The sequence below is a fragment of the Zonotrichia leucophrys genome, chromosome 2 (genome assembly GCF_028769735.1).
Source record: "Zonotrichia leucophrys gambelii isolate GWCS_2022_RI chromosome 2, RI_Zleu_2.0, whole genome shotgun sequence".
Classification (NCBI taxonomy): Eukaryota; Metazoa; Chordata; class Aves; order Passeriformes; family Passerellidae; genus Zonotrichia; species Zonotrichia leucophrys.
In genome coordinates this window covers 43,444,963-43,574,883 of record NC_088171.1, presented here as the reverse complement: position 1 = coordinate 43,574,883, position 129,921 = coordinate 43,444,963, and the positions used below count along the sequence as shown (strand labels likewise).

Genomic DNA, 129,921 nt, shown 5'->3' with positions numbered 1-129,921 from the left:
AGCAGCAGCAGGCGGGTTGGTGGGAGAGAAGGTGTTGCATTTGCTGGGATATGGATATAAAACGCACAGCTGCCAAATCAAACCGTTCCCCCTGATTGTTTCCTTTTTTTTTTTTTTTTTAATTTTTATTTAACGAATAACCAGCGACTTAAAGACAGATAATAGTATGCCCTCCTTTGTATTCCGGAGCGTCCCCCCTCTCCGTGGTGTTTGGCAGCGCGCCCATCTCCAGCAGGCACTTTGAGATGCAGATTTTCCCTGAATAGGTGTGGCGGGGCTCTTTGTCCTCGTGTCCCCACCTTCATTAGCGGCCCTGCTGCTCCTGGGGGCCTGCCTCAGCTATCGCAGGCGCCAGGGCCGGCCGGGGAGCGCGGCAGAAAAGGCTCCCTTCACACTGATTCATTACCATACAAATGGAGCAACGCCCCAGCTATGCAGAGGGCGGTATCTGCCTAAAACATGCGTAAATAGCACACAAAACTATGATTACACTGCGCTTATGCTCCGGTTAAAATTCACCCTGGGTAGGCTGGATAAGGCATATTCATATAGGATAACACGGATTCGCTCTGGATCTGCAAATGGCTCATAGATGTCCCTTGAGATAGGGGCACTGCCTGGGGCATGGGGGACCTGTCTGGGTAGGAACCTCTCAGCAAGCCGTGACAAGAAGACAGATGAGGAGAGGAGATGATCCCCGGTGTGTCTGCTGCCCTGGTCCAGGCTAAATGTTGAAAGATGAGACATCTGTGTATGAGACATCTGTGTGCGTGTGGCTCAGAGGCCACTCATCCCACATAAATGGTGTTTGGAGGCTTGTGTCAAGCAAGAAGAGTCTCAATTATCAAAATTTGCTTTAGGTAGGAGAAGGAAATGCTGGGTAACTCGTGTGTTCAAGAACCAAAAACCAAGCCTGGCTTTAAATTGCTGTTGGTGAAATATAATCTGACCTTGTGCTTAGTGAAAATAGTATATAAGGAACATCGTGAAAAGTCTCTTTTATATGAATATATTAATTCTGTAGCTTTATTGATATGTGAATGGTAACACCATATAGAAAAAAGGTATTGCCTGGTGAGAACACACTCCTGGATGAATATGAGATGGGATGTCACACATTCAAGACAAGGAATTGTAAGGAAGAAAGAGATTGATTTCCTCAGGCCATTTGGGATATGTTCCCTCTCTGCTGGAAGTTACACACTTCTCCATCAAGACTGCTAATCTCTAAATTTCCTGAAGTTACTTAAACTTACACTTCTAAAATTGTAAATATCAGGGTCATGTTTGGGAGGAAATAAAAAGTGAAAACAGATCTGACAGCAAAGAGAGGTCAGACCACAAATGGGGTTAATTAAAGAGCTGTCCATAGTCCAGAAACTGGGGAGCTCCTTGCCTGGGCTGTTTAAATCCAGCATTTCTGGACAAGGGCTTTCAGGAGGAAGAAGATATTGAGGCAAAGCCTGTAACCTTCCAACTGCCCTTACAGGTTTGCAGAAAACAGATCAGAGTGGGAAGAGCCATGTGTGCCTTTGGGGTCAAACCCCTCATACAGCTAAAGGACCATCACAGCCAGAAGTTGATAACTTTGTACTGCCAGGAGAAATAGTGTCAGTCTCTCTGTGGACAACTTGTCAGTACCGAGGGCACAACCACTCCAGAGGGTGCTTGGACACTGGGACAGACTCCCCAGGGCAGTGGTCTTGTCCCCAGGCCTGCCAGAGACCAAGGAGTGCTTGGACAACACTGTCAGGGACATGGTGGGACAGCTAGGGTGTCGTGTGTGGGGACAGGAGTTGGACTTAATGGTCCTTGTGGGTCCCTTCCAACTCTGCATATTCTGTGATTCTGTGATCCCTGAGGATTCACTCAGGGCCCTAGCTGGATGCCATGCCAAATGTGACAACAAATACACACCAGCTCATACAAGTGTTTCCTTTGCACTGCACTCGGCTGAGTTAGAACCCTAAATCCCTTTGCTGTCAGCAGTCACAGTGGCAACACAGGGAGCACCATTTTGCAAGAAAACCATTCAAAATGAGGGTTTTCCAGTCATGGCCTGAGATTCATTGGAAACAAATGACAGAACAGCTTGCTTAGTATAAGGCTGAAAGCTGTGGGATGCACCCACAGCAGCTCTGACACCAAACACAAATGATAACCAAAGTGCTTGTGCAGTTCTTCCACCTCTGTTTTCCTGCCCTCCTGTCTCACTGAAGGCACTAGGATGGAGATGGGGGATGGCATGAGAATGCAGCCCTGCAGTGAGGCTGCACAGGCTCTGCCTGGGTCTGCTGCTCACTTGAATTAGACCCAGAGTGCAGACAGATCCTGAGGGGCTAAAGCTGCACAGTGTGGCCTGGGAAAAACTGGTTCATCAATTCCAGCTCTTTTCTTGCCACTATCAAAAGATTTTTCTGGAAGCATTTTATAGTGCCTACCTACACCAACAGCCACACAGCATGCTGGATTTGTAACCATATAATTACACCTGCCAAAATAATATATTCTTGCCCTCTAAAGACCTGAACAAGTAGGTAATAAGCCCTTTTTTTAGCAAGTACTCTGAAAGGCCTTCAAAAGCACAGTCTGCTGTGGAGAAGAAGAGGAACAAATCACCCTTTCCATAACCTCTTTGATTTATGGAGGGGAAAAAAGCCCTTAAAATCCACCATGTTTCTTTGAAAACCAGCATAAGGCAATACTGTCTACAGAAATCTGCTTGATGTCCTTTCAGGTTCTCACTTTTCAGGCATATTTGCTGGTATGTGAAACACATATAAGCCTCTCAGTAACAGCTATGCTTTCAGATCTTTATTAACCAATAGAACTGGGAGACTGGCATATCCCCAGTCTGGAAGAGGAGGATAGGGAAAAGATCTTCTGAGCTCTGTGAAAAACTAAATTTGGAATCTAATTCAGGATTTCTTGCAAATGTTGATCAATTGACCTGCAGCTTGGATGTGAGCCATGGCTGTAGTCTCATTAGAGATTCCAGATTAATCATATGCCTGTCAAAGAGGCGTCTTAGTGAGATTTTTCTGTGAAGACTATTGATGTAATTCCAGTTATGTTTAATTCTGGTAAATACAAGGACAGGTTTTTTAGCATGTGTGTTACAGAAAGAGGCAAAGAAGTATGTCAGGCTAGTTTAACCACAATTTCAGCACCAGTCTGGTTAGATCTGTTTCTAAATCAATCTAGCTCTGCTGCCTCTGTGACCAAACCACACACAGAAAGGCCTTAAAAACTGAAGTGATAAACCACCAAGGAACAGCAGTTTTTAATGAAAACAACAGGGATGATAATTAATCTTCCACCAGTGGTCTGAATTGGCAGTCAGCTCAGCTGGTGAACTAATAAAGAGACAGACCAAATTCTTTACTGCCTGCCTGTGGGACAGATCAGCCTTTACAATATTTCACCCTGCCTCTCTAAAATGGGGTGAGAGACTGTTCAGGCAACAGGCAAAGCTGTTTCCATTTGGCATCCTCCTCCTTTCTCATGAGTTTTCACCTACTATTTATTAAGGAGCTGTTCTATATAGACCTCCCCAACCCATGTGCCTCTGGACTCCCAGCTAATCCTGGTCTCATTACTTCTGTTTTGATGCCCACAAGACATTTTAATAAGAATTAATTTCTTACCTGAGAAAGCCCTAATATGTACCATACAGCAATATTAGCAAAAACCAGTAGGTTCTGTACCATCTGATTTCTGGGATTTTTTGATTAATTGTGCAGCACTGACAGTAAATACATTTGGTTTATGTCAGCTGCTGATCAGAAAAAAAAAAAATCTATTTTCCCCTAGTACAGGTCATATCTATAAATCACCAGGTGAATTTAAAAGTGGCTTCTCAGGCTGCTACATGACAATGTATTTCTCTGACTAATTTCTTCAGAGATATCCTGCTGTATACAAACTTACAAGGCATTTTTGCAGAAATATTTATTGCTTGTTCTGTGCTCCATGGCTGTCCTTAGTGAGACATTAGTGACATGGGTTTTTTGTGACTGGCATTTGCATAAATTGGATACCATGAGTTCCCTAAAAGTTCTGTGTTTCCAAAGCTCTTATTATCGTAAGGATATACTACAAAATGTATTGACCTTGTGTGCTTATTAACATGCTTTTACTTGCTGTCTGAGCTTCTTGCAATTTGTAATGTGTTTTATCCTGACAAAATGATAAAAGGTAGGGAGTGAAAGGGAGGAACAGAATCAGCTAGAGACTAGACTGACTTATATGTTGCCCAAATAATTAAGCCAGATAGCTGAAAAACAAGGGCAAGTTTTCCTCTGACCTATGCTGCTGCTCTTAAAGCATTGTACCCTCTTTCCCTTTGTTCCTTTTCTTCTGGGAAAATAAACTGTCTTTCCAGTTTTCTTCCACTGGGAAGATATCCTTCATGTAAATAAGTTTTGATTTAACAATGTATTTTAAATAATTTTTAGCATCCTTATCCTTAAGCTCATCCTTATTCAGTTTGACTTTTTCTCTTCCCTTTGCAAAATGCCCTTCATAATAATGGAATTGCATTAACATTTCTCCTTCAGCCTCCACTGCAAATAGGGACCTGAACCAAAGCCCTGGTTTGAGCACTATTAGTAGAGGCACATCAGTTCAGGTGGGTTACAGCTGTTGAAACCTGCTCTGTAATACTGTCAGACAGAGCAAACTATCAGGTCATCAAATATGATTTTAAATGAAGTCTGAAGTCTAAAAGGATTCTGGAAAAAACCATTTTCAGATAAAGGCAAGGAGAATTACTCCAACTATAATGAAGGAGCTAAAAAAATTGCTCCTGAGCTTCCTCAATTCTAGGGGTTTTACTGTATTTTCTACAGCATTCTTTTCCTCTGTTGTCCCTGGCTAATACACCACACTGCATAAGTGTCACTGTGCATTTACATTTTTCTTTGTTGCTGAGGGCAGCCAGCTTGAATTAGAAGCTGTTCATGGCCAAATTCCAAAGAATTGGGATATTAACTTGTGTGTGGCAATGGATTAAAGCAGGGCTGTCCCAGCCCTTCTCCCAGCCTTGCAGGGAGGGTGGTGGTGGGTCACACAGCTGCTCCTGAGCTGTCTCTGCTCCTGACTGACATATTTTTTGCTTTCCTCTAACACGTCAAGCTGTCTGTATCCTTCTGTCAGCTCCAGGCAAGGATGGCAGCCTCTGAGATAAGGGCAGCATGATGAGGCAAGGCTGGTACTCGTGTCAGCCACCCCAGCTTGATCTGCTGCTGCATGGTCTGCACACTGCCAAAACTCTGTCATTCCTGTCTGCTGGGCAGCTACTGCTTGTAAAACCAACCTACTACTTTACAAAAGTTGTTCTTTCACCCCAGACTGGGACTTGTGGAAGTCCTGAGTCACTGGAGGCCCCATGGAGGCTCTGTGACCTGGGCTGTGGGTGTAGCCCCACCCAAGTCACCCTGTTTGTATGAACAGGAGTGTTCCCTTCACTGAACCCCACTCCTAAACAGAAGGCAAAGGACCAAGTAGAGAATTTAATGTTAAGCACCAAATACTAAATTATTACAATTCAACCTAACTCGCTGCCTGCCCCCAGATATTTGAAATTCAAACAGATCGTGCTCTGCACAAAGCAAGCCAGTGCTCTCAGCTGGGAATGGATCTGTTATTGCCTAGTACCACACTGAAAAAACATTGATTTCCACACACTCTGAATGTTCCTAAAGGCTTAGGAACTCATGTCAGCTGACTGTGTTTGTACTGGATGCTCAATCACTGCACCAAATATGCTCTGCGAACTAGTCACCTTTAAAATGATAGTGGCACCTTCTTGAATGAATTGCTGCCACCAGATTTCATGGGTTTCCTTTGGGTTTTCTCAGGAGCAAAAAGGGAAAGGATGAATATGAATATGAACATGACATGATGACAGTAATGCTGAAGTGATTTAATTCAATGTTATTAATATACATTTGGAATTTTTTCCCATGTTTTTCAATTTCCTCAGGGACATTTGCTGCATTCCTTTCTTGGCATTTCTTTCAGTCTTTCATTATCTTTCCCTTTTTTCTCTCCTCTTTCCATTGTCCCCTTCCTCTCCTTTTCCTTTACCTCTTCCTGTTCTTTTTCCTTCTTCTTCTTTTCTACTCTAGGCTATTATACATTTTTGGCTTTACTATTCTATTACTTTTTATTTCAAGAAAATTCCAGACATGTGATACAGTTTTGCATGCTTTTGCTCGTAATAATAATTATGGGTCAATTTTCACACACTATAAATTTGGAAGGATAAATTTGGTGCAATTCTACTGATATTGAGGGAATTTTAACTGACATCGGACTCCAACCTGACATTTTAATGAATGATTTGCATGGTCTCAGCTGCAAGACAATTTGTCTTAAGCCCCCATTAAATCAGAAAATGACTGTTTCTGACTGAATATGTCAATCATTCTAGCTTATCTAGTGAGAGATGCCACATGCTTTCTCCTGCTTTAGCCTTATTTTCTGACAGCTACTTACACTATTTACTGTCTAATTGGGTCTGCCAATCCTCCATGCACATCCCAATCTGTCCAGCCCAGACACAAAAGTCTGAAAACATTTCTAAAATCTGCATAGTGTTGTTGATTACAAGATACAGGGGCAAAAAAAAAAAATGCAGCCTAGATGTGACAACATGCTCACTTCTGTATCATTATTTCCCAGAAAAAAAAAAAAAAAAAAAGCAAAAACTGACAGAAGAAATTATGTCTGAGCACCTGGGCTGATTCTGATTATAAGGGGAGGAAGGGTGCTATGTACAGGACAAAAGCCACATTTTCTTCTGAGGCTTTCACACTGGCAAGGCAGTGAGGGCTAAATCCTGCCAGTTGTTGCTTGCTGTGCTATGCAGGAGGAGGAGGAGGAGGAAAGAGCTGCTCCCCAGGCAGCACCAGGAGATGCAGCTTGCTGGTGTGCCTCAGTGTGTGCCTGAAGGAAGAGGATGCTCTCACGCACAGCAGCCCCTGGTAGGGCAGGCCCTGCTTTGCCTCCATGCAGAGAAACAAGAACTCCCCTGTGCTGGGTCCCACTGTGAAATCCTGCTCATCAACACCAGGATTCTCTCCATGAAGGATATATCTGCCAACCTCACAGCTGTGCCTTGCCAAACAGCACACCAGCATTTGGACTACAGTTTCTCTGTGGGGTTGGCAGAGCTCTGACATCCACCAGGACCTGATCCAGAGCTCATGGGATTTAATGGGGGAAAAAAAGTCCATTGATCTTGGTGGCTTTGGATCTGTCCTTTTGCTCGTCTCCTTTGATGATTTATACAACACTGACATGCATATTTCACTTCTGAAGCACACAGAGCACATGGTTTTAATCTCACCATTTCCCTGGTGACAGGGAAGGAGCTGTGTTGGCAGCTAAGACACTGAAAAACATTCATTATTCTGTATATTATTATTATTACTTTTTACTTCCCCTTGGAAGGTAGAAATTACAATTAAAAAATCACAAATATTTTGTTTTGCAATCTTTATTTGCCCTTAAAGGCACAGTCAAATATTGTAAAGTGCAAACTTTTGTGTGTGCATAAAAATGATGAGAACGTTTTGTATTGAAGTGGGAGGTAAGAGAACATCAAGAACTAAAAGCCACTGAAAAATTAAAAAAAAAAGCCCCTCTTCCCTAGAAACAGCTTAGAGAGGGAATCTTTCCAATGTACCAGGAAATTCTCTTCTCAGGCTGGAAGGTGAGAACATTTCAATCTTGTGAAGTCTTTGTTTATAGCATCAAGATTACTGGGCCACTGGTAGCAGTTCTCTATCAGTTATGCTGATCTGGACAAAGTCCTACAGTAGCAGTGGCTACAAAAGAAAATTAAATTAAGTCACAACTCAAGATTGCTCCTGTCCACAAGAACAGTTTTCCAGAACAGCCAGGGCTTGCTATGTTATCTGTCAGACCCAGTATCCCATGCATTTCCCCAAGGGATTCCCCCTCAGCACCCAAGTTCATGGAGACAGAGCAGCTCCTGCCCACAGAACAGACCCACCAACAGCCAGGCATTTTCATAAAAGGGATGCTTTGCTGTATTTTTAGATTTTTCATTCTTAACCCAACACCTTTTTCTTTCTTTGTTTCCTCACTGGCTAGTGCAGTTTTTTCAGCACTAGATGTCAGTGTGGACTTGCAATACCAGACTGCTCTGTAAGTTTTCTTTAACAACAGAAGAATAATTGCTATCCAGAATGAATCCAAGCCTCTCCAGCCTCATTATGTACTTTCTACAAAACAGGTCTTTTTTTGCTGTTTAAACTCCATGTGGAAAGTGTAGAACTGCTTTCTGTCCTTGACTAGGATTAGTATAGCTGTAAAAGGACCCTATCTAAATTGTGATCATATCATGACTGAGTTTAAGAGGCATTACCATGAGTCCAGAGGAAAAGCTTTGTTTGGAAAATAATAAAGAAAAAGAAATGGTTCTGAATTATCTTGATCATTTGTGACCCTGCTAAGAAAGCATTGCACAGGTGGTCCATGGGGATGGTTAATCCTGCAACTAAGAGTACTCATCTCAAGCAAGGACCTTTGAGTCTTTGCTTTCCTACTGCCTAGAAAGATACTGCATCATCTGGAAGTGTTTTGCTACACCAGGCAGTTACAAAGACTGTTCTAACTTGCACTTGATTTACTATTTGCCTGGCATTTTCTGAATATTGAACTGAAACCAGCTTGGGGCAGAACAACCAGCCAGGAAGTGTATGTTGGCTTTCTGAAGTGATGAAATGACTGGTTTCTACCACTCTTCGGAAAACATTTTGCTTCTTTAAGAAATTTAAGTCCCTCATTCCCTATGTTGTTATGGCAAGGCTGAGGAAGGTGGATGAACCCTGACTCCTCATTTTGCTTTGCAAGCAGCAATCTAGAACACGACACAGCTCCTCTTGCTCCTGGGGAAGTACAAACTGGGGAAAGGCAAAGCAGAGAGAGGAGGAAGTGGGTTCACAATTCTGATTTCTCATCTCTTACATTCATGGGTTTTGGCTTCTGTGGAGTGGATGTGAGCCAACACGGCAGATGGAGCCTTTTACACCACCCTCCTGCTTGGTTTCCAGCAGGCGTGATGCACAGGAGCCGGGGCAGAAAACGTTTCTGGCAGAGAGCACCCAGCTCTCTGACATCCTCCTGACCCGGTACCGCTGTAGCTGTGATCCAGCCTTCACAAAAATCCACTCACACGCCTTTGTGTTCTTCTCTAAGCATCACCTAATGAAGCATTATCCTGATACATGCATTGGTGTGCCTAGCTTTTATTGGACTTTATGGTTGTTGCTGTCCCTGTGACTCCTGTGACTGCCACATGTGCCACATGTGGCTGCCCACATGTGACAGCTGTGCTTAACATTCCTATGTGTTTTTGTTTCTCATTATTAGGCTTATCAGTAGCAGACTGCAAGTAGTAGACTGTAGAATATAAATTAATAATTCATATAAAATATTAGCAAATACTGTGCAAAAAATAAGGACAAAGGCATTTTTTCTTCTGGGCTCTGAGAAGTTAAGGTAATATTTGGTAGATAATAGAGAACCTGAGAGAATACAGATTGTACTTGGCAAATCTAATATCACGTGGCTTTACCACCTGCTCTCATTCCTACATTTTCGCTGTTATTTTTCTGTAATACTGTTTTCCATATACTTACCTCTTTCTCTAGATGTCTGGCATTCAAAGAATTAGTATCAATAATGAAAGATGTATCCTATAAAAGAGCTTTGCCTGCAATCAACTTCTGAAGACTGATTTACCTGTGTAATTCTCGCTGTGTCAGGACTTGAAGTGTCTTCCTTATTATTAACCATCATGAACTGCTCTAGATAAAGCTCTCTGTTAAGCCAGCTGCCTCTTTAGGTGCAGAAGGATTTTGTGGTCCCACCCTGCATTGAAAACCAGATTAGAGTAATTCAGGGATATACCTCGAAACACTACCATTATTTCCCCCTGCCCAAGTAAAGGGAGTTTAAGGTGATCAATTCTCCTCCCCCAACTCCCAAATGCACACTCAGCTGGCATTGCTGGGTACTGACAGGAGATCTGAAAACAAGAGAGAGTAAACACGCTTCCCATCGGTTAGTTTGTCCTCCGCCCCCTCTCGGAAGTGACAGAAACAGAGAAATGAGCTGGATGGCACCTTTAGATGTCAGCTTTCTACCCCGGACTGGCATGCCCACAGATGTGTGCATCATGCCTTGTCCACATAAACATGCACCCACGTCACTTCATTGAGGAAATGGTGCAGATTCCTCCGGTGTGGAAATACCCATAGCCTAAGAAGCTATTTGTCTTCTCTTGTTTCTAAAGCATGTAAAAAAATGAGGGTTGGGGGTGGGGCTGTAACTGCATGAAAGATCAGGAAACTACACAGAGAGGTGATAAATGCCAAGCTGATAACAACAAAAACCCCATCAACAAGTAAAACTAATACAGTTTATGGCAGAACCAGTAACTGTACTGGCCTGATCACGTACCAAAAAGGTAAATTCATATGAATAGCATTTGGTATTGCCTCTGGTTACCTACATAGGTACTCAGTGGCTATGATAATACAACTGTGAGTGTAGGACAGCATAGTAATTATTAGGGTGAATACCCTTTCCTATGAGAAATCTTGGACTGAAGTATATTTCCTAAAGGACTGCTTTACAGCATGTGGTAATGAAGTGCACAGCACAAATTGCCATTTTGTCAAGTATGTTATTTCCAAGTATTTCTTCCTGTACAAAATGGTCAATCAATAAGCCCAGCCAAAATGTCAGTTTATTTTCAAGATTAAGTTATCTTCTTTGTGCACATCAGTTTTCTCTACAGGCAACTCTAGGGTAGAAAATACAGCACACAATAAAAACAATATTGTTTCCAGTGTGATAGAAACTTCAGAAAAGCATAAACTTCAAACAAAAGATAGAAGGCTTTAAACGGGATTTTTATAAAGCAAGGGTGAACCTCCTTACCCTTGTGAGCATCACTACACATTTACAAAACAATTTTAGAAATCAAACCTTGAGTTTGACAAGCAGCTTGGTCTTTTTATTCCATGAAGATTGATCTCAACATGTTGCAGAACTGTTTTTCATGTGTCAGTGCAAGCATGAGCCCAAATCTTCCTATGATTAACATCAATATGTGTAAAGAGTTATTTAATGCAAATAAAAGTCTAAATCTGGATAATGGGGTCTCCTGCATCTATTAAAACACCAGACACCAGCTGGAGCATCACTGACACCAAAATCTATCTAAAGGGATTCCTACAATAGCTTTATGTATTGTGTGTAGTCACACTGAGAGGGATTATATGGGACCTATTTCCCTCAGTACACAGATGTGAACATAAAACATCTCATCTGCTGGATGGCCTACTCCAGCTGCAGATGTAAGGCATGCACATTTTACAGGTCTTATTTCAGGAATATAAAACAGCTCTATTTTGCTTTCCCTATGAGCAACTGAACACATCAGAAGTCTCTATTTTCAGTTATCTGTGCAGAAGTGGTGTGCAGAGCTATTTCTTTCAAACAGATGAAATACACAGTAATGTAAAAACTGCACTGACCTTACCAATCACAATGTGCAGTTCTAGCCTGGTACCTGCTCAGAAAATCTAGTTGGCTAAACCTTTTTAGAAGGTTTTAGCAGCCCATACTAGTTATTATAAAATTAAGCTGTATGTTATGAGGGTATGCCATTACTTTTCAAATCTTTCTCCTTTATAATAGAGTGTCTGATTGGCTCTGAGCAGAATGAAACTCTGTCTGGCTTTATTAGTTCAGGGTCAGATGCTTCTGTCAGTAATGAAACCTTGCTTAAATCCTTGTTTCAGTGTCCCTTTAAAAGCCATCAAAGAAGGGGGCAGGAGGGGAGAGGGGAAATTATCTGTCTGCATAGCTCACTGTCAAGCAAAATGCAGGCCCCTGTTCCATTTATCAGTACACATTTTCTAAAATGTGCAATATTATCAATTTACACCTAATTTTGTATGCTTAGGGCACACCTGTCACCTGGTATGTTCAAGGAAACCGGTCAAGAATCAAGTTCATTATTTTCATGTGCTGATAGACAAAGTGGTGCAACCAGAACTGAGCAGGAGGTATGCAGCTTATAACAAAGAACAGTGAGGATATTTGCCTGTCTAAACCAGTTTTTTCCCACTATCCTGGACAAGGAACAAATAGCGCTTATTTAAGTATGACTATGATCCCCTAGATATGTTTCTACAGGAATAAAAGCAGCATTCACCCATATGGACCTATAGAAGTTAATTTTTATATAAGTATCTGCTTTTCCACTGAGTTCTTGAAATCTATAGAAGTACGGTCAGCAGCAGGATATTCTACTTTCTCTCTGCAATGCTTCCTCTCATCACTAGTGACTTTCTTTTGTAATTAACAAAGTTTTTATGCAAGCTACTTCTGGAGTGTAGTAATGAACAAATGGGAGTAGGTTACAGCGCCAGATACTTGCCTCTACAAGACTAGACAGCTAGTTAGAAGAAATGTTAGCTTGAAAACCTAACTGTACTGTTGCTTATATAAAGCAAATTTTCATATCTAGAAAGATTTCTATTCATTTTTTCAGAGAGACCAGGAAGAATTGAGGGGAGAAAACTGGCTCAAAGGTGTGGCATGCTTTTTTTCCTAAAGATGTAAGTGTTATTTGAGAGATGTGCTGTGTTTAGTCTCACACTTGATAGTGAGAGAGCTGCAAATATGTCCTAGATGCAAAAAAAACCTGAAGCCTACCAAAAAAGAAAAAAGAGAAAAAGAAAATCACATTGCACTGGGAGCAATCATGGTCTCTGAGAAGGGAACACAGGCTGTCCTGTTGTGATTTCTTTTCTGTGAAATATCCTATGCTGTTAAATGTAACTTTCTGACTGTAAGACTGAGTAACTGGATGTCTTTTTTGTAGGGCTTTTTTTCCACCACAGGCCTCATAATTTAATCCTAAATTGAATAAAATATTATTCACAGTCAAATATGATCTGTATTTAATACCTGCTCAATTCTTAAATCCACTGTAAAAAAAAAATACAGAAAGTGCTGTGATACTGTGTAGCAATGTGCTATTTTCAAAGTGCTGTTTATTCTAGCAGCTGAGCAGCTCTACTAACACTCAGTAGTGGAAATTTTAAAAACTCCATAAAACTCTGAGCATGCTCTCTGTAACCCTGCTCCAATAGGGCTCAACATGCCACAGGCATTCTGTGAGCAGCAGAAATTATGAGTCATGTTTGCAACATCCTTTGCCCAAGCAGATTCCTGGAATCTAGCAGGATAGGAATTCCTACAGTAGCTTTCCTTTCTGTGGGAACATTAGAACTCTGTCTTCTACATAACCACTTATTTTCTATGCTGTTAATGTCTCTGAGAGATTTGGCAGAAGCTGGACAAGGATTTAAAAAGTAACCAGTGATAGCAGAGCAGACAGCATATCCACACCGATTTTCTTTCTGCAGGGAATTGAACTAGAAAGTGCTCATGATTGATCTGCTTTGGAGTATCTACCACTGCCAGCAGAGACTGCAGCTTATAATTCACAAGTGGGGATGACATAGCTTGGGACGGCAGATTATCGACCCCAGCTGTCTGCCCAGCACCCAGCACACAAAAGACTCTTCATGAGACAGCTGTGGAATCATTGCCTCTCACTGAAATGGGCAAACAGTTTACACCAGCATTCTCTAAATGGGGTTCAGAGTATTCACAGAGTGTCTCAGCTATCCAGAAAAGTGGTGTTGCAAGGATGAGTTAGGGCTAGTACCCTCCTGTGCCACCCCCAACCATGGCACCTCTTCTCGCAGACCCAGCTGTGAGCTGCAGCGGTGCCAGAATGTGATGCCACATGCAGTTGTAAGAGTCATGGCAAAAGGAGGTGGAACAGGAGGCCTTTCACATCTGAGAAGGAGCATCAAAGATGCCGCAAGTGTAAATGTAATGCTTCATAATGCTTTGTATTTTAATTAAGGTTTGGATCAGTTTTATAGTATTAATTATAACATAGCTTGGATACTGCGCCACTGTGACATAGGAAGGAATGTAGATGGAATCCCTACTGAGACATTATGATGGAGAGTCCTGATGCACTGCTTCATGGTGACACAGTCTATTTTAGAGCAGACAAAAATCCATGAAACAAGCAGTTTTCCTCAGATGACCAACTGTAGGAATCATGTTTATATAAATTCAATGTATGTGACACTCAGTATCAAACAAGGTACAAAACAGTTTTATGTCTCTGAATGTTTTGTTATGATCAAACTGAACCTGCTATCTACACAGGTATTATTCACTGGGATAAAATTTAGAGCTTAGTTAATCCCTGTGTAAAAAAACCGTGACTTTGAGTGAGTGACTGAGGTATACAGGATTTTCCTGTATCACCTGTGAACCAAAGATGTCAGAGATTTTCGTCCTTCTAGTCCTGCTTCCCGGCATGTCCATATGTCTCCTGGTACATCCAGGTTCTCGGAGGACACAGACTCGCAGCCAGCCGTCAGGGTCGGAAGTGGCCGACCCGGGAGGGCTCCTAAGGGTGCACGCGGCCCTTTCTTTCCCCGCGGTCCCGCCGAGCCGCGGCCCAGCCGGGCGCCGGGAGCCGCCCCAGCCGCCGAGGTCGGGCATCCGGGCGTTTGCCGGAGCCGCAGTGCCGGAGAACCGAGCGGCGGCGGCGGCGCGGCAGGAGGGCACAGGAGGGCACCGCCGCTCCGCCACCGGGCCCTGCCCGCCCGCTCCTCTCCTTCACCTGCCGGTGCTCAGGCGGAGCGCGGACTCGGGGCCGCTCGCCTTCCGCCAGCGGCGGTCCGGCTCCACTCTGCTGCCCGGGCGGCCCGCGGGACGCGGCTGCGGACGAGGGCACAGCGAGCTCCCCTCGCGTGTGTGTGCGTGCTGCATCCCGCCGGCGGCCCCGTCGCGGGCACTGTCCCTCCTGCCGAGGCGAGGGCGGCCCGAGGCCACGCGGGCCTCACCTGGCGCTGTCCCGCACCTTGCGGGAGGAGCGGCGCGGGAGGCGGGGCGAGCCGCCGGGCCCGGCCCGTTGCGCCGCCGCCGCCGCCGCCGGGGGCCGGTCTCCCGCTGGGCGCGGGGGGGGAGCCGAGGCGGCGGCCCCCGCCCGCCGTAACCGCTCCCCATCCCGCCCGCTGGTGCCGCCCCCAGCATGGCGACACGGTAGAGGAGCGGCTGCGCCGGGGCGACCGCCCCCTCCCGCCTCCTCGGCACGGGCACGGCGCGCCGCGGGTGAGCGAGCGGCCTCGGCGGCGCTGCTGCCGCCGGTGCCCCGCACAGGGCTCAGCGGCGGCGGACGAGGAGGAGGAGGAGGATGGCGGTGGCGGTCGCGGCGGCGGCGGGCACAGCAGCAGCAGCGGCGGCGGGACCGAGCGGCCGCGCGGCGGGAGCCAGCACCGTCCCGAGCAGCTCATGGTGGCGCCCCAGACCCGCCAGCAGCGGCCGCGCCGGGGCCGCCAGCTGAGCCGGATCCCGGCGGGCGGCTCTCCCCTCTCCACACCGACCCACCGAGCGACCCGACCCCCTCCCCCGACGCTCCCTCTCCCCCCTCCCCGGCGCGACCCGCGCCTCGGATCGCCCCCGCCGGGGCCGGACTGCCACCACCCCCGGGCGCCGCGAGGAAGGCGGCGGCGGCGAAGGGCACCGGGCAGCGCCAGGCGGCGGCGGGACCATGGGCGCGAAGCAGAGCAGCCCCACCGCCGCCAATGGCCGCACCCGGGCGTACTCGGGCGGGGATCTGCCTTCCTCGAGCAGCAGCAGCAGCGGCGGCGCTAACGGGACCGGCGGGCGCTCGGCAGGCGGCGGCGGGCGCTACTCGCACCTGGCGGCGGCGCCTCACGCCGCTCCCGGCGGCGCGGCGGCCGCGGCGGCCGGAGGAGCGGCGGCGGCGGGGAGTGCCGCGGGGTCGGCACCCCGGAGCAGGTCCTTAGGGGGGGCCACGGCCTCCGGGGCCCGGGCGGCGCAGTCCGCCTTCAACATCCCCCACAGTAGCGGCCCCTACGGCTCGCAGGACTCGGTCAGCAGCACCCCGGAGGAGGGCGGCCGGGAGCGGCCCGCGGGGGGCGGCGGCGGCGGTGGCTCCTCCGGCGGGCCCCGGCTGGTGATCGGCTCGCTGCCCGCGCACCTCTCGCCGCACCTGTTCGGAGGTAAAGGGCACTGCCGGGGCGGGAGGGTTTGGCTGCCTGGCCCGGCACTGCGGGGCCGGGGTTGCGGGCGGTGGGATGGGGTGTGCAGGGTCTTTCCCCGGCTCCGAGGTGGGACGGATAGTGAATCATCGCTCCAAGCTGGCGTCCGGGTTTGGAGACGGGGCTCTCGGCCGGTGTCTCCTATTGTTTGTAAGGAGAGCTGTGAACGGGGAGGTTAAAAATGAAACGAGCCCGGCGGCGGGGAGGAAGCGGAGCCTCTCCGGCCGGCGACTTTAGACTCTAATAGCTGTAATCAGTGCCTGTGTAAATACTCTTGCCTACTACTTACATAATTAGAATTTAATTGGATCATGTGTCTCCGCCGTTTATTCTAAAATCGGACCAAACCCCTCTTTAGGCACTGATTAATGTGTGGCTGATGCTTGTTCCTCTTTCTAAGTTCTCTGTTCAGAAAGTCGGTACAGAAAAAGAGAAGTTACAGTGAGTTTCTTTGTTGGTGCACCCTCTAAGAGGTGAGCGGAGCCGGCTAGCTGTCCGTGCCGCTGGAGTCCGGGCTTGCAGCACCGGCACCCTGTAGCCTTGAGGATGGGCACATGTGCTCTTGAGGCAGGAGGAGCACTCGGCTACACTCTAAAATAACCAGGGAGCTGAGGCCCTTGGAGAAGCACAGTGTACGTGGAGCACATTGCAGGTTTTTTTGTCTGTCTTGTGCTACCGAGATTAATTGGGCTGTATAGGATGAGGGTTTTACTGCCTGTATTTTTTACCTTGAAGTTGGAAATCATCTTGTTCGTTGCCAGCTGCGTTCAGAGTTGCTGGCTCCTTTAAGTACTGTTCATTCTAAATGCTGTTCATATAGGTCAAACAATGAGCAAATTTGTTTATTGGATGTATTCTTCAACTGACATTTTTAATACGCACATATATATTTATGTATATAAATATATGTACCTATACAAACTTAATACCCAAAGCTGTTTTTTTAGGGGATAAAAGAAGAGGCTAATGTAAAATTTCTGCGTTTCTTTTCTTATTAATCCATTTGTGAATACCATTTGTTGGAGGTCGGCTTTCTCGTTTTCTGTGATTCACCCAGCTTTTAGCCGAAGCAGAGCTGTGTGCAGCCTGACCCTCGCAGGGTACACGAGGTTTCTGTCACATGGCCTGCTGCTTCTGGCTTGGTGACCTCAAGTCAGCATAGCTGTTACTTCCTATATCTAAAACTGCCTCGTCCCAGCAGTTGAACATTAACAAAAAGTTGTCAAACCCTATGATAGTAAAATAATATTTTCTTCTAAGAAAGAAAACATAACTATTCTCATAGTACCGAGCTGGTAGACAGGATTGCTTTGTTACAAGGATGCTCATTACACCACCAAAGTACCTTGAGGGGGAAGAAGGTGCGTATGTTTCTCATAGTGATGAAAGGATGTACTGTCATGTAGTATTGTACAGTTCGTGCTAAGCACAAGGGAATCATTAGAATGTGCAGCCAGTTGTTGTTCAAAGGTGAAACTTTTTTTTCCTCTTCAGTGCTTAGACACTGTCCTGCAACTTGCTTTGGTGCCAGGAGGGAGTGAATTAAATGTAAACGAAGTGATGAGGGTAATAACCTTGGAATCTGTATGCAGATGCAGGAAGGTCTCTTCAGAATAACTCTGAATGTGATCTTACTTTTCTATGGCATGTACTCATTTTTTAATTGCTGTACTACACTGTATTTTTGTCCTTGGAGTGATGCAAAGCTTGTTGCTATTACCAGTGCAGGAGGAGTGCCAGGAGGGGTAGTATGCTGTCTTCATCTACTCACTAATGAATAAGGACTGCCATATGTTAGGAATATAACTGGCAAGTTTCAAGATACAGTAAGATTTTTAGTGAAGAAGCAAATAGATTCATAAATGTCTTGTGACTACATAAAGACAGTGTGTCTTACTGGGATGAATAACTGCTTAATCATAATACTGCAACACCTGTGAAGAAGGCCTCACTTTAGGCATTATTCTGTCTTTCAATTTAAATATTTTGTGATGTTGATGATACATTACTCCACATCTCACTCAGTGTTGCCATCTTTTTCTAGTTGCATGCTTTTGTGTTTTCTTGATTCTTTGTAATAACTACATGGTTGGAAAAAGTAGCCCAACTGGAGATCATACATTAATAGCATCAGCATTCTGAAAAATAACTTGAAGCATTGTTTTTGTCCTGATGGTAACTAGCTCAAGCTTGTCTAGGTGTGGTATCTGGCATTTATCTTGTGTATCTTGAGCATGCTTGGAGTCCCCTCCCTTGTTTTGTAACTTGCAAATTAGCTGAATTATTTCTTTTTAACCTGAAAACTGCCAAAATTAATTGTGAGGATTAGCATAGCAATTCTGTGAAAATTAAAATAAAACAAGAAGAACAATAATACCTTCTGTAAGTTGAACCAAATCTCCACCTATTTATGTTTTTAGGAATACTGCTTGGCTTTGTCAGTCAGTGCCACGTGGGTGTTGCATTTGTTAAATTACTGTAATTAATTTGCCATTAGTGAATTACACTCTATTGTCACTTTTACTGAGCTGTTTTGCATGCTGAAGTAATGTATAAATGTTAACCCCCTGATGTAACATGCTTAAATCTATACTAAGCTTGTTACCACACCATTTAAATGAGAATGTAAAAGTTACATTAATGTACTGGTGAGTATGTTCAGTGACTGCCTGTGTTCCTTTAGTAGGAGCTGTGGCAGTAACAGCCTGTCCTGGCTGTGAAGGTCTCCTGTTCCCATCCGACCTCAGGCTAAGGCACTTTTGTGAACAACATACAGTGGAGTAAATGCTGCTGTGTAGCTTGGTCTCATCTCAGGGGGAGTTCAGTTCACTCAATAATCAGTGCCTTGGTCTCACAAAAGTACATATATATGTATGTGTGTTTAACTTTGTGCTGTGAGCATGCCTGAAGTAGGCTTAGGGCGTTAAGTAGAGTGAGACCCAAATTCCATAAGATCTTAGGGCACTCCCAGAGAGGCCAAACCTGTGCGTGACATTCAAGAGCTTTCTTGCAACACAGTGCCAAGTTCCAGCTTCCTTTAAGGTGATAACACTTATCGGGAGTTTTGACCAGTAGTTTCCCTGCTCTGTTCCTCAGTGAATGGGACTTCCCCTCTCCTCCAGCCCCAAAGTAAATATTCTTACCTTCTGTTATGTGTAGAAGAGTTGGCCCTGAGGAGGACCATGGGGCCAGATTCACATTAGTTTTTCCACTGTGTTTTTAGAGATTACATACTCGTCAGCACTGCAGCAAAGCTACCACTGTAGTTACAATGTAGCTTGTTTTTGTCAGTGAGGCAATTGGTTCAGCTAAAAATGGACTTTTGGGATGGCCTTTGCTTTGGATAACTGCTGATGTGTTACTTCCATCACTTCAAGTGTTGACAGCTCCTTAGAACTCTCTTCATGTTTATGTTCCTGTTTCTGGGTGGTCATAACTGGGAGAATTCTTGGCAGAAACACCTAGTGTAAGTATCCTTCTGGTGATCAAATTTGGGAATGTTGTTGTAAGACAACAATGCCTTTGAACTGTTTTTTCTTTTGTTCTGTCATTAAGAGTCTCTTAGGGAGAAATATATAAAAATTCAGCTGAAGATAGCAGAAACTCAAACATATCGAGTTTTTAAAATTTTCACATCAGTTCTTCTTTCAAGATGATTGAGCAGAGATTGTTCAAGTATTATACAGAATCTTAGTTTGTGTTCTATATGGTCATATACAATTTTATATGATGTTTTTACAGATAGATTTTTAAATATATAGTGTTGTCAGATACAGCTGTTAACAGCCTTCATGCCTATGTCAAGATTGGGAATAATGATTTGGAGAAAAGGTTGCATCTGTTCAACTCTATTAGGAGAAGGAAATTTGTTATGTTCTTCTTAAGCCAAATAATGATCAGACTTCTTTTATTAAGTGCTTTACAGTGCAGGATTTATCACTAGCTACTGAATGTACATAACGTGGGTAGAACCTTGTAGGTATATTATAGAAGCATCTGTTTGTGGTAATAGTACAAGTAATGAATGAATTCTTCATTCCATAAATGAAAGTTTATGAAACCCTCAGATTATAACCTAAATTCCTAGTCGGATTGTGGGAAGCAGATAACAGTAGAAGAATGATGTGACTTTTCAGAAGAGTTTTTTAGATGTCTCTCAAACTGCCTAGAGGGCCACATCTTGTTTTGTTTCCCATCAGATCTGTTTAGTTATATGATACATTTGGATGTAATTTTGAGGTTCAGCTGTCTTTTGGTCACTTCTCTTCCCCTATGGCACAAGTACTATTACTTTGAGAAATTATGAAACTCTGAAACTGCTCCCATTTTGCAAGCTAAAGGGGCACTCTGAGGTCTTTGTCCCCTGAATTGGGCGAAAGGTTGGGAAGTGTGCCTTGGAGCAGGACTGTTGGGCTGGTGGGGCAAAGAATAGATATGTTCAGCTATATCACTGAGTTGACTCCAAAGTGAGACAGAACAGTCGCTTTTGCAGTCTCTGAAGACATGGGGGATTTTGTAAACACATTAGCATCCCCTTTACCAAAACACAGATTGAAAAATCCATTGTGCTAGGAGAACAGTCCAAAGATAAGTCTATTGATAATGAGCTTTAGAAGGTCTGTTCTGACTGATGAGTTTGAAGAATCCAGTCCCTTTGCAGTCTCACGGTTCCAGTGTTTAGTTGGGCTGCTCTGTTCCTGTGTACATTCAGTGGGCAGTACACAGCTCCTGGTTTGGCAGCAAAGGTGTAAACCCTCCTGAGTCAAGGACAAGAAAAAGTAGCAAAAAGTCCAACACCACCAGCCACCTGCTCCAGCTCAGTCAAGAGAGTGCTTATAGTCTCAAATGCTAAGTGTTTGGACAAAGTGAGCTAAAAGAAGAACTGTTTGAGTCTTCTGATGGCACTCATGAAGTCTCTGGGAGTCATCTTTCATTTCCTTCAGTTGGAAACAGGTCTCTGTGATGATGGGTAGCTTGGGGCAGTGAAGTAGAGGCTGAGATGAGTGATAGGGGATCTTTGAAAGGCTCTTTTTTTTTGAAGTGCTTTTATTTTTTCCTTTGTTCCCCTCTTCCTGCTTGGTCAACAGAAGGGTTTAGGAGAAGATAAATAATAAAAAATGGCAGCACTGCATTTGTGGGAGAAATGTAAATAGGGGAAACAGTCTAATTGTAATGGCATATATAAATATTTCTTTTGGCTATCAAGGTAGTGATAATACCTGATTGAACCTTTGCAGCGCCAGTTCAAACAAAGGCCTTTCTCTTATTTAATGTCTTCTGAACACCTATGCAAGCCTGATATTCTGACAGCGTCTCTCCTCATGTTCTGTCATATAATTGCAGGCTAGTCTCCAACAACCTCCCAAGTAATTTCTTTGTCTCATAAAGAAAGCCTTTTGTCACTGCTAGAAATTCAAAACTATTTTTAAAACACGTTGCCTATGCATCTGTTTGGGTAAGTTCTCCTCCCCTGTTCTTGCCAACTGCTCATGGAAAACTTTATCATGCAAACGTTCTTGAATTGCTCTCTTAGCCTTGCAGGAAACTTTTAAGTTTTGAATAAAGTTGTGAAAATTTTGGGGTAGGTTTTCCTTGCTATTTGCGTGCAACCAATTTTATATTACTTTCAAGATTTTTCTGCAGCGTGTCTACTGCCCATTAATGGCTTAATTAGTTTCAGGAGAGGTGTATGGTCATTTCAACAGATTGTGTTCATTTACTGTGGTAATGGAGCATGTTGTTCTTGCAGATGTTTAACCCATGAAAAGAAAGTGAGAAATCCTTGAGTGCTCTGAGTTTCTATTTTGGAGCATCTTTAAAAACATGCATCTTTCCAATCAAAAGAAAACAATTTGTGTAAAACCGCAACTACCTGAGTAAAACCAGAAATGCATATCTTAAACATCTAGGAGGGTATTTTTTGCTGTCTGATATCTGGACAGATATTTCCTAAACAAGTCCCTGTGTTCCCAAGACCACCTTTCCCTTGTAAATGATCATCGTGCCTTTCATGAGGATATCTCCGTGTGCATCCAGAGGCTTTTGACCTCTGTTGTTTGGTAGGCTTCAAATCCCCGGTGCTTTAAAAATGGGAGGGCAAGCCATAGAACAAATGAGGCTGGTTCTCCCTTTCACTCAGGACATGCTTCTATTTTCTGCATGGAAATGGAATGGTACTGACCTGGGGAGATCAGGAAGCATGCAGGAAAATCTCCTAGGGCTCGAGGTGTCTGACTGCCTGCCAGACAGAACACACAGGAGTGCTGTGTGGGATTTGACTGCTACCCCTCTGTTGTCTTCAGGAGCTGACCTAGCTGGGTGTTTTCTTGCTTGTCTGCTCTGTCTCAAAATCAGACCACCACAGCCTGTGCACAGTCCCCAAAGGGTGGGTGTGCTGCATACCATCAGGGATATTTTTAGTAGGTTCTGTTTGCTGACTGACTTAGTGTGCTATAAATACAGAGTTCTCATCTGGCATGCACTTTGCGTGTCTTCTAGTAACTTATAATAAATTCACCTAAGAATAATGGCAAGGAGAAGCGAGCTGTTACGATTTGTTTGGCTTTCCATACAAAGTGTCATTTATATATAAAGCAATTATTTAGTAACATTTTAACTGTAAATGGCTTTTAAAACTAGTGGTATTCCAAAACACTTCCTAGTTGGGTTCTCATAATTAGTCCTTACGTCAGACTGATTTATACTGCGTTTTCATTATGGTTTTAAAAGTTGAAGGTGGAGTTTTTAGGTATGGGAGGTTACTTGAGGATCTGAAATACTGTCAATACTAGTAAATTACAGGCTTTTTTATACCAATGCTAGCATATTCCATAAGGGTTATTCTCTGGTAAAAAAATAAAACTTAGTTATGACTCTCCTGGAATTTCTTTCCCCTGAAGTATAGGTATATATACTATTCCTTGAGTTGAAATATAGTTAGGGCACTTATAGGACTCAGTGCAGAAAGGGAAGGATCCCATGTCTTATTAAAATACAGATGCATTTGACTTTGAGTGTTGAATTTGACACAAAATTGAAGGATGGGTTCTTCCTTAGTTGTACTGAGAATAACCTGAATGTAGTTGTTCTGTATTGCTAAAATAAAAACTGTCATAGCATGCACTAACAGATGTGAAGTTTTCCATATACAGCAAAAGTCTGCTGAGAGGTGCTTTCTGCAGATTGCCTGAACACATAAGCAGTGTTTTGAGAATCTTAATTTTTTTTTTAATAATGAAATCCAGACCAATCTGGTGATAGTCTTTCAGAAAACTTACAAGCTATATTGTCATGCTATGAAGAATCTTAGATAGTCTGCTGAAAAATTATGTTACTTTGAATCTTGATTTCCTGCAGCTATCAGAAGTTTTACTTACTGTAGAATGAAGAGTATCGCTCCTTTATTCTTCTGTGTGAACATGGATAAAAGTTCCAGTTTGGGAAAAAAGAATCTTGCTTCCCTTAAGAAAATGCTGTGGCCACTACCAAATAGATCAGAGCATCATCAATTAAATAAATGTCAGAGGGACAATGGTGGACAATCTCCAGATCGTAAAGAACAATGACAGTAGTAAAAGGTGGTTTTCTGTGGTCATTTAACTGCTTTGCTTTCACTATGAGGCAGTTCTCTTTCTTCCCAGTGTCTTTACTACATGAGCAAGGATGACTGAAGTAGCCTAGATGCCAGACTTGAGAATTTGCTGTCCATTTCCTTGTGTCTGTCGTTTGGGAAGAATGAGTTTAAAATCAGAGACCTGTGTTCTGAATATTGGAAGGCATGCTTTGCATGTGTATGAGTGGCTCAGGGCTCCTATAGTATCTTAGATTGGATAATGATGGTTCATCTTCAGAGCTGATTGTGATGAAGTTTTCTAAAAGGTGTGTGGCTGAGTTCAGGCGTGAGGTGCCCAAAAACAGGGTTAGCTACGCAACTTTCCTTCTGATTTTTCAATGCTGTGATTTTTTTTTCATACTCAGTTGTAGATTAGAGCTGGTTTATGAGTTTTAGGGTTTTTTCACTCTCTTAGCCATGTGGGTGTAGTTGTTAGAGACAGTCAGATCAGTTTGGATAGATACTTGTTTTATTTTTATACTGGGAGTATTACTCAATGAATGGCAAGTAGGTGGGTTGCCTGAGTACAAAGCAGAGTAAAGATGACTTGTTTTTTTATCAAGCCTCTAGCAATCTATTAACAAATTACAATTCCAAAATAATAAAGCATAATTGTAAAACTATTTCTCTATTTTTAAAGTGCTGTATAAAGAAATAAAATACCTGGTTTGCCCATGCAGCAGTGCCATAAAGCTGTTGCTGGCTGAAGAGAAGTGATCTACTAAAACAGCACATGAATGAAAACAGCATGAAATTCACATATGGAAATGGGCTGCATGCTATCAAAGAAACAGTCTTTGAATATCTAATTCAGCTGTCCTAACATTTGCATACTAGATATCTAATATTAAAATACCAGATGACAAGTGCAGAGGCATTGCCTTGCTTTTTGAGGTCTGAAATACAGTTACAATTAATTGAAGAGTAATGCATATTTGCTATAGCTCGGCTGTTGGATTGGTTTATATCCCAATGTGCCATATCTGTGCATTTGTGTGTTTTTAAGTGATAACATTTTCAAAGACACATGATACTGAGCTTCTTCATAACCATAGATGTAAAAAAATGAAGTGCTAAAAATGTTATTGAAATAAAATACAGTACTGAAATAGCTTCTGGTTTGGAGGAAATACAAATGCCATTGCTAGAATAATAAACCGTGTACCAAAATAAACTGCTTTTCATGCACTTGATAAGACTGAGATCCAGTGACAGCATAGAACTAGGGAGTGGAGGAAATGTTCCTTGGAAATGTGGGGCTAGTTTTGCTGCAAACAAAGGGATAAGAAAGCTAATGCAAATAATGTGTTTTATATTGTGCAAGGGCGGGAATGGATGATGTGTTCAGCCCAGGTTATTCCCTTTGTGCGTCCACTTGGCCTCTGCAGTCACAAAGCACACAATTGTGTTCAGCTGATGAAGTCAGAGTACATTCATTTGATGAAGTTCAAATGATGAACACATTTGGAGCTGGAGGGCAAAAGTTCCTCCTAGTGGGTTGGGCTGGTGCATGTGACTTCTCTAGAGGTGTGCAGGCAACCAACCTTTTACATATAGTTAATGACTGTATGTTTTGCTTTAAAGCTTTGTTTACAAGAAATGTTTAAAAGCATTGTAAGCTTGGATCATGTAATTTCTTGACATTAAACCATTTAATATGTTGGGGAAATCCATTAATTTGTGAAAAGTGAGCTGGAATTAAGCTCTCTGAAGAGAGCTTGGATTGACAGCAATGTTGAGATTGTTCCTATCCACACAGATTTATGTGGTCATGGAGTGGTTGTCAAAAGCATTCTAATTCTTAAATTCTGGTCATTGTTGATTCTCTTTTAGAGATTGGCTAGCCATTAAGCAAGTTGCAGGGAAAGGCTGCCATGTTACAACAAATATAAGGCAAGGCATACTTAGCATTGGTAAAACTATTCAGGGTATAATTTTTGCCAGGAGTTAAAAGAAATAGCAGAAATTAATGTTTATTATTCTAAAAGGAAGAACCACAACAAGGGTCCTTGAAATCTTTTGCTCCGATGCTTAAACAAACAAGTTAAAAGGGCAAATATTTAACAAGTTTTTATAAGAATTGTTTAGCCAGTGGTCAGAGCTACAGCTTGCCAATACCCTTGTATTTTTCAAAGTGCTGTAAAATACTTTATTAAGATGCACTTCTAGGGACTCCTGTTTTTCATCATTGTTCCATCATGGATTTGCACTATCTCTGGGCTGTTAAATGGCTGTGTCCCCTGGCAGCCTAAAAGTTTGTTAGCTGTTACATGCAAGCATTCTTTGAAATATGTTTAAAAACAAATGTTTGTATTCAGCGTGTTGCTGGCCCAGCACTATTCACAAAGATGCAGAATTGAAATGAGTGAAGAATGTAAGCACCCCAGGAAATATTAGCCTCAAAAGAAGTCATCTGGCAAGGATGCCAAACTTGTAAGCAAGAGAGAAGGAAAGGTCTCTATGGAATGGTGGTGTTTGTTGTATTCTTACTTAGAGGGAATTGGGATGCAGGGATATGGATACTGATACTGTTGTTTTCCAATCTCTCACACTATGGTCCTGTGACACTACAGGTCTGTGTCACTTATTGAGAGCCTCTCCTTTTTTCTTCCTTTTCCCAGCCCTTTTGCTGTTTTCTGCGTGGATGAGTCATCTTACTTGCAACACCTTTATTAGCAACTGTAGTGCTATTGAAAACAAAAATAAATATGCAGAAATACTGACTTAGCTGGATCTTAAAAATACATTTAAAAAGAATATCAGTGTTTAAGTTTAGGGCTTGTTTCTTAGTTTTTCTTAAAAGACATAGGGTATTATATACAATTTAACTTCAACATCCTAGTTTTATCTAGCAATTGTATATCAATACTATTAATGGAGGAATAACACTGAAGAGAAACCTACTGAAATAGACAATTAGTTCTGTATCAAAGAGAAGAGGCCATTTTGATTAAATTATTTATTTTAGGGTATCTATTCATAAATACCATAGGTTTTTCCTTGAATTCAAATTTTTCTAAATTGCATTTCCCCAAACTTGAAAATTGTGATGTAGATTTTGCTTTTTGTTGGCAGTGTTTTGAAGCACATATGAGTTAAAACTGATTAAACTTGTTCCCTCAAAGAGCTAACCATGTAAATAGGCTGTACATCTAGCACAAGGCAATATAGCCTGGAATTTAAATGTCAACATATTAAATTCTAATCCTATTGGTTTTCTGTTTATGCCTTAAGGATTTGTAAATATACAAAATTACACACTTGTAATTTGATTTCAGACATGAAATTTCAGATAGAAATAGGAAAGGAAGAAAAGCCTCAAGATAGGACCTTATTTTTCTTTTATTTTCCCTCCTGGTCTCTCTGACATACTAAGCTTCATGCTCCTTCAGGCAATGATGATAAATGTACTAGGTACAATGTGTTTAAGCTGTTGGTACAGCTAAAACAGTTTGAGGACAGCTTACTGCAGTCAGTGAGTCTTGCTCCTGCAGAACTTCTTGTTTGCTCACAAATCTACCTTGAAGGGCATAATCCCATTTGTCAGAAATTGTCATTTATAACTGACAAGGATTTCTTCCTCTGCTGAAGGGGAAGGAGCTCTTTCTGCAGTCTCAGTACTCATGTTCTTAAATTGTTACATTTGTAGTTCTCTGCAGAACCTCATTAATTGTAAGTAAATTTTGATGCTTTCCTGACCCTGCAAGTCAGTGAATCCCATGGCAATTGAACCCTCTGACTGAGGATTACAAATATCACCACATATACTTGTACACAGAGACCTAAGTATAGAGGAAAGTTACTTTGCCAGCTATGTCAGTGAGTTGTTGTTGTAAGCAATACTTAAACATTGTTTTTTCCTTTCTCACTGTATGTTTTGAAAAATAATTATTAATTAAATTTTTTTCATTATGGTATTTAGGTTATGCATACAATGACTTTTCTCCAAAAACTTTATGCAAAAGAGCTTGTAAGGACAGATTTAATTCTAATGAGTGATGTGTGGGCTGAAGTCTCTCTGATGTTCATAGTACATGAGGAGACATTGGGGTTCCTACCAGCACTGGAATATGGGATCAGCTGAGTTTAACCCAATCTAAGCAGATTATTTTATTCTTTCTTAATTTCTTAGTGGAAAACCATCTAATTTCTCTGGTATTTTATTTTGACAACTAATTTTACTGTTGGAAAAATTCCTAATAAGCAAATTACTCCTAATGTTTTGCAACTGATTTCCCATTTTGAATGCAGAAATTTGCAATTGATGCATTTTTTAGCAGATAGTTCTTTTCTCATTACAATCATGAAAGGCTCTTTTTTTCCTTTCTAGTTGTACTTGACTCTTGCTGGCTATTAGCTACAATTTCAATGATGCATATAGCCTTGAAATGTAACTGAAAGGACATTTATTGCACTTAGTACCTCTCGATTTTTATTGCCTCTTACTTTGAATTAGGCTTGTAGAAAGCTCTAATTTGCTAGGTGTGTCTGACAAATAAGGACCAGGGTGGTAATGAAGAAGACGACGTCTAACAATAAAGTAACTGTCTCTAAAAACATAGGTTGTTTGTTTCTGTCAGTGGCTGCCTGCCTGGTGAGATTCAGGAGGATTGATAAGAGAATTCATTGAAAACAGGCTTGTGTGTAGAGTTATCTGGTGTTACTGTTTGTGTTAGCTAGTAAACTTGAAGCTGCTGCTTCTTGTATAAACAAGAAAGCCAGCAGCAATTATTCTTTAACACTGAAAGCAGCTGTTTGGGCTGTAAAAAACCTGTTTCCATAACACAGATGAAAGTGCCATTGTGACTGTTTATACAAATTGGCACTTGTGCTGTATAAATAGAGGAGAATTTCAGGGTTTTTCTTACACTTGCATATACCTCATCATCCTGGTACACAAATTGAAGTTTTTGTCTTTCTGCCTTTAAGCCGTGAATCTCAGCCTATGGCTAAGTAAAAACTTAAAGGGCTTGATCCTGGCCCGGCTGCAGAAGACAGACCTCATGTATTAATACGTTCGTGTCATTCTTGTGGTATTTGGCTAACTGCACTTAATAACAGGATTACCAGAAGACTGGTAATCAGGATATAAATTGTTTGGGGTTAATAGGCGCTGTGTGGAGGCCAGGGAGAGCAGAAGGCATTGCCCCAGGCGGGTCCCTCCCGGGCAGGCCCGTTCAGCACCCGCGCCCTGGACAGCGCAGGCGGAGCCGCGGCCGCTCCCCTCGGGTGCTGCGGGGCTGGGGGCTGCTGGAGCCCGCCGGGGAAGCACAGCACAGGAGCTGTACCTGCCCCTCAGCCCACAGCGTTATAGCTGGGCATGGGGGCTCCTGGAGCCCGCCGGGGAAGCACAGCACAGGAGCTGTACCTGTCCTCGGCCCACAGCGTTATAGCTGGGCATGGGGGCTCCTGGAGTCCGCTGGGGAAGCACAGCACAGGAGTTGTACCTGTCCTCGGCCCACAGCGTTATAGCTGGGCATGGGGGCTCCTGGAGTCCGCCGGGGAAGCACAGCACAGGAGTTGTACCTGTCCTCGGCCCACAGCGTTATAGCTGGGCCTGGGGGCTCCTGGAGTCCGCCGGGGAAGCACAGCACAGGAGTTGTACCTGCCCTCGGCCCACAGCGTTATAGCTGGGCCTGGGGGCTCCTGGAGCCCGCCGGGGAAGCACAGCACAGGAGCTGTACCTGCCCCTCAGCCCACAGCGTTATAGCTGGGCATGGGGGCTCCTGGAGCCCGCCGGGGAAGCACAGCACAGGAGCTGTACCTGCCTCTCAGCCCACAGCGTTATGGCTGGGCCTGGGGGCTGCTGGAGCCTGCTGGGGAAGCACAGCACAGGAGCTGTACCTGCTCCTCGGCCCACAGCGTTATAGCTGGGCATGGGGGCTCCTGGAGCCTGCTGGGGAACCACAGCACAGCGCAGGAGCTGTACCTGCCCCTCAGCCCACAGCGTTATGGCTGGGCATGGGGGCTGCTGGAGCCCGCCGGGGAAACACAGCACAGGAGCTGTACCTGCCCCTCAGCCCACAGCGTTATTGCTGGGCATGGGGGCTCCTGGAGCCCGCCGGGGAAGCACATCACAGCACAGGAGCTGTACCTGCTCCTCGGCCCACAGCGTTATGGCTGGGCATGGGGGCTCCTGGAGCCTGCCGGGGAAGCACAGCACGGGAGCTGTACCTGCCCCTCTGCCCACAGCGTTATAGCTGGGCCTGGGGGCTCCTGGAGTCCGCTGGGGAAGCACAGCACAGGAGTTGTACCTGTCCTCGGCCCACAGCGTTATAGCTGGCCTGGGGTCCTGGAGTCCGCCGGGGAAGCACAGCACAGGAGTTGTACCTGTCCTCGGCCCACAGCGTTATAGCTGGGCCTGGGGGCTCCTGGAGTCCGCCGGGAGAGCAAGCACAGGAGTTGTACCTGCCCTGGCCCACAGCGTTATAGCTGGGCCTGGGGGCTCCTGGAGCCCGCCGGGGAAGCACAGCACAGGAGTTGTACCTGCCCTCGGCCCACAGCGTTATAGCTGGGCATGGGGGCTCCTGGAGCCCGCCGGGGAAGCACAGCACAGGAGCTGTACCTGCCTCTCAGCCCACAGCGTTATGGCTGGGCCTGGGGGCTGCTGGAGCCTGCTGGGGAAGCACAGCACAGGAGCTGTACCTGCTCCTCGGCCCACAGCGTTATAGCTGGGCATGGGGGCTCCTGGAGCCTGCTGGGGAACCACAGCACAGCGCAGGAGCTGTACCTGCCCCTCAGCCCACAGCGTTATGGCTGGGCATGGGGGCTGCTGGAGCCTGCTGGGGAAGCACAGCACAGGAGCTGTACCTGCCCCTCAGCCCACAGCGTTATGGCTGGGCATGGGGGCTGCTGGAGCCCGCGGGGAAGCACAGCACATCACAGCACAGGAGCTGTACCTGCCCTCGGCCCACAGCGTTATAGCTGGGCATGGGGGCTCCTGGAGCCCGCCGGGGAACCCCAGCACAGGAGCTGTACCTGCCCCTCGGCCCACAGCGTTATAGCTGGGCATGGGGGCTCCTGGAGCCCGCCGGGGAAGCACAGCACAGGAGCTGTACCTGCCTCTCAGCCCACAGCGTTATGGCTGGGCCTGGGGGCTGCTGGAGCCTGCTGGGGAAGCACAGCACAGGAGCTGTACCTGCTCCTCGGCCCACAGCGTTATAGCTGGGCCATGCAATCCCATTGAAAAGAGCAAAAGTTCCTGACAGAGCCTCATTTGCCCCAGTGCCCTGTGGTGCAGAAAGCAGCTTCGACAGCCTCGAGGGTAGACCGGGTACACCTCCCTGGAAGGCTCTTAGTCGTTCTTTCCAAGTTTGACTCACAGGCCTGCAGTTGTTATTTTTTTTATCTACTTGTTCACTTTTATCATATAAAATAAGTTTCTTGTCACTGCTAAACCAGCAGCTTCCTTGTTCTTAGTTTCATCTCTGTTGTTTGTTTTTCACGTGGTTTAAGGACTTTCTGGACCTAGTTCTCATTTTCTGCTGAAAGTTTTGTTAGGCTTGTGGTTTCAACTGGACTTCCCTGCTTGGTTCCTCACAGTATGTGGAAGTAGAAAAGAAAAAGCAAATTATGCAGATCCTTGCTGTTCTCACGCTGTTTAACGCTCTGTGACACCAGTGTTTAAAAAGAGAGAAATAAAGTGTTTGAACTTAACCTGGAGAAACCTCTGATATGTTTTGAGTTAGTTTTAGAAAGATGCCTTGAGCTGTAGGAGGCTCACTGAAAGATTAACCTTTAGAAATAATATTAGTTTTTCTTGACAAGAAGATAAAATCTACAAGGTGGTATTATGAAATATTTACTTTTGAAAAGGGATAGCTTTGTATTCAGTATTGCTGAGGTAACAAGACAAGATCTATCTTGTGTTTGGAAGAAAAAGAACAAAATGTGAATAATTAATTTCACTTAATGGCTTTCAAAGCCCAGATGGAAAACACAGTAATACTTTGATTCCTGTGTGAAAACAAGTTTTGTAAATACTTTTGTGACCTTTTTTCTTTCTTTTTACGACCCTGCTGCAGAGAGCTGTGTGGTTTGAATACTTTTTTAAAATATTGTTAAGTGCAGTTTATTTAAGATAGTATGTGCTTTTTTCCCTACTTGCTGTCATCTTTTTAGCAGTGTCTTGCAGGATTTGCCTTAGGGGTGGAAATCTTTAATAAATATGAATTTCTTTTTATGCTGAAGACCTTTTGGTATATTGCTATATCATTTGAGCAGGTTCTATAAGAACATTGGCAGCTTTATTTGGTTTGCTGCTAAACAAACAAAAAAGGATACCACATGCATTTCTTGTACTCCCTAATGGAAGAGATAAGGTGAATTTCAAGAAGAAAAGAAAATAAACTTGTTTTGCTATTTCAATTGTTGGAGTGTATTTTCTAAATGTAAAATAGAAATCCATCACTAAATGAAATTATTACTTGAGTTTTATTAGTGTCTTGGAAAAGATGTATTTCTAAATCACTTGTCCCCAAGTTATGGGTAGCTTTGCTTTGTTTAGGTTGGGTTAGGGTTAGGTTGTTTAGGTTGGCCCCCTGCCATATATCTGGGAACAGTGACAAGTTGTTGGGTGATTTCCAGGGCTGCATTCTTCCTTTCAATGTTTTTTTTTCCCCCTCCTCTTAATCCTGCTTCATTTGAGACATGATATATAACATGATTTTATTTATAAGTCCTGGGGTTTTATTGAAGTTGCATTCTGGAATTTCTTTCCCTGGTATTCTGATTTCTTATGTTTGCTATAAGAACAGTTTTTTCCCCTGAATAGTTGCAGAAACATACAGAGATTGGACAGTGAATTAAATACTGTTTGTGTTTGCTTGCTTGGGGATGGAACCCACCATGTCCATTTAGGTTAAATAAATTTGAAACCTTTTTTAACAGATTAGCCTGTGCAAGACAAGCTAGTAGTTTTATAAGGGTTTTCCTCTCCTTGATTAATTTTCAGTTTCTTTCTGTAAAACTGTCCCTGAGGGAATAGGAGTTGATAATACAAGTTGTCATAACTGGCACTTTAGAAGATGTTCCTGTATCTTTTGTAAATTGCTTGTGTACAAGCCATTAGCCTATGAAAAATAAGGCAGCTTTGTAGCTGTCCATATTAATACATTTGAGATCAGGATTTTTGTCTAAATTGGTTTAAAAGACTCTGATTTGTGTTTGCGTGTTCTTGCCAGAATACTAATAGATTAGAATGCTGTATTATTCTTTTAATATTTGGAACTGATTCCAGAAGCTGTTTTATTTTGTGGAAAGCACTGCCCCCAGCTTCATGACAAACCAGGCCAGGCCAAGAACAATAAGGTGCTGCAGGAGTTATAATCCCACCTGTGTTGTAGATTAGTAACACGGGGAATTGACACACATTTGATTTTGTTTTTCTGAGGCTAGATCACCTGCTTCCCCTTGAAGCTGTCACTCTATGGCTCTGGAGTAACCAGGTGACAGTGTAACAAGATCAGTCTGTCTCAAGATTTAATGCAACCCATGTGAATTTTATTGCAGGTAGACACCTGGTAAATGAATTTTTCTTTTTCTTTTGGAAGTTATTGTGTAGATGTTCAGTGCTGTGAACATCCTTCCTTAAGATTTTAATTTGCACTGTTGTTTTTGAATATCTCTGATGTCAATAAATACTGTCATATTTACACAATACCTAAGTAGGGCAATTTTTTTGGTTTTGACTTCTACCCAAAAATGTATTCTCATGTATAAAAGAATTCTATTTTCATATATATGACATAATCCTTCCAACTGCATCTATTTTTTCCTCTTAGGCCAGCTTCTGGATAATTCTGATACAGTTTTAACTAAGCACCAGTTTTACACCAGGAACAGAATTTCAGTCTGTCCCACTGTGTTCTGGGCAAAGTACCTGACTGAGTGTACCAGTCTTCTGTTCACAGAACAAGTTCAGCATTCACTCATTTTGCAACCTGGAGCAGGAGAAACTCCCAGGAGGATTAGAGAGATGTTGGTTTTCTGTGGCGTGCCCTGCAGAGATATCTTCCAGACCAGAAACTGCTATTGTAGGTTGCAGGATTAATAGAATGAATTGTACAGTGTCTGCACAGTTCTGGAATGAAGAGACACGAGATTAATGGTTTAAATGGCATTTGCACTGCCCAAAGCCAGCAATCATATTGAGTATTGCTACGTTTCAAGGGAAAAGTCCAATAAAAATGGGTTTCCCTTAGTGGCACATCTCTTGGTTTACTCCTCTCTGATTTGATACAACTGCTGAAAAAGACAGGTATGGCAAGAGCTCCTCTGAGAGAAGAGTATGCTTTTGTGGTGACTGGCAGGAATGCCAGCTTCCCTTAGGAGCTTTTATTAAGTGTTCCCAAAAATGGTAGTTAAAGGCAAGTTTTAAAAAAAGTTACTTGATAAACCCACAAAGCCTGGAGGTAGAGGCTGTCCTTTACATGCCTATGACTGACTTCTCAGAAGTCTTAAATACAGATAGAATTTGCTGTGGAAGAACTGGAACAAGTCTGTCTTTTCACCAGAGCTCATGACTTACACCTGGCTTAATCTCACTATTCTGTGTGGGGCTGTACTGTGAAATTTATCACAGCTGCTCTTACACTAACCGCTGTGAAATGGACTTCCTTGCCTTCTGAGGGCTTCTTCCACAATGAAAGGAGTAGATTTAAACTTGTGTCCATGTGGGAAACAGCTATTTTGAGCTCTTCTAAAATCCAGAATAAGAAAGCCTTTTAGAAAACTGGAAGCAGTTTAAGTATGAGAGAATTATATTTCAAGACTATCATGGGGATTTTATTTCATAAGACATTGAAAGTACATCTCCTGTCTACTGAAACAGGTACTAGTGCTCCTCTTAGATAAAGGAGAAAATTTAATTTGAAAAAGAAAAGTGCCTATAAATTAAGTGTTAGAATTAACAATGTGATAATTCAGTGCCTGAACACTTAACAGTGTGAAATCTTTCTTACTTGTGCAATGGTTTGATAAAGTTAAAGCACCTTTTGAGAATTATTGTTTCCTTCACAGACTATTTTGGAAAGTTACAAATTTCAGCCTAGAATGAAAGGCTTCTATGGGAAAACCAATACAAATCTGTGTCTGTAATTAGTTTGACATTTGGGTAGTAGTTGTCCTAAGTAGTCTACCTCAGGGCTTTAGATGTCTAATGTGTGAGAGACACTAAAAAATAATTTATGAGTGCCTCTCTGAAGAGAATTAAATCCCAGGTGTTGGGTTATTTGATGTGTATTATGGAAGGTTTTTTTTCTAAAAGTAAGTTGCTTGCTGGTAAAGTATGTGTACAGTACACATTTTGGGCACATCTTTCATTTGCTTGTCTCTTGTAGCATGGGGGTTTTTTTTAACTGTTTGGAGTTATGTCATGGAAGGGTTTCTTCAGATGCCCGTTATTGGCCTTTCCCCTCTGGCTTCTGTTTTGATCTTCTTAATCTCCAAGTAGGCTAATACAGCAGAAAAGGAAGGTGAAGGGATGAACGTGTAAATAATCTAGGAGTGCAGGCTCCAACTCAGGCATTTTTTATGCTGCAATCAAGAACTGTTCTAAAGAGCTTTTTAATTCTTTCAAAACATGCATTTTTTTCAATGGGCATTTCATTATTTATGTTTAAACTATGCAGTACCTGGATTTAGGGACCTGTGGTAGGGCCTGGCTAACTCATTAGGTAAGATGCTGGTTAAGAAGGCATTGCTACATAGAAGGCAGAGCAAATTTATGTCACTGATTTACTTTTTCCGTGGTCTCAATGTCATTGTGGCCAAATAGGCATTTTTATAAAAGCTGACAGCTAGTGACTTGGGAGACTTGTTTGACTTTCTGTGTAAGGCAGGGCTAGTTTCTTACTGCCTTTCTCAAGAATAAAACGGAGACATTGCTCCCATTGTACCCATTGCTTGTTCTTGTCTATTTTGGAGTGTAAGCTCTTTGGAGGAGGGACTAGTACATATTTGTGAACAAACATATTTTTAACACTTGGCATGCTATGATTCTGATCTCATACAGACACTCCTGAAAAAAGAATACTAACTGTGATTGCTCCTTAGTCACTCATAAGAAAGAGCAAACACAACAAAACAAAAAACACAAACCTCAACAACCTTTCTTTTTAAAGTAGAATTCATTAGCATGTTGCAGTTTAATGCTATCTCAGTTTTCAAACTCAAGACAGCATCTGCTTTTTTTTAATGAGTATTGCTTATGTATATCAAAGGACAGGTCATGATTTTCTCTGAACACTGAAGAGAAACTCCATACCTCTTAAGCAGGTGTAGGTTCTTTTACCTTCAGTAACCTTATGGATGAGTAAAGCAATGAAAACATGTAACACCCTAAGTGAAAGGTGTAATTAGATCAGTAAAAACACTTGAGTTACTGTGTCATTTTTTCAAACTGTCATTCAATCCATTATTTCCAACTGCAGATCCCTGTTAAAATTTATTTAGTCTATGCTCTGTGTGTGTGTGTATGCATGCATATGTGCATCTTATTAGCATGATCTGGTTAATGTAAACAAGATGTTTCTCTTCTGCATGCAGATATTTAAAATGGGTAACTAACCAACTTTCTCAACAGTTTGACTGATAGACCAATGCAGCAGTTGTAAACAGCAAAAAAAATAGGAAATGCTCACTAGCATTCCTTACCAGGGATATTTAAATGAGAGTGATACAGAAAATAGGAACAGTTTGTTCAAATGATGTTGTCTTAGCCATGAAGAAGCAAGAATTACATTTTCTGCCTTAGTTACTGTGGTAGCAGTGGTGTAACATATAATTTGAAAGTTTGGTTGGTTTGGGATTTATGGATGTTCTTAAAGATTTTGTAGAATATGTTATGCGTGCTGTGTACTGTCATAATAGAGGTGAAAGACTAAATATGGACAAATCTCTCATTGAGCTATTTAAAGCATGCAACTCAATAGCTTTTCTTCACTTTTTACTGACAATAAATACTTGGGGGGGTTATATCTTTTTGACTTCAGTTCTGTCTTTTTCTGAACTAATAATGCATCTTCTTTACTGTTCCTCTTACTAGGCATTTTAGACGCTTTCTTCACAATGCTACATTTTCAAATGCTCTTAAAAGGTTCTGTGTTAGACATAGGAACTTTTGCAAAACTAGTGGTTGCATTACATAGATATAATGCAGCATATTTTCCCAAAATTTGTATGCTGCTTATGTTAAACACTTAAATTATGTTAATACTGAGGAATTTAATGGTCTCATTCCAGTGTACACTTTTGAAATTAACATTTTGTTACCAACCCTTGGACATCTCTGTATTTTGTAATATTCTCTTTAATTATCTTAAATGTCTGGCTTATTATGATCCAACACCCTAGTCTAGCCAATACTCCATACATTAAGGTAAATATTCTCCAAGTTGGAAGAATAAATGGGTCAATGTAGAGTGAACTTCTCTTAGCGTGAATTTTCCATTTAAAAACAAAAGGCTGCTTTATGATAAGCAGAGAATGTCCATGCTTTTAGATAAAAAGTTAATCCTTAAAGAAAATTCCTTTGTTCTGACAATGAATGGTATTTTTAAGCCAGACTTTTCTAATAAGTTCTGGTTTTATTCATAAGCCATACTCCTCCTCTGGAAAAAATCAAGCCAAATGAACAAAAACCACAAAAACCCATCCCCAAAACCCTGAACAACCTCCCCCCAGCAAAATTCAAATAACCAACCAACCAGACCTCCTTACTCAACTCTCACCAGTTTCAAGTCAATGAAAGTAAATGAGTGCATTCGTTAGATATTTCCCTGCTGAATTGATAAATGATGTCATCTATGGAGGACTGCTATTGTGGAGAGATAAAGGGGGAAAATACAGTGTATAATGATACAGGAAAATCTGCTGTCATGCTTAAGTAATAAAAATTATTGTTGTGTGATGAAAAAAATAGATGAAAAGCACAAGAAAACAAGTATGCTTTGAAACCTTTGTTCCTGGCTTTCTTGAAACTGTAATAGGTAAAAATTTCCTGTTATACTGAGTAATAAATGTAATAATAGTACTTTTGGTATATAATTTAATGCTGCTGTCAGAAAATGAATAATTATTCTGTTTAGAATTAATATATAAATTCCTGGGAACATTCCACATAATAATTTAACATTTTACTTACATATATTCTTCCCAGATGTAATCTTTTTATTTTGTACTCTGACTTTTTTGTCATTGATTGGTTTTCCCCTTTTTTTTTTGTTTTTGTCACTGCTACCTCTATTTCTGCAGGAACAAGTAGGTTATTGGTAAGTATTTCGACTAAATCAGACTTTACAAAGTTTTGCCTTAGTGAGGACCTCTTTTTTTTTTTTTTTTTTACCCTCACTTACTTTGGTAAAAACTTTGTAGACAACAGACGAATTGTCTGTAAATGCTGTGCTTTCTCAGGTCTCCATTATCGCCTTGTTTGTGTAGTAGAATAATAGTTCTCAGATTCTCCGAGAGACTTTGTCTTCTGCATGCTTTCAAGCAGCATCATTATCCGTGCTGTCTTCCAAGATGCTGCCTTCTCCTGGGGCTTGCTCCTTTGTTCCTGTCTGCTGCGTTTCAAGTGCAGTGTTTACTTTGTCTCTCCCATTTCTTTTTTTCGTGAGACCTCGTATGCATTTTGGCCAGTTTGCTCAGAAGACTTCTCTGCGTCCAACAGGATGCTCTGTTTCACGTGTTCGGTTTAGTCATCCTTGTCAACCATTATTCTGCCATTTTCACATCATACCTCTTCCCTTTTAGCTATCATTAAATATATTCTCAGCATGGTATAGCCACCCTCTCCTCTCTTGTTATCGTGCTTCATGTAATTTTGATCAGATTTGTTGTGCTGTACAGTACAAGTTTGGAAGATATTTACACCTGTGCATTTTGAAAAACTAGGGCTCGATTCTTCTGATCTTGGAGCAGCTCTTCCTATACTCCTTTTTCAATTATGTGGTTTCTAATGGAAAATTTTCTTAAACCCTGGTACGTTTTTGAATGTAGTATCTTTATTGACAGTGTGAACTAGGCAGGGGAGTGTAGACAAACTGGTTCCCTACACTTAAAAATTTGTCGTTGTCTTGCCGAATTACTCAGTTGCCCAAGCAGTGCCTTCTGACAACAGAACACAGTTGTCCTGGCTGTCTTCCTCCACTTGTGTTGTGAAATTATTAGTGGAAAGACCTTTTTCAGGTGTTTGAGAAAAATGTTGCTCCAGGCAGTAAGAGAAAATTGAGGGAGTAGCAAAATTCAAGTAGAAAGAAAAAAACAAATGTATATTCTCAGGAGAGACTGGGAATGAGAGAGAATTCTTCCTCTTTGAACTGAGGTCAGTGAGTTAAGAAGAAAAAAGCAATGGGAATATGAGGTATCTCTAAAGTAAGAGTTTTCAGGCATTTCATTTGCTTAAAAGTTTTCAGACTTCCAAGCTGGCCTGCAGTGGGTTGTTTGTCATCATAATTGAGCTAGACGAATGTCGGCAGGATGATCTTGTCTGCTGAGTGTAAATAAAATTTGTGCACTGAACCATTGATTGTGCTTTCTGGCTACTTGCTTTCTGAAGAAGATAGGCTCAAAATGTGTCCACCCTGGCTGAACTTCATATTCAGAAAACAGCTCAGCTCCACAAGGTTTCACCTGAGTGGCAAGTAGCTCCACTTGTGTAGAGAAGCCTCTGAAATGGTGATAGGCTTACTTTCTTCCCATACTCCTTATGCTACCCTGCTGGTGAGACTAGAGGGGGACCTTGCTCCTGTCTCTGCTTGCAAAAGATCTGATGATGGAGAGAGAAGAAAAGTGTATTTCCTTTCTTGTCCTTGAGTTGGATTTTGAAGGGAGTCATCACACCTACATGAAAAAGAGAAGTGTGTTTCCTTGGGTTCTCTCCCCTTCACCCTCCCTTGGGAACATACAATGGAAGTGAAAAATATTCCTCTGGGCAAAGTCTCATTGTTAAGGGGAGTTTTTGGTTGCTAGTTGAAAATGTGCTTCTCGAGGGTTGTAAGCCAAAAGCTAAAATCTTCTGGGTTTAGGGTGTGGGTGGAGCCTTTTTAATATGAAAACCAAAGCTTGCTCCCAACCAGAGTTTATATTCACACTTGTCAGTCTTCAGCTACTTCAGATCCATTGAGAGACTTGTGGTGTGGATCTGTGATGGGCAGGGTGTGAGTGTTTCAAATGCAGGTAATGAAGTAGTAAGTTGAAGAGTGAATAAATGGCTTCCAAGTCACTTGAAGAACTGTTCCTGTTTGTGCTTGTCAGTTTGACAGTGCAGGTACTGTAGGAGTTTGGATGGCAGAGACTTGAGCAATCTCTCCTTTAGCTTGACCACAGATCCCTATGGATGATGGGACTGGGCGGATAACACTGACCCCACAAAACAGGTGGAGCCAAAAAGGTCTTGTCTTTCTCCCTTTGTTGGGTGCTTGCATCGATCTGAAATGTCACTCTTAAAAGGCAGTTCCTCTAATAACAGCTGTTCTTATTGTTCTGTTTAAAGTTAATATCAAGCTTTCCACAGGTCTGCCTGTAATTTCATCTTCTGGTTTGGAAGATACATTAAAATTGGGCGCTTTTTTCCTGTCTTAATGGTTGTGTTCATTCAGTTTCTAAAACTGTGCAGCTGTCAATTATAATCATCATTACACAATAATTTTACATTGGTATTAGACACCTGAATTGTGTAGTTGATAAAGGCTTTGTTTATGAGTCAGAAAATGTCTTATTCAATTGATCTTCTTCATTCTGTACTGCATTATTTTTCAGTGATTGCTACTGAAGATCTAACTTTCCCACTTACCGAGATGAAGGGAGCTGAAGAAGTTTGTAATAAAATTTTGTCTTTCATAACTTTTTGCTTAGGACATGAAGTATTATCTAAACATATAGTTTTTTATTACTCTGTGGACTCTTAAACTAAAATAATTCAGATTTGCTTTTATTCCCCACTTTATATACCCCCCTTTCCCACTGAGTTCTGTGGGACGTTTAAATCAGAAAACACAAGAGAAAATCCCTTGTTTCCCTCAAGGAATTCAAAGATTTGTTTACTTCAGTGTTATGGCACAAAAGTGGGGAAGAAAACCCCACTAGATTATGAACCTGAAATCAGTAAGGGTTTATTTGTTCTTACTGTGGCTCAGTTTTCTAGAAAAGACAGAGTTTAGAATGTTTGTACTGTGTTCCTTATTTCTGTTTGGTTTCATATTCTCTCCCAAAGTGAGGGGAGTATTTCTTTATTTCTTTTCACCTCCAGAAGTCTTTCCAGGTGGTGCTGTGTTCTCCTGGCTTAGACAATTGACAACAGAAGGAAGGATGAAAGGTAGAGAACTAGGTGTGATTTTTCACCGAGACATTTTCTTAACAAAAAACTTAAGTCCATAAAGTGTCAAACTTTCTCTGAGTAGCCATTTCTATTGCCAGCCACAGCACCTAGAAATTTTCCTGTAGAAGGTTCGATGGCAATTGGTAATGCTCTTTTTTCTTTTGCTTTCTAACATAAAGACTTTTAAAAATGTTAGTTTTTTGTTCTTGAATTTAGTGTGAAATAATTTTCATATTCTCTTTGCTGGCTAGGGTAAACTTGCCAGGCAAGATCTCAGCTGTGTTAAAGCAATATGCTTTAGTGCACAAAGCTTCGTGGTTTTCTGCTTACAGAATTACTCATTCTCTTTTTCCATTTCAGCTGTCTGAGGAGAAGAGAGAATTCTGTGACCATATAACTCTTAACTCTGATAGACCATGTGGCCTTTACTGGACAGCTTTTTTTTTTTTTTTTTTTTTTTAAAACTACTTCAAGTTTTACAAATTAGTTTACAGAAGAAGGGAGTAATAGAATTTTATCTTGACCAGGACTGTTACTTCACCGAGAAGCTGAATGATTTCCATTTATTTTTCTGCTGTCCTTAAAATTTTACTTCACAGTCTTCTACACAGTTGAACAGAAAAAGGAAGAAGTGGAATAAGCAGAGGCATTATGCTTTGACTTGAAAATATTTATGCTATTTTGATGTATATTCTTATAAGGCAACTTCGAGAATTTGGTCTAGGTGAAAAAGTAGATGAATGCTGAAATAGTTGGGGAAAAAAGATCATACATCTGCTTTAGGAAAATAATTCAAATGAAATGTCATAGTGGTCTGCTTTGGGTTTGTTTTCAGTCAACTTCTTTTTTGGAGGCTGGGCACTTGAAAAAACTAAATAAAATGCTAAACTTATAAGCATTATGGAGGGAAAAAATTGCATTCATAATTTTTAACAAGTTTAAAAAGTGCCAATAATGGATTAAAAAAAGACAGATAAGAGTTAATAAATGTGAGCAGAAATATAGCACTGTATATAAAATGGACCTGGCTAGCAATGGTTCTGCTGAAGATTTAAGGGTTGTTGTGAGACATGAGGCAATCACCTGTTGGTTCGTTTAAAGTGTACCTACCTATATATACACCCATAAAAGAGATATCACTGTGTATAGATAGAGCTATATATACTAACACCTAGTGTAATGGGACAATGTAATAGGGAAGTATTAATTTCTGCTTAGAACTTATGAAGTCTTAGCCTGAAATCTCTGCCCAGTTCTTGGCAATGCACCATGGTGAGACTGGAGAGAGGACAAGAAGAGCAATAAAAGGTTTTGGCATCAAGGCCTGTGAGGAAACATCAGAGTAACCTGTTTGTTTTCAGACTAGGGGAAAAAGATAAAGGGTGCACACTTCCCAGTGTCTGTGTGTTTTATACTGAGCAGAGTTACTGACTGTTCTCCATGTCTGCTGAACATATAAGAAGTAACCAACTCTTTTTTTGTGTTGTATTGTTTCCTTTTTAGCATTATTATGCAGGCTTTCTTTGTATGATAGTGATTTTGCATACCACCCTCATACATCAAATTTACTGGATGCTATGTTTCCAGATTGTCTGTACTTCTTTTTTGAAGTACCAAAGAACATGTGTGAATATGTAAGTAACATTTGTCAGGCTTCTTATTCTCAAATACACTTTAGAAAAAGTGTGTGGATGCAAGGATTTCTCTTACGACTTCTTTAACAGCAAAACAAGGTAGATTTATCCATCTTATTTGAAAACACAAGGATACAAAGACTTAAAATAGTATTACGCTGCATACTTTAAAAGAGCAGCTGCTCCCATTCTGCTTTTAGTTTGGCTTTGGCAGTGTTCCAGTTGATGTTTTCTGCTGAAAAGTTACTCTGATCAGGCTCATTCAGTCTTTTGTGTTGGTGCAGTTTTTATTTTTGCTTACTTCTTTCTACAACTGTTTAATATTTGTCTGAAAGGAACATCCACTCTTCTGTGCAAGTCTAATATGTTTCGTTATGTGTAATTCTGTGACACTCTGCACTGTGTTGTCTGGAAGCTCTTAGCAGTTTTGTGAGGTTTTTTTCTGTACCACAAAGTAGATATTCCAGAATAAGTGCCAGCATGATTTTGTAAAAATCTTAGCAGTCCGGGAGTTTGTTTTTCGTTGGATGTTTATGTTTGCTCTGCTGTGCACTGATGTGCAAACATAAGCAACCTGATGTTTGCACAGCAAGGCAAACACAGTAAGGCATCGCTAAAGGCTTGAAATTGGTGCTGATGGAGTGAGTGGCCACCCATCAACCTGTCCCTGTGGGTAGTTCCCGAGTCTGCCAGAGAGGAAAAGTGTGAATTTGATAGATGGATGTCAGAGAACATGGGATTTCTTCGCTAACTGGAGGTTCGCTTGCAAAAGATGGCAGAGCTTGAAGAAAGTGATAAATTCAAGAGAGAATGAGACAGAATTCACCTCTGCTATGTCCTGATACTTAAGTAGGTTTAGTTATTTCAGATTTTCTCTGTCACCTTGGGATTTTTTAGTAGCTGTACTGCAACTTTCTGTTCTGCCTCCGTTTCTTGTAATTGTTACTTTTTTCCCAGGATTTTGGTTTTGTTTTAAGTAACGTGTTACTTTCAGTGTTTGTACTCAGGGTTGTGAAACTAGATGGTGGGAGCTTGAAAGAATTTGGCTCCGTGCCCTCCTAAGGATGCAGTTGCAAAAGTCAGCTAGAGGTGTGTGTGCTTGCTCAGTTTTGGTGCTCAGTTCTTTAGTGCTGTACTTCTGTATGTAGGGAATGGGGTGAGAGATGGTCCTTCAGTGGATTTAGGGTGTGTCACAGCCCGAGCTCTCTACTGAGGGAGAAGGAAGGGCTTTGCAGTGATGTGCTGACAGTGATAACGCTGATGCAAAGGTGATAGTTGTTATCTGGGACAAAAATAAGGGATGCTCTGAAATCAACACCTTCCTAAGAGCTGGATTTTACCTAGAACTGTATGTTATCTGTTGTACTGCCCTTGTAAAGAGGGTGAGAAAGTAGTTGATTGAGTTTCATAGGTTTTTGAAAGACACTTCATGTGATGCTACCTCATCTGATAGCTGCTTCCACTTTTTTGTCCAAATGTCTGTGAATTATCTACAAAACCCAGTAAAACAAGTCATGTAGAGAGCAAGTTATTTCTGACCCACTGCTGATTGTTAAAGTCATGTGAAATTTTCTTTAAGTTATTGGAATTGTTCCTTGAGAAGACAGTAAAAACAAACATGGGCTATAAATGTTGTTATCCTGCTGGGCAGGGATACAATAGAATCTTTGTTCTTTCCCAGTACTTAATTGTAAACTGGGTCATGCTGATTTGAAGGTATTGCCTTCTGATTTGAGGAAAGGTAGAAAAAGATGAGCTTTTAAAGGACCTTCAACTGGCTTGTGGACAGTGTATGTTGTTTGCTTATTTATATTTTTCAAATACAGTTAGACTAAAATAAATATTTTGTCTGTAGCCAAAGTAATTGTTCTTTGGGGTTACCAAAAGGAGTTGAGATGGTAATTTCCTTTGCACAAAACTTACACTATGCATCTCTTGGGGAAGATGGCTAAATCCAGGAGCTGGATTGCAGCTCAACATTGTGGAGCCATGAGAAATCAGATTTCACTTGTGTTTAAAGAATGTTTCAGCAAGTTCTGTGAGCCCAAGGCTCTTTTTCTACTATTATGCTAGTCTCTGGCATACAGCTGACTGTGGTCCCTGGAAAACCATATTTTTCACAAATACACCTTTTATTTCGGTCAGCTGAGTTGTTCCTTGGATCTTAGTTAAGTGTGATGCCCTCTGTTCTTTGGGTTCTTCAGTTCTGCACACTGAGTAGAGCTACAACAGCCAGGTATCCCAGACTTGCTGTGTCAGTATATTTGTAGTTGTTTAACCATTACCTTCACATCCCCTCTGACACAGGACAAGCCACAACAAAATGTATTGTTAAAATACTTACTATATTGCTAGAATACAAATTATTTACTAGGTATAAGGGCACGTGCATGGTGGTAAAAGCATATTCATCTGAATATTCTAGGGGGATAACCTGCAATATTTTTCACTGCTGTCCATCTTGAAGCATGGTTTAAAGTAAAAGGAGTATTATTATTAAATTATCGTTATTATTCACTCAAGCTCTCCCCAATACTTTATTTGGATTAAAATATTTCCTCCAAGAAATTCCTGGGATACATACCTTCTTAATACTGTTAACTTTAACAATAGTTCTAAGGACCTGTTGGTGGTTGTCCCTGCTCCCTGTCACTCCCAATTACATGTGCTCATGACTCTAGGGAATAAGCTAGAAGAGTTCTGTCCAGAATGCAGAGAGAACTTGTTAATGACTGTCTCAGTGCTTAACTAGCCATGAAAATAAAAGTCAACTTGCTGTAATGCAAACACCCCCTTCTGTCACAGCAGGACTCAGTCTGAAGCATATAAGGAAGTTCGAGGCTTTTTCACATCAAACTGTTGTCAATTATGCCTTACAGAAGGTTATAAATGAGAATAATGCATGGGTCTTAAGTCTAGTCAAAACCTAGCAAACAACAGCAGTAGGGTGATAAAGATTGAGAGAAAATTTACGCTGGGTCAGTTTTTGAAGAAACTTTTAACAGAACAATAATGGGTGGTGGGCTTGGGTGTTTGGAAGACTGAGTTACTAATTTTTCTTTTCATCATGTTGAGGTGTAGCCTGCTGCCCTGGTTTAGGGCAAATTTGAGAGAAAACCTCTGAAGGGGCTCCTCTAGAAAGCAGATTCAAGCAGCCTCTCCCCTAACTGGTTTGGAAAAACATTTCCTTGGAGAAAAGTGGAAAACCCCCTATTTATTTAACAAGCCAAGTGTTCACCAGCACAAAAACCAAACAATACTAAACCAAAAAACCTCTTGCTCCTCTGAAGAGATAATAAATTCAGAAAATCCTCTTTGTGGGCTGCAGCTCAACTCGCCCAGTCTGTTATCAGTCTCTCTGGCAGTGTCCTGGGCCTGGTGGGCCACAGGTGTGAGCGAGCTCCTGGTGTTTTTCTGGGTTCTTCAGTCCAGAGTATGTTTGAACAGTTCCAAGAAAAAAAAAACAAGCAACACAGTCCAGGGAACTTCACTGCCTCAGCTATCCAAAAACTAACTAAAAGCACAGGAGAGCCCTCTCTCACTGTCTCCTTCTGCAGACAACACAGTCCAGGAGCAGGAATGTGGAGGAGTGAGTGCAGTTTCTGAAAACAAACTCTGTGCTTCTTTTCTCCCCCTCTTTGCTGTCTGAACCAGTCTTAAAGGTGCAAAACTTATTTCTGGACTAAACAGACAAATGGGGATACAATTCAGCATCATAAAGTCACCCAGGACACCTGTGTGAAGGAGGCTACACAGTGGCTGAAAGGTCACTGATAAAGCTTTCAGCAAGTAAATGAATGCTTTCAGCTGTTTTTTTCCAAAAGACATATTTGGCTGTGCTATGCTTATTGATCTGTTGTTTGTAAAAATGTGGGTTGAGGGAGGAGGAATAAAATCAAGAAGAGAAGAGCAGTGATCAAACTGAAGTGTAAGATTGACACAAAGAAATAGATATGACTAAAATTGAAAACTGGAAGAAGCAGAACTGTACTTTATCTCAGGAAGTGGTTTCTAGCACATGTTCAGCTGCTGCCCTGAGTTCCTTATGGTTGTTACTAGCTGTCCTTTGACTTGCTTCCTATAAGCTGCTCATAAGAAATACATAATTTTCTTGATAAGGAAAGTGCAGTACTTGTATCAAGTGCTAATGCTTCAGGTTAGTTGCTTGATCTACATCTGGATAATAATTAACAGTAAAGATGAAAATTCTCAGGCATCAGTTGTTTGAAAGTGCAGCATCAAGTTGCTTGTCATCCTTGACTGACTCGGTTTATTGTGGACTCCCAAGGTTAGAAGTACAGAAGCAAGAGGCAACAAACTAAAACATGTGGGAGCAGGCCCAGATGGGAATGCTGGTGGAAGGTGCAGTGACCTTTTATACAGGCCTGCACCATTACTCTTCACAGCATCAAAGAAGTTGTGCCTTTGTGCTGAGAGTGGATGTAGATTCGATATTTTTGCTGAACGGTGTCCTATTGGACAATACCAGTAGGTCGACTCCTGAACAGCTACTACGCATTGAGATCCCTGCTGGTGTTTTTTTTGTCTCTCACTTGTGTGTTAATTATTCAGCAGATCAAAATCAATCAGGCTCTTCTGTGGATTGTAAAAGTTGTCCAGCTGATCTTGTCCTTTAACTGGAAGATTGCTGTCTTTGGCAGTGACATAAATTTAGGTATTAAGCACTGTTGTCATAGGCTGTGATGCAGTTGCATCACAATCCAGACTGTCTTAATTATTCTTTACCCCATGTTGCCTGAGGCGGTGACCTCAAAAGCTAAACAAGGTTATGTTTGGCTAGGATGAGAACAGTCAAACAAATTCAGTGCTACAGGAAGTTTTAGTGATTCAGTAGGTGAGGCAACACCCCTGAGTTAATATTTTCCCAGGGCCCCAGTCTGGTAAAAGATGCTGCAGCTTGTGTGACAGCATGTAAAACCAAGATCCTTGGTTTCAGTACAATTCCCAGTAAAAATGAACATGTTAATTCAGGATTCCTGCCCAAGTTCAAATTTTAATGGCTCTATTCTCTACACATTTGTAATTTGTTTTAGTGAAGTCATGTGATTCTCTTGCTCCTGCCCTAAACTGTTAAGTTAGTGTTCCAGAGGTGCTAACAATGTTTGCAATTGTCAACAGAATGATTTCCAGAAACAATGGTCCATTTTGAGATCTTTTGAAATCAAGGGAATCTTATTTATGTAAGAAATGTCAGGGCAAAATTGAAAAGCCCCCAGATTTCTTTTTTCTTTATTTTTATATATTTGCTACACGGTTGAGTATGCTCACACTTACATATTTTTATTTCCCATAGGATTCAAGTGCCCTGTATGTTCAAAATTTGTATCTTCTGACGAAATGGATTTACATCTTGTGATGTGTTTGACAAAACCAAGGATAACCTACAATGGTAAGAAAGAAGTAAGCTGATAATTATTTATTCATTTTAAACATTGGTGTGATAATAGTCCTTTACTTAATAAGGTATTCTGGTAACTAGTTTGGTGGACTCATTAATTAGGTATTTTTTTTGCTTGTAGTTTGTTTTCTAATTAATTCCTAAGAACTTGGTCTTTGTATACTGCATGCCAAAATAATTTGTCCTGTGTCCTGCAAACATAAAATTATTCTTTCTTGAATGTGTTTATTCCATTTTTTGACTACTAGTCAGTGTGTGTTTATTGCCCAGTGGAGATGTGTATAGTTTACACCTCCTTTCATTTAATGACATCAGGTAGTGAGGTGAGTCCAAGTGAGTCTCCTGGGGACTTTATTAAGGACTGTTACTTGACATGCTGTGCATTTGCACATTATTCAAGAAAATTACATTTTCTGGGAGGAACTAAAGAACTTCTCCTTTTTCATTTGATTCCATATGTGATACTTCATAAAGACTGGCTATATGTTTTTGTTATTTTAATCAAACTGGCCAATATTAAATGAATCACCTGTAGTAGCACTGTTTTTTTCCCCTACTACTAAGCTCTCCTTCTAGACAAGCTTTAATGCAAGGCAAACAGGACTTTTGCCACTGAGTTCAAGCCTTTTTATCACTGTGGCTTAGGCTGACACTCAGTTCTACGGCAAGCACAAAAAAAGGCTTGAGGAAACAAGGAATTAAAAAGTCTTAGTGAAATTTTAGTGCCTGCTTTGGCAGAAAATCTTTACAGTGCATCTTCAATGAGATTACTGTTCACCAGTCATCAGATGTCAGAATAGAATGCAGTTAGAAAGAAATTGTGGAGAGGAGAGGGAACTGGGCTTTTTTTGCAGGTGAACAGCAAGAAGCTGAAAGTTGGTGCTCACAAATTACATCAGGGAAAAATCTGATTCAGTGTTAAGTAGAAATGTCACATAATGAGAGGGGTCAAGGCACTTGAAGAGGTTGTGCAACCTCCATCCTTCAGCAATTTAGTCTAACTTGGCCATGCTTTAAGTGAGGGGCTGGACCAGAAGACCACCAGAGGTCCCTTCCAACACAGGTTATTTACTAACTAAATAACCTGCAGTGTCACGGGCTCTTTGACCCTCCAGGTACCTTGCTGTTAGGGTATTCTACACTGGACCATTTTATTGAAACAATCTTGAAGAATGGTTGGGCCCATCTTATTTTTTGGATACCATAATGCTATCCAAAACTATTGGCTCTTAACTGCAAAAATAATTTGAAATCATATGCTTAGAGTTGCGAAATCCATTTGAAAGCACAGTACTTAGGAAAAGTAAGTATTTCTTTTTTCTTCTGGTGTTACCACAAATGTATTTGAGAAGGTTGACTTCATCTAACAAAGAGGGCTTTTTTTCCTCTTTATTTTTCCTTCTTAAATTCAGGTCTGAGCATTTTCCAAGATAAGGTGTGTACTGAGGGATGCTGGACATTGGAGAGAAGAGAAGCACACTAGTCACCCCAGTCAGGGCAGGAAAATGCACTTGGGATCAGTTAGGGTGGAGCAGGAGGAGGCAGACTGGCAGAGAACAAGCTCTGGCACTAATCCACCTGAGGGGGTGAACACAAATTTGACTGACTGAAATCCTTTTCCCCTGCTGCTTCCTACATGTACATATGAGTGCATTCAGCTGACTGACTTCTGTTTGAAGATATGGTAATTGTATAATGTAACCTCTCAGTATTGTTTGATGTTTGTTTGAATCACAGTGGTGATATATTCTTATTCAGACTCCTTTTTCCATCTTGCATTGTTTCAGCTTACACACTGCTGGTTGGAGCCCCTTTGGGCCATTTTGTTACCTTTGCACAGTTTTTTAAGTCAACAGATGAGCAGAAGAAAATCCTGTGAGTGGCAGCTGAAGACACTCTGGATAATCTGCAGCATGACAAAAGTGGTTGTGGGCAATGCAATAGGAGTTAATAGCAGCTTGTCATCTCTTGCCTTAGGAGTGTCTGCTGTACAGTGAGTCTCAGAAACTGATTCTAGGAAATGGTTATATAAGTGTGAAATAAGGAAACTGTCAAATTAGGTAAACTGGTTTGAGAGAGATACGTAGAAGTATGGTCTCATTTTCATGCACACTTCAGAGAAGTGTGCATTGATCCTTGTGGCTCCAGTTGGTTAGTTCCTGGAGTCAGGGACTAAAGGTGAAATTATAGCCTGTAGCTGGCTATTTAAATTACTGCAGCAGCATGAAGAAATTGAGGATATGGCTTCTGAGTTGTGCAGTGCTCAGTTGTTCCTTTGTGTTATAGTTGTGGTCCCTTTAATGAGGCTAATGAAAAAAATTGACTAGCAGGTTGGTAACTTAATGCTGCCATGATTTCAGGCCCAGACCTGCATATGAATGTCTATATGCATGCATTTTTTTCTTGTCTGTTTTGCTGTTTGTCATCACGAGATCAGTGATGAATCGGCCTTTTTGCCATAGGCCAAGCGCATCTCAAGTTTTGTTTGAGATAAGAAAAGATGCTGCTGTCAACTTTTGATACCTGCTTCCAAAATAGAAGGCATCTCTTCATGCTTTACTTTCTCATTGTTATCTTGGCCTCATGCCATATATACTAGAATAGAGCCAAGCAGGCATCATTTGCTTCTGTTGGTCACTGATATTTCCCAGTCCTGTTATCACTAGAAGGGAAAATATCTTTTTTCTTTTCTTCCTTTTTTTTTTTCTCTTCACCTTCTTTTAGCTCTTAGTTTTGTGTTGCAAGGAGTTGAAGAGAGACTTAGACTTTGCAGGTGCAGAAGTATTTAGAGATTGAGCAGTTGGATTGAACTGTGCTTATGTCTAGTTCTGTTCTAGATGTCTTTCCTTATGGTACTGTAAATGTATTAGTTATTTCTAAGAAACACCAGGGAGCAAATTGCATGTATTTTGTCATTCTGAGAAGCCAAACCTTTCTTTTTAAATATGAGTCTGAGGCACGCAGTCTCCCCCAGAAAAATGTTACAAGACTGCCTAGCTGTGATTTGAAGTTTAAATAAATTAATGAGTCCTCCCAGCCAATCTCTAATTGCTTTCTGAGCTACCTTTGTGCATTGCATTTGGCAGTTGAAAGGGTCAGTGAACTGCAAACTCGGGCAGCTGTCTGATTTACATGTGTTTTCTGAAAGAGTGGTCACAAAATTGTCTCAGTTCTATGCTGGAAGTTGTGCTGATTTTCATATAAATATATCAGTATATTTTATTAGCCTTATTCTTTCAAAATCATGTGACTTGTCTGTAACAGAGATCCCATTGCTGACTGAATTAGGCATTTTAAAAGAGCTCTTTCTTTTTTTCTGTGGAACTTTGTTCCACATTCCTTAAACTACTTGTGGTGTTCACACATGAACCAATATTCAGGCATTTTTATACAAAAGCTGGTTAAATTAACGGTATTGTGCAGAAAATATCATGGTGCTTGGTGATGTTGTCTTTAAAAACCTTTCCTAGCAGTTAGCAAATGCTTGCTGAGTTGTTGAGGAGCCAGAGTAGGTCCTATGCACTGGCTAACCACAGGTTGCCAAAAATCAGTTTTTGAAGAAAGTGGGTTACTTGCTAGTTGACAGGGTGTTTTTTTGTTTTTTTTTTGAAAGACTGCTAAAATATTGTGTAGCCATACCTAATCCTTTGGGCTTCTCCAGAGTGTTAAATGAGGCTCCTTGCACCATCTTGTTCAAATTTGTCATGGTGACAAGCAGGGAGCCCTCTTAGGGACTGCTCTGTGAAAGGTTTTGCTTAAATTGTAGCCCCATGTTTTGGTCAGATACGGGCAGTGCTTTGGAAGCAACTTACCTTCAACTCCCTGCTGATGATTAAAGGTGCCTGGCAAAGTTTAGATTTTGAATATAATTATTGTGTTGTTGCAATATTAATACAGCTTTTTTCACTGGAAGATGTTCTATAAAAAATTGAGGAGACACAAGAGAGACTCATGACTTTAAATGCTTTGCAACAAACATACCCAGTATCTTCTGATGAAACCCTGCACTTGATTCTGAAATAATTCTGGTTTTCATTTTTAAATTGTTGTGTTGTTTCTCAGCACACTTTGTAAGACTCCATTAGTTTTATTATGACTCGAGGGCCCCTCAGAGGGCAGGGACAGCAGCCTGGCAGCTGGCCAGATGGGGCAGCCAGTGACCCTGCAGGGCTGGGGAGAGCCAGTCAGCTCACTAGGCTGCTTGGCTGGCCTGGCCAGCCGGCCTGTCCTCTTTCAAAAGTTTTGATTGAATTAGCACATTCCTGTGGAATAGTTTGGGTTTCATCAAGTCAGCACTTTCTGTTGGAATGGTGTTCTACTGGAAACTTTCAGAGCTGATCTCCTCAAAGCTGCTCGCTCAGGGGTGCTTCTGCTTTGACATCAGTGCTGCTCTTGCTCAGACTGCTCTGCATTTAATTCACATGTGGCAGTGGGTCTGACTGTTGGCCAGCATATTTACTCAGGTTCATTTTAAGGGGAAAAGCTTTCACTAGTGTCATTCAGAGAGGAACAATGTTAAGATATCCAGTGCATGAACTGCTGAAGGTTTTTTCCTTACTTGAAGGAAGGACTTTGTAATTTTTCTATTTAAGTGACAATAAGTGAATTTTTTGGACCTGTCATTAAAAAACAGCTGGAGATCTGACATCACAGATAGCAGGGATTACAGATATGATTTTATATTAAGAGTTTATCCAACTTCTTTGAAATGAAGAATTACTATGTGGCAAACTGTTATAGACAGAATATTAAAAATGAAAGTATGTGTACCAGAAGGAAAAACAGGAGAAGAACTCAATGTGCTCTTCCTCTCTGGCAATGTACTTTGTTTTCTGGGGTGTTTACATCACCAGGCACAAATAGTGGAATGTTCCCATGCTGTCTAACCAAATTCACAAAATCACAGGATATTCTGAGTTGGAAGGTACACACAGTTGGGTCATTGAGTCCAACTCCTAAGTGCATGAACCACACAGGGATGGAGCCCACAACCTTGGTGTTATTAGCACCATGCTCTGACCAGCTGAGCTGATCTCAAACTGACTTGGGCCACAACAGTGCAATTGATTCAGATGAGCAAGCATGCAAAGCAGGGTTTTGTTGTGATTTAAACACACTGATTTTTGTTCTGAATTGGTTTGAGGTGTTGGGTCAAGTTTTGTCTTGAGAGGAATGCGTTTCTTGCTGGGGCTGCCATATGCTGAGGCCTGCATGTGAGCAGAATCTTGAGCTGGGATCTGTGTAAGCAATAATCCTTCTAGAGAAGTTGTCAGCATTGAAATGATGGCCATAACATGCATTTTGATCAAGAACAGAGACTTGGATACTGGCATGAGTCACCTAAAGGATTAAATAAAAATATTTTGGAAACATTCTTTGTGAATGGGGCTGACCTAATTTTTAGGTAAATTAAAGTTACAACCTTTGTTGATTGCTGCCTGTTTCAGCATCTTTGCGACAAGATAATTATGCCAGAACTTGCTGAGTTCATATTGCTGGATAGAAGGAAAGAAAAATAGTGCACCTTAACCTAATGTTTGAAGCACCAAAATGCATGATTCTGGTAGTCCTGCCCACTGCAGTGACTTGATTTGCTTGGTCACTTCTGTGCACCAAGGGAGAGTATTCAGCAGGGCTGATGCTCTTGGCTGTTTTGACTGATGCACTCAAAACTTCAGGAATGAAAAGGATTATTAACTTCAAGTTAATTTCTCTGCCACAGTTCCTGAGATCATACCTTGAAAGACCTTGCAAAAGGGCATCTTGCCAGTCTGCCTGGAAAAGCTTAAGCCTTCCTCCTTGTCCTCATCCTTTAATAGGACTAGACTTTTAGCAGAGCAGTACAAAATAATGCTAAGGCAGATCAGTTATTTCATTCCACTTTATCCAAGGTGTAAAATTCTTCATAGAATTTCTTGATTCTGTAATTTTTGAAGTTTAAGAAGATTCCTGGCTAAAAGTTTCTAGTTTCTTACTCTGCCCTAGGTGGTTCTGTGCTCTGTCCTCAGGGATGCTGGGGAGGCAGAAGAGCATAGTTTAAAAGGTAGTTTAACAGAACATGTAAAAAGACACCCCCCTGGTTGCAGTTAAACTAGTGCTATTTACTCTTTCTTTTGATCTTATGTTCTCGTGAACATCCTCCAGAATATGTAGGAGGTTCATTCAGTTTCCCCAATGCTTTAAAACTGTTTTCTTCAGTTTTGAAGAAAACTGAAGAAAACAGTTTTTTATACTTTCAACACTGAAAAAAACTGTTTTCTTCAGTCTTGAAAATATAAAAAACGGTTGAACTTTGAGATTTTTTTTGAAGTGGTGACAGTAGAACATTATTATAGTAAATAAAATTTTTATCTCAGACATTTGCACAGATGTTCTTCTGTAAATTAATATAATACTGACCCAGACTTCAGGAAGAGCAATTATGTTTAAAGTAATGTTTGATTAAAATATATTGACCGGTTTGTACTTTCTGCCTTTAGGAATTGTTGATAATGTTTGGACAAGAGCAGGCTTTTACTGATGTTCACCAGTCTAAGCCAAAGATAGCTACTTGTCCAAACCAGACTGCCAAGAGGAACAGTGGCAAACTTAATTTCTTCCTCCCTTTGTTCAATAAAGCTGTATTTCCTTCCCACCATCCCGAACTTCTCCTTCAGCAGTTTTTGGTGCCTCACAGAAGAGCATCACTGCAAAAGCAGCCTGTTACATTTCAAGTTTGTTGGGAAGGGAGAAGAGTAATGCTGATGAATGTCGCTGAATAAGACCATGCTGTAGTTCAACTTGTGCAACCTGTGCCTGCCTAAAGGGAGGAGGTGGGACCTGCTTCAGTGACCCCATTCCAGCCTCCGTCACTGGATGAACTGGGTCAGTCTCTTACAGTGTGGAGTTGCAGCACTTTTAGAAGCTGCAGTCTCTTATCTTTCCTCCACACCCACAAACTGTCAACCCTTTGCTATGGAGCCAGAAAAGTAAGCTGTGTGTTTGTATTGGTGTGGCTGTGAAGAAAGCTCATCAAATGGGAACACAGTGTAACTGACAGGGAAGTACTTTGAATGTCTGGAGCAGCAATTCCCAGAATTGCCGACTGCCCCATTTATCTCTGCATGATATACTCATGGAGATGTAGTGGTGGTGGTTGAAGTATCAATATTGCTTCTTGTTTTACTTTGCATGCAAGAGAAATGTGGGCTATAGATTTGTGAAGAAGCTATGACAGCTCACTTTCATGGTTCAGGTTGGAGATGCTCAGTAGATCATGCTGGATTTTCTTTCTACTGTAATGAACTAAAGTGGATATGCTTTGATCCTGCTGAGAAGGACACACTGCAGAGATCACACCTATTAATATCTTACACTTTTCTCTGATTTGTTGTGCATGTGACTTACTCTTCTAACAAACCTTTGGGGAGAAATATTTTCCGCATACTTTTCCTTCAGGCAGGCCTAAATCTGCTAGACTGAACTTCCTGTGGCGAAGCCATGGCAAAATAGCTTCAATGTCACCTCATACTTAATTCAGTTCTTGAGAGCAGGACAACATTTTTTTCTCAATACACTGGAATTGCCTGCCTTTAAATGCATACCTGTGCCATGGGAATATTGTGGATAAATACAGTAAAGCTTTTGACAGCTATAGAACAAGCCCACTTGTTTCTGGAAGAAACAGACAAAATGGGATCATTCATGTGCTGAACAGCTCAAGTTATTTCTTTTGCTCATATGCCACTGCTTAACCCCAGACACCGCTATTGCACTGACAGCGCTGCTGAAGTCAAAGGACAGTTCTTGTCCTAGAAAATGGCAGACACACCTGTGAAAAGGACAATTGTTGTCCTAGAAAATGACAGCCACACCTGTGAGGCAGGGGACGTGTGCGGGTGCCGCGGGGAGGGGCCGGCCCGGCGCTGCTGCCGTGTGCTGTGCTCCCTTACATAATGGCAGCCGGGGCCGGGCACGGCTGTGCCCGCCGTGCTGCGAGTGCGCGCCATGTGATGCGGGCAGACGGAGCTACCTTCCACGGCTCGCACTTAATCAGTCTTTAGCTGGAGAGGTCATTCAGAGGATGTCATAAATCGCGTCTGCAACTGCTGCAGTCTTGTGACTGCTGCGAACTTAGCTCCGGGGGAAATAATGCTCCGAGCTTTGCTAGCTTTCTGTGGTAGTTCTGCAGTCTTTAAAGCTGATACCTCTAAAACCTTGAGATTTTACTCATTTGCTAGCAGCAGTCTTTTTCTTTTTTTTTTCTTTTTTTTTTTCTTTTTTTTTTCTTTTTTTTTTTTTTCTTAGTTGCCCTGTGGAGACAAACCTTGAAAATATCCCTTTTCTAATCATAGAAAATGGATTTCATTTGCTGGATTTTGAAATAATACCCTTGGAAGTCCTTAGGTCTTAAAAAATAAATACCAGAGTACATCTCACTGATCTATGTAGGAATTTCATGATATTTCTTTCCCTAAATTTCTCAGTTTTGTAGGAACTAATACAGATTATTTGCAGATCAGGACTTTCTCCCCCCCCCAAAGAAGTATGAAAGAATAAGCTACTCCTTCTGGCTCAGAAACTGCCCCAAGGGCAGATCGATTAGAAACTACTGCCTGAAATGTCATTTGTAATTTATTTTTTTTCTTCAGATTAAAATCTTGCTTTAAAACCTGCTGCCCTTTGATTGCTTAAATAGTCCTGTGCTTCTGAGCTGCAGACTCAGCCTTTCAAAGCACAAAAGAAGTCAGTCCAGCTTTTGTAGGGGATTCCAGTGATAAAACAAGGCAAACTCTTCAGAAACAAGCTGGGTGAGAACACTGCTAGTGTGATAGAGTGCTCTCACTTCTAAACTGGGGATTCTTATCACTGCTTACACTGGGGAAAGATTACCAGCTTCTAGTTTCTACTCTAGTTTCTAGTATTTTTAACAAAATCCAGTGATTCTAGAACAGTATGTAAAACACCTACTGACATAGGTACAAAATACTAGACTTGCCTATTCTGTCCTCCCTGGGGGAACCTCTTTGCTCCCCAAAGTTTGCATGACTTTGTCTCACATGGCTATAGATTTGCTCAGCTTCAGAAATAACCCCAAGTTCTAACACTCAGCTGAAACATGAGAAACTTCACTGGTGTTTAGTGCTGAATTATATTAACACTCATGAAACCTTGTTGAAACTTCCTCATAAAAACATCAACTTCCATTTTAACCCTGCACTACTACCTTATGTGTAATTTAAACCATTATCAGATTTTCCTAATTTTGACCATGTTCCTCATGCCCTCCTTCCTTGTGTGAAGTTTAATTAGGTACTATTGATATGTATTGTTAGGTATTTGATGGTCCCTGTGTAGCTAAGCAAGAATGTAATATTCACTGTTAGTTTTTAGCCCATAAATAATGTTTATTTGTTTGGAATGAAGAGGTGCTGGAAGGAATTGTTTGGTTAACACTTACCTTTTTTCTTCTCCCAGTTCCCAGGAAGTCTATTTTAATCTATGGCTTTATTAGCTGAAATTATGTCATAATGATGTTCAATAGTTTTGGAAACGTCTAAATTGAAAAACAGAAGGAAAAGAATAAAACTTTAAATGGCTGTTGAAATACACAGCCAGATTATGGGCATGTAATTTGGAACAAATACTGGAGAAGTGTCTTTGGGGACGTTTGGTTTTTTAAACACATCTTCCATATTAACCTTTTTGTGTTATTGTTTGTGAATTATCATGATTACTGAGTACTGTTGAAATTGTTCTTGTTTTTTTATTTCACTTAGTCACTTTAAAATTTAAAGGAAAGTCTATTGATGGTTTGGTTTTTTTTGTTTTTTTTTTTTTGTTTTGTTTTGATTTTGGTTTTTGTTTGGGTTTTTTTTTCATCCTCTTGCAATTCAATACCTACATACTCAGTATCTCACTGGGATAGTAATAACCTGTAGATACCTGTTAGCACCAGAAATACTGTATCTCTATGCTTGCTGCAATAAATTAGAATACTGGCTAATGGGTTAGTGTAGAGTAGAAAAACTGAGATAACTTTGAAAACACTGACTCAATATCTGATGTTATCAGAACCTTTGCATTCAGACATGTTTTGCATTCCATCTATATCACAAGGATAATTGCATTTAAAATAGGAATAGCTTGTAAAAAGCAGTCTGTCTGCTGCAAACAGAAAAGACAGACAAGTAAAAATTATGCAGTAATTTATATCCTTGTCCTGTGTATGCGTGTTAACACCAAAAATTGTGTTAATCTGGAGAAGGCTGATCTAGAGCCTGGTGGGAAAAGTACCTTCTAGGCCTAGCACCTGGCACTGGGATTAATAAGCCAGACTTCATGCACGCTGGGTTTTGGCACCAGTGTTTTCATTGTCTGTTGCTTGGTAATGCATCCTATCTTCCCTAAGTATAGTGTCTTAGTCACACACACCTGCTTTTTCTCCCCCCCTCCTGTTTTACCTTAGGCTCATAGTTTCATCTTTCATGCCATCTCCCTGTGCACTCATTTTGCATCAGATCAAACCAAACTCCTCTGCTTGCAATGAGTCAGTTACTTGGCCAATGTTAAAAGACTGGAAAAAAGATTTGGCAAAACTTATTGTGCTTAGGGCACTTGCAGGAAGCCTGGAATAGGAACCTGAAGAAGGACAAAGTGAACAAAACATGGAATCAAATCCTTCATCCAACTTCAAAACAAAGTCACCATTAAAGTAACCTATATTGCCCAGACTAACAGGATAGATAACTTCATCTGAGCTGCTTCTCTTCATCCCCTCTCTCTACCTCTGTTGTTCCTGTCCTACCCTTTCCTCCTGTGAAGCTTTCTAATGTGCTTGTTTTCTCTGTCATGTGAGAGTTCTCATGCATTTCGTTAGGTCAGTGTGTCCCCATCACACTCCTAGTTCATTGCAGACCATGAAGAATGAAACATCTTATTTGAAAATCTTTGCAATGCAATTTCTCTGGCTTCTGGCTGTAATTTCAGTGATCGTAACGACTGAAGATTTGCCATTTGGAAAACTTTTCTCTGCAATCTTTTAAGTCTTCTGTTACATTGGGGATAAAACAAATATAGTCACTTAAAGAAGCTGACAAAGCAAAAGGGATTTCCCAAACTCACTGGGGATCTTTGAGAACTGCCACATCAACATCCTGCACTTGTGAGATCTTATCCAACTTAGATCTTTCCTTCAGCTTGATCAGACTGTCATCTTCTGTTGTTTCTAATGCCACATCCGTGCTCTGCCTTACCTGCTAAGTTTTTAAGAACATTGTTGGTGATAACATCCAGTCTTGATTTGCAAAAGTTGCTCATTTTAACAGACTTACAGCATCTGAGTGAAATATTCCTTCTGACTGTAAAGTTGTGGGAAGAGACCTGTTTATGCGCTGTCTTTGGAAGGAATTCTTCACCCTTCCCCTGACCACAGTGGTAGCTTTTCTTCATGAAATCATTAACTCAGATACCCAAGTGATTTACTGCCAGAAGAACCTTATATAGATAAATATTCTTGGGGTTATATGCCTTGGTGGGGTTGGGTTGGTTTTTTTGTTTGTTTTTTTGTGGAGTTTTTTTGGTTTTTTTGGGGGGGGGGGTTTGTTTTGGTTAATTGGTTGAGTGATTGGGGTTTGTTTTGGTGTGTTCGGGTTTATGTTTGTTTGGGTTTCGGTTTTGGTGTTTTTTTACCTTTGGTAAAGAAATTATCTGCTATGCAAGGCAAGCTGGAATTCAGGTTTCTCATTTTTCTTGAGTGTACCCTGCATGGTAACCCTGCCTGTTGCTTAAGCAGAAACTGTATAGTTCACCCACTTTTGTACTGGATTTCTGGCCTGCAGTCCCAAGTTTTCAATAGACCTAAGTTGATTTTTTCATCTGTCATAGCAGTTTCTTGGTACTGATTTAGATTGGTGGGTATGCATAAGCAACACTTAAATATTTTGCCTTGTTTTACTCCTGAACAACCAAAAATGATAAAAGATCTGCATGTGTGGATCCCACACTTCTATTCATTCTTGCCTGCTTCTGTAAGTTACTTTCATCCCAGCTCTATTCTATCTCCAGCTCCCTGGAAGAAAGGATCTTCTCTAAATGCAGCAGACTCTGTCAGCAATACAATCTGGTTGCCTCTGGCCATTTAATCAACCACTCCTCCTTTTGTAGCATGCTTGTGGTGCAAGATCCTTTTTGATGGTAAACTCAGCCTTGAGAAGTGTAAATCATTCTTCCCTCATGGAGCCAAGGAGGATGTATTCCCCAAGTGATCCTTTCTTTATGCTGTTTCCTAAGGTATCTTGTTTTGCTGCTGTTTTGTTTCTTGTGGGTTTGCCCCTTTACATGCTGCTTTTAACTCCTGACATTCAAGATTAACACTCGATAACCTGAGAGGTCATGTAATACTGGTGAAAACCCAAGAAAACAGCCTGAAGGCAGCTTCCTTATTCCATGTGCTGCTGTGAGCAGCTTTGTTTCAGGCAGCATGTGCTAGGGTACACCGTTGATGGTGAGATTTCACATGGGGCACAAGTTTGCTATGGCTGCATTCAAGAATTTTTCACTCAGTCACCTTCTGAGAAGACAAGATTTAAAATATTGTCCCCCAGAAGCAATAGGAGATTGCTTCTGATAGGAGAGGGGTAAGCCTCTGGACAAAATACATCATGCCAAGGAAGATACTTCAAGAATTAGGTACCCCTTGGGTCATCCAAAAAACAAATATATGTCAGCTCACTTGAAGTGCCTTAGTACAAGACGGATAAGGCTTGTAAAAAGGCAAAAAGTCTTTTTACATCATGTTCTGGAGGACAAGACTGTTTATTTGTGGTTCAGTTGTGAACAGGTGCAGCTCTTTGGCTGATACCTAGACTAAAATTTGGCAATTTAAAGACATAGTACTTACAAATGTGGTGAATGGAATTTATCTTTAGTAGTCAGTGCAACAGGAGAAAGTTATTTAGCTATCTTGAGATTATTTAAAGTCCAAAGGAATCTTAAACTGCAAGAAGACTGATTAAACAGACATTGGAAAGACTGAAGCAGAAGTTTTAGAGTAAATCAGATAATTGTATTGAGAGCAAATCTTGAATCACTATGGAAAGGCATAGTCACTAGCAGTAAGTCTCAAGATGGGAGGACAAGACATTTCATGGCCACTTACTTGGGCTAATAGAATTTATCTAGTATGAATACCTATTTCACCCCAACAGTCTCTGTCAGCAGTGTAATATGGACTGTGAAAGCTGGTACACTGATAACAACAGCACAGGAATGGATGTGGATGCTTGGAAGTGAGGAGCTTTATTTCTCTGACTGCTTGGCCTTTTTTTTGCAAAGCATAGCTTTCCACTGGGAGCCCCAAGATGCAAACTTGACTTTGTCTGCAAGCAAGATACCTTAATTGGACATTGTATCAAACCTGTATTATTTATACTTGGGATTTAAATTTTGGGTTTTATTGAACCATAACTTGTACTGGCACCCTGTATCATATAGCTCCAGCTGGGTTTCCCTTGTCACTGAAGCTAAATCTCTCTACAGAAGAACTCAGTTTTTTTCAGCATGCAAATCCTTCTGCCTTCTGTGTTAATTAGCTACCTGGATACAATTCTGTTTAGGTAAACTACGACTACACAACACTGACTTTTTGACTCGTGCTCGCTTAAATGTATTTCTGTCACTACTGTTTCAGTTTTATCTTTATCTCACCAGAAGTGTTTTTCTCTACCATAGACCCGATTGTTATCTGTCTGAACAGGAAGCATCTAGCTATTTCTCAGAATTTACTAAGCTCAGAATGTCCCACAAAAATTTAAATCCATTTCTTCAAATGTGGGTTAGCTAAGAAACAATGACACTTCTGTAGCCATCTCCTTCTATCTCAGCCTGTTGTTGCTACACAGGTATTGCCACTTAGGCCTAATTCTGCAAATATTTTTCTTGTGGTGTGACTTTCCCTTTGTTTTGCAAACTCCCTCGTCTTTACTTTTGTGTTTTAAGAACAGGGAGCACCAAAGACTATAGACAATGTGTGTGCAGGAAGTCTTTCATGATGGATATCTGTTTGTACATAGCTATCTCAGTCCTGGACCAACACTGAGCAGCGTGAGAGGGATGGGGAAAACAAGGATAAGACTTGGACTTTGAGTAGGAGATTGTAAAGGGCTGCAGTGTGGCAAGGGCTGAAGAGTGAGATGCTGAAAAGCATCAAGCACTTTGTCAGTTTTTGATGAAGTGTCACGTTTGTTGCAGCTTGTTAGCTTGCTTTGGAGAGGTTTAGTTCTTGTATATTGGGGCTGGGAAGGTATTTGTGGCTTGCTTAAGTTCTAGGTATTACCATATGAGTCATGCAGTGCTGTTTGGGGTGATTGTATGCACAAAAAGTTACCACCTGTGCTTGTTTGATTAGCACAAGGGTATTGGGTTTTTTCAGCAGCATGGAAGGGAATTTGGATTTAAGTTATTGACATGCTCAACTTTGTAGTGTTGTGAATCCTGAAGACTGCTTAGCTGTGGTACAAGTTAAAATATTGAATGTTAAATATCTTCCCTTTTAAATTTGATCCAGAGGAGGTGGCTTATACTAGAGCAAAGAGAAATCTTTCTAGTTAGAAACCCACTGCTTCTTCACTACCCTGCTGAGGGTAGTGCATTTCCACTTCTGGCTGTGAAGGCACAACCTTCATAGGTGAACTGAGCTAATGGCTTCAGCTCTGCCTTGCTCAGTCTGCTGACTGACCCTCTAGCTGTGAAAGCTGAGTGGCAAAATAAGCATAAGCAGTGACAACTGAATTATGTTCCTCCTTCTGTTGGGAGCTCTGAGCACTTAAGAATCATCTTTCCTTCAGAGTGTCTTTCTGCCTCAACTTTTGAGCAGCAGTGGATGGCTGACCTGGTCATCCAAGAATGATCCCTAGAGAATCAAGAGTATTCCTCTTGTGGCAGGGAGAATACTAAAAACCAGCTGTAATGTTAAAGAAACTGCTGGCTCTCCTAGTGCTTAGTGTGCACTGGGAAGGACAGGTTTTGCTTGCAGTCAGTACCAGTTTGCAAAGCTCAGTCACTGAGCTACATGAGGAAAGCACTTCCTGTGCATAGTAGTTTTCTTTCCATTCCAGTGTCTACTTCTCCCAAGGACATTAACCCCATATAAGAAGGCTGTCCATATTATTTGTATCAGATAGTTTAAAATATTTCTCTCTTCCTTCTTCCTCCAGTGCCTGATTTGCAGCAGAAAATGGAATGAGATGATGAAGGGCAGGAGGAGTGGTAGAAAATCCAGGTCTAGAGAGAACACATTTTAGGGAAAATGAGTGTGAAGAGGAGGAAAGCATAGTAAGAAACAGCCAGAAAGAAATGGAGAGGGAGAAAAACAGATGTGACAGAAGCCATAAAGATTTAGTAAATTAAGTCAGTAACATTTAATAAGTGTGTAATCACATACACACATGCTTCCTGGCTGCTGAATAGTAAGGTACCTGTAGAAATGTGTAGGTCCTCCTTGACTCCTTGTGATATCAGCAAAATTGTAAATTTTGCAATATGGATGAATTCAAGCTCTACATCTGAACAAATATATTGGTTTCTAGATGTCTAGAGCTCTGCATACTCCATGTAAAAGCATGCAGAGAGTCTCTAGTACTTTACTAGGACAGTTTTTAGTCATCAGCTTCAAAACAAATACATGGTAATATGTAGTATTTAATAAAGTTTCATCAATATTTTTAATGGCTGATGTTTTACAATTTTAGTGTCAATGCTGTTCAAAAGGTATGTTTCAATTAAGTTTCAGTGTTCCTGAAAGGCTTGATCTTTGTGGTGTCCTTCACTAGTAAGCTACTTGTGATGGCAGCTTCCATGGATGTTTAAGGTTTTAAATTTTAGAAAAAATACAGACATTTTCAAAAATTGTCAATATGAATTGGGTCAAGGTGTTTCTAACTTAGTGTTCTGTTTCCAGTGAATGCCCAGAGTGAAGTAAAATACTGCAGCTATAAAGTGGTAGCTCCCAAAATATATTGACATCTCCATGATTTGTGACTTCAAGTTTCTTGAGCCTAGGGCTATATCTGGCTGTGGTTTAAAAGGCAAAACAAAAAGCATCAGCACAGATTTTAATTACCTTATCCAGACGGTATGCAGTGCTTACACTTTTGCAGTCCTCAGTTGAAAGACACTTTAATCACAGATATTGCCTATAATCCTAATCATGGCTGAGGTAGTGGCTTCCATAATTATTAGATACCTTTTCAAAAGTTCTAAGAAAAGTTTTTAAATGCTAAAGTATGTGCAAAATTGCCAGAATACCTGTTTTTAAATCCTCTACTGCCTATTTTGCTATAAATGCAGAAATGCCACAGAATTTATTTTCCAGTCAAGATAAAAGCAGAAGCTTAGGAGGAAAAATTACTGACAACCCCAAGTTAAAACAGTAGTAACCAGGGATAGAGGAGAAGAGGAAGAAGTAGTTGAGCAGACTCAGGAGGGAAATGCTATGCTCTTTTGCAAGATTTCATCTTTAACACCAGTCTTTGGCTAGTGAGTACTCGCTCAAGTAGCTGGGAAGGTGGAGAGTGTTTGCCTCCTATGAGGGCAGTGCACTTGGATGTGGGGTGTGGTATTTGTCTGTGTCCCCACATGTGGGTGAAATGGAAAAATGTGGCTTATTTCCTCTTCCCACTTTAATTTAGGTAATACACTGATATAAATGTTTTAATCATAAAATTGATGAAGTTTTAAGCTACTTTACTCCCTCTTTTGGTTTGTGTGTTTTGTTGTTGGTTTGGGTTTTTTAAGGGAAAATTTTTAAAATAAAATGTATCTGCTGAATCACTCTGCTGCAGGAAAAGGTGAAAACAAAAAACCTCTTCAGACTGCAGTAGTTCTGTGCAAAATGATATACAGATTTTTCTGTAACAGGTATGTTTAAAAGTCATTGTTAAATGGCCCTTAAACTGACTTGCATCTGATACAAGCCAGTATGTTGGTGTAGGAGAGTGCAGAACAAATTCTGACCAGATCCGGGTCTAACTGGATTATTCATTCCTTTTTCTTTGTCTGAGATTGATGATCCAAATCACCTAAAATGGTTAAAAGGTAGTCAGATCTAAGGTGTCATAAGTCTGTGAAGGATTGGTTTTGCTGTCATCACTCTATGTGTGTAATTAACTATAAGCTTAATTATATGGGTTTGGAGTATGTTAATGTGCAAGTTACACCTGGGCATTTAGAGCAGTTGTTTTTTTGCACTCAGTATTTATGCACAAGAGCCTTAGGTAGGATTCATGAGGTTTGCACAAGTAGGGAATGCTGATTCCTCATTATTGCAGAGGAAGAGGAGCATGGAGACCTGTTAACACAGCCTCTCCTGCAGGGATGGCAGAGCTGCACTGTGTTTCTGAGTCTGGTCTGTGCCAGCAGCAGCTCCCCCTGACCTGACTGGGCAGAGCCCTGTGTGTGCCTGGTGCCTCGTCCCAGTTGGAAAGCCTGGGGTGAAGCCAGGGAGGGCAGCACGCTGTTTGCCAGGGACTTGTGCAGGAGGGCCAGCACTGGCAAAAGGGAGAGTTCAGGAACACTGGAGGGAAAATAAAAGGAGTGTCAGACACTTACGCCAGGGCTGGTGGGAGGTACAAATGTTTGAATTGGCATCACGCCCTAATGTTAGCCAAAAGGTGCAGAACCTTGTTAAATTGCTCAGTGGGAGTTCAGACCCAAGCATTGTGCAGTCTGGGGAGTGCAGGATAAGCCAGGCATGTACAATAGAGAACGATGGGAAAGCTGTTCACAGGAATGCTTTCTTTTATAAACTGTGTTTTTATCAGACAGCTTTTCAATTTCTCTTATCAAAGCTTGACTAAATGCTTCCCTCTTGAGAGTGCTTGAGGGAGTGAGACTGGGATTTAATTCACTAGAGATATCTTAGTACCATTTTGGTTTGGGTAGCAGCTGCTGATCTAATAAAGGGACTCTGTGGAAAAAGTTACTTTTATTAAGTATGCTCTGTATGTATGATAGATGCCTGAATTATTAATGGTGCTGCTACCTACAACCTAACTGTGAGAAGAGAACTGCTCACAGGAGTTCTTGTAAAGTTTTGCAAAGAGGTGGTCTAGGAGGATGAAGTCTGACAGCATCAGACAAAGATTGATATCTCTGTAGCCAGACAATGTCTGGAGAGTATTTGCTTCCTGGTCAGACATTAGAATACCTTTGTATTAAAAAACCCCAAGCAATCAAATACCAAAATCCAACCTCAAGGAAGTATTTATCCTTAGCACCCTCTTCTGGGCAAGTTGACAGGTAAGAGTTCTTAAAATATTTTCTATTGTTTTAAATTACATTGTCTCTCTAGTATTTCTAATCTTCTGAGAAGCTTACAGTTTCTGATTGAACAACAGGAGTTTACTGTGCCTAAAATACATTTTAAAATTTTCTTTGTTGTGCTGGATGTATATTGTTTATATTTTTGTTTGAATACTTTTCTTTATAATAGTTCACTTCATGCAAGATGTTTTTCACATCTCCATCATGGTGCTGCACACGTGGCATTATACAGGATTTTTAGAATAACCAGTGAATGTAGTGGAGACTGAAATAAGCACTGCTTTAGAACCTCAAGCACCTGCAAGACAGCTGACTGTCATTTGATGGAAACAATGTAGACCTAATTTCCTTTTACTTTCTTGCTGCCATGGTAGCTTTCTAGTAGTCCGTCATTCTCTGTATTTGGAATGCCAGCGGTGATGGAGCCACAGGAGAGAACAGCCCAGAGCTGCTGGTTTCTCAGTCATGGCTGCAAAAGGTACTCTCCATAAGCAGTCACTCGAGGTGCCTTTTGGCAATGAAGAGGAAGCTTTTCCCATGAAACCATGGAAACTTGAACATGTGGACTTACTTTGCCAAGTGTGCACCTTTCTGATCTGCCAGTTTGGTTGCTATGTAGCCTCTTGTTGGGAGTGCCCCGTGGAGTGTGAGGTTGTGTCTAACAGGGATTTCTAATCTGCATCTGGCAAACAGGGCCTTATGTGATCTTCTGTTTGTGCTATGACTGAATTGTGCATCCCACATTCTGGCTAAGAGAAGTGTCCAAGAGAGAAGGTTTTTATTAAAAATAATATGTTTTCCCAGAAACTTCTTAGTGAAAGCCAACTCTTCTGCATTCCTAGTAATTTACTTTTTCCTCCTTTTTTCTCAGACTTGATAATGCTGCAAAAAATTCAGTCTCCAGGACTCATTGGAGCTATACAGCAGTGACCTTTCCTTCATGGAAATCTCACATTCCTACAGTTGGCAGTTTCATACTTTACACTGAGAAAAAGGTGGATGGGATGTAGAACATGCTAGTGTGGTGAGAAGTTGAAGGTGTGAAATATGAGTTACCAGTAAGGCTGGTGGAAGAAAGCCAGATGTATACAAGAGAGATGAGTAGGAGAGTAGAAAAATCAAATGACAGGCTAAGTGTTTAGAAGCTACCTAGTTATTTACCTACAGTGCCTTGTCAGAGAAATGTTACATTCAGGCTTGAACTTCCAAGTTAAAAACTGAGCATGGGTTCTCATGAATCTTCAGTCAGTTGGTGTGTCACTGATCCTTGCCTTTCTGCAGGACAAAAAATATCTTCTATGGCTGTCCATGATGTTCTGAATAAAGAACATTTTGCTTGTAGTAGCCTGATTCTTAACCCTTTCACTTTGTGCTCTTTCCCCAGAGGATGTGCTGAGTAAAGACGCTGGGGAGTGTGCAATATGCCTGGAAGAGCTGCAGCAAGGAGATACTATAGCACGGCTGCCTTGCCTCTGCATATATCATAAAGGGCAAGTATTCCTTACTGGAATGGATGTAAAATTCACAAGGTTGCATTTATGGGTAACTCTTCTTAAGAGGTGCCTAAAGAAGTGCTTAAACTTAGTTGCTTTTTTGCATTTAAAAATAACAAAGAAACAGCAGTAGCAGCCTTAAAGTTGTTTTTTAAATTACATCTTTCTGCATCTATACCAAATGCATTTGAAGTTCATTTTCCCTGCTACAAACTCCTCATTCTTGGAAAATCACCTGGATGGGGAAGGAATGTGTATCATGGCTGAGGAGTTAGGTCATGTGGGCTTAAGTTTCGTCAAATGCTAATAGAGTTGGGCAGAGAGGGGAGGGGAGTGGTTTTTTAACCTCTTTCATATTGTTTTTTCATAAGTGTCTGTACTTTACAGAAAGTAAAATGTCAGTGAATGATACAAGCAAGATGATGTTAGTAGCTAATTAACCTGTGTATGAAGTCTGTAATTTGTAAAATGTTTCCTTAGAAAATTTTAACACTTAAGAAATTTAGGTTTTCAACACTGTTTAATACCCAAGTATTACTGTGGTTTGGGGTTATTAATTTTTCCAGTGATGTGTGCATATGTATATACTTCTTTGTATAATATAAAATTCTACTAGCCATTGAAATGGAGAAACCAATTTATATTCATACCCTACTGCTAAATATTACTTGTATTCATGTCAATTGTTCTCATTTTTGTCATGTATCCAACAGCTGCATAGATGAATGGTTTGAAGTAAATAGATCTTGCCCTGAGCATCCATCAGATTAAGACAAGACTCATATTTTTAGGTAATGTTTATTTATGTTCCAACAATAAATATCTTGACTACCTGAAATCACTGTACTATTTCTTTTTAATTGTGAATTTACTACTGTGTCTCAGAACTACAATATTAATCGGTAAGAATTGATGTATATTGCAATATAGGCAGAAGGTTTCTACATCCTTGCATGGCATGGTCTTTCCAGTTTTAGTACTGGAAAGTGGCAAGTCAGTGTCAAGAAACCTTTAGCATTAACTTTCTAAGAGGATTTTTCCATAGAAATGAAACAAAATTAAAATAATACAACTGTGTCATTTTGGATTGTTCTGTGAGTACTGACATGTATTTCTGACAGAAGTCTTTTGGAATCATATGAAAAGGTTGAAACTAGGTATTTTCAAAACTACCTTAATGTTAATGCATTCCAGAATGTTTAAAGCATATAAATAAATGAAAAATGTTGACATGTTTCTATCCCATCTCACAGAAGTTTGCATTTTTCCAGCTTATGTTTTGTGTTAATGGTTGCAGATCTGCAATCTCTGTTAAAAGTTTAAAGTTTTATTCTTTAGTTGACTGACTCAGAAACTTTAAGTTACATTAAATAACTGCCCCTAAGCATTGCAAAGCACATCAACAATCACAATTCTTAGAGAAATAGAGATATCTGAAATCCTATCTGGTAGCTGAGAGTTTGGTTTTGTTGTTCTGAAGGAAATGAAAAATAAAAAATCTGAAGTATTCATGACTAGCATTTATTTGTGCATTTGTTTCATGTTGCTTCGTGTGCCTGTGTTGTAGGGCTAGCAAAGAAAACCTCAAGGAAGATATCCTGCTACTGAGATAATTGTTTTGATCTCAGGGTAGTGTTAGCCAAAATTAATAACCAAACACATTTCCTGTATTGCCCCCAGTCTCTGGTTGTGGCAGAAGGCTGCATGCTGTTCATGAACACCTGTGTCTCTGTACATGCTCATGGCTGTCCAGCCTCATGTTAAATTCTGTTTGCTTTTTCCACAGCAGGGATGGTGATAACTGGGGACTTAGGAAAAAAGGGGAGGAAAACTCAGTTGTTGTGCTCATGCTGTTTGAATGGTTTCTGTACTGAAATAATGGTATTTTCTCCTCTGCTTTTCCAACAGCTGCTTCCACTGATCAGAAAACATAGGAGATGTGAGGTTCTCTTGCTGAACACAGCGTGCCTGGCTTGAGACTTAGTTCTTTGTGGCTGAAAAAGGCAAAGATGGACAGTGACACGGAGAAAGCATTGCAGACACCGTTACTTGACAGTAGTGCTCAGTATACCAAACACTCATGCAAAGGACACACAGGGATTTTGAAAATGCTGCACATCCTGTAACAATCGACTCCCCAGAGACATTACTGACACTGTTTTGTATCGAAGGCCAAAGTTCCAAATTTCAGCCTAACTTCTGGTTCTGTGAAGAAGCGAGTTATTGGACATGTTTCCTACTGCCTCCAGTGGAAGTGGAGACGTTCGATACGTGCTCTCTGAGACCCTCGCAGGGGAATGGCCCCAGATCAGAGTGGGAACGTTTTCACCTTCTCGTTGGCTGAAGAACAGTACATGGCAAACTAAATAAAATCTAACAGTGTGACCTTAATTTACTGAATTCACACCCTGTTTTACGTTCTTCACTTTTTTCAAGAACAGAAAACATAACCCGCTCTGTGTAGGAATACTGTATTTCAAAGTTTTGTAACTAAACCTTTGTCACAATGCAGTCCAAAGAGTAAAACCAAGACAGGTAACTAATTTATATTGATCAAGCTACAGAGATTGTTGAAATCTGCACATTGTATTGCTATTTAAGTAACTAAAACGTCTCTTTTATTGCTCATGAGTCAAAATGACAGAAAGAAATGCAGCAAAGCAAAATCTTACAGCTATGCAACTTTTTTTAAAATAGGAAAAAGAAATGAATTACCAATTTTAAGTGCTGCCAGTTAAGGTAATTTGTTTAACGGGTATTTTTTTAAAGATGTTTCAGGTAATTATTTTATTGTACTACTCTCATCTCCAGGCTGCCTCCTGAGGTGTAAATGAATAACTGCAAGTGTGGGCATGGGGAGAGGTTTTTATAGGCATGGGTGAGATTACATCGAGGTGGGATTTGTGTTTATTTTTTGAACATGCGCAAGTTCATGTTTCCTTGTTTGAATGTGTTTTTTGGTCGCAGGATCTGTAGTACATTGCATCTAAACCCTTGGTGTCTTCGTGTGGAGACCACCATTTGACAGTGTGGGTTTTTGTTTAGTTTGGGTTTTTTCTATCTATTTTTTTTTTTAATTCATCTGCATTTGTTTAATTTATTATTATTTTACTGTATTATATTGGTATACCAGAGCTCCACAAAACACAGGTTGTCTCTGGGTGGATACACCAAGTAAAACTGTGGATATGTATTAGTTCCCACAAAGTATCACAGTTTAAATTGATTTTTTTTTTTTTTAAAGACAATGAACTGGAACAGATATCAGGGTTTAGAAGCATACTTTTTATATCGAGAACTAATTGTAGTAGTTTCTGAATTTCACAACACAGGGAAGAGTTTATGAATATTTATTAGCAACAGTATTCTTAGTGAGTTTCAATGGCTACAATAAGTTGCACAACACTTCAGACTTTTTTTCTTGTACATAAATAATTCTGGTTGGGTTCTGGTTTTTTTTGTTTTGTTTGTTTGTTTTGTTTAAGTACACATTTCTCTCTGTTGCTGCTGTGATTTATATCAAAAAGGGCAAAGAACAGGAGCAACTACCGCTATCTGGAGAAGAAGTGCAGTTCATGTTCTTAAACTCTCCCATCTTGCTGGAATAGCAGTTCTTCCCTAGATAATATTTTCTCCTGAATGTTGCTCTGTAAAATGCCTTTGTTGCGCTGCAAATCTAAAGGAGTCCAAACTAGATAATTGTCATAATTGCCAGTGCAGTTTCTATACTTTTGGGCTTGCATCACTGGTTTCAGCTGAACCTGTAAGCTATGGGGCCCTGTTGAGTTCTCTTTTTCAGTGGGAGCAGAATCATTTTGTCACACATTCGATTCTGTAGTCACATCAAATGTACAGTCATTCCCTGTACAGAGTCCTTTTTTGACGAGAATATTTGTGTTGCCTTGTATTATCTTGGGGGAGGGAGGGAGGGGATGTGGAACTACAGCACCTGTGATACTCAAATAGTGGTGTTGCCTGCAGGCCCATTTTCCCAATGTTTTAAACTCCTGATATCTTCTGAAAGTAAAACTTTTCCATTTGCATTGATTTAATGTTTACTGTTGGCTTCATGCCTGCAGAAACTCACCTGTAGCCATGTAAAGGGGGTAGGTCAGTGTTTTGATGTCCTGTGCTCTGAGGTCATAGATAGTCTTTGGCTTGAGGGTTAAGTACGTAAATACAAGAAACATAAATCTGTGTGCAACTTGAGCTCGGTTTTGGTAGTTCATACTTCTAGTTTACTTACTGTTTCCTCAAAACCCTTCAGCTTCTGTATTCAGATGGAAGTAGCTGATTTAAAGGCCCAGCAGTTGGGACTGTTGTCCCATGTTTAGGAACAGTGTTGGAAAAGCAGGTCACTAGCTATTGCACTGGTGAAGCTTTTGCAGGCAAGAGTCCATGGCTGCTTCCATCAGCACAGTAGAGCAGCAGTTGCTTGGATTATTTGAGGAACTGATACAAGGTGAGCTTTAGTTTGATGTTCTTGGTATCCACAAATCTCTTCTTAAAGACAATGGGAGGTTTTCTTGTATCAAAACCTGTAAGATAGACCAAGCCTGGAATGACCCTGGAAGCATGAGTGATGCTTGGGTTTGAAAACACCAGTGGAAACTCACCTAGGTACGCTTTCTGTCACCATCAGCTGGTGATGACCATGCTGTAGGCACAGCTCTAGTCACAGACAACACCTTCATTTTGAAAATGTCCTCACAGGGGTGTCAACTCATTGTGCTTCAGAAGGGAAAAATAAACACCAAACAAGTCCTGTATCTCAAACAAGGAACACCACACTTGTCCACAAGAAGCAATAACTTCAATTTCGGTGCGATATGCTTCTTTGCCTGTAAATATCTTGAGATTGCCAATTCTGTGCTGTTTCAGAGTATTTTCTGTCATCTGGCCTATATCTTCCCTAAGTATGTAAGGGTGTGAAATAATTCCCATACTCAGGTCTGCCATAAACATGCTGCTTGCCAGCAGGGGAAGAGTAGATTTGACACTGTCTTGAAATGTGCGATTTTTCTGAACTTGTAACATACCCATGTCTCTTCAGTAGCAGCTCGTGTTTTGAAGTTCATAGTGGAGGTGGCTGTGAGTTGGTTTGTATTTAACCATACCCCGTACAATAACAAGGGAGTCAAGACTGCTGTCAGCACAGGGCACCCTTTGTCCTGGCTCTTACAAGTCAGTATATATATAATGCTTCCCTTTGGAAGGAGGTAGCTCATTTTCTTGCAGCGTGTACATTCAGCAATGAGTTGAGCAGGATGTAAAAGCAAAAATACGAAGCACACCACAAATTATTGGTATTTTAATTTTGGGAGAGATAAAGCCAAAAACAGATGGTCTTATTTGTAGTCAAGTTAGCTGTCATAATCAAGGGGAAGTGTACTGGGGTATTTTGGAAGGGAAAACATGTAGGGTATGTACAAAAATGTGGGTGGATACTTGTGACCTTGGTTTTTTTCCCTGCTTCTCCTCTTATGATGTAAAGGGGGTTTATGACTGAATCTCAAGATTTATACATTTATCCTACTTCTTAATTTTAGGAGCACTGGGTTTTTAATTAAGCCTTGCTGAAAGGCTGGAGAGCTGGTACAACAGACTCCCAGGAAACTGAAATCTCAGCAAATATGGGAAAGAAAATTTTTATTGAGAAATGTGAATCTTTGGTGTTTATGGAGGGATATGTGTAATATGCGAGATGTGCTGGAGAACGCTTTTAGTGCTCTGCCTTTTCTATGTGAGGGCTTTAGAAACTTGCTCCATTTCTTCCATGTTCCACCAAAAGCAAGGGACTTGGCACTTGGATGTTACTATCTCTCTTTGTAAATGGTGGCAAAACGTTGCTTTTGATGCAGGCAGTGATCTCTCTGAGTTTCTTGTGGCTTTTAGCCATTTTCCTGTATTGAAGGAGTATTTGTGTGCAAATTTGGTACTAATTCTGCTGTGCTGTTGGGATTTTCCTGCTGAGAGACTACCACACACCTGGGAGTGCAGAAGTGCTACTATGGGATCTTCCAGCTCACCTTTGGTGGTGGAGGATTATCTCTTTTTTTGATGAGTGCTATATTTGATTATTCACTTTCCACCCTCCCGAGCTTTAAAGTCATTTTAGTATCCATTTCTTCTCTGCCTAGCTGAAGATGAGATATATGTTAGGCCATATTCCTATATGAATAGGCTTTCCATTGGCATCAGCAAAAGTGATGTAAGAGGTTGTAACTGTAAGAGAAGGCTTCTTATGGATTTCCTGCAATCCAGCCAAATGTGTTTTTTTTCATGCAGCTCCTACCACTTAACTTTTTGTCATTCAAAACACTCTGCGTGAGAAATCCACGACAGAACTATGTCCAGGATTTGTTTTCCTGAATGAAAAATCTGTGATGTTTCTGTTTCTCCACATAAGTAAGCTGCTTCTAAAATCAAGTTGGAGATGGTTTAGCTTGTTGGGGGTTAAAAAAACCAATCCAGTCCATACTCTCAAATTACATTTGGTTATCTTACTCCACAATTATAGGCTGGCTTTCCAAGCTGCTTGTGTTCTGTAAAGTCATGTCTCAATTAGTACATCAGAGCTGATGATGGGATAAGCTGTAAAATGACCTCACTGTGGGGCATTATTAGTTGTTGAAGACTTGCTCAGGTAAACCACCATAGGAGTAACCTGCACCTGAAAAAGGAATATCCTGCACCATAAGAATATCCTGCACCTGAAAAAGGCTGGACTTGGTTCTGTCTTGGATTTAATAAGTTGCCAGTGTAAAGAAGTAGAAGGCAGCCAGCCCACTCACTGATCTTTCTGGCAGCTTTTAATCTATGTGTGTTTGTTTGAGAGACTTTTGCCCTTGGGTGTGCTTTGGCAAAGATTTTGCAACGATAAATAGGATTTGCTCAATTTTGGCAGAGTTTCAAGTGTAAGTAACCCGACGTTGCAAGAACATAATCTGTTGCTGAATCCTGTTCCTCTTGTTTTCTCTCAAATCTGTCCCTTTTAATGCTGATATGTTATATTTCATAGTAAACACTTCTCAACACGACTGGTCACAAGCTCTCAAGGTGTGAAATTCTAAGAGGAAGAGACATCAAAGCTTGATTCTATGCTCTTGTATATATTAAGATGAAGCTGGAATATTTGTTACCATACAGTGAAGAATTCTCCCCTAGCTGATATTGCCAAAGCACTATAACTTTCAAGGAAGAAAGGAGGTGGCTTAGCTGTAGAGGGGATGCTTTAGTGAGCTACATAAAAACTACTTGTAACAAATTTTAAGAGCTGCAGTGTGGCACTGAATGAGTGGTGATCCAGCGTTAACCTTTATCCCTTGATTACAAACCTCATTCTGGCTCTTCCCACCCTTTGGCAGATACCTGCTGGGAGGGAGCAGAGTGTGTACTCCCTTTTTTTTTGTATGCCTCTTCCTACAGAGCTAACCTTGCCCACGGTGAGTTAGAGGGAAGTCCATGCTAGTTTCTGAAATGCCACCTGTATGTGCAGTGGTAATGGACAAGATACCTTCCTTCATTACCCGGAGCAGAAATTGGAATGTAATTTGCAATGTCTAATGTAAATGTAAAATATATTTGTTTGTTTTGTTGTTTTTTTTTTTTAATTGAGCAGTATGATTGCAAGTTGACTTAAGTTGTTCTAAGGTACTCTTTTCAGTGGTTTGCCAGTACATAATCACGAATGAAAATATTTTTTTATTGATTTTTAGGTTGTATGTTTAACATTCCATTCATGTAAAATATGTACAAATATATGTAATAAATCTTTTGAAGCACAGTTTTCCTCACACTTCCAGGTGATTTTTTTTTTAAAGTATTGGTGAAAGAGGCATTGCTGTGGGACAGAACTTCTGTATGTCTTAGCTGGAACAGAGGAAGGAAAAGCAGTGCATGGTTTAGAGCCACAGCCAGAAAAGCAGCTTGGCATCTCACCTCTCTGCAGTCCTGCAGGTGGGAGTACAACCCTCAGGCCAGCCTCTGGCCCCTCTGAGTCCCTCTGACTCTTCACCTGTCCCACAAGCAGTGATGTGACAGGCTTGTATCCCTCTGGGCAGGGAAGGTCTCAGCAGACAAGAGCTGATGTAGCTGCTGTTTTGTGGGGGTGGCTGGAGGCTGGAGGTGAGATTTCTCTGGTCAATGCATCCTCTGTAGGTCTTCAGCAGACATAATGGCCTTCAAGGGTAGCATAAGTTAGAGCTGCCAGGTCAGCAGGTAGGGAAACTCATAGGTGGTTTCCAAATGAAAAAAAAAAAAAAGGAATATGGGTCAAAGAGGGTAGCAAACAGCCTTTCTCATCACCTGGAGTCTGGGAACCCCCATCAGAGGATCAAGGTAACTTAATAGCTGCTCTTTCCTACAGTTTCCTCAAACCCAAATTCCACTTCAGCTTCCTCCCAAAACACTTCATGGTTGCCTCCTAAAAACTGATTCCCTGACAGCATATCTGTGGCTGGGCAGTGCATGGATTTCTTTGTCCCAGATTATTCCCAGCACTCTGGTCTGTTCCTAAACAGAACAGCTGGAAGGAGGCTACTATAACAACCTCCTGCAGAGACACCTTGCTGGAGGAGGGAATTTCTGCCCAGAGCCACTGTGGGTGTTAAATTGTTCTCCAGTGGAGCATCCTGACAAGGGCAGAGCACTGTGATGTGAACTGCCTGGAAACTTCCTCCTGGGGCAGTGGCTGCAGCCCTGCAAGTCAGGTCACCTGCAGCAGGTAACTGTGTGTGGGAGAGACTTGGCTGGCTGAGTTACCCCTCCAAACCTTCCTGCCTGGCCTGCAGCAGCTGGGGAGCCGTAGCCCTTGTGCTGAATGTAAAGTGAGATGAGGACAGGAGCACAGCTGAGCTGTGTGGTTTCAGATAGTGTACAGGGTAAGTCTGCTGCGGGGAAGGTGTGATTTTACACCTCTCCCCCTACACCAGCTGGGAGTGGAGCTGTGGGAGCTCTGAGTAAAACCAAGTGCATTTCACCAAGGTTATGTGGAGGATGTGGGAGAAAATGAATGGAGTTCACTCTCCAGGCAGGAGATGCTTCTTGGGTGGTGCTCCCAGCCAGGGTGACTTGTGCAGGCTGATGGAATGTGATCCACAGACTGATGGCACAGATTCCCCCATGGCTGTGTGCACATCCTTGCTCCACTTTTGAGATAAGCCTTTTGGTGTGGCTGGGGGAAGCTGAACCCACTGCTAAAGCACAGTGACTTTTGGATCATCACAATTCTCTCTGTGGGAGATGAGTTCTAATGCATCAATTATTCAAGCCTGCACCCAGAAACAGTTTGATGCAATAACTGAGGAACATGTTCCTATCATTTCTTAGAGTAACTTTCTTTCCACCACCCCTCCTCCCAGTCGTCTTCTGGAAAGCCTGAATTCCTTAACTGGTCATTTCTCTGTTTTCCTGCTCAGTCCTGAGCTGTGTTATGGAAGCAATCGATAACTAGTTAGAGCTGAGTTTGGCTTTGCATGAGAAAAATCTGCAGGAAATCATTCCTCCAGTTCGGTAGGTGAAGGATTTCATGTGTGAAATTTAAATTAGTGGCATCTGTTGGTATCACATCCTACCTTCCTGTGGCTGGGACATGAGACATGCCACCTTTGCCCCAAGTTGCTTATCCTGAACTGGGATGCTGTGCAGTCCCCAGGGTGTTTCTGGGAACTGTCAGCAATAGATGGTGATGTTGTACATGTGTGTGTGTGTCTGGCCCTGCCACCACACACTGTTGTTTGGTACAGCCAGTGGCCCATGTCCACTTCTGGATGCTGTGTTGTTTTTAGCAGAAACAGGGGAACAACACACACCCGGTAGCAAAGAGAGCGGGAAGGTGGGAAGAGTCTCCTGCAGCAGCAGGAGCTAAACAGGGAAATTCCTCCCCTGGTGCTTTAGTGCCTTGTTCTGTAAGGTCTCATTCTCCTTCTGAGGCTATGACACGTGAGCAATGTCTGTGCCTGGGGGGAGTGCAGGCTGGAGCCTGCTGGTGCCTGCAAACATCCCTCAGCATGTTGGTTCACTAGAGGAGGCTCCCTGCTCCATCCCACCCTGCAGGGACACGGATGCTGGTGTCCAAAAAGCAGAACAAGCAGAGCACACTGCCCGTGAGGTGCTGTGCAGCTCATTCCTGCTGTCTCCTTGCCAGCCAGCCACTGCGAAACAAGGAGCCTCAGCAAAAGCCAAGTGAGATGGAGTTTTCCAGCCCTCATGTAATAAAGCATCTGTTTTCTGAGAGGGATGAGATCAGGGATGCATGGTGGCAGGGAGGAGGGTTTGACATAAATAAATAATTGCATAAAGCCCATCCTCAGCTGACGCAAGATGACTCACTCCTCGTAAAGGCAGGAGCACAGAGAGGCAGATCTGAGGTGCAGGGACGCGGCCGCAGCCGAGCCCGCTGGAAATGGCAGGTGCTCTGTGCCTCCGCATTTGGCCCCTTGTCTTCGGAGTCATGCTTTGTGTCGAGCTCCTGCCCTACTTTCCTTTCTTCCTGTTTACAGATTGCTTTGTTTGAACACGCGCTTACATTTTAACAAAGCCTCCCCCCTCCCTTCCCTCCTAGTTGTTTCTGTAAGCCGGCTTCAAACAGAGGAAGCTGCCAGGCCTCTCCCCGAGCCCATCGGGCCCTGTCGCTGAGGGCCGTGAGCGCCGCGGGGCTGCTCCCGCCCCGCCGGGCTCCTCTCTGCCGCTCCCTTCCCCTGCGGACCCGGGTGACTCCTCAAGGGAGCAGCCTTCCTCCTCACAAGTCACCAGGGCCGGGATTAACGTCTGCTAAAGTCAGGATTAAAGCGTCTGGCAGGTAATGGGAGCATGGAAGCTTGACGGCTTCATTTGCTCCAGTCCGTGAGGTCCAACTCTCCCGGCTGGCGAGGCTTTAGCGCTAATTAAGTCTCTGCCTTCAGTGTGCAAGGGGAATCCCCAGACAGGAGAGGCTGGGCATAATTTAGTTGTTTGAAGGGGTTTGCTGCAGCTGGAGCTCTGGCTCCGTGCCCCACAGGAGCAAGGGGGACACTTGTGCAGCGATGGAAGTGTCCCTTCAGCCGTGTCACCAGCCGCCACCTCCCGAGCCAGCTGCCTGCGTGGGGCTGGCATGGGCAAGCGTGGCACCTCTCTCAGAGCAGCACTGCACAGTGGAGCTGCTGGGAGCCCCCCTGCCAGCAGCCCTGGTGCCAGCAGCAGCTGCAGGCCCTGTGTGTGGCAGGATTTATGTACTGCCACCCTAAAGGGCTGCTTGAGCCCTCCAGGTGCTGACTTCGAGGTGGCATCAGCACTGCCCAAAGCCTGCTGTTTTCCGGTGCACCACCCAGAGGCTCCCTGCCTGCAACAGGCACACGGTATTTCCTGCTTTCCCAGTATAAAGCAATGACTGTAGTTTTTGCCCCTGGCTAAGGCCAGTTTTTATCCCTTAACCCACCTGCTGTGACCTCTCATGCCTTGATGCTCCTGAAGCTGAAGCTGCTGTTTTCTCTGAAGCATCATCCCTGTTTTCACATCCTCCTGTGTACCTGAGGGCAGCTATTTCAAACTCTGCAGCTCTCATTTACTTCTGGGTGTGGAGAATGAATACTGGCTGACCTCAGCCCTGTCGAGATTCACAGGGGATTCCATCAGCAATTTCCCAGGATTGAAGAGGGACTCCCCCAGCACTTGTGACACTCCCTGCATCCTCTCACCTTTTCTTCCCACTCTGGCAAGTGAGGAAGGACTCGCCCCAGTAGCTCTGCTGTGTTTTCAGAAGGCTGACCTATCCCACAGAGCAACTGAGAGCCTCCAGCAAGCAAGGAGAAACCTCCTCCTGTGAGTAAATTTGGAGTTCCTGAGTGCAGCTGGCAGTTGCCAGCCTGGCCTCCATTTTCATCCAGCACAATCCTGCTGTTCTGTTTCTACCTACTAAAGCAGCAGTTGAGACCTTTGTGTACAGCTGCAGCTTGAGATTACTCGTTCCATCAGTTGAAAACAGAGTAGTTTCTGCAGCGACCTCTCCTTCCTCAGGGCAAACCCATCCCTTGCTGCTGTTCACCTGGCTCTGATGCAGCCTGATTGCAGCCATTTGTACAGCTCTGCAGCGGGCTCTGGTTTTGTCTGCTCACACACGGTAAGGGAGCAGAATGAAGCTCCAGAAAAGCAGGCATGGGTGTCTGTGGTGGCAAACAGCAGGTGTGTGTGTGTAAGGCCTTGCAGACTGGATCCTGACTTGGCCCGACACAGCCCTGAGAAAGCCAACATCTCTTCATGAAAACAGAAGCCTACAACAGCAAAAAACAACTTGTTTCTCTGCAAAATAATTCTACAGATTAGGTCTATTTTCCTGCACCTGTTTCAACAATCCCAACCGTCTCAGCTTTAAGAATGACAACAGTATTTCACAAACAACCCTTTCTTGCATGTACATGCTTTGTCCAAGACTGACCAATTACCATGGGGTAACAGCTTGTTACTGACCAAATGGAGATAGACACAGAAAGGTTTATAAAACTTCACACAAAGGGATGTAAAAAATAAACCTTTTTTCACTCCTGAAAAGAGTGTGTCTCATCTCTCTGAAATGAGGTCAACAGCAACAGGTGTCTTGCTGTATTTTCGGCATCAGTACCACTCCCTTGGCATGGAACAGTGGGACTGGGATCCTGCTCTGGCTGTGGTTGAAGAGCAAAGGCTGCATGGCCTTGCACCACCCTGCAAGTCATAAACTGAGGTCTGGCACCTGGAGACACGTGTGACAACAGTGAGCCACACCAGGCTCAGACAAACACCCTGTCCTGAGGACCTGGCAGTGTTCGACTGGAGCAGGCCTGCACTGTGTCACAGCTGGGCTTCCTTGAGGGCTGCAGCGTCACCTGGCACCAGTAAACACACACAGCTCGCACCAGCCCAATACAAGTGGTGACACCTCCAGCCAGCAAGCCTTGCCCCCAGCAGCAGGAGGTGGAAATGAGAAGAGCTCCTGCAGTCAGTGGGGCAGGAGGACTCCAGGGTGCAGCACGGCTGCAGCACATCCCTGAGGCACCACTGTGCTTTCCCATGCTGCCCCTAAATGGACTGGCACCTGCTGCTGGAAGGGCCCCTCATGGGCAGTAGCAGCTGTGAAAGGCCTTCTCCAGCTGTGGCAGCTCCTCTCTCTTGTCTGCAGCCAGAATTAGTTGGGGTGTCACTGTCCCATCTTGATGCAGCCAAGCGTCTGTTCCACAGGGCTTCAGCAAAGCCCGAGCACTTGCAGGCAGCTAGTTCTTTAAAAAGCTGTTTATTATCACAGTGGACGAGTGGAAAAACATGACACAGTGTACAGAGAAGGCTTCAGCAAATTACAAACAAGTCTGAAAAAAGTTACATTTGTCTCTGAGTAAACAAGGCTCTCCCTGCAAGCTGCAGAAGTGTTGCTCCAGTGCCCCTTACAAACAGGTTGGTAAGTCTAGGAAGAGCCTCAGCCAGAAATGCTGTGCAGATAAACAAGGGATGTCCTGCTGCTCCCAGAGCAGCCACCAGTTTGCCCTGCATGGCTCCCAGAGCTGGGATGTGCCCTGTGAAGCAGACCCCCTGCTCTGGGGGTGCTGGGAGCGGGATGCTATGAAACTCCTTGGTTTTGTTAAACCCAGAGTGAGCTGTGCTCATACCTTCAGTCCATCCAAACAAATGTTTGCTGCCCAAAATCACCTCTGGAAGGAGTGGCTGTCACTTGCTCTGTCTCTGGCACTGTAATCTTGTTTCAGTGCCAAACTCTGTCCTACATGGAGCTGGGCTTGATCCTGCCACATTTATCCTGAGGCTGCATTTAGCTGCTGCTGCAGCCCTGTAAATGCTGCTGTCCCTGAAAACACCCCCTGGATGCCCAGCTTGTAACAGCCAGGTATGGAACAAGATTTGCAACAGGGCTGAGCTTGTCACTACAAACAATGCCAAAGGCTGCTCTAGCCCAAAAAAGGGGCAGATGTGACTGCACTGGAAAGTTTGAGGGATGCTATTTCAGTCAATTAGTGAAACAAGGACAGGAACTGTAGTTTTAAACGTATTTTCTACCTGGTAAATGAGCAAATAATTCTGTGATTAGAGCAAAGTAGGAGCACACTTCCTCAAACATAGGCAAATTACACCTCTGGTGAAGGCTCTTCCTTGCACCAGTATCTTCTCCCTTCCATCAGAGCAGGCTGGCAAAACACACTCTGACAAGGTGCATGAGTCTCTGATTTGTTAAAGTCACTGAGAAGTCTTTAAAGGCTTTGCTTTGGCAGATGTTTTAGCAATTGAAATCCAGCTCATCTGTAACTGTGTGCCCTTTTGCTTCAGTAAACAAATGGCTCAGGTGCAGAAATCATTCAAGTTAGCTGAGTTCCCTCTGGCATGGTTGGAAAACCTCATCTGTCTCCCTGGGAAAAATCAGTGTTGATACCACAGGCACAGAGGAAAAGCCACTGAAAAATAACTAAGTTGGTTTTCTTCCCTTTTTATCCTTTATAACTGCAGGTTTTGTGAGAAGCCCAGTGAGTATTTGAGAATGTGTTAGGGAGCTGAAGGGTGTAGACAGAATTGAGGGCTAGGAAAGGTTTGCTACCTCATAGGAAATGGAGAAGCTCTGACCTACAAAGCAAGCACTTTCTTTGCTTCGTGGGGCAGATTTGGGAGATGAGGAGGTGAGGGTTCGTTGGTCTGGGATTTTAACTGGAGATTCTTCTTCCAACCTACCAAGGTTTTGTGTGTTTGTCAGCAACTGGAGAATTGTTTCTCCAAGTTTGGGGGCAGGGGGTGGGGAATGGTAACATGGAGAGGAAAAAAAATGGCTCACACTTTTCCATTTTAGGTTTATAAACTCAAACTCTACCCCCTACACTGTAGGGTAGAGTTTGAGTTTATAAAGCTCCCACAAAAAATAATCAAACATCCCACTCCTTTGCTAACTGATTTCTTTTAAAGCCTCTAAAGTTACACTCCCTAAGTATTGAAGTTGGAGGGAGAAGACCCAACTTTATTGTTCAGCATCTGACTCCGTTTATTCACTCAACCAGTCACTTTTTATAACCGTGTTAATTAAGTTCATGCATATTGCAAAATCTGAGCTCCTGACAGGCTGTAGAGAAAACTTCAGCTCCTCCTTTTGTTTACAATACCTGAAGTTAGTTTACTGAAACCAAGATCAGTGTTCCCACCACGATATGAAGAGTTCTCAAAACCTTCATATCTATTCCCAGACTGGCTGTCTGTTCCCAGTAGCAGCCAAGGACAGAACGGTCTGAGAATCTTGTTGTTTATATAAAAGGTGGCTGAGAACCTAATTATTTACAGGATCAAGCCTGGGAAAGGCTGCTTTTTCCCTTAGCTGAATACCTTCATGGCCTTTTTCTTTAAGCCATGCTTAAACCAGGCTCTCCACACCTAAGCAATAATCATTTGGGGGAGGATAATGTTTTCTTGCTGGTCCTTGTTATTACTACTGCCCCTTGCCTTGCTGTGTCCACTGATTCAAGCACAGACTAAAAGCTTTCCAGGCCAATCTCAATCCTCCTGTGTGCTTGCCTGTTGCTGGGAGAAGGGATTTCTACTTGATGCAGTTGATTTTCAATTGTCCTTTCTCCCCACTGATGCTGGGCAACGTGACATTGGTGTAGTGGCACCAGCACGGAGCTGAGGCCAGGAGCCAAGGCAATGAACAGCCTGCTAATTAATTGTTCACATTTCTCTCCAGACCCCCTCCCCAGAACAAACACTGTGGAAACAGGAGGCAGCTGTTTCTATGCAGCCCTCTGGAAATGTGAAGCAAAAGTGGTTTACTGCCCGTGTTATGGCTTTACCATAAAAAAATGTGATGGCAGCAAGGGCTTCTGGTTGCATGAAAGAAAATGGACTGGCTTTGATATGAGACAAAAAGATTACTGAAAATAATCTGAGCCTGATGCATCTGTTCCTACCCATCCAAAAAACCCCAACAACAAAAAAAAAGCAGTGTCTGTGATGCTGCCTGTAGTCAGTGGAGAAAGAGGGACCTAATTTCTAGGCAGGAAGAAGGAATTAATGTTCAAAACACCAAGCAACTACTATAGATACTGTTTCTGGTAAAGCTGTGTATATATTCATTTTCAGTTCTGAGGCAGGTAATACTCAGAGCTGATGGAGTTTGTGCATCTTGCACCCTTTCTTGTATATGCATACTTGTATGTCTTTATTTATGAATATAAATAAGTTAACAGATTATTTACATCACTGTACAGAATAGATCTAAACTCAGTTATCAAAATGGATACACCTGCCAGTGGACTTAGTCTGTTAACACTTTGCATTTCATCTTCAAAGCACCAAACAAACATTAATTATTTACCCAGACAGCTTCCCACTCACCAAAAGGATAAAAAATAACAGGCAGGGTAAGAGATGGAGCTGAGGGAGTGCAGTGTGTTCATAAAAAGGCAGCTTATTGTGTATCTCTCTCCTGCCACGAGCACTGTAGACTGATGCCTTTATAAACTCTGCAGTCCAAGTGTAGGAGTAGCCTTTGTTAACACCAACTTGGCAAAATGGGAAAGTCCTCATTCAAAAGCAAATGATCCGCTCTTCATTTTCAAAAGCTTTGGCCTCTTCTTGGCTTATCAGGTTCCCATTCAAGCTGGAGGAGGAGAACAAAAGGGATGTGAGTGAAAGTAAGGTAGTGACCATTTCCCAGCATCTGTGTGCATCATCTTTGGTGCAGAGGTTTGAAATGTCACGTGGGCTGCATGCTTCTCAGCTGGGAATGGGTGTTAGGCTGGATCCAGCACTGCTGTTCCCACTGCACATCCAAGGAACAAGGCTCTTCCTCAGAAATAAAACCTGAACACACACCTAAGCTCCAGTAACTGAACTTGGCATTGGAAACCCAGCTGTTTGCATTTCAGCAAGCAGCACAAAGTTGACAAAGGTTCTTACTGTACAGTGGGCTGGTTTAAAGATATTTAAAGTCTACAGAGCATTTTGTGTCTTCCATGACAACATGGGAAGAAAATTCTGTGAAGCATTCAAGCATTATTAATGTGAAATGACCGATAGTTAAATTTTCAATTCTGGCTACATAAAGATAATCTACATTGATACTTATACCCCTGAAAATGAGCAGCCTGGTTAAGTGCTGCTCTCTGAAATGTTGAAATCCATTAAACCATGCAGATTTATGAAATTACTTGGGTTAATGAATGCCTCTGAACATTCAGGCCAGAATCAAAAGACAGATTTCAGTCTGAAGATTCAGAATGATCTGAGGGGAAGTTGATGCCTCTTCTGTAGACGAAAGCTGACAGTGGCTTTTGGAAAAAGTACCTCTTCCACATCTCCAGGGAACACACCAGTCAGACAGTGAGTCATTGTCTTTCTAAGCAAGAATTCAGTGTCCTTTCACTGAAACAAATACATATATTTAAAAATAAATTTCATGTTCAATAATAAAGCAGCAGTGCTAAAACCAGCTCAGTTCTATTGACTCCTGAGCTCCCTGAGGTGAGGGAAGGAATGTGGTATTTGGCTTTCTGCCTTAAATGTACACGTGTGACTATGTGATGCCCACCTAATCTACAACAAACAAATCCTACAAAAAGTTAATCATCTTGTAGCTTAGCACTTTCAGTATGTTTGGAGCACCGCCCAAAAAAATCCAAGCACAAATGCTGTGAAGCAGACTAGTAATGCTGATTAAAGGTAACCATCTCCTGCTTATTTGGCATTTAGGTCCTGAAAAGCATGGACATGTTCAGAAGTTAAAAAATATAAACAACAAGCAAAGCTGGGTCTATAAATTCAGGCCCTGATTCTGCAAATCAGTGGTACAGACAGATGTGAACCAAGAAAACTGCCTGACATTCATAACACACAAGGAAACGTTTCAATGGCAGTGGCTTTTTACATGTCTGAAATCCACAGCTGGAACTACAACCCCTGCCTCACATAAACTTGCTCTGAATTTTTTAGGCTGGGAAGTAGTAAGGCCAGTAGGGTTTTAAAGGGAAAGGAAGTTTACAAAGTGACCCTTTGAGAAAGGGACATTTACCAGATTTCTTGAATAGTCGTGTTCTCCTTGAGAGCTTCACTGAGGCACTTCACCCCTTTGGCTGTAATTTGATTCTGGATAAGCCTGAAAAAAAAAAAAGCATTTCATGTCAATCTAACATGCAAACTAATTTGCAGCACATGCACAACCTGTGCTCAGCTTGACATTAAGGAGCAAAGCTGTCTGCCACAAGAAAATGACTGTGATTTTATCTGTGAGAATGGTACACAGTATTGGTCAAATGTCCCACATGCACTTTCAGAAACTAAGCTCAGAGTATTAATCTTTTCCATTTAATCTTGCATGTGGTTCCATTCTGGAGATTCTGAGCAATTTTAATTACACAGCTGACAAATTTCTGCTATGTTCACTAGTGGTAGGGGATTGTGGTATTTAGACTGAGACAGACAAACCTCTCAGCTCTGCTTTCTTACTAAGAAGACTGTGAGACATTTTTAAGTGATGTACAGAAAATTCTGAGTACAGACCCTGTGTGGGCCTAGTGTTTTAGCAGTTATGATCCAGAAGCTGCCAAATATTGCAGTCTTGTTTATTAGACCAACAAGATCTTTGAAAAATAAAGCATTGATTCTGACTCTGGTATGAGCAGGTGCAAGTCCCAGTGAAGCCAACTTGCCAGCTATAAATTATGTCTCATCTGAGCTTAGGGAAGGAAAAAAAACATACCTAAAATCCTCAAGCAGTGAAACTGATGAAGCAGTAGGTAACTCTTATCAACCACTGTAGACCATCCCACTAGCTAAAGATGAACAAAGGCCACTCATCTGCATGAGTATAAAAATACTCATCAGCCTAGCTTAATTCAGTACTCACCTTTCAGTCCACCATGGTGAGCCCCACAGCTGTACTATTCCATGTGCCTGGTTGCATGAATCCCTCAGGATTCAGGATGAGGCTGAAAATTGGAGTGTATTGAACAATTTCTGAGGGAAGGAGGGAGGGAAGAAGGCATTCCCATTAAAGGAGTTTCTGCACTTGGAATCAAAATGCAAAGGGATCCAGTACAGTCTTTCTGCTACTGGAAAAAGACTTTAACTCAGCCTCAAGTTCAACTATCTATATAGGTTACCACTTTTGGAGGTATCCACTGGTGCAATCAACAAAGCAGGATATCAATTTGGGCACTGGCAGACACCCTTGGACAACACTGAGCCATGACAAAGACATTCATCTCGATTACTATGCCTGCTTTGGCTGGGGTAAGTTTTATTATGAATTCAACCCAAACTGCTCAGTGAATTATATCTGCAGCTGTGCACAAAGAAATCAAGCACTTCCCCCACTGTCTTTTCATTTTCAGGGTGATGGGCACCATAGCTTTTGCTGCTTTCAAAAGAGGCTGTGAGTACTTGGCACCCATGACAGCCAGCATGCTTCCTAAGGGGCTGGAACTAGGAATAATACAGGGAGTGTGCTGGAGGGTGGTCAGCCAAGTCTTTGTAAATCATACAAAGGGACTCCATGTCTGGTGTTCCCTTGATCACTTGAGATGAATGGATGGCTATTTTTTTTTTACAGCTCCCATCTGCCCAACCCCATCCATTGGCAACCTCTGGATTAGAAAAGCCAACGCTGTGTTTTCTTAGAAGTGTAAGAAGTCTTACAGTGATTGCTAGAAATAATCCCTGGTTTCCTGGGGATTGATGCCTTGGAGATGAGTGTCATGCATCAGTGTATTGCTAGCTTGAAAAGCAAGCATCAGGCAAATGTGACATGTATCTGTCTGTCACCTAGGTTGTTGGTTGAAGAGTTACTTTCATAGCATGATAATAAACAGAAAGAATTGTAATAACCTTATGCTGTTCTAGCTGACTGCTTGGGGTTTTGGTTTGTTTTTTTTTTTAACTTTTGATTTTGAGGTCAATACTGTTCCCCTAATGAGAGACGAAATCAATCATTAGTTTGAAAGTTACCAGAAACAGCTTGAACTTTTCCCTGTATGGAAGCAGGTTCCAAATGCTAGACAGCAGCTTTATTAACTTCCCGTTAGAACTGTCTACAAGCAGTCAGCTGCATCCAGACCATGCACAGAAGCTGTTACTGTGACCTACATAGACTTGGAAGGTGAAGCTTTAATGTAGTGACTGCCAAAGAGCCTGTGCCACTGTGGAATGTAACTCACCATAAATGCACCAGTTTCTTGTTGACCTTCAGCATCTCTGCAAAACTCATTGCTGCCTCATCATCCAGCTCGTTTTTAGTCAACCTAAGTGGGAGAGAAAATGTCCACTTAGGATGTTGACATTATTTTTCAGCCCCCTTTTTTGCAGCTTTCTGTGACTTAGCTTTAGACAGCCAAAGGGGGATGTGCTGTTCCTGCCCTGAGCAATTTGTAAAGGCTGGACACAAAGAGATATTGAAGAGAAGCCCTGGAGGTAAAAGAGACAAGAGTATCAGATCTTTATTTCTCTGAGCAATGCTCTAGTGATACTTTCTCATGATGCTTTAGTGTCTAAAAGGTGAATGAGGTGTGGTGGGAAAAGGTACAGACAACACTGAAGAGGTGCAAAAACTGAGGACAAAGAACTTGACTTCATATGATGGAAAGAAGAGAAGGTGGGGAAAGCAAGATGGAGGGAGCAGAGTGAGGTATGACACTGGTCACTGGAATGTATCCCAAAGGACATGTGCTGCTGATCCATTACTCATGCCCACACTCTTCCAAAGGGATACCTTATAGCTTGCTGATAGGGAAAGCAGAGGGGATGAGGGCAGGGAGAAGGAGCAGGGAGAGTAGGAAGGGCAATGGGATTGGAGGACATAAACCAGCATTTTGCTCTGGAAAAGGAAGCAGAGGAGAAAGAGACCACACTGTCAATTACCAGAATATCCTCACGGAGTTGTTGTGCTGCATGGCTTCAGCAATACTCTTGCCTCCCTCTGTTGTGATGCCATTGAATGCAAGACTGTGAAGTAAAGATACAAATGTCTAAGAAGCAAAACCACTTGGCTCTCCCACTGCAAATATCCTGGATGATCTGCTTCCCAGATGTACAGCTCAGCATTTGTGTGTTTCAAAGGCTGACATACTTCACAAACCACTTACAACTTTTACAAGTGAGAGCAGTTCACAGTCTGCAGCCTGAGTGAGCTCTATCAAACAGTCCACGAGGTTTGCTGTCAGTGAGTTGTGCTCTTGGGACTGACAGCAGAGTTGCACTCAGTAATTTTGAGAGTTGAGGCTCTTAACAAGGACAAAGAGTTGTGCTTAGCAGCACACAGGTTTTTACATGTGTTTGTCATCCCTGTACAAAGTGGACACTTTGTCCTTTAAGTCCTCCAGGCATCCAAATACTTCATTCTTCTTCTACATACAACACCTTCTTTGTGTATGGAGAGATGAGCTTGTAAATGCTTTCCATTACAAACCACAAACATTCCTTAGTCTGCCCTTCATTCTTTGAAGAGACATTGGCAAAATCAACCAGTCAAAGTTATGCTCTGGGCTTTAGGAGTTCAGAAAGCATCTCCCCCCTTAAAATAATGCAAGGCCTCAAAAAATGTAGAAAGGGGAACCAAGCAGAGCAATAACACAAGTATGTATTGGCATGAGTCCCTCCTAGCTTCAGCTTAAACTGGATATTCTCAGTCCATCATGCCTGGGCCTAAAAATGGCAAATAAAGTAAACTGATGTACTAGGGATTACCTTCCCTTGGTCTTCACATAAAGCTACCACAGGTGCTTACTATGAATGCTAATCATGGAGCAAGATTAGCCACGAGCAAGTACACTGCAGAGCAGAGGATTCACCTTGCACAAATGCCAGCAAACCCAAGCTCGAGACAGCACAGTTGCTCCTCTTTATCTCTGCAAATACATTCATCAGCATATTTGCTCTCATCTGAGAATCCCTGAGCTCTGATTCAAGTTCAAAATGTTTTCTTTCAAGTCTGATGCGTCTGGATGGATTGTGCAATTATGGGAAGATGGCTATTTCAGATGGCTTTTAAGTTTAAATATATCTAGGTCACTGCACCTGTTCAGCTTTTAATTTTTAAGCTTGACTACCCGCTTGCAGAAAAGAGGACAAGGCACCAGCTCTGAAATCCCTGGATCTGAAGTGGCAGCAATAAACTCTCCAGAGATCCCCGAACTCCCAGAGTATTTCTGAAGAAACTAATGCCATGTGCCACCTTGTGGGGAAACTAAGGAGCCTTGCCTGCTCCACTCACCCTGGAGGCCAGTGGAACTGGGAGACAAACAGAAAGGGTCACCATGAACCCAGTGCTCCAGCTGTGTGGAGGGACTCCAAAACATCTTTAAATCTTTAAATCCCCAGCCAGCATTTGAAAGTTTAGCAGGGAATGGGCTGTTTAACACGCTGGTTTCTGCTGTGCTTCCAACCTCACCTGTGTTATGGCTTCCAGAAGGCTGGTTTGAGATCCATCCCTGAACTCCAGTGACATCCAACACTGAATGTGTGGTGGTGTAGCTCCACTGGAGCACAGGATAAGCCCAAATGTAAGAATGTCCCAGCCCCTCATATTACGGCCTACAAAGTGCTTTGGTAAGAGCTGCTGCACTTTTTAAATAGATGCTGTTCATACTGAGCTCACTGGGAACCCGATTCTGTGACAGCTGGTGCCTCCTCCTGCTAATGCTCTCAGATCAAAATGGCACCCACTGACCATGTGCCTTCACAAATGGCAGACCTCTGTGCAGCATGAGGGCAGGAGGTGCACACAGAGGACAGGATGCCAGTCATGTGGTATTTTTAACTTGCCTAAAGGCTGCACAGGGCTTTTTGACAGAGTCTGGCCTCGCTTGCATCAGGGACCTCTTGGCTGCACAGCAAAGGCTGCAATACCAGATGGCATTCCAAGCCAATCCTTGGTGGGAAGAGTCACTGCTTCACAGCAGGATGGAAAAGGCAGCACTGCACCAAGCTGTCTGGCTCTGCTGATGTCTTACCTCACGTTTGTTAACCTGGGGTGGTTCCTCAGGGCATCTGCAAATGCCTTTGCTCCTTCGTCTCCAACTTGATTACCCCACATCCTAGTGAAGAGAGGAGAACATGAGGTATCAGTTGTGCTGCCCTTTTGACTCTTGGCAATTAATTCTCCCTGTTTCCCTCCCCTCCACTCCTTCCTGGTTACTTCCCAGCCTTTCAGGCTCATGAGGAACCTGGCAGGTACCCTCCCCAGTGAGGCAGGTGTGTCCCACTGCCTGCACATGGCACCAGTAACCTCTGCTGACTCACCAGCACCCTCAGGCCACAGCACAGAGGCAGCTCTAGGAGACAGCCTGTGCAGCAGGAACCTGCTGCACACTGGTAAGAAATAGTATTTCCAAAGGCAAAACCATCCTTGATTACACAAAGGGTTTTCATGGGAGAGAAGGTAACATGGTACAAGCTGGAGAGATTTGATCAGAAACTAGGAATACCGGGTCAAATCCTTTCCATGCAGAGTAACCACTTTGAAAATTCACCTTGTATTACAAGGTTTGAAAACACCTCTGCTGAGGTCTGTGTTGTTGGGTTTTTTACAGGGATCCTGGCTTGATGACTCAGAGCCACACTCAGCTTATGGGTAATTAGTTGGCAGCTCTTTTAAAATCAATTGAGCTCTGTGGTATCTAAACATATGGACTTCCAGTAAGTTCCCCAGAATTTCCTTGTCCTCCAGAGCCAGTGCAGTTTGCTATTTCAACATTTCTCTCCAAGCTATCCTAAGTCCATTTGGAGTGATCATTTCCTCCACAGGAGAAGATAGGAGTCCTTCACTGAAATTACAGCAAGTACAGCACAGCAGACCCAGCTATATGGAAGTGTGCAGGTTGCTCACTGTATTTGTGAAATGTTGTAGAACAACAAAATTAAAGGCCAAAAATCTGATTGTACACATCCAGTTTCCATGTCTCACAGCTACTGTGATTTTCACAATGGCCAAGCAGAGGTTTTAATTCCATGTATTCAAGTACTAAATTTTAAGAAATGTGTTCTCCTGTAGAGTGAAAAAAGAAACTTTGCCAGATTTGCCAGAAGAGGAAAAAATAAATAAAATAAATCAAACCTAGCACCTTTCCTGAGAAAAAGGGCAGGAACTAAAGGTTTGGAGTACATGCAGAGCTCTCTCCAATAATAGCACTTTGCAATTAGGGACAGCCTAAGGGAAAAGGACAATGTGAATACCCTTTTATTGTCCCAGCTCACAACTTTATCAGCATGTGATGCAGAAGGTTTGACAGGTGTAACAATGACACTCAATAACTAGATGCAGTGCCAACTGTCATAAAACCACACAGACTTAAAAACAACCAAGTATCTCTAAAGAAGTTGTGCTGCCATAAAGAAAGTGGCTAGCTCTATATACTGTCCTCTTGTTTGTTTGTTTCTCCTTTAAGCTTCCGTCAGAACAGCGAAAAAGAAAAAAAACAGATGCCAAAACCCAAACCAACATTGAGTGAACTGAAGAACAACAAAGCAGCATTTTCTTCCATGAAAAATGTGGCTATGCCTCTACACTTGTTTGTTCTAATGCTGTTGTTGAGAAGGGAAAGAATAGGAGGAGAGAAGGTAAGCATGAAAAAAAGGAATCCTAAGGGATTTACAGGTGCCTGGCCAAGACCAAGCCCTAACTTCTGCTCTTTACACTGAACTTACCCAATTTCAAACATTGTCTTGCTCTTCTGGATGGCCTGGGCAAGGCACTTCCCTCCTTCGCTCGTTATTTTGTTTGCTCCTATTCTGCACAAAGTACAGAAATTGATGAGGTGCATCACTTACAACTGTGCAGCTATCAGAACACCAGCTCAGAAAGCCACACAAGTACTTAAGGCTAATTAACTCTGCAGGTTACCTGCAGTTATCAAAGATTAACCCAGAGTGAAAAAATACTCAGGCACTTGACCTTTGACTAAAAGACATAATTTTATGTTGTCTTTTGCATGTTTTGCATGTCAGCCCTCCAAATCAGAAGTACTGCAGTAGAGTCTTGGGTTTGGTGCTCAGTATGTTAGAAATGAGCTTTAGGAACTGATCCTCAGGGCAAGGACCCCGGCCTTGTTTTTAATATAATTCATACAATCAGCAATTGCTACAGAGCTCATGAATTACAGGCAGCATGTTTCATGATGCCACAGGGAACAGAATATTTCTTGACTGTGTGTTTCCAGAGCAGACTGCAGCTGAGAGGCACAGACCGCAATAATTTCAAGTCTTTCTGTTGTAAGCACAGGCTCTAGGCAGTGGCATAGGTCAGTGCAGCAGTCAGTCCCAGGCTGGCATTTTACACAAGGCCTCTTCTATTTTTGGCCTACATGGATATCAAATGGCTGGAGTTCAAGGGAGAGATAATTGCATATTGATTGATTTAAAGAACCGACCAGACCCCCAACCCTCCCCCCCAGCCCCAAGCCACTACATTTACATAAAACTGTCTTGTTTGGCTGACTTTGGGCACATGAATGTGCACTCTATCTCAAAATAACCTCTAGGGTTACTATGTAGCCTGAATGCAACCATCCTTCAACAGATTTTTTTTTTTTTTGTGAAAGGTACATTAAATAAGCAAAGCACTGTCAAAGCACTGAAAAAACTAAGTGCTCCTGCGTTTCAAAATTCTGCAAAAATTTCAAGTAGGAAGGATATGGCCAGAGTGGGGTTTCAGACCAAGTCAGTGGTAGAACAAGGACTAGAACCCAAGATTCCCTGGCTGCCTGTTCCTACATTCCCTCCCAAAGCTGACATTGCTGCAGTTACCTCTGGTTTCTGCTATGGTCACATTTAAACCATTGGTTAATGATCTACCTTTATGTCCAACCAACGTGCATGGCCAGACACTCTTATCTGGGGAAGTTCCAGGAATTAAAGGGAACAAGTCACCAGGTGAATTTGGGGAATTCCAGAGTTGAGGTATGACACCAGCACAGCCCGACCCCAGTGGCCCATAAAAGGTCAGACACTAAAAAGCTTGGTACTACATCCAAGGGAATTGGCCTGCTGGAAGCAGCAGCAATGTCCATGCACAGCTTAAGCCTCGCTCAGGAGCTCTGACTGGATTTAGGTAAAGAACAAGTCTCATGCACTCCTTTAACTCACTACTGTATTCCAGAAAACACTATGGATTCAAGAGTTTCACCTGCTGCCATCCACTGCTAGACTACTGCAAAGCAAATATACAACTGCAACCTAAATTATATTTTATTTCAAATACAATTTTTTTCTTTTTTTCTACTCTTCCTCTCCTTTCAAGCTGCTTAATCTTAATTAGGATAGTGTAGAAAGGAAAAAGAATCCAACATACTTAACATATTCCAGGCTTGAACACTCTTCAATTAATTTTGCAACGTATTTGGCTCCAACATCAGTGATTTGGTTGTTGTATAAGCTTAAAGAAAAATCACATTGGTAAAAATAGGTTATTACTGCTGTTAAATATTTACAACTTGAATGTTTTATGATGCACACATAGCATCTATCTTTTCTGTGCAGCTCTGTACATATTCACAGTTGCTTGTGTTTTTATTTTGATATATAATTCATATTGTGATGGGCTAGATATAAAATATAAGGAGACCAGACTGCAAATCATGAATATTTATATAATTTTTAAATAAATGGTCTCCACAAGCAAACAAAGTTTCCCTTTATTCCTCTGCTAGTACAGAAATAATATTGCCAGAAGATAAGTCAAAAGACAAAACACCATAATGTACTTTTGGTCTTTTAAAAGTCATAAAATCCCCTTGCAAATATTACTGAAGAGCAGATACCTGAGCAGCTGTACTTACATTAGGGCACTGGAGGAAAAAAGCTATTCTTGGTATTCATGTTTACCTTTCAAAAAGTCATTTTTATGCAGCTACTTAACCAAGAGCAGGAAGTCAGAGCTAACATGCCTTCCAGCTTCAGCTTCATTAAGAACTAATTAAGCCCTTGAAAGAAATTGGGATCATGAACATGACACTTGAAACTGCATGTTGCTGACAGCAGTCTCTACCAAGCTGTATCTGCTTTGCATAGTTGAAATAAATCAGTTTACAGTGGAGAAAACAGCAGGCTATAACTACACATGCTCTCTTGCTTGCAGTCTATCCCTTCCACAGCAGAAGGCTTTCAGTATAAAAATTAGCAAGCAGGTTAACTGGTGGTCCACACTGTGCCACAGAAGGCTTTGATGCCAGCAGGAGGCTGTGAGGGAGTGTGATGGGAGAGGAAGCTGTGGTCCTTGTCCCAGTGAAGTGTCACAGAATCATTTCTGACACAGAAAGCTGCTTTGCTTAAACTGTACTTTCCACCCCACCTCTGCTGTGTCAGTGCTGACAGCTTTAGAGTTTTATTTTCCAGTATCACTGCTGAGTGTTTTGCTCCCAGCGGGCTACGTACCCCAAGAAAGACACAATTTGGTACTTGGAGAGTTCTTCATACAAGATCCTCACGCCATGATCTGTGACCTGATTTACACTCAGCCTGGAAAGAAGGGAATGAAAAGTCTGAATCAATACATACTAGAAACGTTCATCACCTGTGAGTTAACAAATGGCTGGAGGCCTATGCATTTTCCTCTGATATTTTAACAGGTCCTTATGCCACATATTAAAGGCTGTTAAGGGAAATGTGAGCTCACATTCATGTGTCTCACTCCAAAACTGATAAAAATCAGAAAGCCCCAGATCTCCTAGGTAATGCTCTGGAAGCTGTCCACAGAACTGAGAACAATAATATGTAGGAAGTCAGACTCCAGATAAACATCTCACTCTCCTTCTGTGCTTACTGTGATTCCAGGAAGAAAGTCTGCTTAACACCCTAGCAAAAGCAAGCTGTCCAAACTACTAATCTTGCAATCTTCTCTCTGAGTACATAGCAAAAGCCAGGCATCTTGAAAGTCACAACACATTCAGGCTTCACCAAATAAAGGTTGTGAAAAGCCCTGGCCAGAAAACAGAACTGGGCTCCCATGGGTGTGCTAGATGTTTCTAATTTTACTGTCCCAGCCAGACACGAAGCAAATCAATATCAGTCATTCACAGAACAAAAATGCTTTGTCTCACAGTTGTTTGGGGTGGGGTTTTTTTGTTGTTGTTGTTTTGGGTTTTTTTTTTTTTGGTAACTTCTCAAGCTTTTTCACCTTATGGACAGGTTCAATGAAACATTCCAGTTGCCATCAAGCACATTTTCTGGGTAAAGCTGTCCCTATGAAAACATTTTGACCACATTTAGTTTGCACACAAACTCAGTACCCTGAGGATTTCCTGCTGAGAGTCCCTTATCACCAACAGCCTCCCTAAGCATTGCTAGTTAGCAACCTGGTCCCTTTGGAATGCGCCAGCACACAGGAGAGATCAGCCAATTTCTACAGATCAGGACAGCAGCTTGCTTCTTTGAAAGGGATAGTTAAGCTCTTGGAAACAACATTTCCTGACCTGCAGAAATTGCTCATTAGAAGTAAAAGTTCCAACATATGAAGATCCATAAAGGGGTGCTAAAAGGGCAACCTAAAAGACTGTTTTGGTGCTGGGGATGGTGTTAGGATCACACTGTGTATGGCATGATCACATGACAGGCACGAAGAATGAAAGGCTGGCCTTTGCTTCTTTGTTTTGTCTTATGTACTTATGCATTTTCCCCAGGAGTTTCCTTATTGCTTTCTCCTGGGAGGTCAGTCAATTTGCAAATCACTGGGGAAAAAAACAGGAGTCACTGGCTTTGGTTTATTCCTAGAGGAAAACAAGGCAAAGCACAGCCAAACAGGAGGAATAAATCCAGTTGTTAAAAAATATTCTCATGAGGCTGGAGGAGCTTTAAAAAGATATATATGAAGTTCCTGATTTTCTGCACCTAAATGTTTGAACAAATAAGATATATCTACATGGTACAACCTCAAAGGGCTGGAGGTGAAACAATCTGGCCTGTGATGTCAGAGGTGGAGTTAGTTCTCCCTGTTCACACCAAGCCATGTCCTCCCTTCACAACACCTCAGGGGAAACACCACATGTGAAGGCATCAACTACATTCTTTCATGGATGTATATGATAGTTTTTGTCCTATGAAAGCCAGACATTTGGACAGGATGCAAAAGCAAGAAATTCAGAGCTTCTGATCAAGGGTTATTGTAATTAGGAGGTCCTCCCTTACCCCTTATGATCAAGGGCAGAGATGGCCTCAGGCAATCTTCAGATAATGAAAGATTGTTTTGTTTCCTTTTTCCTTTAAGCACCTTCTCTCATAAAAATTCTCTTCTGAGACAAAACAATTTGAGATGGAGCTAACTAAACGTACAGGTTTAAACAGTCTGTGCTTCTAAGAACTTCTGTCCACCCTTTCCATTTTGGTTTCCAAATCCACAGCTTATCTCTGCTCCTATGACTAAATGAACAAAGATTTCAGAAGACCTGAAATATTAATTTCTAGGAGCACTGATTCTCATCTGTCTCCACTTGCGAGATCAATTCCTTCAGCCCACCGGTTTGTGGAATAAATGAAGAATACACAAGGACCTGCTTACATACAGAGACCCCTACCTGATGACTGCAAGCTTGCTGAAACAAGGTTGCAGCTGCTTTATTCCATAGTCATTGATGTTGTTGTTGTCCAGATCCAGAGCCAGGCGCTTTTGGAAGTGGTGCAGAAGGAAGGAAATGGCGCTGCAGTCGGCAGAGCAGGCGTTGCAGTAGGCCAGCTTGATGTAGTTGGCGTGCATGCGGCGGGCTGCCATCCTCCCCACCTTCTCACTCTGCGTCTCATACAGGCACCTCAGCATCCACACAAAGTTGGGCTGCACCTGCACCTGGTTGTAGCTTTTCAGCCTGGACCGAGTGTAGCCTTTCAGGCGGGATTTCATGCTCTCCCCAAGGTATGTGATGAGTGTTTTTCTCTTCCTCTTAATGACCGCAGGTGAAACTAAATGTCTGAAGAGCTTCTGCCTGGGTCCAGAAAGCAGGCCACAAAGAAACATGTTGGTAAAATTAAAGTGTTCTTTATTTTGGAAAGGATCCCCCCCTGCTAGTTGTTTCTTCAGCCAGGGGATACGAAGGCAAGTAGGCTGGGCAGTCTCCATGGAAGAACATTCACTGAAAAACTCAAGTAACTCCTTGGTACCCACCTTCTCCTCCATAACCAAAAATAAAGCTGTGAAAAAAGACTGAAGGGTTAAATGCAAGAACTCATAAGTGGCCTGACTGTCACAGCCACTATAACCTTTAACTGTCCTGAGAAAGCCCAATTGCAAATCTTCTTCAGAGATGTTTGCCGATGAGACTTCCTCCTGCTCAAAGATAAAGGAAGAGTTCTCCATCCCTTTGTATGCCATTTTACCCAAAGCTAGAAGACTTTCCTTTCTTGACTTGAACATCTCTGCTTGGCTTCTGATATTGCTCTTCAGCAAACTTGTTTTCACTGATCGGTTCAGGTGTACTTCAATCATGAGCAGAAATACATCTGTTAATGTAACAGAACTGTCTGGGAGCTCCTGGCCGTCAAACCACTGGCTGGAGTGGAAGTGCTCAAAGCATTTAAAGATAATCCAGCAAAATAAAGGCACTGAACACAAACTGCAGAGATTTGGGTTAGCTTCCAACTGGTTTGACACCAGTGCTCGTTGCTGCTCATCTTTGAAAAACATAGCTGTGTATTCATTCAGGTTATTCCTGGAGAAACCACGGAGCAACACCTTCTTCCTAATGATGTTTTTTTGGATCTCAGTTCCTGTCCTGGCAGTAAGAATTTTCTTGGATCCCTTAAGAAGCTTTCCTCTGAGAAGGCTTACGAGCAGTGCCAGGGGGTGGATGGGTTCATTGGGTGAGCATACCTCAGGTACGCTGCTGAGATCAAAGCTGGAATAGATCTCATCAAAGCCATCAAAGGTGAAAAGAACTGTATGAGGGAACTGCAAGATGTGACGGAACACTTCTGCGGGGTCCTGGTCTGGGTAGCAATTATATTTGAAGAGCAGGTCTTTCAAACATATGGCTTCATCTTCCTTGAAGCAGCTAAACATCCTACACCGAAAACAGAAGAAAAACTTGGCCCCTATGTCCAACTCCTTCCTGGCCCAAAGGCTTTGTATCTTTTGCAACAAGATGGATTTTCCAATTCCTGCATCACCGTAGACATAAACAGTCTCTCCATCTTCATTAATTAGCCCAACTGCATCATCAAAGAGGGCTTCTAATTGTCCCACCTGGCCAAGACTCTCATTGGTAAAACTGACCAGCTCCATAATACTGTTGGAGTAAATTTCTTCAAGAAGCATCTCCTCCTTCTGAGCGTACAGCATAAAAAACTTGGAGTCCCGTCCCAGTTCATGTCTGAGTTTCTGGCAATACCTGCTAACTAAAAAGACAGTGAACTATTATTAAAGAGACTATTATTTAAAAACCTATGTCTACAATGACCCACCTCTTTGGGAACTCAGAGGGGGTTATAAACAAAAGTAATTCTAATGTGGAAAAGGTTCTTTGGCAGATTAATTCTATTTGTGCTGCCATCATCACCCACTTGGGAAATTCAGGTGCTAAAGAAAGGTCACATGTGAGCCTCCACTTCCTGAAAGCCAGTAGTGATACTGCATTGGTTTAAGGGGTTACTATCCTTCAGCTGAGACTCAAAGCCAAGCCCCATATCTTTTGTCAAAGGCTGCTTAACTCTCTGCAAAGGCTTGTTGGAGTTGTTGGTCATTGATTTCACTGTACTTCTATTCTAACTGCAGTTGTATCAGATAGGTGGCTATTCTTTCCTAACTTCTTTAGCCATTCATATTATTGCAAATAGAAGCCATGCATTTTAGAAACCTAGTACCAGGCATCTCATAGATTTTTTTAAGATGACAAAAAACCCACAAGAGAATCTCAGTTATTCCACAATGTTGGCCTGTGGTTCTCAACAGAAACTTTGCTTCAGATGAGGACAAAGTAATTCTGATATTTATGTAGTATGGAAAAACCTCTCTAGAGGAAATAATTTCTGCATACTTAAAGTCTGATTTTTAGGATTGCTAGAAATCATAATTTAGGATGACAATAATTGTGGTTGGAAGGGACTTCAGAAGGTCTAGTCCTACCCCCTGCTGAGAACGGGATAATTTCTGACATAGACGAGGTTACTCAGGGCTTTGTCTAATTGGATCTTGAAAACCCCCATGGAGACTGCACAGCCTCCCTGGGCAACCTGCCTCATTGCTTGACTGTTCTCTTCATGAAATATTGTCTAGTCCATGGCCAAAACATCACAATGTTGCTAAAAAATTGTAGTAGAGGCCTAGAAAATACTACAGCTGGCACAAGGTGGTTCTGCCATTGTGTTACATACCTACAACCAAATGCAGAAACAGCCCAAGTTTAACAAAACAGGATGTAATTTATCAAAATCACCCTTGTGTTGTACAGTGTGCCTTATAATGTGGCTAATTAATTTTGCCTCTTAAACTTCCCTGGCTGTGCCTGCCTAAACTTTTACTCTCCTGTCACTTGGTTGGAGCTTCCTACATAGCAGGGCACTTCTGAGGGAAGGGATAGAGATGCATGACCTTACCTGGATCTGTATTTACCACAGGTTTACTACAAATATTCTCTGAAGGCTTGTAACCTATTTCATCCAGCCAAGGCTGAAGCTCATAGTAAGCATCAGTGACTTTCTGCAGGACATAGACGAAATATTCCGAAACTTCTTCTCCCTTGCTTTGAACCAAGTCTAGAATTTTGCGAACCTGAAGAAACACCACAGGAAGGATCATTGATACACAGCATTTTTATCACAGTAATACCTGTCAGCTGCTTTAGGATCCTTTCTGGACTGGAGCAGGGGTCCAGAATCAAAACTAGTGCTTCAGAAAGGTGAAATCAAAATCCAGCTCTGAACTGGAGCCACCACAAAACCCAAGTGCCATTTATGTTTGAGTGCTGTGAGAGAGTTGGTTCTGCACGTTAAGGTCTGAACTTGGAGCTCAATCACACTAACCAGAAACAAAATGGATAAATGCCAGTCCTCAATGGAGAACCCAAAGGATTTCCTCAGCTTGACTACACAGTGTATTTTAAACCCTGTGCTGTTTAAAATGGAAATAGAGATGGTTTCTCAGTGCCCTGAATTCACCCTCTGTTTTGTAAATACTCTAGTCACATTTGGATTTACCTCAGGATCCAGCCAGGTTCAGAGCAGGATAGGCTGAATCCCTCCCTGGATCTTAATGCTGAGCCAAAACCCTACAACTTTTCCTTCCAACACAGCAACTCAATTCTCCAGGCTCCCTCTGTACAATGGCCCCTCTGCCTGCAGTTATTACCAAAACCAATGGCTCCAGGCAGTGGCTGGAGCAGCTCAGCACAAAGTGTCACCTCCACGGGCAAGGCAGAGGGTGATCTCTGTGCACCAGAACAAGGCAGTCCAAGTACAAAACCCTCTGCAAGACAGAGAGGTCATCTGGAGGCACATTTTGAATGTCAGGATCCCCTTGCTAGAAATGAATGAAGAATGCAGTTCTAAACCAGACAAAGGGTTTCCAGAGACTGTGGTCTCTTGCGAGCTTAAATCAGGGCGATGTACATGCAGCACTGCAGAGCATGAAACATTTTCTGACAACAGTTTTATGCCTTCCAGAGAAGCTCCCACAGAGTCCACTTCACTTACACTACTGTGACCTGCTCTCTGTCTCTGCTTAGACTCCTGATGCATGGCCTCCCCCTCAGCCTTGCATACAACCATGCATATTATGCTGAACAATAAGAAATTGAGATAATCATACAGTGTGCATTTATTCAGCTTTGACCCTACACACAGTGTGAGCACTGTGTTACCATTTCAATATGCCAGCAAGAATGATTATTTTATGAAAATCTGCACTGTTGGTGAAGTCCAAGGTCTTTGAATTTTTTATGGTTTGCCTGCCCCTAACTGTGGCAGGGCTCTGAAGCTGCCTGATTGGTTGGTCTGGGAAACAATCTCCTCAGCTGTTTCAAGCTACCATGCAAAGGCCAACTGTGTAAACGGTAATTTTCTCCTAATGAAGGGAAATAATTCTTGCTACTGATGTCCAAAGATGAATTAAAACCCCAAGTATGCCAGGATACATCAATTTTCCACAGAAACATTTACAAGGTACATAGGTCTTTAAATAGAAAGGAAGGTGTTCACACAGACAACAAACAATCATTAACTTCTAAAATAACATTTAATTTCTGTCTCTCCTACAGCAGTATGATCTATCCCACAGCATCCTAAAGCAGATTTTCCTTGCTATACTCTAACAACCATGTGGCCACATCTTTATCAGAGGACAAAGCCGCAGCTGGGAGGGACAGAACAGCAATTATCACCCTGCTAAATTTCTACAGCTGCCAACGGGCACAACCAGCAGTGCCAGCTGAGCTGGAAAGGGATGTGCTGGAGATACTCATCCAGGAAGAACAGGGTGGGAAAACTCAAAAACAACAAAGATTAGAAAACACACTAGATGTAAAATTGTCAGATGAGCCCTTAAAATGTGGTGATAAACTGAAAGTAACCAAAAGCTTCACTGGCTAGAGAAAAAACAATTTTACCTTATCTGGTTGAGTAGGAAACTGGACAACAATCTCTGCATCTTCAGTGGAGAAGTAGTCGTTCTTAATCAAGTTATCAATCAAGCACTGCGTGTTTCGGATCCTACTGACCAGAAGCTCTCGGTGAACCTTCAGCAAAGCAATGAAGGACAGAGGGCTTGTTTCTGGAGGCTTTTTCACAGAAATGTCCACATTAGCACAAAGTTGGCCTTCCATCTTTGAGATACCAAGAAGCTGCTCCACCAAGCCTCATCTTTGAAAAACTGTCCATTTGTAGTGACAGGTCAGCTCAGATTTAACTTCAGGCAAACAGGAAATCTGTCCTGCACATCACCGAGCCTGCAAAAAGTAATTGTACAGAACCTCAGTTTATGCACATACATCCTTCAGTTAGACATCACAGAATACTCCCAAACTCTCTGTAGTATCATGGCCAACTTCTTAATAATGTTTCTTCCTTAGGTACTTTCATTTATTTGTTCAGGTTTTGAAAAATAAAATATCTACAACTGGCAGTCTCCCTTCTGTTACCAGTATTTTACTCTAGCTTGCCTCAAACACCATCACTGGCATCTGCTTAATTAATTGCCTGTTCCTAATGCATAATTTAATATTTTTTATTAGTTTTTAATGTTTGAGTAGACAAAGCAGGGCATCTGTCCAAACATAATCTGGACAAGGAAATAAACAGAATAAAATTATACTTCATAGCAATTAATTTTGTAGGAGGAATTAATTTATAGTAGCAATTCACTCTGCTTTTTTTTGCTACAACAAGAGACTGTAAGAAGTGCTGAAAATATAGTACCTGAAAGCAAGGCCTTGTGAACTCTGAGGCAGTTTCAGCTAAACTAGAAAAAAGAGTTAAGCCTCTAAGGATACCAGGTTCACCAACACCAGGAGGGATGCTATTTTGAAACCATACTCTTTAGCATGAATGCTCTCTCCTTGTCTGCAAATACATACACAGTGTATGCCCTTGTTCTCCAAACCACCTCTTGGGAGCTCTTTTTAGATGTCCATTTATTCCTATTTTTTCTCAACAGGGCATAAAGCAAGAGGAATCAGGATCAGACTGCTCTCTGTTTTATTACTAAAGCAGGGCTTCTTGTAATTTTAGTTAGTGTGCCCACCATATAATAGGCATGAAGTTATACTGAAATTACAATTCAACAGTAAGTTCATTTAGGTACTATTTAGGTACAAATTGCACATATGATTTCACATGCAGGAAGCAAATTTTTTGCCAAGATCTCAACTGAATCACCTCCACACAGACAGGGAGAATCTGCACGATCAACACAAAGGACTGACAACGCCCAGTAACAGTTAAAACACATTGTTGTTTCAGCAGGTCAAGGGATATCTGGAAGAATGTTCTTAGATTCTGATTACAGTCATATTAACAAAACCAAAAGACAAAACCCTTCAAAAATTCTGTAAATGTGCCAACACCGCTGCTACAAAATTCTCACAGTTTCCCAAGACATTTGCAATGATGGTAAACTTTCTCAAATGCTCCTCAGCACTCCCCAGTCAAGATATAACTGAGCCTTGCCAGTTCACAGATTATTCTAAATGACCTGCTACTGGAACAATCTCACTTCTATGGGTTTTCCATATCAGAAGCTGCTGTCTGCATCAGTGAAGCTTCCCCTGCTTGATGCTGGAGAAAGACACAGTTTATGCCACTGCATTTTAGTGATACTAACTATCTACACTCAAACCAGCAGGGCAAACCAGCTTAGCCCCTCAGATTTCCCAACAGGTCCCAGCTTAGGGGGTCTGACCTGCATGAACACAGATAACTGCATTAAGAGTAGGGCTCTCCAAGGGCTGAGACCTGGCAAATCCCCAGCACAACTGTTCTGGGTCACAGCCAACTCCCAAAACGGCAAAACTGTTTCCAACAAACGGAATGTAACCAAGCAATCTGAATTTCTTACCACACCAGTAAGTGACTGCATCTACTCAGACAAATCAAGCTTTCATTACCCCATTCAGATGACCCACCCGAGGAAGTGGCTGATTTCTGAGTCACTCAGCTTTCCAGAAGCCACACTGGCACATCTCTTTGTTCAAGAAAGCTCATTCTGCAAATGAAGACTGAGCATGTTGAAAACATAATTCAGCCTTAAATATCTGTAGGCTTTAGTTAAAGAGATAGTATCATCTTAAAACGTGCAATTAAAATATTAACCCTATTCTTTCAAGATACTGCATCCACCCAACATTCCTTGGTTGCTTTGGTTATTCCAGGACCACATTATTCTAATGCATTTTCTTTCTTCCTAATTTGTAAGAAGAACTGAGACAAATATTCATAAAACCATAAGAGCGAACCAACATGATGTCAAGTGTACAAAGCAAATTGAGGTATTTTTTTCACTATTTCAGTTCCATCTACAAAAAGCACAAGAAAGGAAAGAAGAAATACAGCAGCAGGACAGAACATGAAAAATATGGAACGACCAGAAGGTCTCAAAGATGTCTGCCCTGCATCTGACTACATCCATTTCAGTACAAACCATGGCTGCTATTGGAAGGGGTGTGCATACAAATGCTGCAGGACAGAGCACGTTCCCTTTCACACAGGGTGATCTGCAGGAGAATGGAGAAACAAGAAACCAAGTAGAAAGAAATATAAAGCGAGGCTAAACATCAGGGAGAAAAGGAGAAAGAACAAAAATGCCAAGCAGGGATTGGCAGGACTGGCAATATGAATTCTGTGCATGATGATGTACTCAGTGATATCTTCAATGAAAATACTAAATTTAGTGCAAAACCCCACACCATCCAGTACTGGAGTACTTAGTACTTTTCATCAGTCCTTTTAAGTCAGAAAAAAATGGCAATTTCCACCATTCACAGACTAAGAAAATCCACATCAGATGAAGAGCAGAACACTAAATGGTGCTGGAACAGAAAGACTTCCTGCTACATGTATTCATAGCAAAGTGTATCAGCTGTATGAAGAAACTTGATATATATGATTCTGTTTCTGTAGGGCTTTCTTTGTGTTGTTGGTGTTCTTTTGGCAGTGTTTTTAAAAACATGAGGCCAGTGTGTAACAACATGAGGTCTCCAGCTTATCTGCAAGCCCATCATCTCTCTTTCTGCAGAGTCCCAGCTTCCACAGTGCTTCAATATGATTTTTTCAGTGAGGGAACACAAGGTTGCTAACTCTCTTGTAGAAGGATCTGTCAGTTTCACAATGCTAGGTTACACATCTGGTATGTTTAAAGGTAAATGCTTATGCAGCTTATAAATAGGCACTGAAAGCACTTCCTTACTAGAGTGCATACAGTGTTCCTTGCCTTATCTTGGGCCCTCCAGATGCTGGATTCAATTCCAGTGTAATTTGTGTGACTGCAGTTGCATCAGTCATGGGGATGCTGTTAGAAAAGACTGAGAATACACATTAATGTGAGACACCTCAGGGTACTGCCTTCCATTTCTGAAAGGGAAAAAGTGAGTAAAATCATTTTTCTGAGAGACACCTTAAGGCTCTTACAAAGTTATGGACAAAACAGATCGTCTGTTCTAACAGCAACAGCTTGTGAACACATCTATTTGCAGAAATGAGCAAGAAAAAGGGAAAGACATGCAAGCTTGACAGAGTAGCTGAAACAGCAGAGCACCTAAGGAGGAATGGAGACTGATAAGACAGATGACACCTGAATGAAGCAAGAGTCTAGAATGGGAGACAACAGGAGAAAGACTCATGGGGAAAAGCTTCCTATCTGGGAACTGAATGTACTTCTCGTTCCTAAGAAGAAAAATTAAAAAAACACAATTACTTACTGAAGAGGCTGCCAGTGATGTTGGAGAGGAAATGCAGTTAGCCATTTTGAGGGCAGTAAAGTCCATCAGGTGAAGAAGGCAGGAAACAGACTAGAAGGAATTAAAAAGAACCCAAGAGCAGAACACCTCCCCACCAGCTAGCTGTAAAAGCCAAGAAGAAAGGGAAGACAGGGTCTTGGCCAAATGAAATGCTGATGGGGACTGAAGCGATATGAGAAGCAACAGTAAGTGTGGCAATCAATGCCATCAAAAACCTGTGCCACTGAGAATAAAAAGAGGAAGCAAGATGGGGATCAGGCCAGGAATAAGGAGGGAAATGAAACAGGGAAATGAAATTTGTCATAGTAAGAGGTACAGTAAAAGCATCAGTACTTCCAGCAAGGTTTTGTACAATCCATGTCAATAAGCTGCAGTGAAGGCACTGGCACTTCATCTCGTGTCTCCTCTGAGTTCCCTCTACTCTCAGCATTGTGCAAGCATATATTCATTTCTACTTTCCCTGGCCCTGCCCTCCTCACATCCTCTTTTTACTAAGATCTCCCAGCTCTTTCTTCTAAAAAAACTGAGAAGCCTGTTCCACTTCCAGTGCTGTAAGACCCCTGGCATCACAGAACGTGCTGATTTATTGCAACAAGGTCTTGTCAAAGGTAAATGCTGTAGATAAAGGGGCTGAAGGATCTTACAGAATAGCTAAAAAACATTTCTCCTTCTGGGTCAGCTAAGGAATTGAGTAGAAATGAATCTTTTCTTGATTGAGCTGGCTGCTCCAAAGGAGACTGTGTAGAATGATGCAGTAAAGTCAATATAAGGAGCAAATTAGTTAACAACTGTTAAAGCAACGAATTTGAGACCAATCTAGAATATTTCTGAAGAGCTGAAAACTCAGCCAATTCTACTTCTTCTGCAGTCTTGCTATCTTGACAAGAAGTGTTCCTCTAAATTGCCTGTGAAATAAAGTCCTCTGTCAATACCTAGCTACCCGCAGCCAGCAGCTGGAATATCTTCGGGACTGACACAGCACCTGGTAGCCAGCTGTGGCAGGACAACAGTGAAGCACACAAACCTGGGTGCCAGCCCAGGGCTAGGGGAGTCCCCACTAGCACAGCCTTCTGTCCATAGCAATCAAAACATAATCACTCTTCCAGAGGTGGCTGTATGAAAACAATGCCCCATTTCACATGAAATGGAGCCCTATGCTCTTTGTGTCTCCAAGTCAGATTTGTTTCCTGAGAAAAGCTAGTTTACAGTGCCAGTTACTCGCTACAGAGTCATTACAGCAAGAGAACTGGAAATTTTGGTATGCTTGGTAATCTGGACTCTGTCAGGCCAGTATAAATTCAACATTTTGCTATCATTGGGAGAGACAGAAAAGGGATTGATTTTCCACATCTTATGTCATGCATGCAACAGCAGTCAGTCTTTGACTGTAATAAGTGAATAAAACACCTATTTCCACACAGCAGCTCTCACATTTAAAAGAACTTCAGCTATTTTACTTAGTTCAAGAACAGTAAAAAACATGCAGAGATCAGAGGCAAATGGGCACGTGTGCTACACAAAAAGTCTGCATGTTTGATGAGAAGCAATGCAATGTATTCCCAAAGGTACTAAAAAATAGCCCTTTATTGTTATAGCAAAAATGGTGCATTGGTAGAGCTTGTACAGAGTCTCTGGGCAGATCTTAAATTATTCTGTTTGTGTGAATTAAAGCATACTCATCACGCCCCACTTCACAATGTCTAACTATCATCAGTGATGCTACACATGTCAATAAATGCCCAGGGAGCCGTATGTTAACATCATGTTCCTGTAAATCCATTACAACTCGTGCTCTTGCATCGCTCTGGGGTCCCAGAGATCAGCATCTTTCAGTGGTTTTTCCTCCCTCCCCTCTCTCAGTCTCTTTTGACTATATCATAAGCTTTTGTAAGCATCCCTAGTTATTTGAAGAGCCACAGATATAAAAGAACACAGAAGAAATTATTTCTGCCTCCATCTGGTAAAATGACAAGCTTTTCTTTAAAAGGCACAGGCTTTGACAGAAATATTCCCATCCCTCACAGTTTTGTTCCTACATATCTTAACAGAATCCTCTGTATAGAAATATAACTTTATATATAGTGTTTGGATGCATTAAGAAGCCCCTGTCAGGAAGACTTTATGAGGCTTCCTTGTAACTCCTTCCCGTTGGGAAAAGATCAATAAATAATGAGCCACTACTAGAAAGAAAAGAAACTTTCTCCAACCAGAGAAATCTTGGGGAATTTTTTTTGCTAAGACACAGAGGAGGACAATTTACTGTGGTCTATAAACATGAAACTTTTCTATTATCATTTACTATTTTCACATTCAACCAGCAGTGAATCCTACACGGAAAGCTGCAGCTGATGGAATCACGGGACTGATGGAATTACGGCCAGGCCACGGGGCACCATCCCGCCCTGCGAGCCGCTCCCGCCTCCTTCTCTTCCAGCTTCTCTCGGGAGAGGTGGGCAAAGCACCGGGGCCTAAGCGAGTGGCCTGTGAGTCCGTGAGATGCCTGCATTGGGATCTGCGCTGCGGCTCTCGGGGCAGCAAAAGGCTCGCTGCACCCCGCCACGGCCGCCAGGGCGGGACGGCAGCGATGCATCGGAAGCGATGGGACCTCGCCGCCCTTCCCCAACAGCCCTCAGGAGCGCCACATCCCCGCCAGCATGTGGAGCACCATTTACGGCGGGCAGCGCTGCTGTGGTTGGTACAAGGCGCTGTCCCCACGCCGCGGAGCTGCGGGCGCTGCCGCCCGTCCCCGCTCCCCGTCAGGCAGCGCCGGCCGCCGGGCGGGACGGACCCTCCTGAGGAAACACCACGGAGCCCCGAAGCTTCCAGCTCAGGAGCGGCGCAGCCCTTTCCCTCCCACCTTGCAAGGCTTTCAGCCGTACCACAGAAACTTTGCTCTACGGAAAGCCGACAGCGGGACCCGGCAGCCCTCCCCCGGCAGCCCGCCTGCGCCCCGGCCCTTCCCCGGCACTCACCGCGGCGGCGGAGGGACGGAGGCCGGGGAGGAGCCCACGGGCGCTTCCCTCACCCCCTCCCGCCCCACACACGGACTCTCCTCCCCGGCGGGAAGCGGCTCCTCCCCGCGCAGGAATGGCCCAAGGCTGCCCCGTCACCAGCATCGCATTGCCCTCCGCAGCCACCGCTCCTGCCCCGAGAGGTGCCCGCGTCCCCCGGCAGCGACCATTTCCCTCGGTCGAGCTCCCCCCGTGCAAGGACACTCCAGAGTGCTTCATGCATAGTTTTGCGCTCCCTACTGACTGTCCGTACATCCATTAAAAAAGGCTTCAGCTGCATTCCCACATCACCAGTTTTTATTTCCATCAGCAACGCACTCTGCACAGGAAGGTTCTGGAGTCTCCCTCTCCAAAGACATTCCAAACCCACCTGGACGTGTTCCTGTGTCATCTGCTCGATGTGACCCTGCCTTGACAGGGTGTTGGACTGGATGTTTCCCAAGGTCCCTTCCAACCTTAACAATCTGTGGTTCTGTGATATTCTTGAGGGGTGCAGACTGAACAGGCGTGTCAGAGGTTTGGTAATCACAATTTTATTTATTCAAACTAGACAGTGCTAATATGGAAAGTACCATGTTTTACAGCAGTCACCGTGCCCAACTCTGGAAACAGGCATATTACATCAGGACAGCAGCTACAAATACCTGGCAGAAGTTTATAGAAAAGATTTTATACAGAGAAGACATGGGCAGTCTGTTATTTTATCATTTATCTAAGCAGTCACACAGTGACATCAATTATATCTTACACCTCTCTGTACATCAAGAGAAAAAAATACACTGTAGAGAAGATAAGCCAAATCTCAGTGATTTGACATCTTCCATGTTGTCAATTTTTCCTCATACCCCATAGACAAATTGCAGGGGTTGCACAGTACCATGAAAATAAATATATGTTACAAAAGCTTCCAGTTATGCATTGGATTGTCAAACTGTGGGGAGAAAAACAACAACAACAACAGAAAAAAACCCCCAAGAGGCCAAGTCTGTTCATTTAGGGTTTAAGAGACAAAAACCCCACAGAATAAATGTGCTAGGACTCAAAGGAGACTTTCTGATTTCACTGGACCAAGGCCTAGATAGGCAAACAAGCCAGTCAAAAAGGTAATTAAAAAATCCCCTTGGAAATATCAAACTAAAATTAATTATTTCAAAAATGCCTTGGTTATAGCTAACCAGTTCATCTATGACTTTCACTAGACATTGAAAGGAAGGAAGCTATGATGGTTTGAATGAGATGCTTTGCTGAATATTGTCTTTAGGCTCAGGCTGCCTTTTGGACTTACACTATAAAACATGGAAGGAGTTTAAAAAATGCTACTTTTTTATTAACTACAAAACAGGAACAGGAACTCCATAGCATCAGATAGGATGGGTTTTAAACCATTAAGAGAAGTAGCAGAGAGAAAGGTTTAGCCTTAGAGGTTTGAGTTTACTTTGCATCTAACAAATGTAGCCATGTACAGGTATAACTCTTACAAACACATGACCTGATCCTGCAGCCCTTATTCCTCAGAAGGCAACAAGTGCCAAAACTCATGAAAATGGCCTTTTTCTTTTAAAAAGGTCAGCAAACTGGACATGAAGCACAAATTTACATGCAGCACTGCATGACAACTACAGAAAGATAATTTCTAAATCTGCAATGTACTTGCAGTATGTACTTCAGCATGTAGTCAAGCTATACATACAAAAAGAAGTTACCAATGTCAGTGTGTCTTCAAATTGCAAGTTATGTCTAATGGTTTACTGTAGATGCACAGCAAACTCATCTTTTCTTGATAAATAAAGAAACTGCTGATCAGCACAGTGAGGAGAAGTATCTAGATCAAGGTGAATGGCCAAGCAAATGCAGAGGCATTCTATGCAGAATTTATTTTCTCTGCTTTAACAGCAGCTTCAATCTCTTCCATGATTGGCACCGGTCCTGCATAGTTATTGGTTTCAATAGCTTCTAATTTCTCCTGATAATCAGTGGGCAAGCCATTCTGTTTTGCACCCATGCAGATAACCTATAATTAAAATAGAAAAAAAAAGCCTTCAGTAATAAAAAGGACAGACTCCTCCAAACAATCACTTGAGCAGGAGGAACCATTTAAGTTACCCAGAGAATTTATCTCAAATAGAGCTATTTGTACCTAAGGTTAGCCAAAGGCTTCTGGGAGACCAGAACAGCATGAACAAAATTACTCTGAAAAGGCTTTTAACTACCCCTGAGATTCTGATGTGTTACTGAAGCACACAAGCCTCTCTAATTAAGCTGTTATTCAGTTCTTTCTTCCAGACAGGATGATAACTTCAATAATATATGCTGCTTCTCACTCAGGTGTGACACTAAAGTTGGCTGAGAATTTAAAAAGTGGTTATTTTTAAAACTAAGCTGTCCAAAGGACAACAACAAGTACCTATTCAGGGTACAGGAATAGGAGAAACAGACACTTAACTCAGTGAAAAAGCACAGATTCCTTAGTTTGTTACTGCAGCTTTCCTTCCATACATAAAATAAACTGAAGTATTGGTGCAGAGGAAAGATTGACAGTGAGAGGAGAAGGGGAAGTTGTAGGAACACAGCTTGAAGGAGACACCAGCAAGGTTGCATATAGAAATGAACATTCTAAATAGGCTTTCATGCATTTAATGGCATGCATTTCAAGGATGAGGTGTCTAGAAAGAATGAATTTTGCCACAAAAAGTACGTAACAGTAGATGGATGTAGCTCAATCACTGTGTGCTAATGCAGTCATCTTTTAAGTTTTTAGCTCTTCTGCCTGGTTAACTTAAAAAAAAAAAAAAACAAAGAAAAAGCTGGGGGCACAGGAGAAGAACAGAAATAACAACTGCTCCTGACAGGAGCAGGAGGGAATGATAAAGTTGCCAATAGTGGAGGTCTGCACTTTCAGCATACCAATGAGAGCTGACACACAGCAGCAGACTATGTATTATCTCCCTTAAAAGCCCTAAAGAGCTGCCTTGCCACAAGGTGGGTTGGCAGGGAAGAGGTTTGTGGAAGAGCAAAGCCTGCTTTCTAAGCAAGCCCTCTCTTCAGCAGTCCCACAGCAGCTGGCCTTAGCTGTGCTCCTGCAAGTCAGCTCAGAGGAGTGAGTTCCTCAGTCTGGAGAAGGCAACACACTTGGGATTTAAGAGGCTCACTCCTGGTTTCTGCACTTCAGGTAGGAAAAGCCAGCTGCAGTGATGTCTGTACACATCACACACAGCCACACCAGCGTGGCTGGGCCTGCCCAGATCTCACAGGCTGAGCAGGTCAGGCCTGCTGCGTGACTGGATCATGTGTCTCTGCAGAGTCAGTGTTGCAGAACAGTGTTGCAACACTTGTGCCTCAGCAGCCATCAAGGGGGAACCCTGCCGTGCTCTGCAATGCTGCTGCAGCCCTGTGATGTACTCGTGATGTGTCTGGTAAAAGGTGACAGCTGCATCCTGCCGTGACAGCAAGTACTTACCGAGACAGAAAGGATAACCCACCTCCTGGAAACTACAAGCCAGGTGCTGCATTTTCCCCACAGAACATTCCCTCTGTCCTTTCAGTGCAGTACATTAATTTTTCAAACAGAGAATTGCTGCATATATGTGAGCAACATCCTCCAGAAAACCTTGTGCCAATCACAGCTAATTCCCAAGTTAAATAGGGGATTCCTGTAAGGTATAACTACACCAAAAACCCCAAGCTGATTTAATAGGTCTGTAAGAGCTAGCAATGTCCTGTGAGCATCATTCCAGCAGTACCTTGCACAAGGACTGCTATACCTTTACAGTAGTCATGCCTTCTATGCACTGTAATCAAAGTACTTATTAAATAGCACAGAAGTAGTGCATTATAAACTTCTGTACACTCTTCCAAAATGAAAGTGCTGCAACACCTACCTTTTTATACTGTGGAGAAGGGGGACCAGAGACATAGTCCTTCATCTGGTAGCTTCGACAGGTCAGTACCTTTCCTGCTTGCGTGTGGACATTGACTTCTATTGGGACATAAATGCCATCCTCAACTCCCTCTTGCCTGTAAAACACATATATATTCCTTTCATGTCAATTATCCAATCCATTTCCAACCAACCATGCAATAAACATGTGGATTTATTACAACAGAATTCAAGGCAGGACACTGGTCTGTGCTTTAATATAGAAATATACATATAATAAAGATATAATAAAGAATAATAAAGAAAAACAAATGAAGCAAAACATACTTCAGTGCTTTTTGTGCAAACTTGCTCCATATAAGAAAATATGTTGTTACAGAATTCACTTTTATCATTTCAGCTCTGTAAGAAATGATGACTTGTGATTAACCTGTGAAGTCAGAAAGAGAATATTCCTAAACTAATTACTGTGGAAGACAGGTAGTCAGAAAGAGAAACACAAGCAAGATTATTAGAATTAATGAGCCAGACACATGTTCCTTAGCTGCCACTTAGATAAAGAAGCAATTGCAAAGTTTTATCTTGTCCATTGTGTTACCTTTTAATAAGGGGAAACTTGCACAACTTGTGCAATGCACTTTCCAATGAATAATGCAAGACACCTTTTAACTTGCACAAGACATACAGAGCAGTAATGAGCTAGGTCGGGACAAAAAACTATTTGGTGGGGTTTTTTTTATTAGCAAAATTATGCTTCAAAAAACAAAGACTCAAAACCAAGCCTACTTATTGTCCTCAACCACTGGCATTTAGCCACCAATAAAAATTACAAGAAGTAGACGAGAAACTTGAGCAATACAAGCGACTGTATAGCACAATTAACTTTAGATGTACTTTAGCTACAAGTCATAACATGGTTTTTAGCCCTGCTTGTCCAATATAAATTTGACAACTCGTCTTTTTCCCAAAGACTTGCTACCATTTCAAGTTATTTAACGTACAGAATGTGGGCCATGCTAGGCAAGTAACTAGGTTAAGTGCAAGTACAGACTGGAAGCTAACTGCAGATTCAAGGCCAGCAGACTAAAAATAGGTCAAGTGGTTGTGTGAAAGCAAGAAAACTGTTTAGTAACATCCATTGCTGGACTCTATGAGGCAAAGTCATTATTTAGTCTGTAACTTACAGATTTGTGAAGTACAGAGGACAAAAAAACCTCATAGGAATGGCTGAGACAGCAAAGAAAATTAATTTGAAAGCCAAAGAGTTCTGCCATCTAATCAAAAGGTTCCCTCCCATATTTGTTTTCTATATATTAAATTGTTTTGTTAGTGTTTTAACTAGTTACGTGCAGCCTCAATTACACATTCCCTCCTTTGCTTCTGAATAACAAAGCACAGACTACTTTAACCAGATTAAGAGGGGTAAAAATAAAAAAAAGGTGGGGCATTTTCTTTTTGGATACATGGTAATTTCAGGAAATAACTTGGTGGAGAACCTACAAATATATCAGCTTGCACACAGGCAAAGCACCCCAAGACCTTCAGCAGGAGCACCTGCAAGCTCATTTGAGTGTGTTAGGAGCAATTCTTAGAAGAGCACTGTTGACTATGATTATAAAAGCCAAGAACACATCCCATTTCTAGTTCTCCTCCATGGCATCAATGAGGCAAGTGGGAAAAAGTAATCTGTGGTGCTGGTGGTGTCCATGCTGCAGATTTTAGTGGTGTTACAGCACTCAAGTCTCTAGTACCTTAGCAAGCATTGAAATTTATCCCCTGCCAAACAAATACCAGGGGTCTGCAATCCTACACTATGTCAAGTATAAACAGTGTGTAAACACTTATGGAAGTCAGAGTACAAAATACTGTCCCCATGGAGGGGAAACACAAAAGCAGATGCTGTCAGACAGGATCATCATACTTAGGAAGTTAATGCTTCAGGAAAGCATGGCCAATCAGGAGTTTTAAGTAAAGGTCAGCAGAAGGGGTCAGGATGTTTAAGTGCTACTGTAAGCAAGAGCAGAGGAACTCAGGAGATAATGAAGAGGGGACATGTGAAGCTGTCCAAGCACAAGCATGCCAACTGGATGCCCATGCCCTCTTGCTTGAGGGCTAACACTCCCAGCCAGGACAAGAGTGCTCAAGAGTGGCCATTACCATAAAGTGCTAAAAGAACTTGGGCAAAAAGTTTCCCTTGTATTTCAGCTTCACCATAGGCAACAAAAAGCACATTGGAACCAAGTTTCACTGCCAGGATTTTAAGGATATATTTACACACTGGAATTGCAGCAGTACCAGAGGCAGGAGAACAGTATTGAGGTAGTGCTTTCATTGGGTTTATTATGCTCTGCTCCCTTGTTTTCATGAGCCCAGATTTCTGCTGGAATTGTCAGTGATGAACTGGTCTGAAAAAACAATCCATGTGTACCAGAAGCACCGTGCTGTGCAGGCACATCTCAAAAGCTGCAACAAGCACGTGGCAGCAGGCAAACTTCTGGAGATTACATGCTATGCCCTGTCTTAGACCCTGCAAGAAGTCATGCTATTCCTTGCTTTGTTTAACCAGGTGGTCTTTTAGACTTCAGCCTGGGAGCAACTTGCTCAGGGCTCCTTGAAGGTCTCTGAATGACCAGGCACAGCTAGAACATTCTACACCACCCATTGTAAAGGTGTAGGCAGGCTCACCGATTCAACAGGGGAAACTATAACACCCCAGCTCTCTGCTGGGATGTTCCTCAAGCTCACAACAGTTTACATCCTTGGAAGAGAAGAGATGTAGATAACTTCCTCAAAAGGTCCCTTTGCCTGAATTAAAGATCTCTCTTCTGCAGTCTTGTCCTTATCCCTTCCTTTACTGCTACAACTGGAGTCTACAGATGTAAACAGACATTGATGTCAGTCTCAAAGGGAATTCTCCCTAAAGCAATGGGAAAAACACCATAGGACAAATACAGATTTTAGAATCTTAAAAGAGACAGAAAATTGGGAAGACAGTTAAAAAAATAAAAGAAGCATGACCTGCTGACTTCGAATCAAGGTCCACAGATTGTTAAAATACCCCTAAAAGTAGCTTTAGCTTGAAAACAAAGCTATTTTAATCACAGAAGTGTCAGAAGTAAATACACATACTGTGAAATAGAATTCACATATTAAAATCAAAAGCATCTTCTTGATTCCAACACACAGTTACCACACAGCTCTTCACCAAAAATTAGCTAATTTTCAATCACCCTCTAAAGTAGCAGAAGACAGCAAAAGTTAAGTCACCTACTTATCCAGCGAACTCAGATTGCAAGTGTTCATTTTCCACACTATTCCCCACACTTCGTCTCCGGGGCTCTGAGCAATGGTAGCTGTACCTCCATGCCAGACAGAACTTGTCCTGCCTTGATGATGGCCAAACTCGAGCTTAAAATCCTGCAAATCAGAGCAATGCAGAGAATCAATTTCCCCTGGAAGTTAGGGCTGTTGGCTATTCTTGACACGAAAGGGGCAGCCAAAGGACAGTAGTACACATACAGTTGGAGACACGGGAGGAAGAACAGACAGGTGTCACCTACCTGGTGCCAAATCCTTTGCAGGTTTTTTGTGACAAGACTTAAATGCTACTATGGCAGGATCCAGGAAAATAGTAAAGGTAAAGAAGTCTACAAGATGGTAAGCTTTGGGTCCTGTTCTCATGCACTAATAAGACTGCCCAATTATAGAACACCATCCCTTGTATTTTACAATGATTTTTTTTCCATCTCATCACTGATCTGGAACATTCTTGGGTATTTTTAAGTCACGGCATATTTCTCAATGAGTGAGCTTATTCAGATTTTTTGTAAGTAGAAGCATTATTTTAGGAAACAAATATCACTTTTTCTTACATGCAATATCAGTATATATGAAAAAGAGAATAATGGGTTATTGAATGGTATCAATGTAATTTCTCACCTGATTCAATACACTCAGTATCCTCTCCTACTTATTAATCAATTTGTGGACCCTTCCCTAGCAGTACAGAAGGGAAACACTCCCTCCCCCCACAATCCAAACCAAGCTTTAAGGAAGACTACCTGCTTAACAACGACAAAAATAAACCCCAAACCTATGCAGCCCCACAGCTTTGTGTATTTCTTACAACCACCCTGTTGAACCTATGATTTTGTTTTGAAATGTACACATGTACACATGAATATTCCCTCTGAGACACATCACTCTCTTGTAATATGTCCTAATAGATATAGTAAAAAGGTTGCCAAAAAAAAAAAAAAAGAAAAAGCCCTTGGAGGCATACACACAGAGCACCTATCAATTTGTGTGTGTGTGCATAAGTGACAGCAGCCTGGAAAAGCCAGAGTTTACTCCATCAACAGAGTCATTTTCCTTCCCCATAAAATGTCCCCTATTTAACCAATTTCACTAGAAAATGGTTTACTTAGATGCACCAAGTTACTTGCACAAAAGTCCACTTGAGTCACAGACTGAAGCTACAGATGAGGACAAGTAATTGCAGGACAGCCCCAAGGAAATCCTGGATAGAATCATCTACTCTCACTACAGTCTCATTAAAAAAAAAAAAAAGAAGAAAAAAAAAAGGGGGAACCCCCCCACCAATTTTTACTTTATTCCTCCAGTTATATTTTCTTGGACCTGACCGGCACTGAATAGCTGCAAGGAGCTGCATAAAATCATCAGGCACCACCCAAAAACAGCAACAGAGATCCCACAGAAACAGCACAGTTCACTCTGGTTCTGGGAGCAGGAAACTCTAAGTTACACCATGTGTGCAGCTGCATCAGACACTGCTGGGAAGAGGGGAAAAAACACAGTAGATAGATACTTTTTCGGGTCAAGAAATTGGTCTTTGGTCCTTCTTAATACCAGTGTAATACCCTTTCTGTGCTTGTTGCACATCCCATTCTTAACAGCTTCTGGCTGAAGATTAACAAAGCTTTGAAAAGTAAAATTAGAGGGAAGTTTAGCTAAAGTTTAACTCAAGTTTTTACCTTAGTTTAAGATCCAAAGCACTCTGTTTACAGGCTGTTTCTCCTTTTTTTAAGCCCAAGTGGCACTATCACAAAGCAATTAATAGAAAATCAGCTCCAACATTCCTGCAGACCCTCACTCCCCAGCATCAGTGATTTTCCAGCTGGAAGCAAAGGAGTGAAGCCACGTGGTGTCAGCAGGGAACATAGCAATCGGTCACAGGCCAGCTAGAGAAGGCAGCCAGCCTGCAGTGAGGCAAGAGGTGCTTACTGACTAACCAGGAAATCGACCTGAAGAAGCCTGCTTTTATTCCAAGACAAGCACACACTACTCGTGCCTTTCTCCCTGCCTTCAGGGTCTGATCCTACAAGGTTCAGCAGGAGGGGATCTCAGCATGTTCAGTGGAGGGGTAGCTGTAAGTTCCTCACACTTTACAGGAGCAGGTCTCAGCTGCCAGGTTGATAGTACCAAGAGACACCAAGTATCTGACTATGGGGAGTTTATTATTGACAAGTTTTCTGAACTTCTTCATACACTCTAACATAGATAATTTCCAGCCAGTTACTCCAGGAGAACCTTCAAGTCATCTTTAAGTGGTGTCAATTGATGCTCTGCTCCTCCAAGCATCCTTCTAGTTGCACAGATCTGTACATCAACAGCTTTAATGACCACAAGCTGGTGTTTCCAAGCCTACACTAAAGCCAAGCTGATACAATGGTATTTAATAACCCTGGCAGGGAGAGAACTGCCCTGTAGGGTGTGTGAAGGTGTCAGCTGCAGATGTGCAGAGCTGGCTGAAAGCTCCCATCTCCCATCACAGAACGCAGGCAGAGCTCCTCGCCTGTACCAGGGACATGTCCCACTAGACTGGTTTGCTCAAAGCCCCATCCAGCCTGGCACTGAACATTACCTGGGATGGGGCATCCACATCTTCTCTGGGCAACCTGCTCCTATGCCTCACCACCCTCACAGTAAAGAATTGCTTCCTGCTGCTTTACATTTCAAAGTCCGGAGTGCTTTACACAGGGGCCATGGGTCATGGCTGCCAGCCTGGAAGGTTCAGTCCTGCCAGATAACCTCCGAATGTTTGGGACTACCACAAACACTCCTTCTGCAGCAGGCCCTGGGTCAAGAAGCAGAGGATAGCCAGGGTTGGAAGGGACCTCCCGAGATCATCTGTCCTAGCCCTCCCGCCAAGGCAGGGTCACCTCGAGCAGGTGACACAGGAACGCCCGCAGGAGGCTTTGGAATGTCTCCAGAGAGGGAGACTCCAGAACCTCCCTGGGCAGCCCGTTCAGTGCTCTGCCTCCCTCGACATAAAGAAGTCACTCCTCACGCTGAGGTGAAACTTCCGTTTCAGTTTACGTCCATCGCTCCTTGTCCTCTCACGGTACACAACCCGGCACCATCATCTCGACGAGGACCCGCCGCCTGATCCGTGCTGGGGCCACCCCCGTGGGAGGGACGGACGGGTTGCAGCGCCAGACCGCAGGCAGCCGCGGGGACGTGCGGCTCCTCGGGGACTCTGGGGCTCCCTGCAGGAATGTCGGGCTCCCTCAGCCGCCCCGCGGCCCCGCCAGCCGCCCCCTCACGCACCTGCAGGCGCGCCAGGGCGCAGAGCGCGGCCGAGGGGTTGCGCAGCAGCAGCCGCTCCCGCAGCAGGTTGCTGCCGTACGCGTAGTACAGGAACCAGCAGCCGCTCTCGCCGCCCGGCTCCATCAGCCCGGCCCAGTACAGCACGGCCCGGCCCGGCCCCGCCGCTGCTTTAGCGCCGCCCTCCCGCCTCGCCTTCCCCGCCGCTTCCGCCGCCGCCCGGGAGCCGGCGGGGCCGTGACGCAGAGCGGCGGCAGCAGAGCCCGGGCAAGGCCTCAGGCGGGCTCCCGGCGGGGCCGTGACGCGGCAGGAGCGCTCCGCCCCTCCATCCGTCCGTCCATCCGTCCATCCATCCGTCCATCCAGCCCGGAGCCGGGAGCGGCGCTGGGCCGGAGCCCCCGCGGCTCTCAGGGCAGCGGGGCTGAGGGGCACAAGCCCGGAGCTCAGGGGTTCAGTCTCCTCGTTCATCTGGCTTAGTTTGTAACACTGAAGTCTCGGTTTGAGCAGCATGGAAAAGAACCCAAGTTCTAAGAGAAAACTTTCACCTTTTTTTTTTTTTTTGTGTGTGTGTGTGGTTTTGGCTTTTTTTTTTCCGGTTTTTTTTTTTTTTTTTGCTTGTTTGTTTGATTTTTTTGTGTAGAATATAGAAGGTTCCAGTAATTTAAAAAGTGTTACAAAAAGCTGGTTGGCTCTCTTTTAGAGGAATGTCATTTCGATACAAAAGAGTATCGCTAAATTGCGACGTGCTTTCATAGGGATTATAATCCCTATGTAAGATTTTTCTGCTTAGAAGGAAACGTCCACCTCAGGTTGAAAGGAGCAGCTCAGAGAAAGCGCCGATCAGGTGGCACAGTGCTCACTAACGCCTGGAAACCCTGCCTGTTCCAGCATCTCAGCCCCTTCCATCCTCTGTGGGGAGGAATAGGCTGTCAGCGAGCAGGGCCTGCAGCCCCTGGAACCAAAAAGAGCATCCTGGCCAACTCTGAGATAAACAGTGATGATTTGTAAATACATTCCATGAGAAGCAAAGCAGAGCAGCTTTTTCCAGCTGCAAGCACTCAGAGCACAGTAAGATGGGAATGTGCAAAGGTAAAAGGCGAGAAGGTGCTGGTGTGTGGGCAGGCACACCAGCAGAGCTGCACACCCATGCACGGAGACATCTCCTCTCCTTCCCTGACAAAAGCAATGCTGGAATGGGACAGGAGGAGTCCTTACTGCTGGCTGCTGAAGCAGTATATAGATATGTATATAGCCATGGAAGGCTGTAATTAGCAATAGTGTAACCATGAATGGTGAGATACCACTCATTAATGCAGGTAAAGTAGCCCTCAGAGCAAGTTGGCTTCCTGAGCAGAGGCAGCTGCTGCAGGATTTAGCACAGGATCCTGGCAGCACAGTGCCCGGCCTTTCTGGGCATATCCCCATCTTGGAATATAGAGGTAAAGCAGCTCCTTCCTTCAATGATGTGTTCAGTACTCCAATCCAGTCCCTGCTTTTGTTTTCCCAACACAGGCATTGGGAAAGACAGATTCATCATGAAGCACATAAAGTGATAAAAGTTATTCTGATCCTTCCTGACTAGTACCTTTCTATTTTTAGGGATTATTTTTCTTATGTAGGAACCAAGTATTGTAAAGTGAGAGGGATTACACAGGTCGTAGGAATATATAGCAAAACTCCCTCACTCCCACTCCTTAAAACAACTGGTAGCTGAGCCTGTCTTTTGAAAACCTGCTTCTGGTATATGCTTTTAGTCCCTTTTCCCTAAGGACACACAAACTCCATGAGAAGTGTCTCTCTCATCTTCCATCAGCTTCTGGGCTGTTACCTAATTTGAACCAGAAAGCAAGGGATTTTAAAGATGTCTAAATTTCTGCTGATCTCAAGGAAAGAGTCAAGAGGACGGCCATGAGACAGCAGGGTGCCATGAGGGAAGCTTCCAGAGGGGACTGTAAAGCCCAAGGGACTGAGCCTGCTGGTGAGCAGGTTTTCCAGCCTGGGTGCCTGCTGCACTACATGTTTGGGCTTTATATGAGCTGTCCCTTGTGAGCTGAGGTGGACATTTCTTTCTAAACAGAAAAAACTTACATAGGAGTTGCAGTGAAGCATGTAACAATTGCTACTCTTTAATCTCAAAATGACTTTCTAAAAAAACCCCAACCAGCCTTTCGTAACACTTTTTAAGTTTCAATAACTTTGACATTATGCTCAAAAAAAGTCATTCTTTTTATCAACACTCAAGAGTTTCAACAACAATCGTGATGATTTTTTCATTCAAAAAGCATGTAGATTTTGAACACGGTGAAGCTTTTCTCCTAAAGCTTTTGTTCTTTTCCATGATGTTCAAATCAAGACTTCTATGTTATGAGCTAAGTTAGATGATTGACAAATGAGGAGATGGAGCCCCTGATATCATGGCTGTGTTTGTACACCGGAAAACCTCTGTTAGCAAAGGCAGCTAGAAAAATTACCCTGCAATTTATGGAAAGATAATCAATGTGAAACACTGCCACTTGCAATTCCAAGTATTCAATCCTTCAAAAAGGCCTTTTCAAATTAAAATCTTTTGGGGTTTCCATTTTCTGCAGTCTGTACTGAATGCCAAGCCTATTGTCTTACCAAGAAACATGAGCCAACATTTCCAGGAGCGTGGTTTTGGTATGCATGGTGTCTAGACACAGCATAACGCTAACTCAGGTGCTATTTGAACTACCTAGGTAAACCATAGATCTGTGGTGATTATTTTTCTGAAATGGATTCACTCAGTTTGCACTTCTGAAATCCATTTCTTCCCAGCTGGCAAGGCAGCATGGGAGGGAAGTGAATTTGCTCTGGAGTGAAAGCTTTGCAAATCTTTCTGCTGATGTATGTCCAAATCACGACTAAATGGCTGTATGTGCATAGGGAAATACTTGGGCACTATGTGCAGACCTTGCTTGGAAACCAAGTTTACAAGAGCAAAAACAGCGAGGAGGACCTTTCCTGTAGGAATTTGAGAACAAACCTGACAGGCTTTGGTGGCGCTACCAAATTTCACACTTCTGCTGCTTCGTGACCTTTTCAGGTGAAAACTAACTCTCTGAGAGAGGAGTGTGTGAAATTAAATCCTGGGGACTTTTTTTTGAGATAAGTCAGTTCTAGGTGCTCTCCAGAGCAGCTGACATAGACCTGTGTTAACCTGTGTGAAGCCCCAAACAGTTTGGAGGCATTGTTTCCCCTTGCATGTCGCTACAAAACCTGCGCAGAGTAAGCAGTCAGGAGCACGCCTCCCGCTCGGGACCTTCCCAAACATGAGCGAAAGCTCTCGACAGCCACAGCTATTTGTGCATTGTCTGCGGAGGAGATCAACAGGGTTATTTATGCAAAGAAAGCAGGAATTTGTTGCCATCAGGTCTTTTGCCTAGGTGCAATATATTCCTGAGCATATCCTGTGTTATAAGGGGGAGAAAAAGGAAATTAGGAAAAAATAAGGAATTAGGGGAAAAAAATGAGATGCAGTAGGGTAAGTTAACCTCCTGAAATGTCTTCCAGTCACTCAACGTGCCTCCCCATCACTCCCTTTACACCCCATGGTTGTCACAGCATGAGCTATAATTGATTTTGAAGAAAGAAAAGAGAACCTGGAGGAATAATAAGGACAACTGATGCAAATGAGCTGTGTGTGCAGTCCTCCCCACAGCTTTCCACTCCTCTCTGAGGAGCCCTAGTAGGATGTGCTCTGCAATTAGTATTTCATCAAAATGATAGCTTTTGCTGTGAGATGGTTACAGCTGGTGGTAGCTTCTTAATACAGTGTGCAAGGTCTGGGGGTCTACAGAGATTTCATGTTCATGCAAATGAATGCAAATGATTTTACAAGGTGTCATGATGTTGCTGTACTTATTCATTCCCTACAATATGGGGACCGTGCTGTCCTGCAGAAACTCAGCCTCTTTCCCTTCCCTGCTTGACAAAATAGCCACTAACCCAAGGCACTTGTGGCTTGGCCCCACTGACAACCAGGAGGAATATTCATCATTCATTTTGCAATTCTGTTCTCACAAGTTTCCACAAATAGTGCAGTCATTCAGGAGAGGAACCATTAAAATGGCTGGGTCTGTGCATGTATCCACCTGCCTTTTTTTTTTGGTTCTGCTTGATGCCAATGTGAGTTTTGGGCCCATCCTGGGGCAGCCCTGAGCTCTCCCTGGCTGCTGCACACTTGGTGTGATTCTGAGATGTCACCATGTGGTCAGTGCCATCTGAGGTCTACAGGTACTTGCATGTGTGACTTCAGCAGCTGGTTAATAAATCTTTCCAAATACATCTTGTTTCAAAGGAAAAATGCTGTGCTGTGCTGCAGAGACTGTACCTGGCACGCAATGTTTTTAGCTTGTGTATGAATGTACAGTGGGAACAACTTAAAAGTGGGAACAACAAGATGTGTGTCAGAAAAAGAGGTTGATCCTTATCATCTTTGTGGAAGTACATTCCAAACCTGTCTTTTTTTCCTAGGACCTAGTGTTTAACTTCCCTCATTGTAACACTCTACTGAATGATTGCAGTTCTCTACTGATATGACACAAATGGTTACAGGAGATTTTCTCAATCTCTTGATAATGAAATCTCTTGGTTTGCTGTGTCAAGAGGATTTGTCAGTGTGATGTTTCTGTGTCCTCTTGTCTCAGGATACATTATGTTCTCCCACCACAGAAGTGATTGCTCCTTCCAGAGGAGCAGTTCACATTGCCATCTGCTTCTGGGAGAGACTTGTTTCTCACCAAATACCAAACAGGTTTTCTCTCAAGTCTGTCAAGTACTTGAGCCTTTTTTCCCATGAAAGTTATGACTGTCAAATTCAGACCAGCAGATGAAAAGGCTGTATCCTGCTGTCTTTTGGCAACTTTGCTATTTTTACAATGTGCTTATGGTTTTGGGTTTTTAAAATTATCTTTAATACTTACTATTATTTATAGGTTAATGTTCATTCACTTTATTCCCATCCTTTTACCTTCTGTAGGTTGAGGGCACTCTTGTTTATTTCTCCTTTTATTCTCTTCCAGCACAGAAAAATTATCAAATAAAGCCAGTTCCAGATAGTGTTTTCCAGTTCTGTATTAACCCTATGTCTTTACAGTTGAACCCTGCAGTGTATTTCACACAAAGTTGATACTTCTGCTTTTGTTCTGCCATGTCTGTAACCATTTCTGTGCTGCAAGCCTTCAGTGTACAGAAGACATCACATGGCTCCAGCCATGTGCAGGAATGTGTCTCATGGCCACACCCTTTCCCAGGAGCAACATCACTGGGCTTCTTGAACTCTGAGGGCAACTATGAGATGTTCGGATGGAGAAAGGCAGTAGTATTTCCCTGTTTGTAAGAGCAGTGCTGGAACAGTTGCAGGAGCATGTGACATGGATGTCCAAAGAGGCCCTGGTTGTACTGTTCCTCCTAGTTCTGCACAGATCTCACAAAACACAGTACAGATCTCCACTGAGTGATTCTGGGCAGAAAGTAACAATTACTGGTAAATCCAGTTCAGTCCTTCCACTGGGCTGGTGGCCTGTGTGGATGCTTTTGTTGTGGAATAAAGGCAGCACTGTTTTTTCATTTGTTTTAGACTCATTTTAGCATGACATAAGCTAAACCAGAAAAATCCCTGTGTGTCAGAAAAAGAGGTTGACTCTGAGCATTGCATTGGTGGGATGACAGCAGTTTGAGCTCACTCTGTGGCTTGCCATTGCTCTGCTCCTCTGTGTAAGCAGATCTTTGAACCAGTGACAAGACCTGGTCCAGCTCAGTTGCACAGAACTTGACTGGGCTTAGGGGGTTGGGAGTATTTTCCTCCCTTCCTCACTTGTTGGGGAAAGTCCAGAGAAGGACCAGTAAGATGATTAGAGGAATGAAGCACCTCTTGTATGAGAAAATGCTAAAAGAATTGGGATTGTTCAGCCTGGAGATGAGAATAGTCTGGGGTGACCTTATTGTGGTCTTCCAGTACCTGAAGAAGTTGACAAGAAAGATGGAGAGAAACTTTATACCAAGGGCATGTAGTGACAGGACAAGGGGGGATTTGGGTTAGAGTTAGGTTGGTATGAGTTAGGTTTAGATTAGAGATTAGTAAGGAATTCTTTACCAGGGTGGTGAGGGACTGGAATAGGTTGCTTAGAGAAGTTGTGGATGCCCCATCCCTGGGATTGTTCAATGCCAGGTTGGATGGGGCTTGGAGCAACCTGGTGTAGAGGAAGGTGTCCCTGCTTATGGCAGGGGATTGGAACTAGAGGATCTTTTAGGTCTTGTCCAACCCAAACCATTCTATGATTTGATGATGATGATGATGATGATGATACAATGCAAAACCAAGAGGGGAAGAGAGCAGCAAGCTCTGTATCTCTGGAGATGCTGGGGCAAGAATATCAATGCTCCTCTGCCATCTGTGGGCACATCTTAAGGAGAAACAAGAAAGAGTAAATCCTTTATCTCTCAAAGATGTTTTTCTTTTCATCCTGCACTTCTACATTGTTGCCTTTTAATGACGATGTTCTTAGCACTTGTTCCCACAGATGGAGGACTTTGCCTACTGCCTCTCACATCTAATTTTCTCCTTCTTCCACAACCCCTGCCCTTGCATCAGGGATGCAACCCCTGGAGTAGAATAGGAGAAAAAAACTTGCTGGTGGGAGGGGTGCTGGCACTTTGCTGTTTTCTTCACCAGAAGAACCTTCTGGGATACATCTGAGATACATCATGTACCATTTCTGTTACCTTGAGGGTCTTTCATGTTAAAAAAGCCATCCTCAGGCTGTACCTGCAGGTCCCACTTTTCATTAAAATGGATGGCAGTGTTCACATAAAGTCACCTTTTCTCTGGTTGCTGCCTGTGCTGGGGCAGTGAAGGACAGGTGGATATCCCTCTCTGAGTGCAGTTTTGGTGCTTGGGAAGGTGACCCTGGCACAAAGGAAAGCCAGCCCTGGCAGCTTCCATGCTGTGGCAGTTGCTGTAGAATCGCCCCATCTTTGCTGTTGTAATTTCTTTGCAGAACAACAACTATGGAGAGATGGTTTTTGGTTCCTGCAGTCCCAGGCCTTGGAGTCTGTTTTCCTAAGGAAGTGCAGCTCATGCTGTCACACTATGTGCCCACACCAGTGTGTGCATCCTTCACTGCCCATCCTGGTCACTGCTGAACACATTGGGCAGCTCCTGCCAAGCCTGCACACCAGTACCAATCTCTGAGACCATGTGTTCCTGTGAATTCTAGGAAAGGTGCAGCTGGGGAAAAAACAAGTCTCAAGCAGGGAGAGGCAGCAGTTTGAGTAATCTGCTCTTAGACAGCAAAGACACTGCCCAGGAGAGAGAGGAGCCCAGCTACATAAAAACTTCTAAAAGGAGTTTGTTTGTCAGAAGTAAAGAGACAGACAATCCATCAGAATCTGATTACTAATGAAGCACTCACCCTTCAGTCATACAGAAATCACTCAGCCACGAGATCTGAATTCAATGTAAACAGGTTGTCTTAGGTTCAGTGCTTTGTATGGGCTTGTTTTTCTGTTCATATCTCAGAAAGAGCTCTTCTGCACCAAAAATTCAGCTTGCCAGACAAGTTAACAATGTCAGGAGCAGTCTTGGCAGAAGTTCTGCCTCAGAGCACATCTATTATTCACAGGGTTTGCAGAGTGCAGCGATATACAGAAGTCATGTCCTGCCGAGGCACAGAATGTCTCAATGACAGACAGAAGGAGAATAACAATATTTTCTTCCAAGGCACATGTGGCCCTGAGCATCTATCTCTAGGGATGTGCATTTGGTAGCTGATTGGAAACAGACTTATTTTATTCCTGTCTGCATAGAAAGTCCTGATTTTTTTTTTTTTTTTAACCAGAAAAAAAAGAGAAAAACATGTTTTCAGCAAGCTAGGACAGGTCCTCATTCCTTCCTTTCCACTCACAGGAGCATTATGAGTGGGCAGGGAGGCTGGTGCAGTGGGTGTGTTGCAAAAGCAGTTGTGAATTGGCCCTACTTGAATGACAAGGGCCGTTGGAAAATAATGAGTTACGGGACTAATTGCAGCCAGCGGTTGTCACTGATCTAGTTAATCACGACTGCTTTATACCAAGTGCTCCTCTGTCATTTTCACTCTACCAAGCCCTCAAAAAAAATCCGTCTGGCTAGTGCGAGGCCGATGTGACCACCAGGTGCCACTCTCGCTCCACGGGGAATACGAGGAGACCGAAGGCTGGGCACCGTCGGCAGGAAAAGCCAAATCGGGCATCCATCTCTCCTTGTGTCCGTCTCTGCATTTTCCTACCGGCTGTACATAGCAGCTTCTCCCCATCCTCCAGTGAGGAAGATGGTGGAAAACCGCGAGTATCACTAAACCTGGTCTACATTTGTTTGCCAACAGTGCTTTTGCACGGGGAGGCAGGGATGTAGATGGAAAGCTGGAAAGCTGCTGCTTGAGAAGGCTGCAGCCTCTTTGACCATCTCCTCATTTTTCCTTTATATGGGAAAAGTTGGTGCTTCCTCAGCCCACATCCTGATGAACATCCTCTTATTTAGCACTGAACAAAGATTTTGTAGTTGCTTGGAGTGTAAGAGCTGCCCCTTCAGTTTTGGCCGTGGATTTCAAGCCTGAGGTTTCCACCATGTAGACTTCCTGGTTTTGCTCATCTTGTGGGCACAATTTTCCCTGTCCTAGGGAACAGGGTCCTGGCATTTCCTGGTCCTCATGTTCACTCCTGAATGAAATCTACCCCTCCTGGAGCCACAGCCACTGCCAGTCTCTTGGGCCCCAAGTACACTGGTTTTCATGGAGAGAAGCAGATTTTCCTACCTGCCTGCCACCATGAGAGTTGTCCCAAAGGCTAACTGGTGTTACCTGTGCTTCAGGAGACAGCTTGTGATGGTGTGCCATAAGCAACAAAATTTTTGAAGACAAAGGGGGTGGGAAAGCACAGTTTGCACTTTTACTCTTGATTTTTCTGTTTTGGTGATCAGGGCAGATGTTTGAGTGCATCAGTGTTTGAGAAGCAAAGGGCTTCTAGAGCTCTTAGGGTCAGATGGGTGCCAAGTGTACTTCTGTAAGTAGTAACCTCAGTTCACTTCAGTAAGTTCTGTTTTGCCTTCTGCTTGTCTTGCTTCTATCTTTCTGCAGGTCTCCATTCTGTCCTGCCCTTAAATGACTCATTAGACTTGTTTTCTGAGGTAGCCTGTAACATCCCAATTCACTTCCCTAATCAGATCTCTTTCCATTTGAGTTCCCCATGGGCTAAACAAGCCTGACATTGCCCTTCTTGTCTACTGGTTTATCCTTTATGTGTTTACCTTTTCTCTTCCTAGTTCATGAATAAAGATTTTAAATACAAGGTCATTGGGGGCTGCTGATTTCCAAACCCAGGAGCTAGTGATATTTCAAGATCAATTCCATGATGTGATTATGTTTCCCTTACTGAGTTTTCTCAGGGAAATCATTTGTCACAGAACAGCAGGCTCCAGCTTCCTGTAAACCTCTTAAATCAATCCCATCATATCACAGAAACCTTATTTTAATATATTCCATTGTAATTGTTTAATTGTTTACTTGAAGGAGCCTTCCTGGTGTATTTAGTAGCAATCAGGTTTTTAAAATAGATTACTATTTTTAAACAAAAGAGCTAAAAATGCCACCCCCCATCAGCAAAGAAACATCTAAACAAATCTTGGTTTTCTGGGAAAATGATGAACTGGAAAATCTGTTGAAAACTGTTGGTCTCACGTTGATGCTGGCCAGCTCTTTGTGGTCCTTCAGGTAGTGGGTGAGGTACCTCATTTAGGGTTAATAGGAGTTTACAATATGTTACAGGGTGAGAAGTGGGGAATGCCATGCCCTTATTTGAATCTAGGGTAGTTATCCCCATGGAGACTTTTGTTAGCATATTTTCATGTTCTTGTTCTGATGTGCTCCCTGGAGAAAACTGGATCAAACTGATCTGCAGAAGCCTTAAAAAATATTTTAATCTGCTGTCTTACATTTTACATGTGTGTCCTGCAGAACCCATGCTTCTGTTAGGACAGGGGGATGTGTTTGTTGAGCTCAAAGTGGTATTTTGTAGGGAAAAAAAGAATCACAGTCTCAAGAAATCCAAGTCATTATCTTGAGATCCTGCATCATATCTGATG

At 42.5% G+C, this 129,921-nt stretch overlaps 3 protein-coding genes across 6 annotated transcripts; 1 reads left to right on the top strand and 2 right to left on the bottom strand.

Annotated features, from left to right (window-relative positions):
- Positions 1–15,257: 15,257 nt before the first annotated feature.
- On the top strand, positions 15,258–75,775 carry ZNRF2 (zinc and ring finger 2). Its single transcript, XM_064704752.1, has 5 exons — positions 15,258–16,172; positions 48,092–48,187; positions 67,881–67,986; positions 68,703–68,780; positions 69,898–75,775. Exons 1-4 carry the CDS (start codon positions 15,698–15,700, stop codon positions 68,758–68,760), a joined length of 735 nt encoding a protein of 244 aa, XP_064560822.1. The 5' UTR covers positions 15,258–15,697; the 3' UTR covers positions 68,761–68,780; positions 69,898–75,775.
- Positions 75,776–81,236: 5,461 nt separating this feature from the next.
- NOD1 (nucleotide binding oligomerization domain containing 1) lies at positions 81,237–109,342 on the bottom strand. 4 transcript variants are annotated; one of them, XM_064704749.1, is made up of 12 exons: positions 109,304–109,342; positions 102,489–102,827; positions 100,483–100,657; positions 97,476–99,285; positions 95,341–95,424; positions 94,259–94,342; positions 92,617–92,700; positions 90,924–91,007; positions 88,834–88,917; positions 88,134–88,217; positions 85,991–86,074; positions 81,237–84,580 (listed from the first exon to the last, which is right to left on the bottom strand). In XM_064704749.1, the coding sequence occupies exons 2-12, from the start codon at positions 102,702–102,704 to the stop codon at positions 84,508–84,510; spliced, it is 2,862 nt and encodes a 953-aa protein (XP_064560819.1). In that variant the 5' UTR covers positions 102,705–102,827; positions 109,304–109,342; the 3' UTR covers positions 81,237–84,507. The 4 variants fall into 4 exon arrangements, 2 of the variants coding, with proteins under 2 accessions (XP_064560819.1, XP_064560820.1); XM_064704750.1 differs by lacking the exon at positions 109,304–109,342 and adding an exon at positions 104,502–104,581; XR_010439131.1 differs by lacking the exon at positions 81,237–84,580 and having other exon boundaries at positions 86,011–86,074; positions 88,134–88,380.
- Positions 109,343–109,855: 513 nt separating this feature from the next.
- Positions 109,856–120,046, bottom strand: GGCT (gamma-glutamylcyclotransferase). The gene is made up of 4 exons (XM_064704748.1): positions 119,790–120,046; positions 116,491–116,636; positions 113,221–113,356; positions 109,856–111,353 (listed from the first exon to the last, which is right to left on the bottom strand). Exons 1-4 carry the CDS (start codon positions 119,910–119,912, stop codon positions 111,204–111,206), a joined length of 555 nt encoding a protein of 184 aa, XP_064560818.1. The 5' UTR covers positions 119,913–120,046; the 3' UTR covers positions 109,856–111,203.
- Between the last annotated feature and the right edge of the window lie 9,875 nt (positions 120,047–129,921).

Coding starts and splice junctions, on each gene's coding strand:
- ZNRF2 (XM_064704752.1), top strand. CDS start 15,698: ATGGGCGCGAAGCAGAGCAGCCCCACCGCCGCCAATGGCCGCACCCGG. Junction 16,173..48,091: donor CTCGCCGCACCTGTTCGGAG/GTAAAGGGCACT, acceptor TATTTCCCATAG/GATTCAAGTGCCCTGTATGT. Junction 67,987..68,702: donor CTCTGCATATATCATAAAGG/GCAAGTATTCCT, acceptor TGTATCCAACAG/CTGCATAGATGAATGGTTTG.
- NOD1 (XM_064704749.1), bottom strand. CDS start 102,704: ATGGAAGGCCAACTTTGTGCTAATGTGGACATTTCTGTGAAAAAGCCT. Junction 92,701..94,258: donor TCAAGCCTGGAATATGTTAA/GTATGTTGGATT, acceptor TACTTTGTGCAG/AATAGGAGCAAACAAAATAA. Junction 88,918..90,923: donor CCCAGGTTAACAAACGTGAG/GTAAGACATCAG, acceptor TTTACTTCACAG/TCTTGCATTCAATGGCATCA.
- GGCT (XM_064704748.1), bottom strand. CDS start 119,912: ATGGAGCCGGGCGGCGAGAGCGGCTGCTGGTTCCTGTACTACGCGTAC. Junction 116,637..119,789: donor GCGCCCTGGCGCGCCTGCAG/GTGCGTGAGGGG, acceptor TCTGATTTGCAG/GATTTTAAGCTCGAGTTTGG. Junction 111,354..113,220: donor CTTCTCCACAGTATAAAAAG/GTAGGTGTTGCA, acceptor TTTTAATTATAG/GTTATCTGCATGGGTGCAAA.